Source organism: Zalophus californianus, chromosome 7 (assembly GCF_009762305.2).
Source record: "Zalophus californianus isolate mZalCal1 chromosome 7, mZalCal1.pri.v2, whole genome shotgun sequence".
Lineage (NCBI taxonomy): Eukaryota > Metazoa > Chordata > Mammalia > Carnivora > Otariidae > Zalophus > Zalophus californianus.
The window spans coordinates 31,852,931-31,997,109 of record NC_045601.1 but is presented as its reverse complement, the minus strand read 5'-3'; the positions used below and the strand labels follow the sequence as shown (position 1 = coordinate 31,997,109).

The following is a 144,179-nucleotide window of genomic DNA, read 5'->3' as shown; positions in this document are numbered from 1 at the left end:
AATGAATGTCCCAACCAGGGAAAGGCTCAAAAGCCCAGCCACTACAAAGAAGAACCCCAAGAGGAGGACCTCATAGGCCTTGTGGGAATGGACTCAGACTGAGGGGGACCGGGCTCTTTACTCCTTGGCTCCCATGATCCCACAGTCAAAATGAAGGTGGGGGGCCAACCAGTGACTCTTATGGTTGATACTGGGGCTGAGCACTCTGTTGTCACCTCCCCAGTGGCACCTTTCAGCAAAAGGACTGCGACCATCCTCGGAGCCACCAGGATGCGGACGATACAACAGCCCTTTTGCCAGGCTCACCAGTGTGAACTCGGGGGCCACAAAGTCCTACATGAATTCCTTCATCTGCCTGATGGCCCCATCCCTCCCCTGGGCCGAGACATACTCTCCAAGCCCAGGGCTCAGATAACCTTTGAGCCCACTGGACACACTAGCCTCCAATTGAACCCAAGGCAAGAGGAGAAGGGGTCTCTAATACTAGCAATTACCATACCAAGGGAAGAATGGAGGCTATTCTGTGCCCAGGCCCAACCGAGCAGCCCGCTGGAGTTCAGACTTGCCTTCCCTTCAGTATGGCCTGAAAACAACCCACCTGGGCCAGCCCAGAATCGGGCCCCTATCATTGTTGAACTGATCCCAGGAGCTCAACCTCAGAGGCAAAGGCAATACCCCCTTCCACAAGAAGCTAAGATAGGCATCCAAGAACATCTGACCAAACTCAAAGAAGCAGGTATTCTAGTCGAGTGCCAGTCAGCCTGGAATACCCCACTCCTGCCAGCCAAGAAGCCAGGAGGGGTATACCGGCCAGTTCAAGACCTGCAGGCCATCAACAAGGTGACTATCTCTCTGCACCCAGTGGTCCCGAATCCATACACCCTCCTCGGCCAAATCCCAGGGTCAGCCAGATGGTTCACTTGCCTAGATTTGAAGGAAGCCTTCTTCTGCCTCCGCTTAGCTCCCCAGAGCCCACCACTGTTTGCCTTTGAATGGTCTGAACGTGATACAGGTGCCAGATGTAACTGACTTGGACACACCTCCCACAGGGGTTTAAAAACTCACCAACCCTCTTTGGGGAAGGGCTGGCTGCAGACCTCGCCAGCTTCCCAAGAGAGGCCACACGATGCACCCTCCTCCAGTATGTGGATGACCTCCTCCTCGCCAGTGACACACAAGAAGACCGCACAAAATGCCCCAAGGCCCTCCTACAGCTCCTGTCAGACTCAGGATACCGAGCCTCATGGAAGAAGGCACAAATCTGCCAACAAGAGTCTGATACCTTGGTTTCCTCCTCACCCAAGGGAAGAGAGAACTAGGGATGGAGAGGAAAAGGGTCATCATCTCCCTGCCACAGCCCCAGACAAAAAGGGGCCTACAAAAATTCCTGGGGGCTACAGGATTCTGCCACATCTGAATCCCCGGGCTCTTGGCGATAGCAAGACCCCTCTATGATCTCTTAGGGGGACCAGGTCGAGAACCCCCTGCCTGGACTAAGGAAGCAGAAGCTGCTTTCACAGAGATAAAGACCGCCCTGGGGCAGGCTCCAGCCCTGGGCCTACCAGATGTAGAGAAACCCTTCAGTTTCTTTGTGCATGAAAAGGAAAAAATAGTGCTCGGGGTACTCACCCAGACTGTTGGACCCTGGCAACGGTCAGTTGCTCACCTGTCAAAGAAGCTGGACCGGGTGGCAGCGGGGATGGCCATCATGCCTCAAGGCACTGGCAGCCACAGTCCTACTCATCAAGGAGGCAGATAAACTTACCCTGGGGCAAGAACTTAACATCAAGGTCCCTCATGCAGTTGTGTCCCTCATGAATGCACAGGGGCACTGCTTCCTTCCTAACTCTCGGCTAGCACAAAACCAAGGCTCCTCTGTGAAAACACATGGGTCACCCTCAAAACAGTAAGGACATTAAATCCAGCAAACTTCAGACTGTGACTGCTCTGAGGTGACTGATGTAGTCTATGCGAGCCATCCAGATCTGCGGGATCAAGCCATAAAGAATCCACAGCTCACACTGTTCTACAATGGCAGCAGTTATCTACAAGAGGGTGCCCAGAAAGCGGGTTATGCAGTAACCACAACCACTGAAGTCCTAGAAGCAAAGGCATTACCAGCTGGATGGTCAGCTCAACGGGATGAATTATATGCCTTAGTCCAAGCCATCACCCTCCGTGAAGGCAAGAGAGTCAACATCTATACTGACTCTCAGTATGCCTTCGCTACTGTACATATACATGGAGCCATCTACAAGGAAAGGGGCCTCCTAACTGCAGCAGGAAAAGCTATCAAGAACAAAGAGGAGATACTGAGACTCCTCGAAGCTGTCTGGCTTCCAAAGGAAGTAGCAATCCTGCACTGTAAGGGACACCAGAAAGGAGACAACCCCATAGCATGGGGAAATCGTCTGGCAGATGAGGCAGCCAAGACCACAGCCAGTGAGGACATGGACAGAGCCCCTTCCCTCACCATGGCCCTAATACCCCCGGAAGAAGTCCCTCCGCCCAGTTACACTAAAAAGGAAAAGGAATGGGCCATGGCTGAGGGAGACACCCTGACTGAAAAGGGATGGTGGATGATGCCAGATGGGCACATCTTTGTTCCAACAGCAACTGGAGGGCATCTAGTCAAGGAACACCACCAACCCACTCATCTGGAAAAAACTGCCTTAGAGGCCCTTCTCAAGAAGCACTACTACATCAGTCAGCTGCTGGCACTATGCCAAGCAACGAGTGAACGGTGCATAACATGTGCTAAAAATAATGCTTGGTCGGCACCAGGGGCCCCGCCAAGTGTCCAGAGAATGGAAGCAACCCCCTCTGAAGATCTAGAGGTAGACTTCACAGATGTGTTGCTGAGCAGGGGGTTCAGATATCTCCTAGTTATAGTATGTACATACTCTGAGTGGGTCGAAGCCTTCCTGACCAGGTTGGAGCAAAGCCGGGAAGTAGCTAAAATCCTCTTGCAGGAGATCATGCCCTGGTTCGGCCTGCCAATTAACAATCCATAGTGACAATGGACGTGCATTTGTGGCAGACATTGTACAGGTCTTGACCAAATCTTTCAACATCACCTGGAGACTCCACACCACTTACTGGCCCCAAAGTTCAGGGAAAGTAGAATGAATGAATCGCACCCTCAAGGGAACCTTAGCAAAGTTTTGTCAGGAGACTAACCTTCCATGGCCGGATCTGCTACCCCTAGCTCTCCTGTGTGCTCGCTGCACGAGCACGGGACATTAGGCTTCTCCCCATCTGAATTAATATATGGACGGCCTCCCCTGTGCTTGGGAAACCTGCCAGGAAACTTGCATCAGGTTGGAGATAAAGGGATAAAGGAGCAGCTTCAGGCCCTGGGGGCCACCCTGAATAAATTACAAAAGTACACCATTGAAAGGGCCCCAATCTCCTTAGGGTCTCAGGTACACTCCTTCCAGACAGGGGACTCAGTTTGGGGTCAAAGATTGGAAGAAAGACCCCCTCAAACCACAGTGGACAGGGCCCCACACTGTTGTTGTAACCACCCCTACTGCCCTCAAGGTCTCAGGTGTCACCCTGTGGGTCCACCACTCCAGAGTGAAGAAAGCTCATCATTCAGACAGGGAACCATGCCAGTGGAGAGTCCAGCCAGATTTCACGAACGCACTCTGGCTTCACCTTCGATGAGACCCCACCAACTGATGGACACCTGCTCACCATGGTCCCTGGTTCTTATCAGCATGATTTCCCTCATCTTGGGAGTCAGACTCTACACTGTTGCCTCCCTGACTGGACTTTCCCCCAGAGGCTTACTATTGCTATTGCTTATTGGGTCACCCTAGGGTGTTATTACTGCACTTACTTGTCCACGGGTTTCACCTGCTGACGGGTTAGCCATGATGGCTCCCTCTACCTAACCCACTTTTACTGGCCCTCTGCTGTCTACTCCTGACCACATTTCATCATGGTTTTCCTGGCCCCAATCAGTCCCGGTCTTCTGCTTCCTGGTGTGCTATTCCTCCACACTGCCTCTAACTTGCCCGACTAGGCAAGGGGGGCAAACTGTCATATCACTGTTAGTGGCAAATGGGTCATGCACGCTTGTCAGTCTCTAACCCAATCTTTCAGTCCTCCCTGGGAGCAATGCCCCACTCATATGGAGACCTCCTAGCCGCCCCCGACATTACCCCACGGCCATCCCTCTTATCATGAGCCTGCTGGCCGCATCAAGTGTTGCCCTTGGTGCCACTGGCATCGGGATGTCTCAGGTTCAGTACCAGGGGTTAACTCAACAACTCACAGCAGATTTTTCTGCCCTCACTCAGTCGGCCCCAGCCCTGCAGCGCCAACTTGATTCACTGGCCTCAGTGGTCCTCCAAAACAGGCGTGGGCTCGACTTGCTCACGGTGGGGCAAGGGGGGCTCTGCTTCTTCTTACAGGAAGAATGTTGTTTCTATGCTAATGAGTCGGGGGTGGTCCAAGAAACTCTGACCCAATTACAGGACTGCACAGATCACCAGTGGGAAGCACTCCAGCCAACGACTGGTGGGATTCCCTCTCACAATGGTTCCCTTAGTTCGCCCCCCTCTTCAGCTCCCTCCTATTGCTTCTCCTCATAGTAGCATTTGGTCTTTATATTCTTAATGCCCTTACTAGGTTTATCACTACTCAAATTGCTAAAATCAGACTCCAGTTACTCCTTATCACTATCGCCCCTTAGAAGATGAAGATGATGCCCTCTAAACTAGGTGTTTAAAGGGGCATCAAAGGGGGGAATGATAAGGAAAATCTGTGTCCTAAGGTGGCCGACTGAGCCAGCAAGAGAGTTCCAGTCCTTGCGCGGGCGCGGGGGCTCTTCTGGGTTCTTCTCCCTGCTCTGCTTCCCGCGCACACCAATCCGGGTTCTTCTCGCTGCCCCGCTTCGCGCATGTGCCAAAAAGTGCCAGGTATGGGGAAGTAGAAGTGTATAAATTGCCCCCTTTGGGCTCAGGTCTCAGACCTTTGGAGACCACTCTCCTCTGAGCTCATGGGCGTTAAATAAACCTCCTATCCTCCAAGATCTCCAAGTGCCACTTGGTTCTTCTGTCAGGCGATCCAGTCCAGGTTCCATAACAATTATTACTTATCCTTAGTTTGTAGTTGTTACTGTTTTATTTACTTCTTCTCAAATCTGACTGATCATTTTTTACATGTTTGCTTTATTTTAAAATTTCTTTTACTATTTTAGAAATAGTTACATTAGATTTTTATTTTCATAATCCTTTAATCTGAAATCCTGAGTATTCAATTCTGTAGCTTGTTATTTCTTTTGAGGCTCACCCACACAGCCTTGTTTCTTTGTGTGCTTTATAATTTTGTAATGGATGCTCATATCTATTAAGTATATACTACATGGGAATCATAGAAGTCATGGTTTGAAAATTTGCTTCTCTAGAGAGGATTTAATAATTGATTCTGCAGGACACCTCAAGGTTACCAACTCAGGACCACTGTTTGTAAATTTTCTTTAGTCTGGGGTTTTTTGGTGCCTGCCAGAAGTGTAAATACAAACTGGAAGCCACATGAGGGTTTGACGGTAGCTATAAATTCTTAGGGAACAATTTTTTTTCCCACTGCACTCAGCCCAATAAAAATGGCCCTTATTGTTTTCCTTTCCTTTGCTAAGTGTGTCACACTTTCAGGGGTCTAGCTCTACTGTTAGATTCTTATTCCAAATCCTTATCTTTCTGAATGTAAGCCTTAATGATTAAAAACTGCTGTGGTTAGATTATGCCTCAGACCCGGGAAGATGGACGCTGGTAGGCAAATCCCTTGGGGTAACTATTAAGTTAGTGCTGCTTAGCACTAAGGTTTTTACCTGTTTTTCCTTATTTCTTGAGTGCACACCTCTATATATGCAGTGGTGTTGTATCTAGTTTCCGGGATGTCCCTCAGTGATCTTTCTTTCTGGTATTCACATTCTTGTGTAGTTCCTTCCCACATTGAATCATGGTTGTTAACACCATGTGCCCATTAGGGTAACGTGTAAATGACAATGTGTGTCTTCCAAGGGTAGGTCATAAAAACATTATAGCTGCCATCTTGGCCTCTCTCAGGGATGGCTTGCTCTAGGGGAAACCTGCATCATGTCATAGGGACATCCAAGCAGCCTGTGGAGAGGCCGACATGGTGATGAACTGAGCCTTCCCACCAACAACGAGCATCAACTTTCCAACTATGTGAGGGAGCCACTTGGAAGCGGATGCCAGCAATGCCGCTCCTGAATTCTTGATTTACAAAAGCTGTAAGAAATAATGAATGCTTACTGCTATGTTCAGCCATTAGGTAATTTGTTACATAGCTGTAGAAATCTAATACAGGTGGTATTTATTGTATCATATCCAGCATTTGAGGATGTTTCTAAAGGGAGTGTTCACAATTCTTTAGCCCATTCTATTTCCAGGAACAGAAGTATTAGCTATTAAAATAAATACGCAGGTAGCCTCCTGCTTCAAGAATTTTCTCCTTGCTAGTCTCTTCCCTGGTCACCTTATCTAAAACTTCAGACTCTGTACTTCCTGTCTTCCTTCCCTGCTTTTTCATTTCCTCCTTAACACTTGCCATCATTGAACATACTAATGATTTCATTTATTTAAAATTGCCTATATTCCAACTAGAACATATACTCTATTGAGAGCAAGGATTTTGTTCTGATTCATTTACTGTGTCTCATGATCCAAGAACAGTGCCTGGCAAATAAATAGTAAATGTTCAATAAATATTTGTAGAATTAGTAAAGGAGTAGATGAAATTTTAGTCTGAACTTCAGTCATATTATCTTGACAAAACCTTTGTCTGTTATATTCGGCTATTTCCCCAAATCTTTCACAATCCCAATAGTATCAGCCATGAAATCTCAGTTGTCCAGATCTGGAGGTGGAGTGTGCCACAGTCTCCCTCCCTTTCATTTCTATTCCTCTTAATGCCTATGGCACTCATCTGGCTCTCAGTCAATGAGATCACTGAATGTCTATAGCACCCATCTGGCTCTTAATCATTGAAATCACTGAAAAGTCTCTGAATTTCACATTTTTCTAGATAGGGTTTGCTTTGTCCCAAGTTTGATATCTCTTATCTACTTAAATCTTATAAATAGTATAGACCTCCATATTGAAACTAACCCTTTACAGATCTCTATAATGAGAAAAGAGGGTGTAAATTTCACAACTCTATCCACTCATCCGCCTTTAGCATTTCTTCCAATCTCACTTAACTTTTTAACTTAGACATTGTGTACCCCGTTCTCATAATATTAAACTTGAAAAACCAGTCTCCTATACCAAGTAACATTAGAAAACCCCAGTAAGAAAACTGAGTGCAAAGTCTTTTAAGAATTTTATTCCTCCTTGCATACTTAGCCAAAATGGCCTTTTTATGTTAGTTTAAATTCCACAAAAAGATGATGTTTATTTGGTTATTCTTCACTAAAAAAGGAAAAGTTGTGTTTGTTATTGTAAGTTTTAAAGTGGAGAAGAATGGTAGAGTTTCTAAGTAACAAGAATGTGACCCAGTTAGACTTATTCCTTGCTTCCCTCTTACAGATTTTGTTGCGCCAGCACGCTGATCAAAGCATACTCATTTACTGTATTAAAAAGAATACAAAGGAACAGTTGGTTTTTTTAACTGAAGCAATATTGTCCTGAGAAATGTTACTAGGAAATATTTACTTGACTGGAGTATGAAGAAGGAGGTTATTTCTGTCCTTGGAACATATGGGTGTTTTAAATATGCCATGAGACTGTCATTTGGCTGACTAAAGTCAGATCTCCACATGGCAAATGAACCAAACCAATTACCCTAGAAAATGCTTGTTGGCTTTAGATTAGTTCAGCTGTCAGTGTGGTGGAGTGATACAACAAGAGAATCAGAAATCACTTGGAATCAATGGTCTATGCAAATAGAATAAATCTTTAGCTCTCAAGGGTTTTTTTTAATAAGACAGAAACTTTAAAAAGAAAATATGGATCAGTTTCCCATTGCATGTTCTAATGATGAGGATACTATTACTGTTATTATCTAAATTGACATTTAAATTAATGGAAGAGTTAACACATGTTTGCAATTCATCATTTCATATAAAACATCTCAAATTCTCCTTTCTTTGAGATGGTCATATATTGTTTTACTGAGACCAATTTGCCCCTTGTGACCAGTTTAGACTGTTTTCAATCCTCCAGAGAGAAGTGTTTTAGGGTATGCCCAGAAGCAAATGCAAGCAAGTATGTGAGTGTGCGTGGAGGGAGGGAGAGTAGATAGCACACCTTTCGTTTATCATTCTACCTGCCACCCTGAGACCAAGCTGTAAGGCTTGGGTCTTTTCAGGACATGGGACACCTTTCATTGAGTTCATATAAAACTTAATGTATGTAATTTTCCTGGAAAAAAATATCCCCCATGCACTTGTGTCGCATATGGCATTCTAGTAGTTACTCAGGCTGTCGTATCCCCGGAAATTGGAGCTAAATTAATTTTATATGAGCTAATGCAAGAATCTGTATACAGATATTAGAGCAATCAGCAGTGCTTTTTGGGGAACTGAGTCAACAGCCACAGAGAAGACAAAGAGACTCAAGTCTTAGTGGAGGTTGAGGAAGGAAAGACTGTGTTAACCTTTAAAGAATTCCTAACTTTGAATGAGGAAGATGAACATGGGTTGATTCTCTATTTCTATATTAGACATGTATGTAATAAAATGAAATATAAAATACATAAAAAATAAAATATATAATAAAAATGCATATAATATACAAGTAAAGATAGCAAAGTTGTTAAAGGGATAGAGTATTGCAATTGAAGAGGAGAAAGGTCGTAAGACAAGACCACAGGTATAGTGGGATAGCACGTGCTTAACATCAAGACATCCTAGCTTTTAGGTCTTTGGGCCCCTGCTTCTACCAAGCTTAAGCCTGAGAGAAGCTCCAGATGTTTGTTCTTAGGGCATCTTCTGAAATACAAGAGAAAGAAGTTTATTTTCTGACCCATGGGTTAGTAATACTTGACTCCTGCTCATAATTGCATCCAACAAGAGCCAGTTACTCCTGGCTCCATCCCCCCTTCTAAACTGAAAGTCCTGGAATATGAGTATTTGAGACCCTTCATGGACCAACTCACTCAGCTGCTCTCTCCAAACTGAAAAGATAAAAGACACATCAATCGACTACATACTAATGACTCAATAAATGTTTTTTTTTTTTTTTGGAAGATGCAGGTGAAGAATAAAGAGTGGAGGGTATAAATATAAACATGAAACTCAGTCTGAAACTGAACAACCTCATCTTGTTTTGAAGTTTTAAAAGTCCAAGTTCAGACTGGTCAAACATCTGTATCATAATGTATTCTGTTGTGCACAAAATTTAATACCATGTTTTATATTAGAAAGTCAATAGGTTAACTGAGTAAATCTTTTTATGTGTTTCTTTTCTTTGTATCTTCTGGATATAAATTCACAACCATCTTTTTCTCCACTCTTAACTTGTTTCCTAATGATGAGCCTCCCAACTGCCTCACCTTTTGTTAGTCTTCCAAGTCATTTGTAAATGGGGAAATGTTTTGAACTCAAGTATAACGTAAAAGAATTGTGATCATTGCCTGCTCTGGAAATATGGCTTCATTTTAGAGTGTTTATAGTTATTAAACTTTAGGAAAAATATAATTGAAGGGAGGTAATGTGAACAGAGAATAAATTTTACTTGTTTATAAATTGCTTTAAGTTCACTAAAAACAACTTATGGTGAATTTGCTCAAATGTAAACAGTGTTGATTTTCAAATGTCAAAAGTTGCTCATTCAATCATGTTCTTTATTCAAATGGAGCCAAATGGTGTAGTAGTAATCATCACTGTGCAATATCATTTTAAACAAAATCTGAGGCTACAAACAGAAAATGTCTTATTATCTTTATTCTCTATAAAGGTTAACCACTAAAAGTTTAGAAAGCAAATCTGATATTTTTTAATATTTTATCCTTTGTGCTTTTATTCTAGATACTTGATATCCCTGTTATTTATTGGTTTATCATGTGCTTTTCAGTATTTAGGTAGGTTATTTCCTGGACTAGTTAATTGAATTGATTTTTTTTTTCTGTGAAATCTCTTCTTTATTTGAAACCAAAATATGTATTAATTCTGTGTCAGGCTTATTCCATCCATCTTGCATAAGCTTGATTCTTTAAACATAGATATACTGAAGGGCTACCATACCACACAAATATTCTCAAAACTATAAACCAGTTAAAACAAGTTTTCTGATATTTCAATGCTAAGATTATAAATGCATCTCTGTAAGCATGGCCAAATGTATCCACAGTCACGTTCCTCTACAGGAGCCAAAAAGCATACCTGGAAGGGATTCAAAGGAAGGTGGCCAACAGGACACACAAGCTATTGAACTGAGATCATCAGGCAGGTCTTCGGATTGAAAAGAGAGTTACTCTGCTCCCTGAAGCTTTCCATTGAACCCATAATCTGTTTAATTCCTGAGAGAACTCTATTGAAGCTGAGAAGAGAAAGTGACACTTCTGTGCTGAACTCATCGCTGAAATTGGCTGAATTCATGTTCCATAGAAGAAATTCCTGCTTTAAGGTTTTGGAGTCAAGTTCTCCATTCAAGTCCAAGTGTTTGATTTTTTTTTAAGCTGTCAGTTATTGTTATTATTATTATTATTACTATTATTATTTGAGAGGTGATGGATTCATGAACCCCATGAAGATTGAAACACAATCAAGCACCAACAAACAAGGAGGACGGAAGTGATACACATTAGCACATGCCTGCTAACTAATATGGATTTCCTTGCCCACATATATAGGATTACCTTGTTTTTTCATGCTTTTATTCTTATTTTCTGAAAATGTGGAAGATAAAATGTAGAAAAGTCAAAGTGAAGATTTTTCTCTTTTTTTTATAGAAAAGATCATTGATGATGGTTTTTTTGGGGGGTAGACTTTAAAAGCAAGTCTAGAATTTGTAAAACATTACTGGCATTCTCTTTTAAATAAATGCTGTTGTTGGATGAGTGATTCAGTGGAGAATCAGGAAAGACTTTCTTTTTGAGGGTTAAATGATTCTTCCTAACATTTTTTGGTAATGCTAAATAATTTTAAAAAGATAACTTTAACATTAATTAATTTGTCTGTTTGTTTTTGCTTTTATAGAGGGGGGTCACCTGGGTGGCTCAGTAGGTTAACCATCTGCCTTCAGATCAGGTCATGATCCCAGGGTGCTGGGATTGAGTCCCACATAGGGCTCCCTGCTTAGCAGGGAGTCTGCTTCTCCCTCTCTCTCTGCCCTCCCCCTGCTTGTGAGCGCGCACGCTCTCTCTCAAATAAATAAATAAAATCTTCTATATCTGAAAGGGGTTGGGGAGAGGTGACATAGAACTACAGTCATATTTCATTAGAGGAATATGACATGGACAATGATGATTTTTGGCAAAGAAAGAATTGGTGAATGCTAATGATCATCTCCAATTCCTTCTGCCTCTTCCAGGGGTGGGTGGCTGAGGACGAGAGTGAGAGGGTTAGAGAGAGAAAGGGGGTGGGGTCTAGTAGCTGCACCACAGAGCTGTAGAGCTACAGCAGAATGCTTCTCAACAAACCCCACCTCCCCCCAAAAAGCCAAGTGGTGATGGAAAGCACGAGAAAAGCAGAAGTATAAAAAACAGAAGTCCAAGTTCTTCTAAGGATCACAGGCTTCAGATAGCAAAGCTGAGGGGCAGAACCAGGGAACCTGGGACCTGGGGGCAGAGGCCACCCGAGTGCCAGTATCTGGGGAGTCACAGAGGAGGGGAAGGGATGGCAGTGTGAGAGGATGACAGTTTCGTGCAGGGCAGTCCTGTGCAATTTCCTGGGGACAGTTTGTAAAAATGCAGATTCCCAGGCCACGCGGGGATTTCTAGCGATGGAGGTTTTGCACAGGCTCAGAAACCTGAATTTTAAAAAGTACCAGAAGTCGTTCCAATCCAGGGCTTACGAACAACACTTCAGGAAACCCTGGTGCAAGGGATCAGAGGTACAGTGCCTTCGTCTTTTGGCAATGAGGCATGGAGTGGAACTTTTTTCGGAGTTTTCAGGGTGGGAATACGTTTCTCTCCACGTCCTACTGTGTGGTCGATTTCTGTATCTTTTGAGAAGTGCACGGGTCCACACGCCCCAGAAGTTGTGAGGCTGACACCATGGACATTTAATGGTGGTTTTAACCATTCTTTATTACGCGAGGTAAAACCCTCTGACTCAGGGCAGCAGGGCAAGGCGGGAAGAAGAGTAGGAGTCACAGAACAACCTTTTCAAGAAGGCCTGCTCCTACTTCCAGACATGTACCTACAGAATTTACACTGCTGTAAGCAAAAGAAATATACAGTTTTGTATCCTATTTTTTACTGAGATCACATCTTTAACATCATTTCATACTTCCATAAAATTTTTATGTTCTGCATAATGTAAAATCAAGCAGGCTTTCAATAATTTAAACAACTGCTCCACTATGTAGGGTATAACATATCACTTCAAAGTTTTTGCTATTACATGGCAATTAACATCTTTGGTGATAGAGCATCTTTTCTTATTTTCTAGGCTAAATTTCTACTAGTCCCGGAATACAGGTTGGGATTCTGGTCAAATGGCACATGTCTTTTTGCTCAGCTTCGATACATCCTATTAAATTGTGAGAGTTGTTTTAGAAAAAAATGCAACATAACCCTTGTTTTCAAGCAGATGCTTCCATCTGTAGTCAAAAAGAAGTGTCATAAAATCCTCTTTGGAAGACACCGGTTCATAAGTCCAGTTTCAAAGCATCTGTGACATTACAGTAGATTTCACAAGATATTCTAGGATCTGGGATAATATGGAGGGACGCTAAAAGCATTCCATCTGGACCCATACTTACATTAATTCACTTGAAGTTAGAAATGTTTCTTATGCCCAGTGAAAGAGATGGGAAAAACCCAGTAAGATTTGTCAGATCAGCTACAGGCGTCTGTCACACTAGATAATTCCATCTCTGCGAACACTTTATAAATGTGTCTTTGTGAAAGCAAATGCCCTGCAACAAAGCTCTAAAGCATTCACGTCCAGCGTCTACACTAAGCCAGCTTATTACCCAGACACAGCTCATTGTCAACTACACCGCCAAAGATGCCTAGCACAACCAACGTGAAACCTTCCATGTGGTATTTCTGTGGCTTCTGGGGTTTTCTCATGCTTTGTACACATACTGGTTTCTAGAGTCCTCCAGTGAGTTGCCCTTATAGAAACAGAATGGTTTTCAGCCTGAAAAACATGAAAAAAGAGGTAACAGAGAAATCATGGAGCTGAGGAAGTTTGATATAGACATTGATGTGTCTTAATGCCAAGGTGAGTCTTAAAGGAAAAATGAAGGTACACTCAGGCTCATTCAAGATTATTAAGACTAGAATGACCATTGAAGAAAAGGGGAATGGTTTTGGAGGGAGATTGTAAGAAGAAAACAAGACAAAACAAAACAAAAAAAAAGGTTTTGAAAGATGAAGATGTGGACGAGAGGAGAGGCCAGAGCAGCCAGGTAGGATGCAATCTCAGTAAGACTGATCTTCGTGAAAAACAGTAGTAACTACTAGGATGGGCAATATTTCTGATAATTATGAAGGCGTGGGGGCAGAACAGCACAGTGATTGAGAACATGGAACTGTAAGTCAGCAAACCTGGCTTCAAACTTCTCCATATGTCAGTTAGCTGTGTGACCACGGATAAGCTACTATCCTCCACCCTGGTTTTCTATCTGTAAATAATGATGGTGATGATACCTGCTTCCCAGGGTTGCTGTGAAGATAAGATAAGGTAATGCATCAATGGTTCTTAGCACGATGTGGGGCCCCTCATAAGCACACTATGAATTTAGCCATTAAAGATGCTGTGTATCATAATGACAACTACTAATAATTGCCCATCAAAATCCTAGAGGAGAACATAGGCAGTAACCTCTTTCACATCAGCCACAGCAAGTTCTTTCAAGATACATCTCCAAAGGCTAGTGAAACAAAAACAAAAATGAACTTTTGGGACTTCATCAAGATAAAAAGCTTCTGCACAGCAAAGGAAACTGTCAACAAAACAAAGAGGCAACCCACAGAATGGGAGAAGATATTTGCAAATGACACTACAGATAAAGGGCTGGTATTCAAGATCTATAAAGAACTTCTCAAACTCAACACCCCAAAAACAAATAAGTCAAAAAATGGGCAGAAGATATGAACAGACACTCCTCCAAAGAAGACATACAAATGGCTAACAGACACATGAAAAAATTTGCATCATCATTAGCCATCAGGGAAATTCAAATCAAAACCACATTGAGATACCACTTTACACCATTTAAAATGGCAAAAATTGACAAGGCAGAAAACAACAGATGTTGGAGAGGTTGTGGAGAAAGGGGAACCCTTTTACACTGTTGGTGGGAATGCAAGTTGCTAGAGCCTTGTAAAACAGTGTGGAGGTGCCTCAAAAAATTAAAAATAGAGCTACCCTATGACCCAGCAATTGCTCTACTCGGTATTTACCCCAAAGACACAGATGTTGTGAAAAGAAGGGCCACATGCACCCCAATGTTCATAGCAGCAATGTCCACAATAGCCAAAGTGTGGAAAGAGCCAAGAAGCCCTTCAACAGATGAATGGGTAAGGAAGATGTGGTCCATATATACAATGGAATATTACTCAGCCATCAGAAAGGATGTATACCCAACTTTTACATCAACATGGATGGAGCTGGAGGAGATTATGCTAAGTGAAATAAGTCAAGCAGAGAAAGTCAATTATCATATGGTTTCATTTATTTGTGATACATAAGGAATAGCATGGAGGACATTAGGAGAAGGAAGGGAAAAATGAAGGGGGGGAATCGGAGGGAGAGATGAACCATGAGAGACTATGGACTCTGAGAAACAATCAGAGGGTTCTAGAGGGGAGGGGAATGGGGGAGATGGGTTAGCCCGGTGATGGGTATTAAGGAGGGCACGTACTGCATGGAACCCTGGGTGTTATTCAAAAACAATGAATCGTGAATCACTGCATCAAAAACTAATGATGTATTGTATGGTGACTAACAATATATTAAAATTAAATTTAAAAAAAATGAAGAGAAAAAAAATAATTGCCCATAAATAGTGCTGGACCATGAACTATAACCAAGCAAAAGTTAAATGTAAAAGCATAATATGAGCGAGGGTTAATTTCTGTATCTTCTCTAAAACCCTGAACATTCAGTAAAATTTGATGTCACACGACAGTATCTGTCTAACGAGGGCCTTGGAAAATGAGGTGAGACCATGTTCAGGTTTTGAAGAAAAGAAAACCAGAGAAAAGCTGGAGAGCGGAGCCAACATAAACAGATAAGCAGTTGATTTCAGAAGAGGATGCAGAGGTAACAACCACCCACTGTATTAGCATCCTCCTCAGGAATAGCTGAAAGAACCAGAGAAAATGCCAGACCCCAAAACTACTGGGGGACCAGAGTATCTTACTTGATTATTCATGTAAAAGATGACCCCAATAGCCTGGAAAACTCAGAAAGATTTGAGTTACATACATATAGAGGTGGAATATCTATCTACATAAAAAAATTCTGGAAGGATATAAATCAAACTGTTAAACAATATCTCCTGGGAAGGGAGATAACTGAAATCCTTCCATTTTCTACTTTCTATATTTTTACATTCTTTAAAAATAAGCATAGACTGTCTTTATAGACATGAAAATCAGTAAAGCTATTTTCATGACCATTATTTTTATGTACCTGGTGGTAACTTACCTGATGGTGTTGTTTAGAAGGTATGAGTTTTATTATTCTCTCTCTCTCTGCTGGCTAGCCAACAGGATGACCAAAGCATCCTTCATCCCTGCCAGGGGTCTTGGAAACTCTTGTGGGAAACAGAACACTAGCTCTCCTCATTAGTCACTAGAGGCTGTCGATTGCAGAATCAAGACCATATTGCTGATCATTTCTTGGTCTGGAAGGAACCAGGTGACTCCTAGCAGAGGTGGCTGTTCCTGGGGAATTCTTAGTGTGAAGGCAATTCAAAATATATCACCTGATGTTTCTCTAAATCCCACTAACAGTAGTATCTCATGTATGGTGACTTCTAATCCTACATTTGATAGATGGATAGATAAATAGCTTCAATTCATCAAGTAACAAAATCTCAGTCCTTTCCCTCTTGTGTCTGTCTAGAATTTTCCAGGAAAGAGGAAGAGTGTGTTGCATGCAGCTGGAGCCAGTTCATGGGTTGCTTTGCACCAGCTGATGTTTGGCCTTCAGAAAAGCCATCTGCCCCTGGATCTCCAGCACCTTAAAGCACCTGCCTACAGACATGCTAAGAGACTCATGGGGGTAATAATGACTTCAGTGTGATGTCCTGGGTGTCCACTTTCTCCCCCTCCCCCCTCACTGCCAGAGCTCTTTCTTCCTGCCTCTAGGTCCTTGGACTTGAAATGATGCTGGCCACCTCAGCTAAGGTATGCCCATGGCCGTACTGATCAAGACCTGGCCGGTGCTACCCCGGGACGCCTCTCATGCTCTCATTTCTGCTATCTTTTGTCCGAGACCCTCTCTGTCTGCAGCATGACTCCTGATCTCCAGCACTGACTGCCATCTCTGCCAGTTAGGAAGCACAGTTCTCTCCCCGTGTCCAACTCTTTCAGAGGAAGTTCTCCAGCAGAGAAGTAGCCTCTGTAGTAGTCTGTTCTGTTCGCTTTCCTTTCTAGTGCTGCCTCATGTTGTAAAATAAACCACTCGAGCGATGGTTGATGAATCTAACTGCCAGACAATTTTATTGCTACTGCGGGTTTTCTCCCAAAGGACCCTCTTGGCCCTCCCTGCTGTCTGTCTTCTTTCACCGCTCCACTCGCCATCCCTCTCACCCTGCTCAGCCTGTCTACTGGCCTATCTCTGCTCAACGAAACCTGAGGTCTGAACTGATTCAATGTCTTTTGTAGGGACACATGCTAACAAGAGCAAATTGCTTCTAATTGCCTTCTAAGTTTCTACAGAGAAGCTTTGAGGATCTGTTTGGCAATGTATACAGATACCCTCCAGAAAGATGTTAGCTGTGGTCAGAAGAGGATTTATAGATTTACTTTTAAGTTTAATCTGTAGAGTCTCAGTTGCACCTGCTCTAAGGCTTGCTGTGTTCTCTGGATAACCAAGGGAGAAGTGGCCCTAGCCATGTGCAGGAGGCAGGAAGTGCTGCCCAGTTTGGTGGTCTGGAGGTGGTCCTAAGACTGGAGGGGGCCTTGTAGGCTGCCAGCATACTTCCTTGTCATCCTGTGCCTCCAGGTATAGCTTCGGGCCCTAAGTTTGACTCCAAGAGGAAGGGTCCGGGAGATGTCTCCCTGTGTGTAGGGCACCATGACTTTTCAGGTACTGCCCAGTGGGAAGAGGAGCAGCAAAGACCTAGCCAAAGTGGACTGTCTTCTGTGGCAGGGGTCATCAACATCCACGCTCAGTGATAGAAACAGGCTGAAGTTTTGCTATGATTTTCCTCATCTCTGTCTGAGCCCTAAACTCAGATGTCGTATCACCAGTAATGAATGATGCAACATATGATTTTCCTCATCATTGTCTGAGCCAGAAACTCAGATGTTGTATCACCAGTAATGAATGATGCAACATATAATGAATGATGCAAGCAAGCTTTCTCACCTCTTAGTTTCTATTAATCATAGTAAAAATTGGATTATATTTTTAGTTTCTAGAGAAAATATTACAAAATTTTTCATATGGAGAGATCATCAAAGTGTGTGCTTCCCAAAAAGGTAGGGAAAAAATTGTTATAAAGGTGTTGGGCAGGTCATTGTCAACATTACTACCATCTCCACCTATTATTTTTCTAGATTTTGTGTTGTATTATTTTTCAGCTTTTTAAAAAATATTGTATTTTTTTGTGACTCATTTTCTCATTCTAGATACTCACTTTTATAATGAATTTTGTATTGGTAATTTTGTGGGTTTCTTAAAGAAGGCCCAACCACCTGGCTCTGGTCTGTCCAACACTAGCTGTTGTCTGGTTCCCATTCAGGCTGGGACTTAGCAAAAGCTGACCTTGCAGGGACATATGCAGAAGACACAAAAGTTTTTAATTTTGATGAAGTTCAAATTAATGAAATCAGTGTACCACAGTGTAAGGATTTATATCTGGTTTCTTAAGTCTCTTCCATTGATCTGTATGCCTATTCTTGTGCCAATACCACATTGTCTTGAGTACTGTCCCTTGACAGTAAGCTTTGAAATCAAGTAGCATAAATCTACCAATATCAATTTCCTTTTTCAAAATTATTTGGCTATTCTATGTCTTTTGTATTGCCACATAAATTTTAGGATTAGCTTGCCAATTTCTACAAAAATTCCTATTGGGATCTTGGTAGAGATTACATGGAATTTATAGATCCTTTTAAAGATACTTGCCATCTAGCAATGTTAAGATTTCTATCAATAAACACAAAGTACATCATCATTTATCAGATACCTTTATTTTCTCTCAGCAGTGTTTTCTAGTTTTCAGTGTATAATTCTTGCCTTTCTTGGTTAAATGGTTAAATTTATTCCTAAGTATTTTACTCTTTTTGATGCTAATGTGAATAAAGTTATTTTCTTAATTTTATTTATAGAATGTTTAAGGTTAGTATATAGAAATTGATTTTTGTATATTGATCTTGCATCCTCCAACTTTGCAAAACTCACACTTACTAGTTCTAGGAGCTTTTTTGGAGATTGATTCCATCTGATTTTCTACATAAATGGTCATGTTATCTGCAAGTAATGACAGTTTTGCTTCTTCAATTCCCATCTAGATGCTTTTTTTCTCTTTTTTCATTATTGCAATGGCTAGAAACACCAGTACAAGATGATGTAGAAGTGATGAGAATGGGCATCTTTGTCTTGTTCTCATTCAGAGGCAAAGCATTTAGTCTTCCATCACTGTGGATGGTGTTAGCTTTGAGTTTTTTAAAGATGCTTTTATCAGGTTGAAGAAGTTTTATCATGAATGGGTACTGGATTTTGTCCAATGCATTTTCTGAATCTTTTAGACTGATCATGGATTTTTTGCTTTGTTCTATTAATCTGGTTAAACCAATCTTGCATTCCAAGGTTACACTTTTAACTATCTTGTTATACCTAATCTTGCCTCATCTCTGCCTATTAGGATTACTCTTTCTGAGCAAGTATAGAGCTAGAACAACTGGGGTTTCTCCAAAATTGAGACTAAGAAGCATATGTTATGGCATTTGCAGGCATACCCCAGGGTCCAGATAGGTAAATATTGTGTTTTATAGTGATAAATTGGCAGTCATTCTTCCCAGGATGACTTGACAACAGCAAATATTTTATTTATTTTTTTATTTTTATTTTTTAAAAGATTTTATTTATTTATTTTGGAGAGAGAGAGAGAGTGTGCACAAGTGGGGGTAGGGGCAGAGGGAGAGGGAGAGAGAGAATTTCAGGCAGACTCTGTGCTGAGTGCAGAGCCCAATGTGGGGCTCAATCTCACAACCCTGAGATCATGACCTGAACTAAAATCAAGAGTCAGATGCTGAACTGACTGAGTCATCCAGGTGCCCCACAACAGTAAATATTTTATAAGCAGCTCCTCTAGAAGTATTTATCAATGATCTTAGGGCCCCTACCCTGAAGATTTAATAGAAATACAGATGAAATGTGATGGTCTAGTGATGTGTGGTCTCTATAGGCAGGGTTCCTAGGTTAAAATCCTGGCCCTACCACCTACTTACTGTGTGACTTTGGGTAAGTTACTTAAACTCTTTGAGCCTTAGATTCCTCATCTCTAAAATTCCTCATCTATAAAATGGGGCAATAATACCACTTACTCCAAAGGGTAAGGAGTAAGATTGGGAAGGTTATCAGTAAGTGTAAGTAAAACATGGAGCCCAATACCTGACACACAGAACACAACAAATGGTAGCAATTAGTGACCAAGGTGTTTTATAGTTCTCCTCAGCTTGACTAAACTTTAGACCAGTTTCCTCTTGACTGTGGGCCTCTGAACTCCCTTGTCATAGAGCATTTACTTGAGAAAACTTGTAATTATAGAGCACTGAGTAATGTATGTTGAATCATTATATTGTACACCTGAAACTAATACAACACTGTATATTAATTATGCTTCAATTTAAAAATAATCAAAATAAGACTGATGAATCACTGACCTCTACCTCTGAAACCAATAATATATTATAAGCTAATTAATTGAACTTAAAATAAAAAATAAAGATAAATAATCAAAATAAAGTTCATATTTGGAAAGCAAAAAAAAAAAAAAAAAAGCAAGCAAGCTTGTAATTCCAAATTCTTTCTCTGTCCCTTTGAGATCTACATCTTTTATAGCCCGAGAATATCTTTCTCAAGGACCTGTGAGTCATCCCTTTGAAATGTAGTCATCAAGAAAGTCTCTCATCTCCTAGTCTCTGTGGGAAGACAGGAGCCTAACTTCAGTAAGTACAATTAGCAAACACAGGTGGCCTAATGATATTGACACCCCCACCCTTGCCACTGATGTCCTCCACTGCTTTTCCACTAGCTCCCTCAGTGCTTAAAAACTCTTCTGCCTTTTGTTTCAGCAGAATTGAGTTCAATTTCTCTCTCCTATTGCAGTAGTCCTGAATAAAGTCCTCTTTGCCTATTTAACCCACTCCACAAAATTTTTCTTACATTATGATGATTATTACAAGAAAGGAACATGCAGTTCTCCCTCTGATGGTCATAGTAACAGGAAATAATCTCTTTGCAGGTTAAGAGGAAGTGGCCTAGGGGATGGGTGATAGAATGCTGATGTAAACTGAGAAGTATTGTGGCTCAATAATAGTGTTCTCACTCCTTTTGACATTCTCTAGTTGCATATTATAATTTAAATGGAGACAACAACCTGACTTTACCCCCTTAAAATATTGCTGTTGAAAGTGTATTTGTCAGGCACCCTGGTGGCTCAGTTCCTTAAGACTGCTCAGATAGAGTCCCGCACTGGGCTCCCTACTCAGCAGGGAATCTGCTTCTCCCTCTACCCCTCCTCCCTGCTCATGATTTCTCTCTCTCTCATGTTCTCTCTCAGATAAAGAAAAATCTGAAAGAAAGAAAGAAAAGAAAAGAAAAAAAGGAAAGAAAGAAAGAAAGAAAGAAAGAAAGAAAGAAAGAAAGAAAGAAAGAAAGAAGGAAGGAGGAAGGAAGGAAGGAAGGAAGGAAGGAAGGAAGGAAGGAAGGAAGGAAGGAAGGAAGGAAAGAAAGAAAGAAGAAAGAAAGAAAGAAAGAAAGAAAGAAAGAAAGAAAGAAAGAAAGAAAGAAAGAAAGAAAGAAAGAAAGTCAGTCAGTCTATTTGTCTTCTCCCTGTTAAATGTTTTCCCAACAGTCCTCAATAGTTTTAAAGGAGTTACAAGGGCAAAGACACTGAAAGTCTGAGACAACTTAGTATAATTGATGACCCAAAATAAAGTACCACATACTAAACAGTGACTTAAATGCTGTTTAACAGATAAAATTGTGCCACCATAGAATGTTTGCCTGTGTGTGTCTCTCTCTGTGTTTGTTTCTCATCAATAATTAGTTGTATATATTTCAATAAAAAAGAATAGTGTCATCTAAGTAGTATTGCCATTTTGTAAAAGACAACAACACCATTACATTTATAAAATTTGGACACAGTCAAGCAGAGAAACAAAAATTAAAGTACTGAAAGAAAAGGTAAGGTATTAAAAATGGGTTAGATGAGTATTGAAAGATTTTTTATTTCCTTAGTAAGGGTAATATTTACTTATGCCTTAAGATCTTGATATGACAAGGGCGCCTGGGTGGCTCAGTTGGTTAAGCAACTGCCTTCGGCTCAGGTCATGATCCTGGAGTCCTGGGATCGAGTCCCACATCGGGCTCCCTGCTCAGCAGGGAGTCTGCTTCTCCCTCTGACCCTCTTCCCTCTCGTGCTCTCTCTCTATCTCATTCTCTCTCTCAAATAAATAAAATCTTTAAAAAAAAATCTTGATATGACAAATACTTTCCAGTTAACGATTCGCCCAACAAGAGAGTCAATTTCTCTTTACTCTTTTCCACAGAGCTCAAGGAGGTTGTTAGATTAAAAAAAAAAGAACACAAATGTCCTGTTGGAACCATTATGTGGGAGCTGTTGGCCTTTAAATTTGTTTTTAATACAATGATTAAAACAAAGGGTTAAATCATACTACTTTACAAATCATCAATATCTTTGGAGATTAGGAAAGAGTAGACCTTTAAGCATTCATTATTCAGTCAAAAATAACTGGCTGGACCTCCCCTCGTTCTCTGAGGCACATTACTACCAGTCTTAGAAAAGCAAGTCAGAAAACACCAGACCCATGAATCTCAGTGACCTGTAGACATGTGAGTGTCTCTTCCAATTATGTTTAATATAAACTAAACATTGCATAGTACCAAACTAAGACTTGCTTTGTCTTTCTGAAACCCATGTTACCTTGTCATTGTGTAATATACTTGGGATTACATGTTATTCCTTATTAGAACTATGCAGAAAGAAAGTACGTCTGAAGGACCCAAATCAAAGAATTCTGTTTGCTGTGAGTGATCAAATTCCTCTCTAATATAACATTCCTCTTCTCCATCTATATTTTAGAAATAACAGAAAGATTAATAGATTTGTAATGTAATCAATGTTGAATTATGACCTAACAGGTTACATAAGTGCTTAGGATACCAGCAAAGCAGACAAACCAGGAATGACACAGAAAACTGTGATGAATTTATACAGCACTTCAAAGTAAGAAAAATCTAGGAGTAATTTTAATTTCAATATTTACATGAGTTTTATGACCTTATGAAAAAATTAATTTTCTTTTCAATTATATGTGGGCTTATCATCATAATCTTTTCTGTATTTGGAGCTTCTAAAATTCTCTATCTGGCTCTGGATACAAAAACTCTAAACACAGAGGGTTAAGGCATCAAAGATGAAAGCTAGTACACTTACAACTATTTATATTGCAAAAGCTTTGCCCTTCTGGGAGAACATGCAGTTTCCCAAACACTAACCTCTCTTTACAAGGTTATGCTTATTAGCTGGGATTTGTAGCTCAATGGCAACACTGTTCATCCTTGGTTCAATTCAGATTGTAATTTCTTTTTAAACTACCTGACCCTTATAATCATATGGTGAGTAGGTCTGATCATTCATCTTCCTGAGGCCAAGTTTTTGGTCTGAACACAGAGTCACTTGTGTTTCTGAAGCCTCTCAGCATTATGATGATTGGGGTAAAAACTGTCAATTGAGAAAAGTTTGAAAGAGAACTTTCATACAATGTTTTCATTGTCTTGTTCTTTTTCTGGAACTAAAATTCCTGATTGAAAAAACAAAAGTCTTCCTAGATATAAGGATAAAGTTTTTTTTTTTTTAAAGATTTTACTTATTTATTTATTTGAGAGGGAGAGAGTGAGAGAGAGCATGAGAGGCGAGAGGGTCAGAGGGAGAAGCAGACTCCCCGCCGAGTGGGGAGCCCGATGCGGGACTCGATCCCGGGACCCCAGGATCACGACCTGAGATGAAGGCAGTCGCCCAACCAACTGAGCCACCCAGGCACCCTGTAAGGATGAAGTTTTAAGAGATGATCTTTGTTTCTAATCAAGTGTGGAAGTTATCAACTATTTCATCTTCCTCAGGGTGAGAATACGCTGAATAAGATTTTGCTATTTCTCAGGGCCCTGCATTTATTAAGCACTTAGCAAGTTGTTATTGAATGAATGAATGAATGAATGAACCAAACTCCTGACATCCCTCTTAGTATTAAAGCTGTATCACCCTGTGAAGTATTAAAACATTGCATTGGTGTCTGGCTTCATATCCAGAGTACCACATTCCAGGTGTTGTTCAAATTGGATTATACGCTGAAGGAGAGTAAGTCCTGAGCTGATTGCTTAGACTGGGTTCTGCCCATTTCTGAACTATTCACTGAAACAAAAGGAATGGGATCAGGCTGACTGATTTGTTATATAAAGTCGTGCCCACCATCTGTGGAGTTAGGGTGGAGTCAATTCCACCCAAAGCATATGGCTGCTACTGAACAGAGGAGAAAGAATATCCTAAAGTCTGGGGTCATTAAGACCTGACAAGGGTAGCATGGATGCTAGGCAGGCAACTAAGAAATACTGACAATGTAATTTCTATTTTTAATGTGACTCAATGAAAAATCTAACTTATGTGTTAGAAACAATTCCTTATCTTTTGAGGTTTAAAGAAAATCTCCTTTAAATTGGTTAAAACAAACAAACAAACAAACAAACCTAAAAGATTTTTAGCACTGAACACCGTGCTCTTGTTTTTAGGGAAGAAACACTAAGACAGGATGTCGCCTATTGTGTAGTGGAGCTTTAGAGTTTAACTAGACCTTGATTAGCTGATTGATTTTGAGTGTTTCTTAAAACAGTTAACAAGGCTATTTCCAGAGAGGTTTTAAATTAAAAGTGGTTGACTTTATGTAGATTAGGGCTATTTTTTTGGCATATTTTCTAAGAAATATTTCACTAGAGGTCATAAAAACATTCTTCTAACATTTTCCCTCTCGATCTTTTATGCATGCTTGAGGAAAATGTGCATTCTCTAGTTTTGGAGTGCATGATCCCTTATGTATTTATTAAACTTGCTTATTGTGTTCTATATATATTTTTTCCTGCTTGAACTAAAAATTGAAGGAGGTATAATAGGTTTCTCCATTTTTTTCTCTGTAGTTCTATGAATTTTAGATTTTCCTACTTTGTTTACAACTGTTTAGAATTGTTAGTCCTGCTCCATTAACTAAAACTTTTAATATTTTTAGACCCTGTTTATCCCTATTAGGGCTTTTCACCTTAGAATTTAGAAGGGCTGATATTGATATAATTACCCTAATGTGGTATATTTGCTTGTTATATAATTTTTCTTAATCATACTTTTTGTCTTTATCTTTGTGCTTTCTGTCTTTTGTAAACTGCATATATTGGGAAATGTACCCTTCTTTTATCTGATAGAGTAGCCTATTTATATTTATTGCAACTATTTATCTACTATGCTTTCCATTTCTTTGGTTTTTTGAATATGTTATCCTATTTTCTCCTGGCCTGAAAAGTTTCTGCAGAGAAATCCATCAATAGTCTTATGGGAGTTCCCTTGTATATAACTTCTCTCTTTTCTCTTGCTGCCCTTAGAATTTTTTTTGTCTTTGAACTTTGACAATTTAATTATAATGTCTGTCAGTGTAGCCCTATTCAGATTCAAGCTATTTGGGGTCCTTTGGGCCTTATGGATCTGGATATCCATTTCTCTCCCTAAGTTTGGGAAGTTTTCAGCAACATTGCTTCAGATATATTTTCTGTCCCTTTTCTTCTCCTTCTGGAATTCCTATAATGGGAATATTATTTCTATTCATTATATTCCCTAATTCCCATAGGCTTTCTTCACTCTTTTTCATTGTTTTTCTTTTTGCTCCTCTGGGTAATTTCCAATGTCCTATCCCCCAGGTTGCTGATTCTTTGTTCTGCATGGTTGAGTCCACTTTTGATACTCTCCACTGAATTCCTTAGTTCAGCTACTGTGCTTCCCAACTCTAGAATTTCTGTTTGTTTTTTGTTATGTTTTTTGTTTGCTCTATCTTTGGGACTCCAATTAGACATATATCAGGTATTCTCAATCTTTCAGGTTTCATAATCTGTCATTTATATTTCCTCTCTCCTTGTCTATCTTTGATACAATATGTGTTAGTTATTGCCTCAGTTAACTAATGACTCCTTTAGCTGTAACTAATATTCTCTTGAACTATTCATTGAGTTATATGTTTCAATAATGATATTTCATAGTTCCTTCAGAGTTATTATCTGCCTTATCTTTTTTTTTTTAAGATTTTATTTATTTGACAGAGAGAGAGAGAGAAAGCACAAGCAGAGGTAGCTGCAGAGGGAGAGGGAGAAGTAGACTCCCCACTGAGGAGGGAGCCTGATGCGGGGCTCGATCCCAGAACCCTTTGTGGGAACTGTGACCTGAGCCAAAGGCAGACGCCTAACCCACTGAGCCACCCGGGCATCCCCTGCCTGATCTTTTTACATATTTCTTATTATATATCACTTTAATTCATAGTTATTTCTTTAAGCATTTCATAGCATTCCATTCTTACTAATTCTAATATCTGAAGTCCTTAAATATAAAATCAGTTTCTCAATCAAAATGGCTTGTTTCCCCATGTATTTGATTAATTAATCCAGAAGCATTAATTAGGAAGGCTTTCCTTCAGAGAGGATTTTCATTCACTTCTTAAAGTAACCATCAGAATTTATTGACCTGGGACAATGTTCATACATTAATGATTCCTGGTTTTATGCAGGAGTCTTAGGTTCAGCTTCTTGACTTTATTTACCTGGAATCCATAACTTATCTCAGAATCACAGCCTTTTCCTGTTTCCCAACTACTTCGGGTTTAACTCACTTTCATTTGTAATGATTATCTTGCTTTCTAATAAGCCAAAAATTGAACCAAATATTATGTGTTTTACTTTATCCGGTAACTTATTTTAGTGGAAGGATCATTGAGCATATCTAGTCAACCATACTGCCAGAAGCAGAAATCATCTACTTCTTTCTTAGTCAATTTTGGCAATTTGCATTTTTCAGATAAATTATTCACTTTTTCTGTTTTGTAATGTATTGGTATAAAGCTGTTTATAGTGCCCTCTTATTTTTTAAATTTCTCCTGTGTTTATTTCTTGATCTCCATCTTCATTCCTAATAATTGTAGGTCTCTATTTTTTCCTAATCAATTTCACCAAAGCTATATATAAATGTGTGTGTCTATACACACACATATTTTTTTAAGAAACCAACTTTTGACTAAGTTTAAGTGGACCCTCTCTACTATAACAGTTTTATACTCCAGAGGTCAGCAAACTTTTTTCTGTAAAGGGCCAGAAATTTTAAAACTGAAAAATACAGTAATCAGAATAAAACACTTAATTGATGGGTTCAATAATAGGATGGAAGAGACAGAGGAAAAGGATGGAATAAACAGAGTAAAGAATCAATAAACTTGAAGATAAAACAATAGAAATTAACCGGTCTGAATAACTAAAAGAAATTTTTTAAAAAGATAAACAGAACCTTAGGGACTTAAAAGCCTATCACAAATTATCCAACATTTGTGTCTTCAGAGTCCCAGAGGAAAGAACAAAGGCAAGGCAGAAAAGAACCTGAAGAAATAATGGCTGACAACTTCCTGTATTTGGCAAAAGATATAAGTACATGGATTTAAGAAGCTGACCAAAACTTAAATAAGTTAAACTCTAAACGTCTACACCAAGGCACAACATAGTCAAACTTCTGAAAACCTAAGGAAGGAAAGGAGAGGAGGAGAAATAGAGAAATGACACCTTACTTATAATGGAAAAAGAATTTAAAAAAATTGAGTTTCTCATCAGAAATCAGAGTTCAGAAGGAACTTTTGAAAAAAAAAATCTCAAAATTTCACCAGTTTGAAAGGAAAGTAGAATCTTATGTCTAGTGAAAACATCCTTCAAAAATGAAGGGAAAAATCAAGAGCATTTCAGGTGAAGGAAAACCAAGAGACTTTATTGCCAACAGAGATACAATAAGAACAATAAAAGCCTAACAAAATTTCCCTAAACAGAAAGGAAATGATATACAAAGGAAATTTAGAAGAACAATGAGGAATGAACAAAGTAAGTAAAAATCTGGGTAAATACAATACTTTCCTTCTCCTCTTGAGTTTTCAAAATTACGTTAGATGGTTGAAGCAAAAATTCCAACATCGATGTGGTTCTAAATATATGTAGAAGTACTACTGAAGACAATTATAAACAGGGAAGAGTAAAGAGACATAAAGGGAAGTAAGATTTCTACATTTGACTAGAACTGTTAAAGGGATGACAACATACATGTTGTGAGCTATATATTTATAATGTAATACTTAGAGCAAACACACTAAAATGGTTTATAAAAAGATATGCTAAAAACATCATCAAAAAATTAAAATGGAATTCTAAAATATATTCAACTTATCCCCGGGAAAGCAAGGGGAAAAATAATGAAGATAGCAGAAATTAATAAAATTGAAAACATTAAAACAATATAGAATATTAATGAAGCAAAAAGCTGTTTTTTTTAAAGATCAATAAAATCAACAAACTTCTAGAAAGATTTACAAAGAATAAAACAGATATGACACAATTTAACAATATCTGGAATGAAAGAGGGGACACCACTACAGACATCAAAAGTATAAGAAAGGAATACTACAAACAACCCCACATACAAAAACTTGACAAACTGAGATGAAATAGACCAATTCTCTGAAAAACACAAACTACCACAACTCAGTATGAAATAGGTAACTTAAACAGTCCCACAACTATTATGGAAATTTAATTTATAATTAAAAACTCCCTCACCAAAATTCCAAAGTCTAGATGCTTTCATTGGAGAATTCTATCAAGTGTAAAAAGAATTAACATCAATTCTAAACAACCTCTTAGAAAATAGAAGAGGAAGGAACACCTCCCAATTCATTTTGAAGCTATTACCCTGATAGTAAAACCAGACAAAACACTGCAAAAAAAGAAAGCTATGATCAATATCCCTCATGAATACAAATGCAAAAATCCTTAACAAAACATTAGTCAGTCTAACTCAGTAACATATAAAGATAATTATACACCATGACCAAGAGGGATTTATTTCAGGGGTGCAAGGCTGGGTCAATATTCAAAACTCAATCAATGTATCTATCATATTAATAGGCTAAAGGAGAAAAATCATATGATCATATCAATTGATGCAGAAAAAACACTTGACAAAATTTAACACCAATTCATGAAAAGAAAAACTCTCAGAAAAATAGGAATAAAGGGAATTTCCTTAACTTGATGAAGAGTATCTACAAGAAATCTACAGCCGACATTATATTTAATGGTGAGACACTAAATCCTTTCCTGAGATTGGGAATAGGGCAAGGATATCTCTTCCCCACTCTTATTCAAATATAGTGCTGAAAGTTCTAAGCACTGCATTAAGAAAGGAAATAAAAGGCATACAGATCAGAACAAAAGAAATAAAACTATTGCTATTTGCAGATCACATGATTTTCTATGTAAGATAATCCAAGTAATCTACACCAACCTCCTAGAACTAATAAGTGAGTTAAGCATGATCGCAGCATACAAGATAAACATACAAAAAAACAATTGCATATATATTTGCAATAAATACGTGAATATGGGAATTAAAAAACAGTATCATTTACAATCTCTCAAAAAAATGAAATGCTTAGGTGTAAACCGAATAAAAGCATATATAGAACTTAATAAGCTAAAAACTACACAGTACTAAAGAAATCAAAGAAGATGTAAATAAATAAAGAGATATCTTGTGTTCATGGACTGAAAGACTCAACGTGGTAAAATGTCAAATTTCCCCAAATTGGTATACTGGTTTAACATAATTCTTATCAAAATCTCAGCAAGATATTTGTATAAATATGGATAAGATTATTCTAAAATTTTTTATGCTTAAAAAAAAGAAGTAGGAAGGGAAAAATGAAGGGGGGGAAATCAGAGGGGGAGATGAACCATGAGAGACTATGGACTCTGAGAAACAAACTGAGGGTTCTAGAGGGGAGGGCGGTGGGGGGATGGGTTAGTCTGGTGATGGGTATTAAAGAGGGCACGTACTGCATGGAGCACTGGGTGTTATACGCAAACAATGAATCATGGAACACTACATCAAAAACTGATGGTGTACTGTATGGTGATTAACATAACATAATAAAAAAAATAAAACGTATATGGAAAGACAATGGACAAAACCACCTAATTTTGAAAAAGAATAAAGTATAAACAAGCAGTCTATATGATTTCAAGGCTTATCAAATAGAAAAATTAATACTGTCTGGTATTGGTGGAGGTATAGACACATAGACCAATGGAATATAACAGACGAACCAGATATAGACCCACACAAATATGTCCAACTGATTTTTGTTCAGCTTGTTTTCAACAGAGGAGCAAAAACCATTCAATAGAGTAAAGACAGCCTTTACAACAAATATGATATTGGAACAACTGAGCATCATAGGCAAAAAAAACCCAAAACAAAACCTAGATGTAAGTCTCACATTTCATGCAAAATTAACTCTAAATGGATCATGGACTTAAAAGTAAAATGTAAGACCACAGAACTTTTAGAAAAGAACACAAGATAAAAGTGAAAATCTTTGTGATCTAGGGCTAGGCAAAGAGTCTGTGATACCAAAAGCATGATCCATAAAAAGGAAACATCGATAAAATGGACTTCACCCATCAAAATGAAAAACTTTTGCTCTGTGAAAGACCCTGTTAAGAGGAAGACAAGCTACAGAGTGGGAGGAAATACTTGCAAATTAATTTAGATATTGGACAAAGGACTAGTATCTAGAATACATATTGAAAAAAAAACACTCAAAGCTCAACAATGAAAAACTAAACAACCCAATTAGAAAAAGAGGAGAAGACATGAAGAAACACATCACTGAAGAAAACATATAGGTGCCAAATAAGCACATGGAAAGGTGAACATCATTAGCCATTGGTGAAGTATAAAACAATCTATTACAGTAACTAAAATAAAAATCTGTGACATCACCAAATGCCGATAAGGAAGTGAAGAAACTGGATCAAACATTGCTGGTGGGAATGTAAACTGGAATAGCCACTCTGGAAAAGTTTGGCAATTTCTTAAAAACTAAACATTCAACTGTCATATGGCTCAGCAATTTCACTGCTGGGCATTTATCCCAGAGAAATGAAGTCTATGTTCACACAAAAACCTGTACACAAATGAACATAGCTTTATTCATAATAGTCCAAACTGACCAGATAGCCTTCAGCAGGTAAAGGGTTAAACTGTGATATATCCATACCATGGAACACTACTCAGCACTGAAAACTGAAAGATCAGATGCACTTGATACATGTAACAAGTGGTATGAATCTCCAGAGGATTATGCTGAATGTAAAGAGCTAATCCCAAAAGGTTACATACTGTATGATCCCGATTACATAATGTTATTGAAATAACAATTATAAAGATGGAGAACAGATTACGGTTGGAAGGAGGGGATGGGGGCTTGAGCAAAGTCGGTGCGGCTATAAAAGGGCATCAGGAGGGGTCTTTGTGTTTGAATGTTGTATGTGGAAATGTTCTACACATATTTTTGTCAATATCATTATCCTGGTGGTGATATTGTAGTTCTGCAAGATGTTACCACTGGGATTAATTGGGTGAAAAGTACAAGAGGGATCTCTGTATTGGTTTTTACAATTGTGTGTGAATTTACTGTTACCTCAAAATCAAAGTTTAATTTAAAATTTTAGCCTTTGGGGCTCAGTTGGTTAAGCATCTGTGTTTGGCTCAGGTCATGATCCCAGGGTCCTGGGACAGAGTCCTGTGTGGGGCTCTCTGCTCAGCTGGAAGCCTGCTTCTCCCTCTCTCTCACATAAATAAAATCTTCAAAAATAAATAAAATTTTAGCATTAAACATGTTTTACATTTTATAAAATGGGCTCTTTATTTTAAATGTCCACGCCATTCCAAAGGTAAGTACTGGTCTGTGGTCTCCATTTCAGGCTTAAGAAATTTAATGTAACATAGACAATTTCTACATTACTAAGAAAAATGTTTGAATGTAGATCAGGAAAAGACACAAGGAAAGTCCTAATTTGGAACAAATAATATCGTTTTGCATCCAAGATAGAACTAATTTAAATGACATATGATGGTTACCTCACTGAATTGTGGTAGATGCCCCACCACAAAGTAATAATTAAATGTTAAAATTATGGTAACCTTTAGGAAGATTAAAACATTAAGTCTGGCACTGGAAATAGGTCAGATGTGGTCAGGTACACTGGAAACGCCTTTAAATGAACTTAAAATGACCATAGCACCTGGGTTTGGAAGGATGAAAAACAATATTCTCCACTAAGTTATAATTTTTTTTGTTTTTTAATTTCTAGAATCATTACTGACCTAAGAATCTGCCTTGCCCTGAAAGCTTTTTAGAAAAATCAGGTCTCAGCTATGCAAGTTACTAAAAACTTGTGTCCTTGTCTTGGGTTAAAATCTCTAGTTCCTAGGGATGTAAACTTGGTTCTTTTTATCTGGTCTGACTTCAGTTATTTCAGATCTGCCATGAAACAGCTGGTGTGAAACTTTCAGAAGGCACTGGAAACTGAAATTAGTGTCTGGAAATCTTCACTGAGGCTAAATAACTGCATTTCTAAGTTTTCCACCAAGGCTAATAGGTTTTGGAGTTAGCAACTACTGTCTAGCAGTACTTACAGTAAACACTTAAAAATCTGTACTTTGGGTTTGCCAAAGTGGGCATTAGTACCCTTTCAAGTTTATTTAAAGACTCGGTTCAGTTCTAGCAGACTCCCTCTCAAACAAGCAGGGGTGTTATGCATAGAACGATTGCACAGGAAATCTGGTTTTTGCCTTCCACCACTTACGTTTTAAGCAGAAATGCCATCACTACACAAAACCTACAGGAATCCCACTCTGAGTAATTAAGTGACCAACCTCTTAAAAACCTGCCAGAAGCAACAGTGTCTATAAAAATCGATTTAGTGTGTCAGTTACTTAGTTCTATTTCTGCATTTAAAATTAGGATTATTTGAAGAAAAATAAGTTATCCCATCATTTTCACGTTAACCAAATAATTGCCGAAACAAAGGATTAAAACGGCAGTGTTTCACTGATGAGAAAATGGGTTAGCGTGAGGTAAGGTCATGCATTCTGTCAGAGAAGTGGTACAGTGTAGCCCTTTCAGGCTCCGGCTGGTGAAAGTTTTGCTAAGTGTATTTCCTTGCTTGAGACATGAAGCTGTTCAGATCTTAGGGTGGATGGAAGAGGTCTGCGATCCGGGGAAGCGCGTCATTTTCTTAAGTGACTCATGAAAATGCACAACTTTTTTCCACCGCCCCCCCCCCCCCAGGAAAGCAGGATGCCTGATGATGTTCTTTACCACTAATGAGGACTCTTCCTCATATCCAAATGAACCAAAAAAAACGCCAGTTAACTCATCATTTGCCCAAATGGTATCCCCTTTGGAAATTTCCTTTTATTCCAGCAACCTGGTCATATGTGCAAACAGTACTCAGTTCTGACTTTAAAAACATAAATGCTAAATACGTTCCCCTTGTAAATTGTTCTTTACCATGAAGGTGGACGAGGACTTTTTTTCTTTAGACAGGTTTTATCTTTTATTGTGTTTTTTTCTACATGCAGCAACAAAAATTACACCAACTAGAAACACTATTCCGCAGTTTCTTTGCTAAAGCACAGGCTGATTTTGTGGAACAAAAAGTCTTCAAAAATCATTTTTCATTATAAACTTGTTGAAAAACATTGATATTCAAAACACTGTTTTTCTGTGTGTACAAAATGTTACTTAAAAAAAAAAAAAAGCCATGACGACGGTGAAGGAGTCGGTGGCAACCTCTTGGAGATAAGTGGTGTCCGACAGCGCTGCGGATGCTGCTGGGCGCGCTGAACGCTCGGAGGCCTGACTCCAACTGCCGCCTTCGTGGTTTGCTGGCCTAGATCAAGCTCTGTCTGTGCCCACACGTCTATTTTTCTAGAACTGCTCCCCTGCCGACTAACAGACAAGCTGCCTTATGTTGAAATGGCACCTGTTATATTTTTTTTTACCATCAATCGTTGTGCAAAACCAGAACACTTCCGTATTTAATGACCAGTGCAAGAGTCAAACACTTCAGGCCACACTGTCATTCAATTTCAGAAGCTGGTTGATCTCAATCTGCGCCGTTCGAGAATGTCTTTGGAGCCCGCTAAAATGAACAATAATGTGTCACCTGACGAGGAAACTTCTTCAGTTTGAGGCTTATGTGGACTGATTCAAATATGCTGACTGTCATAAAAACAACTTCATTTTATTTTCCATAGCATGAGCTTCACCTTTCAATGTGATTCTAAGACTAACCTGAAGGAAAACTTCGAGAACTTGAAAACCTTGGCTATTGTGCTATGTTTTTCCTTTGATTTTTTTCAAATCAAGACTACTCTTTGTGTTCCAAATATTTTGGGGTAAAAATTTCCTTCAAAAATCATTATGTTTCTTAAAAGAATGCAAGCCACTAAGGTTCCTGTTTTTAATCACTGATCTGTGTCCCAGGTAAAATAATTTATAAAATATTACACATTAAATGAATGTGCTAAAATCACGCAAAAAGAATTAAGTGGTTTTGCTGTTACTGGGAATTCATCAGGAAGCGAACTGAGTGAGTGCATTTGCCTCTATGAGAATAAACATTTTATCAAGTACAACTGTGCAAAAAAAAAAAAAAATTGAACTGATTTGTGGGAGCCGTGGGAGTTTTATGTAGCCATAAGATACCGGTTTATCACACGCTTCTCTGTGCTCTTATAGAGAAAGAACATGTTCAATCAGGCCTGATGGGCTTGCACTGACCTCAGCACAGGTAGTATTTGTATAAATTCCTCTCCCTGCCTGGCCAGTCCTGTTCACTAAAGCAAACTGATTTGGTAAACACCGAGTCTCAAAGTTTCCAATCACTCACTCACAAGAAAATTTTCTACAGTCTCTTACGGAGGAAAAAAAAAAAAAATGGCGTTTTGCTGACATGCATTTTAAGATTGCCAAACTAAAACACTAAATAAACCAGTACTCCAGAAAGAAGGGCTGCTGTGTGATTATGTCAAGTGTTGCTCCCACAGAAGCAGAGTCCTCATGACACAGAACTATCCAGACACTTTTAAAATCATCTTTATTTTGGTTGCAAAGATACAGTTTACTTAACATTTTATTTGTTCCCATTTGAAGTCTCATAGCTTTGCCATGTAAAACACTGACTTCACTATCAAACTGCTATATAAGAATGTTATAAAATACAAACTATAAACTAAGATAATCCTCTTTACAGTATTCAGATTAGTGCATTAAAACAACATCGATTTAAAAAAAGCAAGTGAGTTAATTGGCAAACACCAAATTGTTTTCTAATGAAAGATGTTACAAAATGGTATGCGAGGTAAACACTAAATTTTAAGTGTTAGTGCTCAAAAACAATAATTCTGGGAAAGTTGCTCCCCTAAAGTAATTCTGACCCAAGGATACACATGTAGCCATTATTCTAAAGGACTTAAGGGAAGATAATTAATTTTCCACAGTAATAGCTGTGGAAGTACACAGCAAAATAACAAGTTGGGATCTTCAGATTTCTAATGCTATAGGTACTGATTTTTCATACTCTTCGTTCAAATTACATTAAACATTTATTGTGACTACACATACCCCAGCAAACATCGGACTTAAACAGGGCCTATGTAAGAACAATCTATCCTTAATATTTTACGAGGCAATCTACAGCAAATGCTTAATATGTACACATCAGGAGTATGAGATACTCTAGGAAATTATTCACTGATTTCATTTAGAGTAAACAAGGGTCTTAAGAGAAAACCAACAAGAAAAGTTAAATAATTTGTGCTGCTATGAACCAGGAAAAAAAAAAAAACCAACACACCACAAACAGGTATGATACATTTTTTTTAAGTTATTGAGAATATTTCCTCTGCTGGCTCAAATTGAAACTAAATTTGAGATTTTTAATTGAAGGAACACAACTCTGAATGCACATCACTCTGTCAGAGACAGACACACATGGAACACACGCACACCTTTACATTTACTAATTCCAAGAGCTAAGTCAACGGGTAAATAAATTATAAATGAAAGGCATATACAACGTGGACAAAACCTCACAATATTAGATCGAAAAGCATGGAAATAATGCCAGCAGTCATACTGAGAAAAACTTTCAGTGTTAGAAAATATCAGATTGAATCCAAAGGAAACTGCCCCCCCCAAATGAAAATAACAAAGTATGGGAACCATCCTTTATGGAGTGTCTTTAAAATAATAATAATAAAAAAAACCATGATTACAGGAATCCTCCTACATAATTTAGAGAATGTAGTGCAATAGGGTGCTCCTTTATAATTTAGCTTTTCACTTTCCATATGATGAGACCGAGAATTACAACTCCAATGACAATGATAAAAATGATGATGCACAGGGTTTTTCTGGATTTGCGCTGCAGATGCAAAAACAAAAACCATGTTTACAGATGTACTGAAGCATCTCTATAGCAACTGAAAATCACTTGCTTCATTTCTAGAGTAAAATCAATAGTAATTAACTGCCCTCAAATATTTGGCTGTATTTTTTTGCTTCTCAAAAATCTCTTCAAATACAAGTGGCACTATTCTTTCAAGAAAAGTCTTCTTGAATTAATGATATAATTCAGGGGCTAATTATTCAACCTTTGTTGGTCATATTTCTGAGTGTGGTTGGGCTTAAAAAATGAGACAGAGAGAAATGAAAGTTACTGACTTAAGCAACAGACTGAGGTATTCCTATGTATAAAAACTAAGAACAGCTTAAAAGCTAACTTTTATCAGAGAGCTGCTCTTCAAAATGAGTTCTCTGAAAATATCAGCAAGTGTAAATGCCTGGCAATTTCTCCCGAAGTAAATTTACTAGTTTCCAAAATTCCCGTTCTTTTAATATTAGTGGAAACTGCATTTAAAAATCTCAACATACACATAAAAAACAAAGAGCTAAAAAATCATAATGCAGTCATTTAAATCACAGAGGCTAAGAGTTCCGTTGCATTCTTCATTCTGGCCCAGCTGTAGATTTCCGTATTTCTTTAATGGCTTGCATATCTCATAGCAACATGCAGGAATCCTTTCTCTTTTTCTTTTAAAGATTTTACTTATTTATTTGACAGAGAGAAAGAGAGCAAAAGAGAGCACAAGCGGGGAGGGACAGAGGGAGAGGGAGAAGCAGGCTCCCCGCTGAGCAGGGAGCCTAACAAGGGGAACCCTGCAATCATGAGCTGAGCCAGAGGCAGACGCTCAACCGACTGAGCGACCCAGGTGCCCCGGAATTTTTTTCTTATAAGGTTGAAAAGTTTGTAAATTTTCTTTGTCAACTAGTAGTACCATAAAATTTACAGAAAGACAGGTTTCCGACTCTGAAATTCTCCTGAAAACTATGATGACTTTCAGTATACCACATATTCAGCAAGTTTTTCAACTGAATACTCCTCCTTACATGAAGTATGACTTCTCTAGAGTTTCAGTTTCATCTTGCCTACATATTTTCCCCAGACTCCCCTTGAGTACCACAGACACATGTGTAATATACCTGTAAGAACAATCACAGGCTTCCCCCTACAGGGTTATCTGTGGCCCAGGGCACCCTCCCTAGTGTGGGATGGTGAGGTTTCCAGGGTACTGCAATGATAAGTACTAGAATCAGCTTCCCCTACACTCATGGTTCACCCAAACTATTAAGGAGCGCCATATTTTGCAGAGGCAAGAGTTTAATATCAAGGTTTCCAAGGAGAACTACAGGGAAGCTGCTTTTTTCCCCAGCACTGATGTTGCATGGCTCTTCCCTCATCCCTCCAGGGCCCATGGGATTAAGTACGGGGCGGCTCTAGATATGGAGGTGTGGCTTGGGAAGATGTGCTCCTTTCTCCCAGGGTGGCTGTAGGGTTTACCCTTCCCCAAGGAGGGGAAAAGTAAAACTTGGAGATATATCTACATCCCTCCAAAATCCAAAAGCAAAACAAAATAACATGCAAACCTCGTTACTGATAAATCCTGCTAAACACTACGTTTGAGTAACTGTTGGCATTTATAGATTATTGTGTGAGTGCGTGTGTGTGTGTGTTCATGAATGATACCTACGTGTGACAGTAATTCTACTGAGCTGCATACCTGAATCACATGCACACAGAAGGTAAAGGCGAGTTAGAGTTACTACATCACTGAGTACAGCTGGCCGTAACTCAGCAATCTCCACATAGCTTTACCGTTCTCTATGTACCACTAAGTATGCAGTGATTTGTCCAGCGAAAAATGGCACTGAAATGAAAGGGGACTTCTGAGGTTAGTGAGAAAAGCAAAAAGCAATTGAAAATATCTAAGACCGTGATAATATCTTAGGTATTTTAGAAGAAGGCAACACGGTCTGAGAAAATAATTATGAACAACAACAAAAAGTGGAATTTTAAGAGGGAAATCAAATGCTATGGTGGTATTTAGGGGTTCCCAAAGAGCCTGGCCTCATTCTTACTGTCTATATATCGTATGATATATTTATATTCATGGTCCTAATATCTGTGTAGTTCTCTGATGTGCTTCCTATCTGTCACATATACAGACTCCCTATATTAACCTGATCCACTGAAGAAATCAACTCATTCCTGGTAAAGGGTCTGCTGAATGCTGACAATACCCAGTGATCAAGGGCACTCCAAGGGAATATAATTTCCATAGGACTTGATGAGAACTCTCTAGAGCAAAGATCTTTGCCTTCTTACTGCAGAGTGCCACGGACAAAAAAGAAAGAAAAGGTGGCTGGAAACAGTGAGAGAAACAGGGGAAGAAAGTTATCAAAGAGGTTTCTGGTTTGGAAGGTCACAATAGCATCAGAGACCTCCAGCTGTCAGAAATGCCTGGACTTCTCTATCTACTGCTCCCCTCAGGACTCTAAACACTGAACTTCCTATCCCTGGGGGCCACAATTCTGTTCAACCCTGAGAATAACCAGGAAACAGGCTAACCCCAGTTTTAAACGGACTGGCAGATTTCTGACCTGTCTTCCATGGGATTTTAAACTTTAACATCTCCAGCCACCTTATACCTGAACTCTCTCTCTCTCTCACACACACACACCACATGGGTGCACAGACACACACACAGATTGGAAAGCCTAAGTTACAAGATAACTCACTGCAGTTAATATTACCTGATATTCTGCTGCCCTTGACAGCTGCTGGTTTGCTTGCTGAACGTGCACGTCTGCATTCTCCACGTTGGCTTCTATGCTGTCTTTAAAATAAAACACACACACACACACACACACACACACACACACACACACACACACACACACACACACACACACACACACACACACACACACACACACACACACACACACAGCTGTTAGACGTGTGTTGATGCTCCAGTAAGAGAGCTGCTTAAATCATAAGACTTCATGCAACATAAGATCAGACATGTTCACTATTCAAATGTTAACACTGGTAGTATACAGGCAAAGTTGAATTTCTTTTTAAACTGGCTCGGAGTCTTCTTTACACTATTTCTCAAATGATCCAAACAACACACAGATATTTGAAAAGAAAGTGGATCATCCTCATTACGACACAATTCCTGTTCTACCTGGTAACCCCCGAAAGGTACTAGGGAGTTTGCGTGCTCTGATGGTCAAGGCAGCACCGAACATCTAACAACTGTTCCCGTGAGTAAACACAGAGTATTGAAAACCATCAGTCAACGACCTCCTTCAGAGCTAAAACCCAGCCCTCCCTGAGGGCTCAGGAAGCCTTCTTACCTGGCGACAGTGTCCCCTCCCTCGCTGCTCTGGCCTAGAGGTGGAACCAGTGGCCCCCACAGCCTGAGACTACGGCCTCCCCCTTCTCCCAACCAACACTCAGCTTACAACTCGTGCTTAAAAATGCATCCAACCCCCCATAACAGATATCTATAGACCTCATGGTCTTTCCTGCATTCTCTGAATATTTTAGCCCTGGATTCGCTGATGGACCCTTCAATGCTTCTCTTATACAAATTGGCAATTTCACAAGCCAACTGCTGACCTGCTAACACCTGCCTTCTCCATGCCTTGACCATACTTTTTCAATGACTTTGCCTGCTTTCTCTTCCCAGCCACCCACCTCCATGATCATATCCCAAGCCTCGTCACTACCGATAACTGCAACTTCTCTATAAACTCAGTTTCAAACTTCACTCTCTGAGCATCACGGGCTACCTGTCTAGCACTCTCCTTCCAGCACCCCGACGTCACTGACCTACCACTGTTTCACTGCCCCTCAACACACTTCATGCCCTCACCTTCCTCCTGATCCAGCTTAGATCCCCCGGGCCACCACTGAGCCACACTCCTCGCACTTACCCTTGGCTCCCTTGCCACCTACCTTGGTCAGACTTATGTGACAACACCCTAACCTGCACCCTCACAGCTGCACACAGGTACAAAAAAAATAACCGACGTTGATTTCTTTCACTTCGAATTCATGACTGCCAAGCAAGCCTCCTTCATTTCAACTGGCACCTCACACTTAACATATCCCCAAATTGTTGATCTCCATCCCTCTAAACCCGCTCCAGTTCCAGACTGCCCCAGCTTAGAAAATGGCAACCTCAGTTTCCCTGGGCTTGCCCCAAACCTTACGCATTGTCCTTGAATTCATTCTCTCTCACACCCACATCCAGCTAAGTCAGCAAATCTTTTTGGTTCTACATTTTAAAGCTATCCAGAATTCCACCGCTTCTCACAGCTTCACTGCTGCCATCCCGATCTGAGGCAACTGCCCACCCCGATTCCTGCCATCACCTTGGAAGGGGTCTCTTTGCTTCTGGTCTTGTCCCTTTACGGTCTGCTCTCAAACTAGCAGCCAAAGCGAGTCTATTAAAACTTAAGTCAGATGATAACACTCCTCTGCTCAAACCCTCCTGTGGCTTCCCATCCGTTAATAGTAACGCAAGTCCTCACAAGGGCTCAGCGCCCTACATGATGCCAAACTTTATGACCTCTGTTGTCATCTCCGTCTCCCTCTTGCTCGTTTCACTCACCAAAAACATCAGATGTGCTTCTGCCTGAAGGCCTTTGCACTTGCCCTTTGCTCTACCTGGAAAATTTTCTTTCACTTGCTCCCTTAATTCCATGAAGTCTTCACTAAAATGTTATCTGTCAGTAGGGTCTTCCTTGACCACCCTAGTAAAGCAGTAACATTCCCCACCAGCAGCAGCCCCATCCCACTACCTGCCTTATTTTCCTGAGAGCACTTATTGGCATTTACTTACTTTTCTTTCCTTTTACAAAAATTCTTTCTCCTCCGATTAGATTATAAGATTAATGAAGGCAGGGTCTTCTACCTCTTGTTTAAGTTCAGCTAAATCCCCAGTGCCTAGATTTGTGCCCAGACATAGCAGGCACTCAATAAATGTTTACTGGATGAACCAATGAATTGGTTTTTGAAATTTTACCCCATGATCTACTGTGGCTACAGAGAAGGGTTAAGAATGGGCAAATAATTGCTATAGTAAAATATAGGTCCAAGTATTTCAATGAACCAAAATCAGAAAATATATGAAATCTATCTTTAGCCACATCCACTGATAGCTTCATATTTCTAAATGATAAAAATGATCAGGACACTGATCAGTGCTGACAGTTACACCTTACCTGAAGAGCAAAACTTTCAGGGAGTCTTAGCCACTGATTTTTTTTTTAAAGAATTTGTAAAAGAATGTTTCGCATCTAAGTAATACCACTAAATTTTAAATGTACCGAAAAGACAATGGAATAAATGATTGGGCAAACGGCTACCTATTCCCTCTGATCTAAAAAACAAGGTAGCATGCACAATTATAAAGAGCACAGGTTTCCCAGAAAGTACTTGGTGTGATGAGAATTAGTGGGGTTGAGACGGAAACCAGGGGTCTGGCAAACAGGCGGCAGTGAGACTAGAGGCTGGCTCCACGGTCTCAGCAGCAGCAGGTTCTGGTGAGATGTGGGGCTTCAGAAATAAATGAAGCCAGTTGATTCAATCAGTGGGAGCCAAAGATGAGGTCTGGTTTAGATAATGCCAAGGGTGATGCTCTGTCTGTTGGTAGAGGCTGTACTTTTAATTCCAGGGGGTCCCAGAGAGACAGGGGTTACTCTTGCTTGAGAGGTTCCTGCAGGTAAACTGCGTGCCTTCTCCCACCCCAGTGGGGCTTACCTATCACATCTCCTTGTTCATGGATCATCATTCCCAAATCTTTAAATATTTCATTGATATCCATAATATCAGCCTGAGAGAAAAAGGCACGTGTTAATATAATCAGAAATTCAGCCCTCAATCCACAAAGGGGAAAAATCAAAAAACAAAAAACAAAAAAACAGAAAACAAAACCCCAAACCACCACTTAGACACAAGTGAGAATGCATCTAGGCTTAATACATAAATTTTGGAAATATCAGGAAACTATATGACTAGAGGCAACCCTAAGTAAGACAACCTTGAATGACTGTAACCAGTTCTTTAAAGGTAAGTTTGTGACATTAAAAATACCAAGCGAGGCAGCATGGAAACCAGGAATCTATTAACAGAGAAGCGTCCTGGGTCACTGAGTTTATGTTGATATAATCTGATAGCTTTGTTATCACTAGCAGTATTACCTCATAAGAGTATAAAATACCATTGCTATGATTTATTCCTCGTAAAAACTTACACATCAATTTGACATTACAAAAGTATAAAACATTAGGTATAAATTTTAAGTCTCACATTAATAAGTTTGGTTATGCAATGGAATAGTGATGAACAAGTTATAACTTTACTTTTCTTTAATATATGATAACTACTCTTTTGCCTGATTAGAGTTAAGTTTAAACAGTCTATGGGGGGGGCCATTTACATATTCATCCTGTGTCTTAGTTTTCCCACCTATAAAATGGTGATGATGACGACACAGTTAACTACTTCATGGTTTTTATGAGAACTGAATGAGATAATGCAAAGAATTTATCACATGGTGCTTAAAAACCCTCAATAAATTGTAGCTACGGTGAGCCATTAGCCAACCTTCTAGAGAACAGGTAGGTTCCATAAGAACTAAGGCTTACTAAACCCTTCAGATCTCTTTGACGTCATGAACATACCAAGAGAAATAAAATACTTGTACAGCCCCTGTCAAGTCTTATTCATGCGGCTCTGAGGTGTATCATGTGCTCCGGAAGTCGTCCAGACTCCCTGAGCAGACCTGTTTGGACTGAGTTTTTCTCCATGCTAAGGACCTGAGATGATCTGACAGGATAAAAAACAAAAGTAGGAAATGAGGGAGGTATGTTCTCTCATTTTAGGACGAATTCTAACAAGATTTATTTAAAAAAAGGGAATTATTCTCATTTACACAAAATGCCACCACACTGATATATTTAGTTTTCTTTCTCAGGCCCCTCCCCCAGCATTGTCTAAGCATCTTGAGGACAAACACGCTGAGAACAGAGCAGCCATCCAACTGCCACATCAAGCTTACTTCAAGCTGCCTAATAGAAGATTCTCTCTCCTGAATAAGGCGGAGGTCATCCTCTGTAATTTCTTCATCCTGCACCTGCACCTGAGGTTGAGCTTGGCTAACAGACAGAACATGGGAAAAAAAAAAAAAGGAATGGTATTAAATTAATGGGACTTCTTTCCTTATTTAAGAAACATGAAATAGAATATCTTTTCTTCAAAGTCAGAGAATTGCTTCAACTTATTTATATTCTTCAATTTTAAGATTATAACAGAAATATTAATCAAACTATTCATGTTCCATTTCATTGATTTTTTTTTTAGAGTTATTATTTAATTATTGGAAGCTATATTTGGCAACTGGGTATTTCTTTTTGGTTGACTTAAACGTCACGGGAGGAAATAATCTCCATCAAATAATAATTAAGTCAATCATATTTACTTGGGTAAATAATTATTTGTACAAAGTATTACTGCTATATTGGAATATTTTATATATATGTAGACTTTATAAATAATTATTTTGAAAAAAATTTCAAATTTATTGCTTTCTATTTATAAATAACTTAGGACAGTCATGATATAATAAACTGAAAGCTTTCATTCTGCTGCAGGGACCGTAATGTATTAAATACATTTGAAAAATTATCTTTTGATCTGTAAGTTTTGTATTTCTTACCTTTCCCAGGATACAAGATTCCTTTCCTTTGAGCTGTCCTCAGGAAAACCACCCTGAATAATTTAGTAATAGAATGGATTGAGAAGGGGCAAAGAAAAAACACCAAAACACATTTTCTCTTATAATAATCTAAACTGATTTATGTACGCATGTGCACGCACGTGTGTGTGTGTGTGTGTGTGTGTGTGTGTGTGTGTGTGTGTGTGTGTGGAGAGAAAGAGAAATGTTTTTGTTCTCATTTTCTAGGTCAAGTGCTTCGAGTAATAGTAAAATTGTATCCTAAGCTGACAAGGAAGGAATTCATTAAATATTCTCAAGGGCCAAGTAATTAATATTACTCGATTAAAATGTACTATAGTCCTGGAGCCTCAACCTTAAGGAACAAGGAAACAACTTGCAATAGTTTTGAAGGGAATTTAAAATTAGATTAACTCAAAATTCCACTTTAAGTTTTCCTTTTATTTTCTCCAGGCTTATATTCATTTTCAGTATTCACACAACATATTGACTGTTCATTTCCGTCATCTTCATATAACCCAGGAGTAAAGTGTTCCCTACATGAGCCCTGACAGAAAGTGACAGCCTTTAGTACAAATCAATGTGGGAATATCACTCAGGGCCTGACCCCTAGTCTTTTCTGACAAAATGCTTCCAAATTTTTATATAATAATCTGTAATCTTTGGTTCCATGACATGGACAAAATAATCACAGCAACACATAACTACCATCCTTCTTGAAATTGAGCAGAAAAACCTGAAAATAAATATTCAAATACTGATTGCCAAGATAGTCACAGATCCTTATGACTTGGAAAAATGCTAATGTAGTCTTTCAAGGGAACATCATATTCACTTTATAATGCCTTGTTAAATACTTACAGATACTCTGGAACTGGCTCTTACTCGAGCAACAAACTCTTTCTCTTTCTCTGCAGCTTGCCTCTGGACCTTTTGAAAGTTTGTCAGTGATGTTGTGAATTCAGCCACTAAGCGATCCTTCTGTATTTTCCTTTGACGCTAGAGGAAAGGGGGAGAAACCTACTAGAATCAAGCTGTGAAGTTCAATAGAATTCGCAAAAGTTGTTTCACCACTAGCTGGCTCTTCATTTTATTCTGAAATTCTCACTCACTCTCCAATTACGGGGCCCTACTGATTAAATCTCAATAACATTTTAACAACATGTTCAAATGCTATGTATATTTACCATCTTGAGGCAAAACGTTCATAATGTTGGATTTCTCACCTCAAATTTTCATCCTAAAAACTGGGCCAATGATTTTGAGATTATTTTGAAGTAGTTCTTTTTGTTTTCTTTTTAGGAAAATAAAACCTTGTACTCTTACCTAAGTAATAACTTCCGCTAAATAATAAGCAAGGAAATAATATGTGCCCCTAGGAAACCTCACATCCTGAATGAGTGTGCATGTCACATGGAGTCAGCTCTGGAAGGCCAGGAAACAATTACTCAGGAAGCATTTTCTGAGCACTTGCTTAATTATGGGTCAGGGCAACTGCATGGAAATAATTTTTGCTTTATTGAACCACAGGATACTACCTGGGCAATTAAATATAGTTTTGTGTTCTGTGAACTAATCTCAAATACAATTTTCCCCCCTAATTTCCTTTCTAGCATAACAGTTCAAAGACCCTACAATGTATGTGATTTCTTTCACATTCAATACATCAACAGTGTGTCTTAAGGCTTGATACCTGTTCACTGGGGGTGGTGGGCAGAGATCCAAACTCTTTAATGTACTTATCCGTTTCTTTGGCAAGTTGGTTAGTACACTGCTGCTTCTGTTGCCTAAAGTGAGAAAACACATGTTATATCCAAAGAACGAAGAGATTTCTTTAAGTTACAGCTCTGCTAGTTGATGAATAATTTGATAAAAATCACTATTTTATAGACTGGCTCTAAATTTTCTCTATGAAAACAAAAATTTCAGGGCACCTGGCTGGCTCTGTTGGTAGAACATGGGACTCTTAAATCTCAGGGTTGTGAGTTCAAGCCCCATATTGGGTGTGGAGCCTACTTAGGAAAAAAAAAATTCCAAATTCTACTTTTTTTATAAATATTGAGCAAATATTACATGGAAAGATCTTTATTCACATGGGGCAACCAAGCTTTGAGAAATAAATCTCAGCAGCCATTATGAAAGGAAGATGACTCGAGCCAAAGCCAGACTGTGGGATGTCTGATGCTTTAGATATGGGGGTGGGGCGGTGGGAGCCTTCTGTCTGCATTCCACAACTGGGAGGTCAGTTGAATAAACGAAGAGGAGTTGTCGCCTGAGACTTCATCCAATTCCCAGGGCTTGGGGTACAGGCAGCCTCTCCTCTTTCTCTATCTGGACATTTATATCCTTATAGATACTTAAAAAAGGAGGGGGAGAGGTAATTAACAATAATATGCATTTACTATTTTCCAAGTTTGCTGTGGAAAAAATAACACCATTTCTCTGTAAAGAGGAAGAACAATATAAGAAGTAAATTATATCAGTATCTGTATCTATCTTGCTAGCTAGCTTATAAAGTAAAAAGTCAATTTTTTTTTTTAAAGATTTGTCAGAGATAGAGCTAGACAGAGAGAGAGCGTGTGTGCACAAGCAGGGGGAGCGGCAGGCAGAGGGAGAAGCAGACTCCTCGCCGAGCAGGGAGCCTGATGTGGGGCTCGATCCCAGGACCCTGGGATCATGACCTGAGCCAAAAGCAGATGCCTAACCACCTGAGCCACCCAGGCGTCCCAAAAAGTCAGATTTTTAACTAAAGAACTTTACTCTAAAAAAAAGTTTATATTAATGTGACGCTTTACAAATTACATCAGTACTTCTCAAATATATTATCTCTCATTTTAAACACCTATTAGTCACACTTGGGATCCTTTAAAATAATGAGATATTGTATAATAGTATTTTTAAGTATAGATACTTCTATTTGACTAATAAGGAAGAATTACCACCTACTTTTATCTATTTTTCAAGTACTTTACCTTTAATATGTCTTTTAAAATCTTTAGAAAATGTAAGATAGCTAAATTTCTTTAATTGAAAAGAAGACTTTATTGATATCTACCGACTCACAATCTCCACTACTAACCCTAGCAAAATATTGTATCTATTAATAATTATGTGTTTCTATTCCATTTCAGCTTTTCTTAAAGATTTATTTATTTATCTGAGAGAGAGAAAGTGTGCAGAAGTTGAGGGGGAGCTGAAGGATGGGGAGGGAAGCAGACTCCACACTGAGTGGGGAGCCCAACTTGGGGCTTGGTCGAATGACTCTGAGCTCAAGACCTGAACCGAAATCAAGAGTCGGAAGCTTAACTTGACAGAGCCACCCAGGTGCCCCTCTATTCCATTTTAGTTTATGGTTTAATATTTAGACTTGGGGCATTTTTTACCACCTCAATATCTTTCCACTGCAAAAAAAAAATCAGTATAAATTAGGCGTAACTATAAATTCTTTAAAATGTACTTCATAAAAAACATGAATTCCCATCACCTAACTTTTAATTTCTTCCTCTTTGTAATTTTTCCTTGTATAGCTAATGTTGTTTGGAATATCACTTACTACATATATGTTACTTGAAATATGGCTGTAACGGCACTGAATTATCCTTGAGCAGGGAGCGCAACGCGGAGCTCGATCCCAGGACCCTGGGACCATAACCTGAGTTGAAGGCAGGCCCTAACTGACTGAGCCACCCAGGCACCCCGAAAATAATTGTTTTGATCTATGTATTTTACTCCAGATGAGAAAGATTCAGATGAGAAAATGTGTAAAAACACTGTAAAATCTGTAACACCACAAAGTATTACTGTTGTTCTTCTAACAGCATATTAATTTCCTGAAACATGTACTACAGAACTTCACTAGAACTTTTTTTCCCTTAAACAAAGGCTAATGCTTTCTGAAATTCAAAGATTTGGGTATAAGTTTTTTAGGGATAGCAATTCATATTGAGTATGGACTGGAATCTAAACCAAATAAAAATCTAGTCACTGAAGCAATTGCTAGCTATGGGAAGTAAATCACATAGATAGAGAAGCTTAGAATATCATCTTTCAAAAGCCATCAAAACAACCTATTCAGGGGAGCCTGGGTGGCTCAGTCGTTAAGCGTCTGCCTTCGGCTCAGATCATGGTCCCAGGGTCCTGGGATCGAGCCCTGTATCGGGTTCCCTGCTCCGCGGGAAGCCTGCTTCTCCCTCTCCCACTCCCCCTGCTTGTGTTCCCCCCTCTCGCTGTGTCTCTCTCTGTCAAATAAATAACTAAAATCTTTTTAAAAAAGTAAAAAAACAAAAAAACCCGACCTATTCAGTAAGTATAAGAAAGGCAACTTACAAAGTTCTGCTTTGCTAGAGTGAGCCAGCTATTTAAAATAAAGAAAAATATCTGCCTACCCTGAACAGGGAAAAACCTACACAAAAGGTTGGTACAAATAAAGGAGCTGAAAAATCTTATTAATTTCCCTTGTTTCTCCAGTAAATGTAATACTACATACCATCAAAGCAACATAACAATAAGTGATTTTTTTTTTAAATTATTAAATACTTACAGCTGTTGCCTCAATTCAGGTGAATCTTGAGGCGTTCCAAGTTGATTCAGACTCCTCTGTATTTCCACAGCTATTATGATGAAAAGATAAATGTATAATTGTCATAAATGTTAGGGCAACAGAAATTAAATTAGAAATTAATACAGGCAATTGGAAAATTAGAAAAAAAACCAAAGAGATAATATAGAAAATGTTGAGAAAAAAATGAAGGGTAAGTGGTTTATTTAAATCGAATTAGTTACAATAATGAATTAATTTTCAAGAGGAAATTGTGTGGGGATGTAAACATGTGAAACTGCACTTATGATCCAAAAATATTATCTTCCTCTCTAGCTCCTCAGAACATTTACAACAATGGCACATGGACCTTCAGTTAACTCTACTGGCATAAAAACTGTGAGGAAAATAATTGTAACATTACATGAATCAGTGGAATACAAAGTGAACAAATGTTAATAAACAAGGAGGAATAATAAAGATGAAACAATTATTTGAAATTTTCCATGTAATAATGGATCCAGGCAAGTGCCATCAGAGGATGCTGAAACCAGAGAACATTCACAGAATCTGAAATTATCACCACATGGATGACATTAATAAAAGAACTTCACCTTGGATAAATTTGTTGCTTAAAACAAATGATCAGGGCACCTTAGGTGGCTCAGCTGGTTAAGCGTTGGACTCCTGATTTCAGCTCAGGTCATGATCTCAGGGTCCTGAGATGGAGCCCAGAGTTGGGCTCCCTGCTCAGTGCAGAGTTTGCTTTTCTCCCTCTACCTTCCCCATGCATGCACGTGTGCTTGCTCTCTCCAATAAATAAATCTTAAAAAAAAAACAAAACCCACAAATGATCAAATTTTTTTGTTTTTAATTTTAGAGAGAGAGGGAGAGAGCGAGAGTGTGTGTGCATGTGGTGGGGCGGGGGAAAGGGAGAGAGAGAGTCTTAAGCAGGTTCCATGCCCAGCATAGAGCCTGATTCAGGGCGCGATCTCACAACCCTGAGATCATGACCTGAGTCGAAGTCAAGAGTCAATCCTATGCTTAACTGACTGAGCCACCCAGGCATCCCAGAATAAATAATCAAATTTAGCAGCAACAATGAGACAAACTGGCATGATGAGCTTCCTGACATGATGCAGTGAGAAAGTCACAATATGATCTATTTTTTTTTTCCCAAAATGTTTAACCTGAATCTAATCATGAGGGGATAAGAAACAGACCAATCTAGACTGCAGGATAATCTACAAAACAACCGGTCTGAGTTTTTAAAAATGCCAATGTCATGAAAAAGGAAAAAAAAAAAAAAAAAAGACAAAGCAGGGGAGCTTTCCAAATTAAAGAACTAAAGCACCCAAATTACTAAAATACCCAAAAGCAATGTAGGATTTTGGATTGGATTCTAAATCAGAAGGAAAAAAATGAAAAAAGGGGGGAAAATGCTATAAAACAAACGTGGGGCTACTGAAGACACTTGAAGATGATTTTGAAATTTGAATTTGGAGAGAGATACAAAACAAAAATGGAAAAATGCTGACTGGTGAAACCAGGTGAAGGGTATATAAAAAGTTCACTGCACTATATTTAAAATTAAAAGTCAAGAGTTAAACTTCAGGCTAAGCTCACAATCCAAAGTCTATAAACACTGCAATTTTTATAAAAAGGTTAGTCTTCACAAATGGGGAGGTCCTATAGCTTTATGCATGTGTGCAGACAAGTAAAATGTCAAGTAGAAGCTGAATACCCATCTTCAAAGTAAGGACTGCACATTACCAAGAACTAGAGAAAAATGATCCAACTGACCCATTCTTTTTATTTTTTTAAAAGATTTTATTTATTTGACAGAGAGAGACAAGTGAGAGAGGGAACACAAGCAGGGGGAGAGGGAGAGGGAGAAGCAGGCCTCCTGCGGAGCAGGGAGCCCGATGCGGAACTCGATCCCAGGATCCTGGGATCATGACCTGAGCCAAAGGCAGACACTTAACGAATGAGCCACGGAGGCACCCCAACCCTATTCTTTTTATTTTAAATGAGTGGTTTATTTATACAGCTTAAATGTTTTTAAATAGTCATTACTTATTTATGGGATCAAGAGAATGACTGTATCCCAAATGCAGGATAACTTTGGTTCATTGAGGATGATGTAATGACACTGTTTTCAAGTTGAAGCTGAAAAATATAAATCCTGTAAAGGAATCATATAGCATATAGCAACTGTTAACCATTCAGCTAGCTTCAAAAGAATTTCTTGTTGCCTTTTGGGGGAGGGTAGTAGATTTTTCTTTTGTAAGGCAGAGAAATCTTGTTTGCTATGTTTAACTTATGGCTGCTTGCTATTAGTTATATATTTCCTTCTGAATCTCAACAGGTTTTCTTGGACTGCCTTATAGGGGTTTAAAGCTTTTATTTTCCAAAAACAAGTATGTTGATAAGACAAACTGTAGCATGAGCATTTATCTCATCTCTAGAGGGTTGTTGTCATTTAAAAAAGTCATATTAGGTTGAGAAAAAACAGATAATTCGGTAAACGACATCAAGAAAACTGACTAACCATTTGGGATTAAAATAGAAAACTACCTTACCTCATACAGCAAAATAAATCTGCAACTATTACTTTAAATATTAAAAGTTGAAACCATTAAACTACTACATGAAACAATAAATATAAATTTATCTTTATGATCTTGGAGTGAGGGATAAAATATTATCTAAAGCATGATATAAAAACCATGGAGGAAAATATGTCAAACCTGACAACACAAATAATTTTTTAATGCTACACGCAAATGTGTATCTGTATTAGAGATATATAGAAATAGTGTGTGTGTGTGTGTATGTGTGTGTGTGTCAGAAAACACCAGCATATGATGAGCAAAGGGGTTAATATCCCTAATACAGGAAAAAGAAAACTCCTACAAATCGGTAACAGAAAAATAGTCCAGTGCAAAAAGGATAAAAGATGTCATCATGAAAGTTACAACAAGCAAATAATATGAGAAATTCAACTTCATTGATAACCTTTCATGTATCAGAATAGTACAACTTAAGAGAAATAAGCAACTAAAGATACAATTACCATCAAAAGCCTTAAAAACAAAAGGTAGAGACATATCTAAGAAGGAGCAATATCCATAATGTATGAAGAACTTTCTAGTTCTGAGAAAAGTCAGACAAGTCAGTGTAAAAATGGGCCAAGAAGAGGGACTTTAATATTCTTCACTGAATAAATGAATAGCAAAAAAAGATCAACAAGCCTATCGATCTTAAAAAGCATAAACAACTCTAACATATGAATGTTACGTAAAATTGTTCAAGCATTAAAAAGAATTATGTAGAACTGTTTCTGATAGGCCCAGTGGGAACCTAAATCCACCAAGTGGTTATCTCCCTGGCATTTTTAACAGACACACTCAGCAAGTCCAGCTTTCACCCTTAACTCCCTGAGTCAAGGCTCTTATAGGGAAGAAGTAATCAGAAGCCCCTAGGGGCTCTGCAGTCTAACAAGAGTAAACCAAGAGCAGCATCCTGTGGAAATGCTCAGAAATGCTACCACAAGCTGAGAGTGGGAATGCCTCTCCTATTCTCGTTTAACTGGCCCACCTGGAGACACAAATAGTCAAGATAGCTTTGAAGTTTATTCAGATGGTAACTCCAATTGCAATGATCTCCAAAACATGATCTGTTTCTAGAACAGACCATCACAATCTCTGGCACCTTGTATTTATCTGCTGATTTGGTAAACACTTTCTGCCCTATCTTAAAAATAGAGAACACGGGAAGGGGTCACATTCAGTTGGGTGGGACAGTAGTGAGACTTCACAGTCTTATCTCAGGGTTATACGCACTCTCTGCCTCTGTACTCCAATTTCGTTTTCAAAGACACTGATCGTCTCCTCCTACAGAACACTACAATAGTCCAGTACACCGCTTACATTTGCTTTTAGGCCCTGAAAAGCAAGAAGTGACCAGATATATACTCTTAGGTGCCTAGGAAGGATGTCAAGTATGCCAGCAGGCAGAAGATAAATTCCATGAAAATATAGGGCCCTGTCTCCCTGTATGGACTGTTAATCTGTATGGACTGTTGACATACCTCAGCAAAGTAAATGACAAACTGCTTTCTCCACAGTCTCAAATACAAATGGGGAACAGTGCTTGGTGAGACTTTTTATGCTGCTCCCATTTTACTGAATGCCCCGAAAGGTTGCCTGCTCTGGCTTTAACTCCTCAAAAGAAAAGGCTATCCAGCTAGCTAGCTCAAGTGGTGGTACAAGCAGCTCTGTACTTGTTTTTAATGACTCAGTTGATCTAATGGCAACAGAAGTGCCCTATATCAGGATACTCTACAAAAGCTGCAAGTCCCAGTAGGAACAAAGAGAGGTGTCCTTCAGAATCCTGAAGCAAGATCATGCTCTCTTTGCAACCAATGTTATCCTTTTGAGGAATAGTTCTAGTCTTGCTACTGAGCCCTGTATAAAAAGGAAACAATGGTGTACCACGTAACCACGTGACTTGAGTTGCCTACTAGCTGGATTAGGTGTTATATTATCCTGGTGGTGTATCTCTTTCTGTATTTTGTTCCATGTATGTCAGTCAGCCTGTCCCTTGCCCCAACTCCTACAGCACTTGTTCAATAATAGTAAACTAGCTATGGTTAGGAATAAAAGCCACATACAGGCTCACCAACACGGACTTCCCCTTAATTGAGACTATCAGGGTTATTGGCAATGCCATGTACCAATGTGTAGCAAAAGCAACCAAAAGTAAACATGTGATATGGTGCCATTCTTGGGAGTATTAGCCAGCCACCCAGTGACAAGATATGCTTGACAATTGTGCTTCTTTGATCTTGAATGAGGCAGAATTTCATGTTCACTGAAAGAGTGATTATGGATTTTGTTGTGCTTCCTCTACTCCCTTCCCCCATGCTTCTACCAGCTTCCTAATCCATGCATTAGTCACAATCATGGTACTCCACACATCAGTTTCTGATGAAGACACCCACTTTACAGAGAAAAAAAAATGGGACAGATCTTCCAAAGACAATGGAGTTCACTGGTTTGCCAGTACTCCATTATCTAGAAGCTGCTGGACTTTCTAGAAATTCTGTTTACTGGCCCATTTTATACTCAATTACGGTGTCACTTGGGAGACAGTATCCTGGGAAAGGTAAAGCTCTATCCTGCAGGAGGATCTTTATGCTCTCAAAGAACAACCACTCCAGGGTGCTGTTTTACTCAGAACCAGGAAGGAAAATTAGATTTGGGAACTACGTGGTGAAAGTGAAAAGAAACATTTCACGTTTACACCTAATTATCCATTTGCAAATTTTCTTCCATGCCTGAAGGTAAATTTAGAGACACTAGTCAAGTGAGGGCTACGACCATGTTTCTAACTGAGCAGAAGCTGAGGTTCCCTGCAGCCATTTGGAGCCAGGAGAGTATAGTCTCCATGGAGGTAACTGTTAAAGGGATGTGAGAGTGTGCCCACGCCCAGAGAGAAAGAGGAGTGGAAACGCGTCCCTGGAGGTCAGCCAGGGAGAACTTGCCAGTGCTGCCATCTTTAATCATGGAGCACTGAGGCAGGAGCAACAAGGATCCAGGTCTGAGAATCCAGGTTATTCCAAAAAGACAAGGTGTAGAATGCAGGCAAAAGGGACATGGAATGGCTACCAAAGGAGAGGGAATCATTAACGTGAACCACAGCCGTGTTTCCGGCTGCACAGTGGCAACTGTAGCACGTCCAATGTTTTTTTCCTTATTCTGCAAGGTACCTGTTTAGGTGTTTTAACTATCTGTCTCCGCCCCTGCCCACATCCTCCACTGCTTTACACAGGGCGTGTGGTGGTGGTTACGCACGCGTGCTCTCTGGTCCACAGGCTAAGGAGTACTGTGATCCAATCCTGCTGAAACAGAGGAATGGACTGGAAATCACCCTCAAGACTTGGTGCTGGATGCAAGAACTGAACAGACCGTGGTTTTCCCCTTTTGTGGAAATGGGAGAGGAATTCTGGTAGTTTGAGACAGTAGCACAATGCTAGGCAGGAGAATTTTTTTAAAAAAAGCTAACATACCAAAAAAAAAAAAAGAACTATGTTCACTGTAGGAAAGGGATGAACTATACGGATATTTATTTTTGGCCACCTAATACCTAGAATTCTTAATTACATCCAGATATTCTTGGTTATGATATCATGACCACTGAGAAGGATCATCACAGATCCAGTCTTAGGAGGAAAAAAACCTGGTTGTTAAAGCAACACAACTGTTCTAAGAGGCTCTGCATTTTGCTTACCTCCACTAGGAGTGTAATACAGGCGATGAACAGTAAGAGGCCTAGTAGCAATCACAAAGAGAAAGGGAGACTCTTAAACAAGCTAGTTGTAAACAAAAGCTAGATTTAGTTAGTGCTATTTAGATTGTATAGATGCTGAAATTCCTCACAAATGAAATACTTTAGCTGATGACCTTCTCACTCTGAAACAATTATTTTGATAACACAGTACTTATAGAATGTTTATTAGGAATGCTCCCATTATGTTATTGCCTAATGGTATGCATTTAATTGAGTAGTAGATGCTTTTCATGAATGCTTTTTCATGAAACTATAAGTAAAATAAGGCTTCCTCTATTTACCCTTAAAAAAAAAAGGGAAGGAAAGCACAGCACATATACTCAAAGAGGAAGCAGGAGCATTAAGTGCTATAAAAATGCTTCACATAAGGAGTTATAATATAATATTGGGGCTATAATATAATTTAATATAATATAATACTGGAGGGCAATCCAAAAAGCCTAAATGGAGATGGTACTTGTAATGGTTTCAAAGTATAAGAAACAGGACACTTCAGCTTGGCGATTCAAATCTCTAATACCATATTAGCATATAAATTGAAATAATTAAATTACTTGTCTCCCTGACTTGAAAGTAAACTCTTTATAAAAGCAAAAGCTAGTCTTACTCATTTTTGTATCTCTAGAACCCACCACGTGGTTGACACTCAATGGATATTTTAAAAGCTGAACCACAAAAGGGCATTAGAAAGATCAAACCTTATGTAAGATAGGATATGTAGTTCTAAAATAAAAGACACATATAAGAATAGAGTTAAGAAAGATAAGTATGCTCAACTATTCATTCCTTCAGCAAACATTTACTGAGCATCCACTATGTATCCGGCACTGCAGGAGAGGTTTCGTGTATCAACACTGATTCAATTGTGTTCCTTTAATTTCTATAGCTCTAAACTTGGGGCCTATGAAAACATAAATCTGAAATTACTGAATCAAATTTAGAAGAAATATTATACGGCATTCATTTGATCCTATTTTATAAACAAAAAATTTGAGAACCAAACAGAATAACTGACCTCTCCAAGAAATCAGTTAGTAGAAGAGCCAGGGTTAAAAATGTAGATTTCTGAGTTTTCAAACCAATATTTTTCAGTGTACTATAAGGGTTAAAAGTAACAGACTATTTATTTATTCATTTTAAAGATTTTATTCATTCATTTGAGGGAGAGAGCAAGACAGAGAGAGCACAAGCAGGGGGAGAGGCAGAGGCAGAGGGAGAATGATGCATGCGGGGCTCAATCCCAGGACCCCGGGATCATGACCTGAGCGGAAGGCAGGAGCTTTACATTCTGAGCCACCCAAGCGCCCCAGGAACAGACTTTTTTAAAGGATTATTTCATAATCTAGGTGTATGTTTGCCAAAGCAAATAACAGACAAATAAGCGTATTGAGCTGTAAGTTTCATGGCCCACCCTGGATCACAAGGACCCCTGAGCCTGGCTGAAACTGATCAGGAGATAAATGCCTGTCCTTTCTTCAGATCTTATGAACTAGCAAGATTCCAGAGACATCATTTTACATGACTGGTGTTACCCTTTTACAACAGGGTCAGCAAATTATGGCCTGTCTTGTATAGAGCCTCCCAGCTAAAAAACGGTTGTTACATTTTTAAAGAATTAAGAAAAAAAAAAAACCCACCACCAACAAAAAAGAATATGCAAGAGACCAGATGTGACCACAAAGCCTAAAATATTTACTATTTGGCCCTTTACAGAAAAAGTTGGCCAACCCCTGTCCTAAATTAGTAAAAATTACTAAAACTCTGTATTCACAAACTCTGACTCAGTGTTACTTCAGAGTATTAAATACTCACTATGTTACTAAGCCTATGTGGTACAATATTACAATGTTGCAAATTTTTCACCAACCAGGCGTGTATACCAAATTGAATCTCTGCAATTTTCACAACGAATACAGAATAAGTACATCACAGGTGCTGGCTTTATAGGTTCTTTTTTTTTTTTTTAAAGATTTTATTTATGTATTTGACAGAGAGAGAGATAGGGAGAGCAGGAACACAAGCAGGGGGAGTGGGAGAGGGAGAAGCAGGCTTCCCTCTGAGCAGGGAGCCCGATGCAGGGGCTTGATCCCAGGACCCTGGGATCATGACCTGAGCCGAAGGCAGACGCTTAATGACTGAGCCACCCAGGCGCCCTTGATAGGTTATTTCAACTGCTGCTCTTTTCACCTTAATTTAGAAACAAAATTACAGTTACCTTGTCTATTGGCTGAACATTTTTGTAGAGTAACTGCTGTATTGCCACCCCTCTATTATTTTATTACTCTCCAGTTTTTCATGACTTCCTCGTTCTTTTTCTTCTGGCAGATAACAACAGTAGAATAGTGGTCCATGAGATCTTTTGCCATACCCAAGTTGACCATGTTAAAAAATGCTGAGGAAAGATGAGCTTACAGAAAGGGAGACAAAATAAAGTTTCTAGGTAGATGACAAGCAGGTTGGTGATGTGAAAAAACTGATAAGCATTCCTAGTTTCTCCCAAGCTAGGTTCTTTATGGCTTCACTTCATTATCGAGTCTGGGGTATTGTAAATTTATAGGATAGTCATATTCAATTCTAATTGGCATATGCCTAACTTTAAAGAAGAAAAAAACTCATGAAACATGAAAATAACGGAACAAATTCTTTACATAACCATAAACAGTGTCTTGAAGAAAAATTCACCTAATACATGGAGGTAGGATTAAATCCAGTAAACAAATACAGTGAACAAATTATTTTTACATTACCTGCAATTTTTAACTATTTGCACCATTATACTTCTAGAGAGGTGACTTTAAAGAATACATCACATTTTTCATAACATAAAGAGAACACTATTTCCTACACACCCAAAATGGTGCATTATTATTTTCTCCAAAACAAAGTAGTCCCCTTCTGGCTCTTACCCTCAGTAACGAAGACCCATTCTATTCCACATGGTTCTGCTGCCATCTAGTGGATTCCTTAAGGGAACAAGGCTTCATGGCAAAGAATATATATATATATATATATATATATATATATATATATTTTTTTTTTTTTTTTTTTTTTTTTTTGGCCATAAAATCGTAGGTAGGCAGCAGTTAGTGCAGGGACTACATAATGTTCCAACCTGTCCTAGTTCACTGGGGTAATGGGGAGGATGCTATCTGACCGGTGAGAGTGGCCAGCATGCAGGGGCACCTGGGCCAGCCCTACCAGGCACATAGAGCCTTCAAAGAATTATCTCCAAAAAAACAGAACAAAATACAGCTATCTTCTAAACACTACACATCTCTGTTGCTCAACTCAAAAAATAACTCAGAATTGTAATAACCAATCACAGAAGACAAAATAATAGTTGGAAAGCCCTTGGGCAGGTGATTTTGAGACTCTGACTCAGTGTCAGTCACATCACACGGCAGAAGAACTATAATGCTGACCAGCAAGCAGCCTTGGAGCCAGACAGCCTGACTTGGAAACCTGACCTCACTTCTTCCTAGCTGCTGACCTCTGGCAATTTACCTAATCTCTCCAAGCTCTAACTGCCTCAATAATCAAATGGAGAGAAAATCACCTCTTTCTCAGTTATGAATTTCAACTGAAAACAATGTATGTAAACACCTTGTACTAGATATTGTAAGAAAGAGCTCAATAAATGGGGGCTAATGGTGTGAACTGGTTTATGTCTTTCTCCTGAAAAGTCAGAAATAAACAAAAAGAATAATCTTTTCTGGGGCACCTGGGTGGCTCGGTCATTAAGCATCTGCCTTCAGCTCAGGTCATGATCCCAGGGTCCTGGGATCGAGCCCCGCATCGGGCTCCCTTCTCGGCGGGAAGCCTGCTTCTCCCTCTCCCACTCCCCCTGCTTGTGTTCCTGCTCTTGCTATCTCTCTCTGTGTCAAATAAATACATAAAATCTTAAAAAAAAATTATTATTATTTTTTTTTTTAGAAAGAGAGCGAGCCTGTGGGGTGGGGGGGCAGATGGAGAGAGAGAACCTTAAGCAGGCTCCTTGCTCATCACAGAGCCCAACATGGGGCTCAATCTCATGACCCTAAGATCACGACCTGAGCCAAAATCAAGAGTCGGGCACTTAACTGACCATACCACCCAGGGGCCCCAAAGAATATTCTTATTAACATATCTTGGCTAACTAATGTGAACCACGCACTGAAACTTCATAATCTCTGATACAATAGTTACAAGAACTGCAGAAATGATGATAAATATCAAATGACACAAAATAGTTATATTCTATAATTAGAAGGGAGGAGTTAGCTGTTGCTAACACAAGCATCTAGCAGTTACATACAAATGACATAATTGAAACTGAACTAGAAAACAATGAAATGTTAAAGGAAACAAATTCCATTTTAGCCTCCACTCTTTTCTCATCTATCAATCAATCCCTCTACCTGTTTTAAAGAATGGTTTGGAGTATTACAGGGGATGATATATATGAAAACATTTTGAAATGACATTATTACTGGTAAGTTTACTATAATTCGAGTTAGAGCCATTAGGTTAGGTTCATTACAGAGTACAAGGTGCACAGTATAATATATCATTAAAAAAATCTTATCAGCAAGTTGAAAAAAAGTATCAACACAAAAAGGTGCTAAGAAAAAAAATCGAGTGAAATTGGGCTATTTCATATATCAAGAAAAACCAAAAAAAGTGTATTGTAATTCTAAAAAGTACTAGCTAGGAAAACCCCCAGAGAATCTGAAAGACAGCTACTAAAATAATTATGGGCTTTTTTTCAATATGCTCTCTATCTCATGCTCTGTCTTGTGACCTGGGGAGGCAGCTTATCTTCTTTGTGGGTGAAAGAATTGAAGCAAACTATAGAGAGGAAAAGGGGTAAGAGCAAGATGAAGGATCTTCTAAAGGATGAGTCTTGAGCTGAGACTCCACGATGGGGTCTGCGCCTCCAGAGGCCAAGCCTACTGGTTCCCTGTGTTCTTCTTCCAGAACTAACTAGCACACCGCACACTGCACACACGGCCTCTTCCACAAAGCGATCTCAAACACTGAACACATTTAATTTTAAATTTCTCATTGGTTTTCTTCCCAGATATTTCAAAGGTAGGAAGGCATACAGATTGACAGAGTGGAAATGTAGGGTATTTTAAAGTTACTGTAGATAATAAAGAGTTAAATCTGAGGGCATGGTTCATAAAAATATCAAGCCATTTGAAAACTGTATATGAACAATAGTTTGGATTTCTAAGATGGCTAGAGCGTTACAAACTCTCTTAGCAAAGATATTCAGTGCTAACATTTTATCACATGGATCTACTCAGTTTACCTACTACTCTGAGGGAGTCCAGAATCAGAAATAACGAAGGCCTGGAGGTGGATGCAGCCCCTTGAGAAGGTGATTTGTTTGAGCAGCAAACCCAGGCAAAGAACTCACCAGTGGCCAAGCCCTGCCCCTCAAGCAATCCAGCCTTCCTGGTCCTCCTGGCCCACCTTCTTGACAAGCTGCCCTCCTGTCATCCACCGAATGGCCCATTCATTCTCCTTCTACCTGAGTGTTAGCTATTCACGAAGTTCACTTCCAGTTTGTATGGCAGCAATTTCCAAACCGTTAGCTCACTCCTAATTTCTGATCAGTTCCATCTGCCAAGACACTGCTCCTCAGATGTCGCTAAAATGGACTGAAAACAGATTTCTGCTTCCTAGAAGGACACGGTATAAGTCTGTTTCTGAATCTTCCCTCTTCCTCCCTCCTGAAGCCACAGAGAACAAAGCGGTTGGGGGAGGGGGAGAGAAAACCCACAGAAGTTTTGTTTTCAGAGAAATGAGGACAACAAAAACTTCTCAAAAATATATACATGTGGCCAAAAGCAACAGAAAAGAGCAGATCCTGAGTGGGAAGCCATATGGGTAGGGTAGGGAATAAGGGGGGCTGCCGAGTGGTGTAAGGGAGGCAGAGCTCCAAGATGTTACCAAGAAGTATTCACTTCCAGAAGAAGAGGATCACACCCTGAGTGGGTCTAAGAGCAGGGCTGAGGAGGAACTGGACACCCTCCGGGGGAGGAGGAAGGAAGGGGTCGGGCCATGCTTGGGGCCCAGAGGCTGCTGACTTCTGAAAGTACCATCCTTCCCTAAGAGCAGGCAGATGCCTTACAAAAAGAGAGCTGTGCATCTTGGGGCCAACAGAGTGATGGGGGCCATGATGACTGGAGGGGGAGGCCCTTCCACACAAGACTAGGTTTTGAGAGGCAGAGGGGGAAGAAACAGCGGCTCAGGGCAAGACGGGGAGAAACGAGCCCCTGAGCAGCGAGACTCAGCACTCCTCCCTTCGCAGGACTCCCCTGCCGGGAAAACCAAACTCATTCCGTTGAATAACAGAAAAAGAACAGACACAGCAAACCACAGAAAAGACCCTAACGATTATGGGAAAGAATGGCAAACTCCCTTCGAAGAAAACATAGCAGGAAAAAAATGTGGCCACAAAGTGGATAGGATGAAAATTATAGCCCAAAACAGCACCACAATTATTTTTTTTTTTTTTTTAAACTCAATGAGGCAATTGCAATTTTAAAGTGAGGGCACAAAGCACTCATAGAGGAGCTGGCTAGATAGTAGGCACTGGGGAAGCAGAAACTTGAGGAACTTAGGAAAGAAAGAAAAAGGCAAATTCAGAAGGGAAGACTAGGTGACAAGGAGCACGAGAAAGAATGGACACACAGAAAGCCTCGGGCCCATCACGACTATCCCCCCAATACAGCTGACATCACCTTGTGTTCTTCGGCTACGCCCCCTCACCTACTGATGGGTTTAGCTCCTGCCTCATGGTCACTCTTGATTTCTGCCTCAATTCGCCCAGATTTCAACACACATGTTGATGATCCGTCCACCAATCTGGCCTCAGTTCTTTGCACGCTCCTCCCCAAAGATCTTGTCCCCCATTCCACCTTAGTGACACGCTCCAAGGTCCTATCAAATGCTCGCCTGGTGCCGATAATTCTAACTCTTCCATCATCTGACTCTCATGCACACTCTTTACAACCCACCACCTCCTGTATGTCCTGCTCACTGCTACTGGGACCCTGGCTCCAACAACAAGCCTCTGACCTGCCAGGACCTTCTACCCTTTGGGCCTACCACACAGCCTCCCTGTCCTCCCACGTCTTCGGTCATCTCACCCGACCTAGACTCTATGGTCAGTTCATCACACTTACCCTCTAGCATAGAGCCTCCTCCAGCCCCTCTCTCCATTTATCTTAACCACTTGGCAGATCCAGAACTCGCCCAACGCCATGCCTCCTCTATTAGATCAATGTGCTGCACGGCATTTAACCTAATCTCTGTTAATGGACATTTTATCCCCAAGACTATGTGTTTAAAAGGTGGGGAACTTACCACTTATGCTGACTCCACAAATGCATCCTTCTGAGTTCTACACAGATCCAATGAAGTGTGATGCTGTCTGCAGATAAAATTCTCAGATCTGTTTCCACACCCCATTTATTGAAATGCTCAAAACCCTTGTTCTACCTTGAATAAGCCCAAGTCCTTACAGTGGCCCACAAGGCCTCAGCAACCCCACCTCAGCTCCTACTCTGCCCTCTCTGTGCTCTGTGCACACCGGCCTCCTAACCATTCCCCTAGTCCTGCTCCCACTGCAGGGCCCTTGTACTTGTTATTCCCCATCCAGAACATTTTTTTCCCCAGATCCAGAAGATCTAGCTAAGAAAATTAATGAAGGTGGCTAAACTAAACAACAGATCTTCCATGTAGATGAAACAGCCTTATACTGGAAGAAGATGCCATCTAGGACTTTCATAGCCAGAGAGAAGTCAGTGCCTGGCGGCAAAGCTCCAAAGGACAGCCTGGCTCTCTTGTTGTAGGCTGATGAAGCTAATGACTTTTAGTTGAAGCCAGTGCTCATTGACCATTGCATAAATCCCAGGGCCTTTAGGAATTATGCTAAATCTACTCTTCCTGTGCTCTAGAGATGAACAACGAAGCCTGCAGGACAGCACATCTGTTTACAACATGGTTTACTGAATATTTTAAGCCGACTCTTGAGACCTACTCTTCTGAAAGGAAAAAAATTCCTTTCAAAATATTACTGCTCATTGGGGTGCCCGGGTGGCTCAGTCAGTTAGGCAATCGACTCTTGATTTCAGCTCAGGTCATGATCTCAGGGTCATGAGTTCGAGCCCCATATCAGGCTCTGAGCTCAGCACAGAATCTGCTTGTCCATCTCCCTCTGTTCCTCTCTCTCTACTCTCTCTCTCTCTCAAATAAATAAAATCTTTAAAAAAAAAATTATTGCTCATTGACAATGCACCTTGCCACCCAAGAACTCTGATGGAGATGTTCAACAGTGTTAATATTGTTTTCATGCCTGCTAACGCAATATCCATTCTGCAGTCAATGGATCAAGGAGTCATTTCAACTTTCAACCTTCAAGTCTTATTTAAGAAAGACGTTTCATAAGGCTCTAGTTGTCACAGATAGGGCTTCCTCTGATGGGTCTGGGAAAAGTAAATTTAAAATCCCTGGAACGGGTTCACCATTCTAGATGCCATTAAGAACATTCATGATTCATGAGAAGAGGGGCAAAACATCAATATTTCCAGGGGTTTGGAAGAAGTCAATTTCAACCCTCATGGAAGACTCAGAGAGGCTCAAGACTCCCATGGAGGAAGAAACTGCAGATGTGGTGGACATCCCAAGAGAACTAGAATTAGTAGTGGAGCCTGAAGATGTAACTGAATTGCTGCGATCTCCTGATTGAATTTTAGTGGATGCGGAACTGCTTCCCAAAAAAAGTGGTTTCTTTTTTTTTTTTTTAAAGATTTTATTTATTTGAAAGTGAGTGATAGAGAGAGAGAGAGAGCACAAGCAGGGGGAGGGGCAGAGGGAGAAGCAGGCTTCCCGCAGAGCAGGGACCCCAATGTGGGGCTCGATCCCAGGACCCTGAGATCATGACCTGAGCCAAAGGCAGACGCTTAACCGACTGAGCCACCCAGGAGCCCCAGAAAGTGGTTTCTTGAGATGGAGTCTACTCCCGATAAAGCCACTGTAAAGACTGTTGAAATGACAACAGAGGACTTAGAATACCACATAAATTTAGTTGGGCAGGGTTTGAGAGGATTGACTCCAATTTTTAAGGAAGTTCTGCTGTAGGTAAAATGCTATGAAGGAGCATCACATGCTACAGAGAAATTGTTCACAAAGGGAAGAGGCAACTGATGCAGTAAACTTCACTGTTGTCTTAGAAATTGCCACGGCCGCCCCAACCTTCAGCAGTCACCACCCTGCTTGGTCAGCAGGCATCAACATCGAGGCAAGACCCTCCAGGAGCAAAAAGATTATGACTCCCTTAAAGCTCAGATGATGGTCAACACGGTTTAGCAATACAGTATTTTTTAGTTAAAGCATGTACACTGTTTCTTCAAACATAAAGCTACTGTACATTTAATAGGCTACAGTATAATATAAATATAACTTTATATGCACTGGGAAACTGAAAATTTAACTTACCTTATTGGTCTGCAACCAAACCCACAATATCTCCAAGGTATGCCCATAGTTAAAAGATACTAACTTACACACCTTCTAGAGACTTTTGAATAAAGCAGGGTGTACAAGCAATACTATACACCTAAAGCACTGGATGTATTTGGGCCATCCTGCCCAACTCTCCCCCAAGCCCCAACAGCAAGACAGTGCTCCGGGTATTCACAAAGAAGCGGGTCTCACTGGGATTTGTAGCTAACAGTTTTCATAGTCCTCAATAAGAAAATAATAGTCCACAGGCTAGAAAGGAATCTCGATGTCTGTGGACATTCTCTTGGACTTTAAATGGGATAACAACCAAGCTATCCCAGAGAAGTAGCTGGCAATACTCAACATCAGTGACACGCTACCCCAACGGTCTCTTCAAATAATGACCAAGATAATCACACTCCAACAAGAAAAAAGACTGCAAAAAATAAATGTACCAAGACTTACAGAACACTATTTTGTAAGGCTTTTAGGTTCTTTCAAATAAATTAACAGGCAAATCAATTAATAAAAAAAAATGCTTAAAAAAAAAAATCCGGTCTGGAATGAGTATAAAAGGCAATTACTCTTTAACGGAAAATACTGCTCAGTAATTGGTGAAAAACAACAAAAAAGAGTCAAAGAGAGGAGGACAAGAACTGTCAAAACTATTACAGGAAACCCAAACTAAACAACCTAGGCTAACACCTGCTGTCTGGCTCCCACATCAACACTGAGCCAACTAAAATGTATACATAGGCAGCACCACAGGGCCGTTGAGGTCATTACACAACCAACCACAAACTTTATTTTAATAAAAGAGAAGCTACTCTGTGATATACAAATACTAAGCATGTTAAATATATAGTGAAAAAATCTAATAACAATTATAATGTTTTTACATGGGTGTGGAAACATACATGAGAATTTTTATTATATAATCAGCACCATACTTTATCTACGTAGAATGCAGGAGGATTCATGTGTGGAGGCGGCATAAATGGTAAATTCCCCAACTTTTAAACATGTAATCTTAGGATAAAATGTCCATTAATAGAGGTTTGGTTACATGATGTGCGACACACCCATATAATGGAAAATTATTCGGCCAATACATAAGACAAAAAAAGCAGGAAGAAAAAAAATGTATAGTATGATCTTGTTTTCATAACAAAACAAAAAAATATAAGTATGTGTAAGTATTTCTGTAGTCATTAGATTCGCATTCTGTCATAAACAGCACTCACGTTTGGTCATGTAGGAAAAGCCACCAGAGAGAAAAAAAAAGTTGTCGCTCTCTGTTAAAATTCTCTTGGATCGGGCATTAATTCCCACACCTATCTCTACACTATGTCAACACCCTAGGTATGAAGAAAATTACAGCAATGAGAGCAGAGTTACTGAAGTTTTTCTGCTCAAGGGGAAGAGAATCCAACCAAATATTGTCAGATGTGTGATATTAAAAGTAGATATATCAAACAGCATTGTGGGGGGCAGAACAAGTTTTCCTCTCTTTTTCCTCCATAAACCACCTTTCCATCCACCAATACCCACCAACCAACTGCACCCCAGAAAAAAAAAAAAAGAAACATCCCTAATTCCTGGGTAAATACTCGGTTCTAGTAAATTTATTAATTTCTTACAACTGGAGCTGCTCTTTTTTAAAGAAAAGTTGGCCCTGGCACCAAAAAAGAGAAGTCGATGATACTGCTTCCCTTTTGTTTAGTCATGTGTTGAGATGCAAAAACAAGGGTCCCCTTCACCAGACTCTAATGAAAAGAACTGTATTCATTCTCAAAAGTAACAAAAGGACTCACGTTTATATAGACTTTATATTTCATCTCAAAGTCCTAGGAACGTTATGAGGACAAGAGGCAATCACTAATCCTTTTTTAATAAATAGGGAAAGGACCCATACAGAATGAGAGCTAATTACAACACAAAGAAACCAATAATATTTTTGCGACTCTAGGCAAGTCTGTGTTGAACTAATCTACAGGAGATAAATGATAAAAAATGAAACTGAAGATTCAACATAAACATTTTCCAGTCACCTTCTCTTCACCTTTTCAACATGGGTTTAAGTTCACACATTTTATGCCTCCCTAGAAGGTTCTGCTTTTCCAAATCCTCTGGAATGAACACACATGCACATATGACATGTTATGCATATTTTAGCAGAAAACTTTTGCACTCATAAATGTGGCTGAGTAATATTTTATGTTACCAATGGATCTAATTTGTTCATTTCCCATAGGCTAACTTTTAGCCACTCTCTTTCAGATTATTCTTTTTAAAAAATACTCAAATGCCAGAATTCTCATTTAGGATCGGTGGTAAGACTAAATTTTATTTCAATGACTATGTTTCTCTTTTTTTTAAGATTTTATTTATTTGTCAGAGAAAGAGAGAGAGAGCGCATGCAAACACAAGCAGGGGGAGCAGCAGGGGAGGGAGAAGCAAGCTCCCCACTGAGCAAGGAGTCTGACGTGGGACTTGATCCCAAGACCCAGGGATCATGACCTGAGCAGAAGGCAGACGCTTAACCAACTGAGCCACCCAGGCATCCCGTTAATGACTATGTTTCATGGTCAGCTGCTGTTATTTCTACTTAACAGTTTCCTTCAATTCATACCTTAATTAATGCAGACACAATTCATACCAGAATCCCTTGTGACTGCAACTTTCCCATCTTCTAATACTAAGAAATAATACACGTTTTAGTGGAACTCTAGCTGGTCTTGTGAAGACTATTTCAATCATGGAATTTTTAAAAGTATGGGTTATGGATCCAGATATGGCAATTGGTCTCTTAATAACAAAGAGAATAATTCTGCATATGTTGGAAGAGCTTTCAAGATTCTTTAATTACAATTATAGCCTGTTAAAGTCGAAAGAGACCATAATCCAGCCTACCGAAAATATATGTAAGAAAATCAAGTCCTGGGAATGAAAGAGCTTACTCAAGGTCACACTGCTACCAGGATCTGATTTCAGGAAGTGTGCACGCACTCATAGAGTTTGCTTAATTAGAAGCCTTTCCTATTGTCTCACTGATTTTCCTAACTCAGCGACATTCTAAAAAGTCTGATTCTAATCAGGGAATTGCAATATAAATCACAATGAAATAGAACCATGGCTAAAGGGATAAAATTTAAGACTGTAAATGCCAAATGTTGGCAAGGATTTGGAGCAAAATGAACTCTGATACACCGGCTGGTGGAGTATAACTTGGTACAACTACTTTAGGTAACCACTACAGCTAAACATACACATACCCTGTAACTCAGCAACCTAACTCTTAGGTACATACACGAGACAAAAGAACATGCAAAAATGTTCAGCCCTGCTCATAACAGCAAAAAACAAAAACAAACAAAAACCCAGAAACATTCGAAATGCACGTAAGAGTAGAAAGAATTAAAGAGATTGTGGTCTGGTTGAATATGGAATACTATATAATGATGAAAACAAATGACCTACAGCTACACGCAATAACTTGGATAAACTGCACAAACATAATGGGAGAACATAAAACATAATACCTGACTATTAAAGTTGAGAAACTGGGAATATTAAGCAGTCACGTTAGAGATTTACTTTTAGAGGGTATGGAGTGGATAAAACATGAGAAGGGCTTCAAGGGCCTGGTAATGTTCTCCTTCTTGGCATGTGCGGTGTTGTAACAGAGAATTTATTGAGCTATACACTAATTACTGGTGTACCACTCTCTATATATTATAGTTCTATTTTTTAAAGATTAAAAAAATCTTTAATTATGTGATGAATTTCAATATACTTATTCTGTTTCTTTCAAAAACTTGAGTTACTTCTGTGTGTTCTGGGTGTCCTGAATACATTTTTCTGTATTTTCTTTTTTTTTTTTTTGCTTGCACAAGGATGAATGGTCCCGGTGAAAATATCCTATTCTGGTTTACCTTATATAATAGGCTCAGCCATTTCAACCCACAAAAGCTTGTTCATCCTGTACTACACATCACTGGTAGGAGTTTGTTTCAAAGAAAATACAGACAGATGATAAAGGGTAAGTGGGTGTATATCTCATTTTCAGAAACTACTAATAAAAATGTTACTTGTAAACATCTCAATCCAAAGCTTGAGCATTGAGTCTAAGCATTTCTTTGATGCATGATGATCTAGACCTGGGATAACAAAATGGTTTTATTTACATGACAACTCCAGTCTATTGGGAAGGGTTGCCTGGAGCGCTGAGTTGAGAAAGACTGGATGCCATGGCAGGGCCATCCACAGAATATTGTCTATACCATGGGCAAAGGATGGAGAAGCTGGGGCACAAATATCTAGCTGACTCTGTGACAGAGTCAATAACACAACACTTTCTCTCACAGGATAAAAATATTTTCTTAATCAAGATCACATTGGGATCTAAATAACTTTCCTCAATGCTCCCACCTCTACCCCGACCCCACTGTCTTACATACGATCTGTCAATAAAATTCCATTTTCAGGAAAATTTTCAAATAAATAGTTCCATTAAGGCAAAAAAATGTATTTTCTTAATTATTTTAAATGCACCACAGAAAAATCCCTAATAAAGTTCTAATCTGTTAAGCTTATTAGTCGTTCTTAAAAAGTTATGTTAATATAATCTATTTCTATTTTACATTTAAGAATTTACAATATTTAAATATTTTATTTAATATAAATTATATTATTCTAATATGGTTTAAGTAATTCACTAGTAAAGCAAATTGATAAGACTACAGATTATTTTTAACAAAAAGTATCTTAAAACAAAAAAAAAGCTTAAAAATATCTTGTTTCATCTAGTCTACTCTTTGCAAAACAGTACTGCCAGAATATAATACTAGTTAAAGAAAAAATTTTAATCTTAATAAATGTTATTCTTGGGTCCCTCCAAGAATCAAAAATCTTTCTGATTGCTATTTTCTTTTTTGGTATAAATTAAACCATATAAATTAATATTTTACAAGTTTTCACTGATCTTAATCAAAAACAATGTCAAAATAAACTTTTCCCACTGCAGTATTTAGGAAGACTTTAGCTTCAGTTGAACAGATGCACATATTCTAACAAGGGTATATTACCTTACTTATAGCATCTTCTCTTTAGATTTCTTTTGTACAACTAGATAATTTGTATTGACACAAATTTAAACGATGCAAATGTAGTGTGAAGAGAAACTCCTAAATGTGGTGCAAAGTACCATCTTATTCAGTCACATCCAGTATTATTAGCACTACCAGATGGGAAAAAAATGAACTGAAATTTCACGCTTCTGCCTTTCACTTCCACGTGATTTCTTCATATCCGTATTGGTGACGCACATGGGGCGGGTTAGATCTTCAACAGTAACTAACTCTACCTCATCTAAACGTCTCTTCATTCAGACACTGAATCTCAGAATTAGAAAAAATACATAGTGATGATTGGTTTCACGAAATTCATGATCCCAAATCTCAAGTGAGTACTCAACCTGCCAAACAACCCTTCATTCTGAGGTATGTCAATCCTCTCCATTGTCGAAACTACAACTATCATGTTCTCTTCTTTCCATAAACTTCCCACAGCCTTCCACCCCGTTCTCTGTCCAATGCCTTTGCCTCCTATTCCATCTAAAACCAGCCCACTCAGACAGAACTCCTCCATCTTTGCCCACCACGTTTACCATCTGTACCACACTGGGCTCTGTACAGTGTACAAAAGGCAAACTGGGCACTGGTGACCATTCCCCTACCCCTCTCGCCTTCAGAGACCTTTCTTTTGCAATTATACTCTCACTAGACTCTCTTGTGTAGTGGAAAAATGCAACCTTTTCTTTGACCCTCTTTCTACTTCAATGGTGGAATCTTCCAGTTGCCTACTAAATACTGATTTTCCTCTTCTTAAATGGAGCAAGCCCCAATTTTAGCGAGCATAGTGCAATCCAGCCTTCCGAGCAGCTAGGTGTAGCCACATGACTATATGTAAACTCTGGTCAATGATACAAGCAGAGGTGAGGAGGATTCTAAGAAGTCTCTTGAGCTAAAAAAGGGTCAGTCCTTTTCCCTCCTTTTCTCCCTCTACACTCAGAACATGAATATGAGACCATTCTTTTTTTTTTTTTTAAGATTTTATTTATTTATTTGAGAGAGAGAGAACAAGCAGGGAGAGTGGTAGGCAGAGGGAGAGGGAAAAGCAGGCTCCCTGCTGAGCAAGGGGCCCTATGCGGGGCTTGATTCCAGGACCCTGGGATTATGACCTGAGCCGAAGGCAGATGCTTATCCGACTGAGGCACCCAGGCGCCCCTGAGACCATTCTTTTTGAAGTGACCAGTTTGCCCGATTCAATTCTCTGCTTTTTAGTCTCTTGGCAGCATTAGACACAGATGATGCCTCATTCAGTCTTGAAACACTTCTTTTTGATTTCTGGAAATCTACCAGATTCTGATTTTCTTCTTACCTCACTGGTCACTCTGATTCTTTATGCTTTCTCCCTGCCTTTCTGACTTCCACATTTTTAAAAATTTTTTTTAAAGATTTTTATTTATTTATTCATGAGTTCCACATCTTTTAATGCTCCAGCTCTCTGCTCTTACTCCTTTGCGATTATTTTAGACTTATGGTTTCAAATACCATTTACTCTCTGACGACACTCTGCTCTCCAAATTCATGTATCTAAACTAGATGTTTGACATCTCCACTTAGGTATTTAAAAGACATCTCAAACTTTACTTGGCCAAAACAAAATTCTCTCTGCTTCTGAACTACAGTTCTTCCCACCTTAGTATATATACTTGGTTGCTCAATGCAAAAACCATGGAGTCACCCTCGATTCCCCCCTCTCTCTCTCAAACCACCCACATTCATCAGTAAGTCTTGCGGGCTCTGCCTCCAAAGGACATCCATCAGTTCTCTCGTCCCCACTGCCACCACGCTGGTACAAGCCAACATCTCTCTCACCAGACCCCTGCAATGGCCAGTGTGTCCCCACCTCAAATTCCCCAAAATCTACTTTCTAAGCAGCGGCAGCCAAAGCAATCCTTTCCAAGCACAGATCTGATTGTGTGTCTTCCTTCTTAGAATGAAATCTAAACTAGCCCCCGACAGCCTCCAAGGCTCCAGGTGGCCTACTTGGCCTCCTCTTTGATTTCACCTTCGGACACTCTTGCCTCAAGCGCTGTGTTTTGGCCACACCGGGATTCTCTCTCTTGCCTATTTTCTGACTGCTGCGGGCTGCTTCAGGATTTTAATACCAGCTACTGGTTGCTTCTAGATGCTCTTGTCCTACATCCTCTCACCCCCAGCCCCTTCTCATCCTCACTCAGGGGACCATCTTGGCTAAGGCAGCTTCCCCCCAGGCGCCTGCTCTCACAGCAGTCTCATTTTCATCATAGGACACCATGTGGTTCATTAAATTTTTTTTTTTTTTTACTTTTTAAAAAATTTCATTTAAATTCAATTAATTAACATATAGGGAGGGTATCATTAGTTTCAGAGGTAGAGTTCAGTGATTCATCAGTTGCATATAACACCCAGTGCTCACTACATCACGTGCCCTCCTATATGCCCATCACCCAGTTACCCCATCTCCCCATCCCCATTAATTTTTTTTTGTAACCATCGGTTTCTTCTTACACTATAAACTACATGAGAACAGGGCCTTGGGGATCTTGCTTACTATTGGATTCCCAGGGTCTGGTACCATGGCTAGCAAGCAGCACATGCTCAATAAATTCTTTGCTGAACGAATACAGAGAGAATATCCTAATTATAAGTCACTCAATCTGAACCATTACTCCAGTGTTTAAACCTCTTACTAATGGGCCTGAGAAATAGTATCTGACCACCATATGCTCGTCACTTAGTAACAGGGACTGCACTCCTCCTGAGCGTGGCAATTCCACCCCTGAATAACTAGGATTATTCAAAAGCCCCATTCCTTCAGGAGCTGAAGTCTGGCTACTGTTGCTTCTGTTCCTTTGTGAAGACCTTCATGATCATGCAGAATACCTTTCTTGTATTTTACATAAGACAGTGTTTCCAGTAGTTGAACGTGGTGACCGTAGCTTCTCACGGCTGAACAGTCCTAGGCATTTTTTTTTAAAGATTTTATTTATTGAGGGGCACCTGGGTGGCTCAGTCGGTTAGGCATCTGCCTTCGGCTTGGGTCATGATCCAGGGTCCTGGGATCGAGCCCCACATCAGGCTATTTGCTCAGCAGGGACGCCGCTTCTCCCTCTGCCTGCTGCTCCCCCTGCTTGTGCTCTCTCTCTTTCTCTCTCTCTCAATAAATAAAAAAAGATTTTTTTTTTTTTTTTTTAAAAAGAGAGAGAGAGAGAAGAGGGCGTGTGAGCAGGGGGAGGGGCAGAGGGAGACAGAGAATCTGAAGCAGACTCCACACCCAGCATGGAGCCCTATGCGGGGCTCGATCTCATGACCCTGAGGATCATGACCTGAGCCAAAATCAGGAGTTGGATGCTTAGCCAACTGAGCCACCCGGGAGCCCCAGTCCTAGTTTTCTTAACCTCTTTCCACAAGACAGAGTTGTGGGTCCTACCACCACACTCCAAAGCTGCCCTAAATCACACAGTGCCGTCACATATTTAGCTACCAGTTATGCCGTGAATATGCAACTCTGGCCCAACGTACACTTCTCATCTCATTGGATCAAGTGATCTCTTTGTCAGGGGACATGACTTAAGTTAACTCGTAGCTCCTTCCAGTTCAAGCTCGCATATAATCTCCAACTGGTGTATCTGTCACACCACTGGATGCTTATTACCTCTATAATCTGAGGGCCTACATTCACCCCTCCACCTCCTCCCAGGATTCCTGACACGTTCACCTTTCCGAGCACAAAAGACCTGCCCTGTCCTCTGGAGGAAGGCTTCCTGGTCTCCTTTCTTACATAAAGGTCCTGATTTTCCCACACATGTAAATTAAAATTATAACCTCTCTTAATTTTCACACATGAGCCTGAGGCAGACCAGCACTACTTCTAAGAAAGAAAAAAATCTTGTTTTCTTTGGGTTTCATATTATACCACTGTGCACAGCAGCACCTTTTTAGAATCATCTATAATCTACTTTTACTCCTTTTGCCTCCAAAACATGCTGACATCTCACTGAAATCATTGAGGTAGAGTAGTAACTTCTGGGAAGTTAATGATTAGATAAGAAAACATGGTTTGGTCATCTGAAAACATTCTTTATTTTCACAGTGTTAACACATTCTGGTAAAGAGAACAGGAGACTTAACAAAGTAAGCTAAAGAATAATACTGTATTAACATACTCTAAAAAAGGAGTTCAGGTAATGCCCAAAGGGCCAAAATACTGATCACCACGAGGTGACTAGAATAATCCACATATGTGATTAGCTATGATTTGGAAACAAATCTAAAACAAAAAAACCTTAGGCTCAAATCTCCTAACAGATTTTAATCTTTTAAACAATTTATCTATCTCTATATAGCCCAAGGAGTAATAATTTCCAGTAAAATGCTACATGGGATTGGTCTACTAGGATTGTTTTTGATAGATGTAGCAAAGGGAGTTTGTGGGAATTCTGAAAATTATTTTCTAGATCTGTCTCAAAGGATTCAAATGTTGCCTCATTAGTCACTCCCTGCTCCTTAATAAAGGACCATGTATTTTTCCCTTAACAAAACTTTATTTTTTATAAATGTAAACTCTTCTTGGTGCTCCCCAGTTCCAATCCTATGGGATTTAATCATCAAGTCTCTTTAATCTCATCTAGAACCAGATGATTTTAAAGCAAATATAAGTATCTATCCTTTTAAATCTTTATTTCATTAATAAAATAGTGTATTATGTGCCTGGCACTCTACAGAGAAGTGCAGTAAGTATTATCTCTTCTAATGTAATTATCTTTCATATTCACTCTAAAGAGTTCTAGCCTTCTTTTTTTTAATTTTTTTTAATTTTAATTTTAAGAGTTCTAGCCTTCTAAAACCCGTGCTCCTCCCTCTCTCAGTCACTGGAGTTGTCCTATTATGAATCTCTAAGTTCAGTTAAGAATTAAAAACAGTAAAGTCCACTTAAATTTCAACTTACAACATTGTGTGATCTTCTGGATGTTAGAAGAGATACGCTGGGCCAGCAGAGCAGGGTCGCCACCAACTCCCGGAGTGTAAGACATAGCTGATTTGCTTATTCACTAATTTCATCAGATGTTGGCAGGCTGGGCAGTTTTCTAAGCAGTCACCTAAAAAAACAGAAGTCACATAACTGTACTTTTAAAGTTGTTGGCCTACATTTTCCAAATTATCAATTATCAATCTGGGAGGTTGATTAACCTAACAGGGTTGAAATATAGAAAAGGGACACATCAAATAGTAAATTTCTCATGGCTATCAAAAATATTGGCCTTTTAAAGGACACAGTCATGTTAAACAATTAAAATAAGGTTCAAATTGCACATTCCCTTTGAAAACTTTGATCTAAGGAAGAGTTACCAAGTCCCTTTTCTGTATATTATTTTAATTGTTTAAATATTTTTCTCCTCAACTGCAAGCAACTATAAAGCAGGGCCCACATGCTATATATCTTTCTTTCTCCAACATTTAAACAATTCCTGACACAAAACAGGTATTTACATATTTATTAAGTGGTATACAGACTTCAGGGTGTCCCCAGAAACGTCACTATATGTAATTTAACACACAGAGGAACAGCTTAGAAACATAGGACTAACGGGTCTCTAATTTTAATAGGAAAAGTCAACTTTGAGAGAGGCACAGCTGACAAGTGAGGAAAAAAACGGAATGCTCCATAAAATGCTCATCACACTTTGCCAACAGAGCAAGGAGAAGAGCTCTCCTCTTCCAGAAGCTGGCATCAGGACAGGAAGTAAAGCTGGGGAGGAAAGAGGTGAGAGGGAGTTCCTTTCTTTCTCAATCCATGCCACACCACACGTGTTGGGTTTGGAAAGAAGGACGGAAAAGGTGTCCCTGCATACAGGACTGGGCACAGCAAAGACTCTCAATAACTCCACACCCATCTTTTCACTGAGTGCAGACTGCAGCAAAATTGTAGGCAGTCAATTTGTAAACCAACTCTCTACTGAGAGTCCGCTACATGCCCAGCATCAAACGAAGCACTAGGGAGTGGCAAGCAAACAAAACAACAAGAATCTGCTCAATTCATGTTTGTCATTTAGGAGAGGGGAGACACTTAGTAGAGTAAAACAAGAGCAACAACATAAATCAGCAAAAGGTCATGTGCCAGGCAAAAGTGAGAGGCTAGGAAAAGGAAATGTCACTATTGCCCTTATCTAGAAAGAATTTATGAAACAGAAACAGAAGATGTGACTCCCTGGGCATGACTGGTACGGAAAATGACAAAGGCAAAGATGTGAAGCCTGGGATGGGTAGACCCAGAACATGTGCACGGGGTATTTGCAGTATGTCATTTCTGAAAGGCAAGGGTGGTTGCCAGTCTCCCTGGGATCAGATGATTCATGGCTGGGACAAGTGGGAGACAACACAGAAAGAGAGAAATGACCCAAAATATATTGCCCATCGGTGAAATGAAATGCATTTCACATAGACTGTCTAATTTAATTTTTAAAGCCTCCCCTTTAAAGTAGATAGTAGCAAATAAACCCTGTTTTAACAATGAGCAAACTGTGGCTTATAAAGATTAAGTTACTGTAAAGGTAATCCAACCCACCGACCACGTGGAGGTGGGGTTCAATCTCAGGGTTTGGGTTCCAAAGCCACCCATGACTGCTACCATACAAAACTAATGTCACAGAAGAGGGAGGGCCCTGAATGCTAGGTTTAGTTTTAATACACTGCAATAAGAAACCACTAGAGATTCCCTGTAGGGGAGGGGGAGGGCACAAGGAAATGTGTGTCTTTGTTCTTAAGGTGCGTGCTGGTAGGAAGGACACCTGTAGAACTGCTGAGACAGGCAGAACAGTACTGCCTCCGTATCTGAAACTCTGGTGCAATGAGGAATGTCCCTGGCCACCATGGAATTCCTGGGAACTTTTAGATGCTCTTCATTCATCCTTCATTGATCCATGGGTCTAATTTATCTATTCTGGGCCCTTCAGATCTCACCTAGTCCTACAGATAGACCTAAATCTCAACTCAGACAGCAGAACTGCTTCAGCAAGGTGGCAGATAGCCTTGGACTTGGGCCTGCAGCCCCCTGACGAGCTGGGGCCCAGACAGAACAAGACTGGACCTGGGAATTTATTTGAAACCAACACTATCGAATGTATCCCACAAACCACCAATTAGATCTTGAAATTCTGCATCTTGTTTTTCAATAAAAGCTTGAGATATAATTGACAACCACATGACTCGCCCATTAAAGTGTACAGTCCTGTATACTGAAATTAATATAACACTGTATATTAACTATATTGGAGTTAGAATTTTTAAAAACTTTAAATAAAGTGTATAATCCTATGGTCACTTACCATGTCTCTGCAATCTCTCCCACTGTAGGCAACCACAAATCTACTTTATGTCTTCATGAGTTTGCCTATTCTGTACATTTCCTATGAATAAAATCGCACAACGTGTTCTTTTGTGACTGGCCTCTTTCTCTTAGCATGTTGCCAAGGTCCATCCATGTTGTAGAATGGATCAATAGGTCATTCCTTTTCATTGCTGAATAATATTTCACTGATGGATAGAAGCAATTCTCTCCTGGCTCACCGACACCCTTCTTTTCCTTTCCCCCATCAACTAGATCTCTAGAAAAACTGGCTCACTGCCAACACAAACATATGAATGAGGAAATGTTTCTCATTTACTGTCTTCAGGAGGCTCCTCCCTCCACATACATAGTAGTATAGCATTCCCCTTAATCCTCGAAACTCGTAAGAGCCTAACCTAAGTCTTCTCCCTGTTTTTTTCAAGGCCCCCTTTTTTCCTCTTCAGAGAATCAATCAATTAGCTTAAACCACCACCAATTTTCCTCATCCCTTTACTCAAGCAACTAAATTCTTGAAAGTTTCTGCTGTTGAGATAACTGGGTTTCCTTCATCCAAAGAGCTGCTGCTGCTGGATTGGCTGGGATCTCCTTGGACAAAGGGAACAGTGGTTATCACCTCAGCTCTGTGTTGAGTGAAGAATGAAAAGAAATTTGCAAATGATGGAAGAGAAAGATACATTAAAAGTCAACACGATTAACAATGGCTAACATATTTCCAAAGCACTGCCCTTAGGACTTTTAGATTTATTTTCTCAGTTGACTCGTACAACAGACCTCTGAGGTAGGTACACTCGTTATTCTGATTTTTCACATGAAGACACTAAGGCATAATAAGAATAACTTGCTTAATCTAAGAGCTAAAATTTGAAACTACATCTTACAGCCCATATTTTTAAAACACTAAACCATACTGCTTCATCATATAACAAAAATTCAGGACAGGACAACCCACTCAATTAAAAAAACAAAACAGAACAAAACAAATTTACCACCTTTCTGCAGACTCTGCTCTTCGGATGAGGAACAGACCTGGAACTCTGCTCTTAGGATGAGGGACAGACAGCTACATGAATAGATCAAGTAACACAGCAGAATAGCTTAGTCCTTTTCTCTCATCTTCTGCTAATGGTGACAGCTAGGGGACAACACTGGTTGGCCCCTCTGATGATGAAATATAAGAAATAAAGGAGGCAAATGACTAACTTTACTGCGAAAACATATACACAAACTACAGCTACAGCTAACTATAAAATGACTTAAAAGTTTATGATCTTTGCATATAGACTAGAATCAACCAAGTTATGCTGAAGGCTGCTTTCCACATCAGTCTCCAGCACTTCGCCCAGACCTAACAAGCACTAAAGAACTCTTGATGAATATTTTTGAAAGCTCACTCAGAATTCCTAGTTCTATTGCTCAGAATAATAATAACTCTTTATCTGTACCTGCCCTATCAAGTCCTCAAATATCACATGTGAGGCCAGTGGCTTGTACAGCTCTTGTGTAGAACATTTCCACCGCAGCATAAAGTTCTATTGCATAGTGCTTATGTAGACAGCTCAACAATTACCTTTCTATGAAAATACATAAAGACTGTAAAGGGAAAGAAGGAAAGAGGGGATCAAAGTGCAACACTCACAACGAGGATATTCCCAAGACTTTCTGTGGAGCACAAATAAAAGAACAAAGGGAACTGTGAAATCTTAAGTGTCAAACACTAACCCCACGTACCACTCCTGGACACAATGCAGAATCCCAAGACTCCCAAAAAGCATAAATCTCATGCTCTATAAATCAAGCATGGACAGAACAAGAGTCAGTTTCACTTTCTTACTTGCGATTACTAGCCTAAAATACTGGACTTCCCTCCACCCCGTGCCCCAAAATGTAAGCTCCCAGGAGGGCAAAGTTTTGTCAGTTTTGTGTGCTAGTCTAGTCTCAGTACCTGTTTATATAATAGGTGCTTAATAAATATTTGTAGACCGAATGAATAAATGTACCTATTTCCTAAGAACACATACCTAGTCTGAAGATAAATATTTACCAATCCTAAAACATTACATTCCAGTGTCTTCTTTCAGATCCTAAAGGTACTGGGCTAATTACTGCCTTAGGGCCTTTGCTGAGTGTCATTTCCTATCCCTAGAAGGCTTTTCCCATGATCTCCACATGACTGACTCCTTTGCCCCAGCAAAGTCTCATTGCATGCTGGATAAGTCTTTGGTGACTACTTGCATCTGAAATGAGAAGTCACCACCCCTGCCACTCTCTGTTGATCTAACTTCTTTTATCATAGTGCTAATCACCATTTAAAATGATCTAGGTAGTATATTGCTTACTATCTATCCCTACCTCGGCAATATAAACACAAGACAACCTTGTCAGCCTTGAGGAATCCACAGTATCAGGTGCACAGATGTTCCGTGAATGTGAAGGCGATCATTCTAGGGACGTGAGCATTCTCTATCTAAACCAAATTAACTGAATTCTTTAGCTCAGCATCTCCATCTGTCAAACTATTATACTATTTGGTTTTACTCACAATGCCAAGGATTATTTTTCACCCTTCCATACACCAAACTTTTGAGTTAAATGGAATCATGGCAAACTTTACTCAGACTTACTGTTGATGGATGTTTTATATAACTTATTTTTCCACCCCCAGCACTTGGCTCAAGTTTGATATCCCAACCAAAACGAGGCTATGTTATCGGGAGGAGCAGAAGTAAAATATCTGAAGAAAAATGATGCAGACATTAATGAGGTACTATGATAACTTCTACAAATAGTTTGAAACAAGAGCATAATTCTTAATTAGTCACAGTCTGAGACAAACTTCTCAAAGCGGCCTTCAAAGCAGAGGCCGTCCACATCACAAGACACTGCTGAACACTGCTAGAAGTCTCTGCAGGGGTGAGGCTAAGGCTGCTCCAGAAGAAACGTCCACCTGCAACATTACTCAACAGCACAGCACTTCATAATCATTTTCTTCCAGATTCTGCACAAGTTTTAAATTATATGAAGTTATACTCAAAATACACTGATCCGAATTAAATAAAAATTAATGTATGTATAGAAGAGCAAAGCAAATACAAGAAACTTGAGAGGAAAAAAAATACAGCATTTGACCAGAGAGGTAATATTTTTTTGTGTCTGAATTTTTAAAAAGAACCTAAAAAACAAGGAATGGGGTGGGGGAGGTGTCAAAATATTTTATGTATTTTTAAAGGTCTTTATGGTAAGCAATTAATGAGGTGTACTGAGATCAAAGAAAGTTAGCCTGCATTCAAGCCAGACAGAAAACCCACTACAATGAGCCTCCGAATAAATGTACAGGGTTCCTTTACGACAGCCATCTATTTTTAGTTCCTCTGTATTCGGGAAGAGTACTTTAAAGTGTGTTTTCTAACTCCATGAGTCGCAAAGAGGAAGAGGTCACTCGGTGTCCCGCTCCAGGCAGAAGCAGAAGGATTCCCGAGCTCAGCCCCAGCGGGCCCCCGCGCCGGCCCCGCCCAGGTGCGCGCAGCCCTCGGGTACACCGGAGCCAGCGCCCGGGCCCGGCTGCTGCGCGGCGTGGCGGGCGCGGGGTCGGCGGGGCCGGCGGGGCCGGCCGGGCCTGCCTGACCGGGGGCGTGGGCAGCGGTGGTGCTCCGGGGCTGGGGCAGCGCCCTCCCTCCGCCTCCCGACCACAGCCGCAAAGCGCAAGGCGGAGGCCACCTGACAACGCGCACAAACAAGGAGGCGCGGCAGCCGCGGGGACTTCGCGCCTCTGGGGCGCTGGGCCAGGGACCCTCCCTCGCACCCCCCAGGCTGCTCTTACCCCAACCTCCTCGGCTTCCTCCTCCTCCTCTGGCCGCGGGTACCCAGGGGCCCCAGAGCCCCAGCTACGATTCTCAGCTGATGGGCGGTGGCACTGGGACGCCCAGTGCGCATGCCCGCAGTACTGCTCCGGGAAGGAGGCGGGGCTCGCTCCCCCTCTCGTTGGCCGGCGGGATTGAGTGACAGCCATTCTGCCCCGCCCCCTCTGAGTCTAAGCTAAGGAATGAGGTACCAAGAAAATTGCAAGGGAGGTGTGTTTTGAGGCCTCGACTTACGGACCCCAAACGCCTTAGCCAGCGTCTAAAAAACAAGAGGAGGGAATGGAGAGCATCTGTCTTTATCGGGTGATGGCGGCCTCCCTAGACTCGTGTCTTCAGCCCGCCCCATCAGGTCCTGCCCATCTTGTCCTTACTCTGCCCTAGAATGTATTCACAGCTCCATTAAAAAAATGCTAACGCAAATATGCAATCCTAGCAGGAACAATGACAGTGACCAGTCACTTTCGTGTTCCCATTTAGTAGACAAGTTTTCATAGCACATACAGGTCGTTCTAAGCATCCTTGAAGGGTAGGGAGTAGCAGAAAATGTTCTGATGGTAAATATTGGAACAATGTAATTGTTAGATAAAAGCATCGATTGCTTTGGGTGAAAGAAATACTCAGCAAATTAATTAGAAGATGGATTGGCTTGGCCTTTGCCTGTATTAAGGCAACACCATTACTCTGACAGGATCATCAGGACATGAAAGGTCCAGATGCACTTAGGTGAAAAAAACCAAAACCCGAATATTTTGAATTGGTACCCCCTGAACAAATTCTAGGTTGTTTAGTATTACACATACATATGTACCTAAGTGAGTGAGGTCAGACAGGAATAAGAAACACAAGGGTCACTCAGTTTATTTTTAATTATTCTGCTTTTAACAGAAAAATGGGAACAAGAAATATTTCCTATTTCACATCTTTCCTGAAGAAAACTACAGTGCAAGTGTTTTAATAAACAGCAACTTATATTCTGCCTCTAAAAAGGGGGCAACAGAGTGAGCATGCTGGCCAAGCAGAAGGAATTCATCCCATCTAAAGGCAGCATGATTCAGTTAGCGCTGATTGTACTTTTAGGAAATTCGGATTTTTGTGTGAAATCTCTTTTATCAATATTTTTAAATTTTTATAAAACATTCTGTGATCAAATAAAGTAGGTAATTCAGCTTCTATAATAGGCAATAGTTTCAACCATAGAGTATAAAAAACAAAAACATAAAGCTGGAGGGAGCCTTACAGAAAATCTAGCTCTAATTCCTCATTTAGGAAGTAAATTAAGGAAACTGAAAGCCAAAGAAACTTCATCAAAAGTACACAAATAATTATGAGCAGCATAGGTCCAAATGACTTAATTCAGAACCTTTAGTTCTTCCAGCCATATCATCCACTCAGCAAATATTCATTGAGAAGCTGCGTACCATGAGAAGATAGTACCCATGCGCCAGGTACTATGTCAGAAGCTGCAGGTATCAAGATTCGTGGGGTGTATAGTATTTTCCCTCAAGGAATTCAAGGAGTGAGATCCTGCCTGGGACACTATAAGAAGTACTGTGATAAAGATTTATACACAGCATGGCGGGAGCCCAGGAATGAGGAAGACTTAGTGTGTGGTAAGGGACCGTTCCAAATGGGAACTGTTAACAGAATCTTGAAAGATGTCTAAGAGTTCCCTGGGAATACAAGATGGGAAAGGACATTCCAGGCAAAAGGAAGAGCACATAAAAATTCACAGACAAGAACAAACTCTTAAGGATCTCTACATAATTTTATTTAGATGAAGCACAGTGGGTGGATTGGAGGGGCAAAAGACTGGAAAGGCAAGCGGAGTTTATATAATGAAAAACCTTTTCTAGATCATGTTAAATGAGTATCTAAGAGGAGTTAAACTATTAAAGGATTTTAAACAAAAGTGTAAAGTGCTCATAATTCTATGCTATGAAAAAAACTGGAGAAATGGGGGATATTCAAAGGAAATAACACTGAGAGAGAGAGAGACAAAGAGAGAGAGGGACTGCAGCCATTTAGAAGGCTATTGCAATAGTAGCACATCCCCAACTTAGAATCTCCCCAATATCAGAGATGTTGAAGGATGGTCCTAAGGCAAATGCATTGGGAAAGAAAAGGGAAGGCCTACTTTGAAAAATATTTAGGAAGACTTGGAAATTAATTGGATATGAAGAATGGAAGACATGACTACTACTTTCAGGGTGTGAGCTGAATATGATGTAGCTGTCTGAGATCTAAGATCCCTAATATAGTAATTGCAGTTTGAAGATGAAGGTGCTGGAATGGGGGAGCAAAGCTACATTAAATTAAGCTTTGGATGTGTTGTAGTTAAGATTCTGGGGAAGTGGGGGCGCCTGGGTGGCTCAGCCATTAAGCGTCTGCCTTCGGCTCAGATCACGATCCCAGGGTCCTGGGATCGAGCCCCACATCAGGCTCCCTGCTCCACAGGAAGCCTGCTTCTCCCTCTGCCTCTGCCTGCTGCTCTGCCTACTTGTGCTCTCCCCCCCTCTCTCTGTCAAATAAATAAATAAAATCTTTAAAAAAAATGTTCTGGGGAAGTGATACCCAGTTTGAGATGTCCTCCAGATTCTTGAAAGTGTGAGCTTGGAGTTCAAGGTAGATTTCTGGCTGGAGCTATGGGAAGAGACGAGGTCATTAACTCTAAGGAAGGAATGTTGTGGACTTCTGTGTTAAAGGGAGGGCTGAGGAAGAAAAATCCTGAAAAGGAGTAATCAGAGAGCTGAAAAGTAAACCAGGAAAGGCATGGGAGAGAATGAACGAAAACATTTCAAAAAAAGGAAATGCTCTATGATATCACATGTCACAGAAAGTTCAAGTAAATTAAAAATCAAAAGTTGTGCATTGGACTTGAGAATTAGGAAGTGGTTGGTGAACAGGAAAAAGAATTTCAATCATTCAAGGAACTATCATGAAAAGAACTCATATCTGCATAAGGCCTATTGCATTTTTCATACATCCTTTCCTGTTTCCTTTGAGAGAACGCAGGGCTGTGGGAGGCAAAGTACAATGCAACAGAGAATCTGAGGCTCATGGCCTCTTCAGGTTCCCCTGCTCGTTACTGACTGAACCAGGACCAAGGCTCAGCTATCTGAATACTCCTCCTGGGTTCTTTCCATTTTTTTTTTTCATGTTTTAAAATATGTCACGAATGGATTCCTTTCAGGTCCTTTGAACACTAATAATATGCCACCTCTTTATATTCAAATGCACCTCCATCTCCTTCTGCTGTGTACTAGTTTTCTAAAACCACACACAAGTGCCAAGCACAGAACAGATTCTCCTCTGACTTTTAAACACACGTAATAAATAAGCATCCCATAGTAATCTTACATGAACAATTATGGTAGGATGATTGGTATGTTCAATGCTAATTTTGCCTCCTACATATTGTTGATAAGTCCCTCTGTCTGCATCTCAATCCACGGGAGCAGCCTCCTCATAAGTGTCTCTACATCCAGTTCTACTCAAGTTTATTATTGTCAGAGCCACCCCTGAGTATTGGAAGCATGGATCTGAAAACATCACTCCAGGCTTTATGCCATCCCCATGATTGCAGCATGCCCCCAAATATACTCCTTAAAAATAAAAGTGCTTGGACTGGGCAGGGCTGGGAGGTTGTGTAGTTGGAGGAAGGAATCAGCGAAGGGTGTCTATGGGAAACCATATTATGATACAATCTTGAAGATTCACAGCACACATTTATAAATAAAAGGCTTGAAGCTCTGGTTCAGCAAAGTAACAAGTATAACTTTCTTTAACTCAGTTTTTTTCTGAATGTATTTAACAGTAGAATTTTATATTTAGTGGCGGTGAAGACCTTCAAAATACACATTATGGAAAACATTGCTCTCAAAGTCAAGTCCAAACCCCTTCTCATGGTATATAAATAGGGTGATTGATCATATGTACATTTTGCCTAGGACAGTCACAGTTTATGCTTGTTGTCCCAGTCTTTTGTCTGCTGAGCACCCCCTTTTATTCTCAAAAGTGTCCCAATTCAGATGATACATTATATGGTCACCTTATATATGAGGACCTACATGATCTGGACCCTGCCTTTCCCTGCATCGAAATTCATGCCTTGGAATATGCCAGCTTAAAGAACTTCTCCGTCTTTTTCTGCTCCCACCTCCCTCCCACTAACTCTCCAACCACACACCAGAGGTTTTCTTTTTGTGCTTTGCTAGGCAGTTCCCTTTAACTAGAATATGTTCTCTCTTCCTTCTCATTTTTAAGTAAACTATTTTAGAATAACTGCGGACTCAGGGAAGAGTTGCAAAGATAGTTCAGAGTTCCCATATATACCTTACCCAGGTTCTCCTAATGCGAACATCTTATACATAATGACAGTGCATTTGTCAAAACTAAGAAATTAACGTTGGTATAGTAGTAGCAACCAAAGTATTGATTTGATTTACTTCACTAGTTTTTCACTGATGTCCATTTTCTGTTCCAAGATCCAATCCGGTATACCACAGTTTATTTACAGAGCATGTTTCCGTGGTCTCCTCCAATCTGTGACTGTTTTCTGTCTTTCCATTTTTGTCATGATCTTGATACCTTCTAAAAATACTGGTCAGTTGGGGCACCTGGGTGGCACAGTTGGATAAGCAGCCATCTCTTGGTTTTGGCTCAGGTTGTGATCTCAGGGTCGTGCGACTGAGCCGGGGATCATGCTCTGTGCTCAACGCTTAGTCTACTTAAGATTCTCTCTCCCTCTACCCCTCCCCTCTCCTCCCCCCCCGCCACCCGATGTTCTCTTTCTCTCTCTCTAAAATAAAAATAAATCTTAAATCTATATATATATTAAAAATACTGGTCAAGCATTTCGTAGAATGTGCCTCAGTTTAGGTTTGACTAATGATTAGACTGGGCTATAGATTTCTGGAAGGAATACCACGGAGGTGGAATGTTCTCATTATATCATTTTGTGGGCTACATGGTATCAGCATGGTCTATTACTGGTGATGTTAACCTTTATTATTTGGTTAAGGTGATGTCTGTGAGTTTTCTCCAAATTGAAGTTACTAGTTTTGCATTTCCATGCTATTTTCATTAAAAGAGAATCACCAAGTCCAGTTCACAATCAAGAGAATTGAGTTCCACCTCCAGAGGGGAGGAATATTAAAAATTTATGGACATATGTTCAAACTACCACAATAATTAATAAATATTTGGAGAGAGATGCTTTGTGACTATGTGCGTATCTGATTTTTCCTTAAAGTTTTGCCCACTGATTTTAGCATTCATCAGTATATTTTGCCTACAACAGTTATTGCTGTTGTGTTCTAAAGGTGATTTTCTATTTCTTCTGTAATGAATATCACTTCTCCCAAGTTTATTTTTTTCAATAATTTATTTATATCAGTATGGATTTATGGATATTTATTTTAATCTTTAGGTTATAATTAAGTTACCTTTTCAGCATTAGGAATATTTTTAAGTTAACTCCTGTGTCCATTTTTTTTCCCTAGTACTTCCTTACTTGATACAACAAGGTACTCCAGGCTCAGTCATTTTACTATGGAGCCATTGTTCCTTTTATGGGAAAATTATATTTAGAAACCAAGATTTGGGTGCTAGGCTTCTCATTGTACTGGAGCATCATTATTTCTATGCTCTCTCAGTGGACAGAACTAGCAAATCTATGTGTATTAACTCATGTATACACATGTAGCAATAATTCTATATGGATCTATCTATCTATCATCTATCTATCTATCTATCTATCTATCTGTCTATCTATCTATCATCTGTCTATCAACATGAGTTCACATAGATATTTCCAGCTCTAATCTGATATCACAGGGTTATTTCTACCCTTCCCTGCTTCTTTATTGCTAGCATATTTCTCTAACAGTGAGGAACCTGGCTCTTATTATCTATGATTCTTTTTTTTTAGGTTTTATTTATTTATTTGACAGAGAGAGACACAGCAAGAGAGGGAACACAAGCAGGGGGAGTGGGAGAGGGAGAAGCAGGCTTCCCGCTGAGCAGGGAGCCTGATGCGGGGCTCGATCCCAGGACCCTGGGATCATGACGTGAGCCAAAGGCAGATGCTTAACGACTGAGCCACCCAGGAGCCCCTCTTATTACCTGTAATTCAATACTTACTTGTACAATGTAGTTTCAGAAATCTTCTTCTTCTTCTTTTTTTTTTTTAAGTGAGGTGGGAGGAGGGCAGGGACAGAGGGAAAAGAAGAGAGAGAATCTTAAGCAGGCTCCAGGCCCAGTGCAGAGCCCATTGCGGGGCTTGACCTCACAACCCTGAGATCATGACTGGAGCCAAAATCAAGAGTCGGACGTGTAATCGACTGGGCGATCCAGGAGCCCCATAGTTTCAAAATTTTTAATCCATACTGCTGTGCAAGAAAAACTTGAGTACAGTGTTTATAGAAAATTCCTTTTGTCTTTAGCCTTACAGTATTGAGTCAAAACAATGTTTTCCAAAATTACCAAGATCAGTTCTTTTTCCCCACTCCCTTCACTGAAGTTATACTATATTTGTGTTGCAGTTAGATTCATTTGTCACACGTCTGCATTCCACCTGAGATTCACCAAACCGGTTGATTTTTTTTTTTATATTAAATTTGAGTCAAGTTTACTCTCTGTGATATACAGTTCTACAGATTTTTGACAAATGTATGGAGTCATGTATCTATCACCCCAGTACCATCAGAACAGTTTTGTCTCCTTAAAAATTCCCTTTTGCTATAACTTGTAGTCAGCTCCTCCCTAACCTTTGTCAGCTGCTTTTGTTTTCTGTCCCTATAGTTCTGTGTTTTCCAAAATATAAATTGAGTCATACAATATGTAGTCTTTTGAGTCTGACTTTTTTCATTTAGCAGAATTCTATTTTTTTAATTATTTTTTGATTTTTTTCTTTAGAAAGGCAGACTGCCATCTGTAGTGCTTAATTTGGATGTGTCTGGAATCTTAGAAGCTTGACAATCCTACTTTCTCCTACAAACAGACCTTGAGAGCTTGTATGGACGTTCTAGCAGCTACTCCTATACCTTTGACCAAGACCAGTCCTCCTCTATTCGGGAAGGTCAGATTCTTGAACCCAGAGTGTTGCTTCCAGAGGGATGCACATGGAGCTGTAAGGGAGGAAGGAGACACACGCCGAGCCAGTCAGATCCGCCGAACCAGCCCCAGTGATCAGTGGAGTGACAGATATCGCACAACCTATCAGCATTCTTTTAAATACATCCACATTGTTGTATAAATCAGTAGTTTGTTCTTTTCCAAGGTTGAGTCATATTCCCTTGTTTGGATGTAATGCTGTTTATTCATTCACTTACAGGTTGTTTCCAACTTTTAGCAATTATTAATAAAGCTTCTATAAATATTTGCATACAGGTGTTGGTAAAAAAATATGTTTTCAATCACTTGAGTAAATATCTAGACGTAGGATTATTGGGTTTTGTAAGTATATGTTTAATTTTGTAAGAAACTGCCAAATTGGGTGCCTGGGTGGCTCAGTCGTTAAATGTATGCTTTCGGCTCAGGTCATGATCCCAGGGTCCCGGGATGGAGCCCCACATCTGGCTCCCTGCTCCGTGGGAAGCCTGCTTCTCCCTCTCCCACTCCCCCTGCTTGTGTTCCCTCTCTCACTGTCTCTCTCTGTTGAATGGATAAATAAAATCTTAAAACAAAAAAAGAAAGAAACTGCCAAATTGTTTTCCAAAGTGGCTATATCATTTTGCATTCCCACCAGCAATAAATGAGGACTGTTGTAGCTCTAAATCCTTGTCACCATTCGGTATTGTTAGATTTTCTTTTTTAATTTCAATTTACATTCTAATAGGTTGTAGTGGCATCTTGTTGTGGTTTTAATTTCATTTCCATAATGATATTGATCATCTTTTTATATGCATAATTGAAGTCCTTATTTAATTTTTAGTGACGTGTCTGTTGGGATCTTTTGCCCATTTTTTGTTGTTGTTGAGTTGTCTTCCTACTGTTGAGTTTTAAAAATTCTTCATATGTTTTGGTGCTTTATCAAATATGTCATTTGCAAGTATTTCCTCCCATCTTATAGCTTGTCTTTTTGTTTTCCTTACAGTGTCTTTCACAGACAAAATTTTTAATTCTGATAAAGTCCAGTTTGCCAAATTTTTCTTTTGTGGATCATGCTTTTTTACTGTTCAATCTTTAATCACCAAACCCAGAGTTATATAGATTTTTCTTTTATATTTCCTTCTTGGAGTTTTATACTTTTACATTTCACATTTAGGTCTATAATCCATTTTGAATTAATTTTTGTATAATGTATGAGGGTTGTACCAAAGTTCTTTTTAATTTTTTTATATGGATATCTAATTATTCTAGCACCATTTATACAAAAAATTATCCTTCCTCCATTGAATTGCCTTTGCATTTTTGTCAAAAATCAGTTGTCTATATTTGTGTGATTCTATCTCTGTTCTCTCTATTCTGTTTCATTAATCTATGTGTCTACTTTTCGCCAACATCATGCTGTTTTAGTTACTGAGGCTCTAGAATAAGTTTTGAAATTGGGTAATGTGAGTCTCTGATTTATTTTTTTTTTTCCAGAGTTATTTTGGTTACTTCAATTCTTTGGACTTCCTACACAATTTTTAGAAACAGATAATCAATATCTACAAAATCTTGCTGGACTTTCGGCGGGGACTGCTTTGAATTTATAGAATGCATTGAGGAGAATTGATGATTTTGAGACTTTCAATTCATGAATGCAGTATACCTCTTTACTTATTTTTATTTACTTTTATTTTTATCAGTATTTTATAATTTTTAGTATATAGATCTTACACATATTTTGTGAGTCATATGTAATTTCTTCATTTGTTGCTATCATAAACATATTTTTTGAATAATTTTATTCTAATGTATACTCCAAATATAGCTCTATTGGTTATGACTCAGCTAAAATTCCACTTTTCCAATGTCTTACCCCTTACTACTTGTTCCCCTCTTTTTTTCAATTTTGTTTTATTATGTTAATCACCATACATTACATCATTAGTTTTTGATGTAGTGTTCCATGACTCATTATTGCATATAACACCCAGTGCTCCTTTTTAATACCCATCACCAGGCTAACCCATCTTCCCACCCCCCTCCCCTCTAGAACCCTCAGTTTGTTTCTCAGAGTCCATAGTCTCTCATGGTTCGTCTCCCTCTCCGATTTCCCCCCCTTCATTTTTCCCTTCCTACTATCTTCTTCTTCTTCTTCTTCTTTTTTTTAACATATAATTATTATTTGTTTCAGAGGTACAGGTCTGTGATCTTGCCATTTGCAACAACGTGGATGGAACTAGAGGGTATTATGCTAAGCGAAATAAGTCAATCAGAGAAAGACATGTATCATATGACCTCACTGATATGAGGAATTCTTAATCTCAGGATACAAACGGAGGGTTGCTGGAGAGGTGGGGGGTGGGAGGGATGGGGTGGCTGGGTGATAGACATTGAGGAGGGTATGTGCTATGGTGAGCGCTGTGAATTGCGTAAGACCGATGAAACATATTTTCTTTAATTTCAAATTCCACTTGATCTTAACGGATGTATATGTATATATAACTGATGTATAATGTAGAGATTATTCACATTTAAAGTTATTATTGATATGTTTGAGTTAAAAATCTACCCGCTTTCTAATCATTGTTTATTTGTTCCGTTTGTTGTTTATTTTCCTTTTTCTTTCTTCCCTGGCTTTAAGAATTTTTAAATAATTCTATTTTATCTCCTCTATTGACTTATTATATATACCTTTTAAAAGAAATAATTTATACCTCTTTTAAAAATTAATCTGAATTTACCTTCAAGTAATATGTTTCTCAAGACATGGTAACAGTGTATTCTCTGGTCCTCCTTCTCATTTCTTATGTTATTGTTATCATGCATTTTACTTTTACATATGCTATAAAAACATAATGTATTTTTCTATTTTTAATATAAAGTCAACCATCTTTTAGAGCAACTTAATATAAGAGAAAAAATTATTTTATCTTTATAAATTCTATTTCTGAATCTCTTCATTTCTTTGTGTAGATCCAAGTTTATGACCTGTATTATATCCTCTTCACTTGAATGATTTTTTTCATCTTGGAGTGAAAAAGACAAGGAAAACAGAAAACTTACAGAATGATTTATATTTATGACACATGTAGGGGAGGGGGAAAAAAAGCTTTTCCTCTACTCTCTTAAGCTCAATATCTGAGGCTTATGAATTAAACCAATAAAAAACAGATTAGCAGGGCAAAAAGGTTGATTTTACATGCATACAGGAGCCAACAAAGGAAGTAGCTGGCTTGTCAAAGGGATAGCGATGAAGGTTTATTGTACCTAACTTAGTAGGGGAAAGGTACAGAGGAGAAAAGTCTTCTTATGAGAAAAACAAATAGGTTAAGACAGAAAAAACAAATAGATTTTTAGGAGAACAGACTGGAGATAAGAAAGTTTGTGATAATGTTTGTCTATACAGGTCTGAGAAGTCTTAAAACGCCCCTGGAGAAAGGATTTGAGGTAGGTTATATTCCAGTTTTCCTTTCTACAGCAGTCTAATTTCCCCGAAGTTGTTGCTTTTAGTCACATAAGAGAAGCTTTGAAAAGGCCCCACTTCCCTTTTTTTTTCATCTGTTGGATCTCAAATATCTTAAGCTTAAAACAGTCTTTATGCCAAAGTGGTATATTTTGGAGTGGCGTATTCTGATCCTCTCCACATAAAAATGTACAATTTCTTCACTAAAATCATAAAGTGAAAGAGAATGACGAGTGAAGAGAACGTATTTGCAGGTTTAATACAAATGGTTTACACTGTTATCATCTGTAAGAAAGACAAATCTCGTGTAGTAGAGGCTATGGGTACCCCGGCCAAATCCCTTTACATGCCATGGTAACCAAACCGCGTTTAGTGTATCGCTAAGAACAAATCACAACTGTTGGTGGGAGTGCAAGTTGGTACAGCCACTTTGGAAAACAGTGTGGAGGTGCCTCAAAAAATTAAAAATAGAGCTACCCTATGACCCAGCAATTGCACTACTCAGTATTTACCCCGAAGACACAGATGTAGTGAAAAGAAGGACCATATGCGCCCCAATGTTTATAGCAGCAATGTCCGCAATAGCCAAACTCTGGGAAGAGCCAAGATGCCCTTCAACAGACGAATGGATAAAGAAGATGTGGTCCATATATACAATGGAATATTACTCAGGCATCAGAAAGGATGAATACCCAACTTTTACATCAACATGGATGGAACTGGAGGAGATGATGCTCAGTGAAATAAGTCAAGCAGAGAGAGTCAATTATCGTATGGTTTCACTTATTTGTGGAACATAAGGAACAGCATGGAGGACATCAGGAGAAGGAAGGGAAAAATGAAGGGGGGGACATCAGAGGGAGAGATGAACCATGAGAGACTATGGACTTTGAGAAACAAACCGAGGGTTCTAGAGGGGAGGGGGGTGGGGGGATGGTTTAGCCCGGTGATGGGTATTAAGGAGGGCACGTACTGCATGGAGCACTGGGTGTTATACGAAAACGATGAATCATGGATCACTACATCACAAACTAATGATGTATTGTATGGTGACTAACATAACATAATAAAAAAAATTTAAAAAAAGAGTAAACTTGTGCAAAAATAACCTCCAAATAATAACTATTATATTTAAGTATACATAAAAAAGAAAGAACAAATCACAACTGCCTTCTCCCCAGAATTGCCTTTGGCCGGAGGGAGAGCTGCGCCACTCAGGAGGCAATGTTCCCTGACCCACAGACTCTGGCAAAGACTGATTGACACCAACTCCTGGGCTTGGGGTGGAACTGATTCTTTGGTGCTGCTTGTGCTCCTGATCTTCCCCCTAGGACGGGACTGAAGCTAGTACCCACTGAAGACCACATTCCTAGTTTTCCCCTTGCTCACCTGACTTTCCTAACTCCCCTCTCCTTTGAGCATTCTTCCCAACCTGTCTTGTTCCCCACTTCAGTTTCTGTGCTTAGGAAGCAGCCTAACACACCACACTAGAAAAATGACCGAAAGTTCAGAATAGACAATTTGCAGAAGTATCTTAGCTCACATTTCCTTTTTTTTTAAAGATTTTTTTTATTTATTTATTCATGAGAGAGAGAGAGAGAGAGAGAGAAGCAGAGGGAGAAGCAGGGACCCGCGGAGCAGAGAGCCCAATGCGGGACTCGATCCCAGGACCCCAGGATCATGAGCCGAAGGCAAACGCTTAACCATCTGAGCCACCCAGGCGCCCTTAGCTCACATTTCCTAAAAAATAGAGCCTAAGGCAAAATTTTACATACTAAAGCTTTTTTAATTGAAATATTCTTGAAATGTAACAGTGTGTAAGTTTAAGATGTATAACATGTTAATTTGATACATTTATATATTGTAATATGATTGCCATTGTATTGTTAGCTAACATCTGGATTATGTCACATAATTCCCATTTCTTTTTTGTGGTGGCAGTAATTAAGATCCTGTGTCTAAACAATGTTGAAATAAATTTCTAAGCCCAACAGTAAGCCACTCTTACCCAGGATGCCATGTCAGCAAATCAAAACTTACATTAAATTTCCTGTCCTTGTATAGGCTTTGCTTGACCAAGAAAGCAGTATTTCTAGTCAGCCAATCCCCCGAAAACCAATACAACTCTGAGCCTCCTCACCCCAAACAAGGTTGACTCAGTGGCCCCAGCCAATCAGATATTTTCTGTTTTTCTTTTCATTGTTCTTTACTCTTCTTCTTATCAAAGTTTTCTGCCTTTTACCCCATTTTATAGTTCTCTGAAAGGATACTGTTCACTTCATAAAGTGATAAATAGAGGGTGTTTATATCACTTAAATTGTCTCCTTTGATCATTTCTTAATAGCAAGTTTGATGCTTATAATACAGTATTGTTATCTATAATCAATATACTGTGCATTAGCTCTCCAGGGCTTAGTTATCTACCAGTTGTAAGTTTGTCCCTTTGAACAACATTTTTCCTACTCCCCGAATTCCCCACAGTAAAGCTTTACAGTAATCCCAGGGCAGCAAGTACAAGGTGAAAGGGGAAGCAAGGCAGGAAAAGAGGGAGAGCAAATACAAAGCAGCATATCACCAAGAAAGCAGGGCTTAGTCAGATCTATATCTATATCTATATCTATATTTATATAATATATAATAAATAAATCCATATATATATGGATTTATTTATTTATTTGAGGGAGAGAGAGAGAGAATATGAGTGGGAGGGGCAGAGGGAAAGGAGAGAGAGAATCTTAAGCGGAATCCCCGCTGAGCGCATACCCCAATCTGGGGCCTGATGCAGGGCTTGATGCAGGGCTCAATCTCGCGATCCTGAGATCACAACCTGAGCTGAAACCAAGAGTTGGATGCTCAACCAACTGTGCCACCCAAGCGCCGCATGGCTTAGTTAGTTGGGACCAGTGACTTGGGACATCTTCCAGATTGGCCGTCCAGATAGACCTTCCAGATAACTGCTGTGCCTTGGCACAAAATCTGGAGCAGTGCAAGGGAAGAGGGCGAAGGGAGGGATATGTACTTTTGCTTCCCTTCCTCCTCTTGCTTCTCATGGATCAAAGTTCACCCCATGGGGCATTAAGTCCCCCTACACTTTCAGGTTGTGTTACTCAGGTCTAAAAAGTCAGATCCAAAACTTAGAACTGTACATTATTTCAAGGAGAAAGTGAAAAGCAAGCCTTGGGCTCCGTGGATTGGACTGGCTTGGAGCTGTGTACCTGTGCTGCTGCAGCTCACTGAGGGCACATAAAGAAGGCATTGCAGAAACCCATACTCATGGTAAGCATGCAGAGAGACCCAGCAGTGTGGAACTGTCTCCAGTGGCTGGATCTCCTGGGGACAAATGGCGACAGTCACCTGGGACTGAATAAATCTGCGGAGATTTATAAACTGGATGAGAAGCCATCAAAATAAATAGCCAATAATCACACTTGAAAAGCAGACAAAATTACATAAAGAAAAGTGAAATAAAACAAGCTGTTTTGTTGTCATTGTTTCAACCTGCTGAATAAAAAACAAATCTGGATTTAGGAAGGAGACCCTTAACTTAAAAGTTACTGTGATGAGGGAAAGAGACTCTTGTGATGGGGAAAAACCTCTAACCATAACATCTGCAAATGTCTCAGGAGTTAGGCTATAGGATTTTCTTTTATAGACAGGAGTCAGCTAGACTAGAAAGAATTGGGTGTGGATATTTGGTCTGGACAAGATCAGAATGACAAGGGCGCTTGGGTGGCTCAGATGGTTAAGCATCTGCCTTCAGCTCAGATCATGAACCCAGAGTCCTGGGATCGAGTCCCGCATCAGGCTCCCTGCTCCTTGGGAGCCTGCTTCTCCCTCTGCCTCTCTCTCTCTCTCTCTCTCTCTCTCTCTCTCTGTCTGTCTCTCATGAATAAATAAATAAAAAAAAAATCTTTAAAAAAAAAGATCAGAATGACAAGACAGATCAGGAATGACAAGATCAGAATGACAAGATCAGAAAATGTTTTACCCTGAAGCCAGTCTCTTCTCCAGAGAGGCTGTTAAGGAGGGGCTCGCTGTGCGCTGGCTCAGGCTGAGGGTGGACCAAAGTTCAGACACCTGGGGAAGGAGAGAGTCTTAAGCAAAGTTTCGTTAAGAAACATTTTGTTCCAATTGATCTGTAGAGACCAGTACTTCAGCTAATCATGTATGAGGCAAAGAAAGGGAATTTGACATTTTTTTTTCTGGCCTTATCTTAGGTAAACAGGGATCTGTGAGCCTTATCTGTGTCATATGAGGAAAGGTGGTTTTGCAATAAGTCATTTCCCAGAACGCAAAAGGTGTAAGGGCCTTAGGCATCACTGTTTTTCAAGGCCACAGAGCCCAGGTCAAGTCCAGCATTGTTAGACTGAACAGACTGGCAATATGAGAAAGAATGATGATACACAGTGCTGACAGGTGTAGGATATGGGGGAATGGACACTCTTACAAAGTGATGGCTCTACAGATGGACACAGTCTTTCTGCAAATGTTTAAAAGCAATGTACTAATTCTTCAGCCCATCAACCCCACCTTTAGAGATCTACACTGAGGACACGCTTGGATAACTATAATGAAATGACATATATTACAATATTACTTAAGGTATCAAACATTCAGGAACGACATAAATACCTGTCAATGGGATTTGTGAAGGATATTTGCACACACATAACAATGTGGCTTAAACAAAGATAATGAAGAGGCAGAATGTAGTGTGGTGATTAAGAGTCTGCTCTCTGGAATCAGGCTGCCGGGATTCAAACCTCAGCGCCAGCACTTACAGATGTGTAATCTTGGGCAGGTCAGTCTCTGTGCCCCAGGTTTCTCACCTGGGGGATAGGTGATAGGTAGATACGGATGTATCTACCTTGTAGGCTTATTGGGAAAATTAAATGACTTATTGGGAAAATTAATACATGATAGCATGCAGAGCCCATATTGTAATATAAATGTATCTGTATAGTTAGTATTATCAGATTTATACTACTGATATCCAAGACATTTGCCATGTATGAAAATCTAGTTACAAAATGAAATACTTTTTATGATACCAGTTTTGAAAAATATAGAGACAGAGGCAGGGAGAGAGAGAAAGAATAATATCTGGAAAAATACACATAGGCAGACTTTAAGTTTTTAACTTTTTGCTTACATACTTCTAAACCATTCAATTTTTTATTTTAACACAATCTATGGGAAAGAATAAAACCATCTCCTATTTAAAAATAAAGTATGTGGATAGTCAGGGAATAGGGTAGGGTAGGGTGGGGATACCATAGCTTGGGGTTATATTTGATCCTGGGGTAACAACTCTTTGGTCTTTGGAGTTGAAGAAAGAATGATTTCCATAAATTCAGGTTTGTAGTGAGATTACTCTAGAATACAGTCTTTAAAAGTTTAAATATCAAAGTGTATTACAAAACTATAATAATCAAAACAGTATGGTACACCTAGACCAATGGAACAGAATACAGAGCCCAGAAATAAACCCGTGCATATATGATCAACTAATTGATGACAGAGGAGCCAAGAATATACAATAGGGAAAAAATAGCTTCTTCAATACATTGTGTTGGGTAAACTGAGCAACCACATGCAAAAGATTGAACATAAGACCCCAAACCATAAACCCCAACCAAACCATAAAATTTCTAGAAGAAAACATAAGGAGTGAGCTCCTTGGCACCAGTCTTGGCAATGACTTTTTGGATTTGATGCCAAAAACAACAAAAGTAAAAATAAACAAGTGGGACCACAGCAAACTAAAAAACTTCTGGACAGCAAATGATACCATCAATAAAACGAAAAGGCAACCTATGGAATGGAAGAAAATATTTGCAAATCATATATTTGACAAGGGGTTGTTGTCAAAATATACAAAGAACTCCTACGACAACAACAAAAAGATAATCCAATTTAAAAATGTGCAGAGGACCTGAATATACATTTTCCCAAGGAAGACAAAGATGCAGGTTCACGAAGCGCTGAATATCGCTAATCATCAGGGAAATGCAAATCAAAACCACAACAATATATCACCTCGCTCCTGTTAGAATGGCTATTATCAAAAATCAAGAAATAAGCATTGGTGAGGATATGGAGAAAGTTAACCTTCATGCACTGTTGGTGGGAATGTAAATTGGGCAGCTACTGTGGAAAATAGTATGGACGTTCCTCAAAAAGTTAAACAAAATCGCTATGTCATCCAGTGATTCTACTTGTGGATATTAATCTGACGGAAACAAAATTGCTAGCTTGAAAAGATATCTGCACCCATGTGTTCACTGCAGCATTATTTACAATAGCCAAGACGTGGAAAGGACCTAAGTGTTCGCTGATAGATGAATGCATAAAAAATTGTGGTATATATACAATGGAATATTATTTTACCATAAAAAGAAGGAAATTCTGCCATCTGCAACGTGGATGGAACTTGAGGGCAGTATGCTAAATGAAATAAATCATATAGAGAAAGGCAAAAACTGTACAATGTCGCTTATATGTAGAATTAAAAATAAACTCATAGATACAGAGAACAGATTGATGGTTGCTAGGGGCAGGGGGTAGGAGGTGGGCAAAATGGGTGAAGGGGGTCAAAAGTTACACACTTCTAGGTATAAAATAAATAAGTCCAGGGAAGCCTGGTGACTAGTTAATAGTGCTGTATTGTATATTTGAAAGTTGCTAAGAGAGCACGTGTTAAAGGTTCTCATCACCGTTATGGTGTATGCCTAGAATTAATACCAACTTAATGTCAGTTGTATCTCAATTAAAAAAAAAAATATGGCGTTAAGGATCAGAATGAACGATTATTGAAGATTACTTTAAAAAAGTGTAAATGTGGGACGCCTGGGTGGCTCAGATGATTAAGTGTTTGCCTTCAGTTCAGGTCATGGTCCCAGGGTCCTGGGATCGAGCCCCGCATTGGGCTCCCTGCTCAGGGGGGAGCTGCTTCTCTCTCTCCTCTGCCTACTGCTTCTCCTGCTTGTGTTCCCTCTCTCTGATAAAAGGGCACTGAGAAGGCTTTGACTTCAGATAGCGTACAGAAAGGATAGAAATCAAAGACACATCTTCCTTCAAATCCTAGTTCTGCCACTACCACTCTGTGGATTCGGGGAAGTTACTCAAAGCCTCTATCTCAGTTTTTCCATGTCAGGTAGAAATGATAATATTACCTCCTAGAGCTGTACTGATTAAATAAGCGAACAACATAAAGCTGCTTTTATGAGAGTGCCTCACACAGGGTTCGTGCTTAGTGAGTGTTAGTTCCCATTCTTGCCGGAGTTGTGGGCAAGAAAAAACACCATGCTTTAGGAGGGACCTCGAGAGGCGGTGGTTGCAGTGCTGGGCTGTGAAGGAGGGAGAATGACCATCCTTTGCTTTGTTTTCTTATCCTTACCCCTTCACTCTACCTCTGCTCATCCCATTTCCTCTCATCTCACCCTGTCTCGTCCTGTGTTCCGTTGGAATGTTTCTTGGGTTTCACTGAGGTTCCGTGATCGATGACAACGCTAAACAAAAACACATCACAGCTTTCTGTTCAGCATATTATTGTGAAGTTATGAAGGAAATTCAGTGAGCAGGGAGGATCTTAGCTGTGTTAGTCAGAAGAAGAGCAAGCTGCTCTTCATAAGGCATCAGGATCCTATGTATAAATGGGACCATAACACATTGGGGGGATTTGTGGGGAGTTAGTGAAGGGCACCTTGGGGTCCTTTATCTTACCTATCACAAACAAAGCAAACACTGTAAACTGTTAAGCCCGCTGTCAATAAAAAGTGAAAAGCACCAGAAACAGCCACGCAGTTACAAATCCACAGGCATATAACCTGTCCTTTTCTTGTGCAAGTGATCAACTGAAGCTCAGAGAGGCTGGAGATGTGTGCAGGGTCACGGAAATGGGAAACTGAAGTGCCGCTTGTCCTTACCAACTCAATTCAGACTCTCCGCCTGGTAAATGCCATCAACCAGGCTCTCCCCAGGGCGCTCCCGTCCACCCCCTCCTCGTCTCTCGGAGTACTCCTTTCCCTCTTTCCACAGTTCTTATCTCAGGGCACTGTTTACTTGGCCTCTCCCAAACTAGACTATGAACTTATTCAGGCTAGGGATTGTGGCTTTTAGCTGCATTCTTAGCACCTAGCATAGATAACTGGCACTAGAAGGTGCTTAGCAAGTATGAGTGGAATGAACAGACCTCTATTTTCTTTCTTTCTTTTTTTTAAAGATTACTTATTTATTTATTTGCCAGAGAGAGAGAGAGAGAGAGAGAGCAGAAGCAGTGGGAGCAGCAGGCAGAGGGAGAAGCAGGCTCCCTGCTGAGCAAGGAACCGGATACGGGACTCGATCCCAGGACCTGGGATGATGACCTGAGCCAAAGGCAGAAGCTTAACTGACTGAGCCACCCAGGCGTCCCAGACCCGAATTTTCTGACCTAAGTTTAGAGTTCCTGTCCTTGATAATTGTGCTAACTTCACTGGAGCAGTGTTTCTCAAAAAGGAGCCTGTAGAAGAATGACAGAATCGAATAGGATGCTTGGTTAAAAAAAGCATAGTTCAGGTTTTACTTCAGCGCTAGAGATGAGAACTTCTGGGTGTAGAGCCTGGAGTTCTTAAGAACCTGAGGTGATTCTAATGAAGACCGAAGTTCAAAAAAAATTTTCTGTTTCTATGGAGGGGTGGCTTGGAAGGGAGAGAGTAGATAGCCACCTAACTGACATGCTTTCAAAGTGTTTGGTGTGGGGTTTATTGGGGGGGGGCTGATTTTGTGGGGAGAAGGAGCTCATTTTTAAATAGACACTTCCCTTCTGGGCATTTACCCACTTAGCTTTTGTTTGGTCAGCCCAGTATTGTTCAGAGTGACCACTAAGAGGCAGCAGAGTATGGGTAAAAATACAGAATCATAAAAATACAGTCAAAACAGAATGGAGACATTACCTTTGAAATAGTTCAGTAAGAAAGACATGCCAAGAGATAATGAGTTAATATGTCCCCTCCCCTTCATACTTTTACTTATTATTTTGGGGATCTTATTTTCAAGCATAATATATTATATATGATATGATATGATATTATTAAGTATATGATTTCTAGATCATAAATAAAGTTCTCTCAAAACCAAGAAAATAGTGTTTAGAAAACATCATAAATAAAATTCTCTCAAAACCAAGAAAATAGTGTTTAGAAAACACTTAAACAAAATTTAAGTGATTTCTTAAAATCAAAGAAACTATCCCAACTGAAGATATGTTCGACACTGATAAGTCAAGAAAGGGAAATTAAATTGTTGGGAAAAAACCCTATATTATTTGAACTATGCAATGGGAAATATTGTATCAGTAAGATTTTGGACAAGAAAGAGTCTAACAACGGAAATTTCGGAACCGTTATTATACCTAATTTGTTCGATGCTCCATAAAATAAATCCAGCATCTTGGAAAATTTTATTCAGGCCATAACATGGAATAGTAAAGTCATTCACGGACTTGGAATTTTATTGTGTTATAGTGACACTTAGTAGATGCTTGACACATAGCTGATTTGTAATAAATAATCATTCCCTTAGCACTGTTAATTCTCTCAGTGATTGAATAGTATGACAATCCTCCAAAACACTTTCTGTTCTTTGCTTCTACATGGATCTATCCATTTGTCCACTGAACAGTTCCCAGTTTGACTGTCCATCGGCATCTCAGCTTCAACAAGTTCCACCTGAAAATCCTCTCCTTGCCCCACCCCCCACCCAAACTGTGTCCTCCGCTGGGTTATGTAGGCCCCCAAGCAAGGAATCACCCTGGAATTCTCATTCTTTTTCACTCATAACATTGAATCCATTTCTAAATGGTTTCATGCAGAAATTTGGCTCATTAGAAAGGTTTAGGGTAGATGCCCACATCTCCAGGGAGGCAGGAGAACCAGGTTCAGAGAGGAAGCAAAGGAAGTTTCCACCATAGGAACTTTCATTCTCGGCTGACCTCTGCCACACCGAACCCAGGACAACAGTACCACCACTCTTCGGACTCCACCGCAGCTGCTGTGAAGACTCTGGCCACCCGAGTTCCGAGTGGATACGTGTGTTCACACTTCAGCTGGTGGTGTAGGGAGAGGGTTTTGACACAGGTCTTGATTTCCCTTGCTTGGTATCTTCACAATAGGAAGAGTATTTGAATGCTGAGCATTCAGATTAATACATGACCTCTACAATCAACAGTCTCTTTCCCTCATACTTACAATTCAAAGTGCTTCTTTTTCTCTTCCTGTAACATTCCTTATATAACCCAACACACATTCACCTCTTCCCCAAGTGGCAACTCAGTCCTCCCAATTATTGCTCCCAACTCCAAGTTCACGATTTCTGTATGGCATACAATCTTCTCTCAATAGTCAGTAATGTACAGACTAAATGATAAAGTTAAACACCACTAACACACCTTATATAAAGTAGTGAAATAGAGGGAGATAAAAGAAATGAAAAAAGTAATTACACAATACACATTTTAAAACTGAGAAGCTGGGTAAATTAGGTTAAGTGAAACAGTCCCTTTTTCTACAATTGGTCACGGGGATGTGGTGGACATTTGTTTTTTCTCTTTCCCACCACCGATTCCATCTTTCTTTGCCTTCAGCCAGGATCTTAGCTTGTTAGGTTTCTCTACTCAGTGGCCGCGCTTCATTTCCGAGAAAATGGAGCCTTTAGAAATCCTATCTTTATTGGACTAAGTTATTCCTTTAACATTTGCCACTGGTTTAAGTGTTCCAGCCATATCCTCTATGGTGCTCACTGCTCAGCATAGCCAAGGCTGATTGCTGCAGCAGCAAATATCCTACCCTCCTTTTATGCCTGGTTGCACTAGGAGCCGAGTATGAAGGATGCCTGGGTCGCTCAGTTGGTTAAGTGTCTGCCTTCAGCTCAGGTCATGATCCCAGGGCCATGGTATCAAGCCCCCAGTGGGGCTCCCTGCTCAGCGGGGAGTCTGCTTCTCCCTCTCCTTCTCCCTTCCTCCTGTGCTCATTCTCTCTCTCTCTCTCAAATAAATAAATAAAATCTTTAAAAAAGAAAAAATAAATAAAATAAAAATGAAGATACTAAAGGTCCAAATTTTCAAAATTGCTTTTTGCAAAAGGAAAAGTTTTTATTTGGAAATCATTTTAAACCCACAGAAAAGCTGTGCAAAGTTGTACAACCCACACTTAGGTCCTCTTTACCTGGGTTCACCTATTAAACTTTTGCTCTATTTGCTTTGACATTTGTTCTCTTTCCCCAACTTTATCAATGCGTGCATGTAATTTTTTTTTTTTTCCTGAACCGTCTGAGAGTAAGTTGTACACATCACGGCCCTTTAGCCCTAATATTTCAGTAATTTAATACTGATGCAATACTTTTACCATCTACCATTCATATTCCAATTTTGTCAACTGGCCCAGTAATACATTCCATTCAAAGATCGCATATTTCTTTTTCTTGTCTTGCCCTTCTGTCTCCTTTATTCTGGAAAGGTTCTTCAGTCTTCTATTACATAAATATTTTTGAAGAATATAACCTTCCCCCTTTCCACCCTTTAAAAATAGAATGTTTCTCAGCTTGGGTTTGTCTGAAATTTCTTCACTAGATTCTGGTTATGCATTCTGGGCTGGAATACCATACACATTTTATTGTGTGCTACTCAGGGCATCCCTCCAGAAGCATATGTAGCCATGTTAATTGATGTTAATTTGATACCCACAGATGATGTTAATTTGATACACAGTCAAGGCTTGATTTCTCCACTGGATAGCTGCTATATTTTTCTTTTGCAGCTAATAAGCAGTCTCTAGGAGATGGCATTTTATGCCATATAAATACCTGACTCTCATCAAAATTCCCCTCTCCTGTTGTAAGATTTAGCATCAACTGATAATTCTTGCTTTAATCAATACTAATGTGATGCTTCCAAAACTATGATGTTCCAGCTCTAACACTTTCCCCATATATAGCATCACTTGTGCTTGGTATTCTACTGTAAGGGAGAGCCCTCCTTTATCTATCTGCCCATCTATCTATCATCTATCATCTGTCTATTATCTGTCTGTCTATCTATCTATCTATCTATCTATCTATCTATCTATTATCTATCTATCTATCATCTATCTATCATCTATCTATCTATCATCTATCATCTATCTATCTATCTTTCATCTATCATCTATCTATCTATCATCTATCATCTATATATCATCTATCTATCATCTATCTATCTATCTATCATCTATCTATCATCTATCTATCATCTATCTATCTTCTATCACTAGTATGGCCTCATGGATCCCCCCCACTATATAACATTTTATTCTCTCTCATTATTTTTGGCACTCAAATCATCCCAGTTTTTGGCTAGTGGGAATCTGTTCAAGTTAGCAACAGTGTCCTTGTAAAATGTCAACATTTAAAAAAAAAATCTCTTAGTTTCTGATATAAAAATATATTCCAGTTTCTTGCTGTGCTTTTCTTGTCCCATTGCTTGGATGAAACATTTCTTAGAGAAGCTCTAGTTCATTTTACTGGTGAAAAGTATTAAACACCAAGATGTGGGTCTTAGGAGTGCTCATTACTTCTCAAGTGTCTTTGCTTCTAGGGAAGGACACGTTTTAAGACCTTCTGTAAGACTGAAGTCTGCTATTCTGGAGCCCAAGTATGAAGATCAGAGGAAGGGCTCAGGTTTTTTTGTGCAATTAGCAGCATTACTTGGGCACCAATGAAGTGAGGAGTTCGACAGGTTGGGGAGACAGTATCCTTTACATAGACACTGAGACTTCCAGGCAGGCACCATCTATGGTGGCAGTGGTGAAATTCTTTAAGCCAGACTGGGAATAGAATAGGAGATGTGGTAGACTTTATCAGGAGAGCTGAGGCAGAAGAAGAAAATACAGGGCTTATTAAATGGTGATTTTATTGGGTAGACTGACCTGTGAGCACATGGATGCACCCATGTGGGGGATCCCAAGAGTAAACATGAGACATAGATTTATGCCATCAAACCAGTGAGGGCCTAAGTAAAACATGAAGCTGGGAAATAAGAGTAAAAATGATTTGATTTCAAATTCACCGAATAGCAAATCCTGAAAATACCATGGGTGTATACACATTCACCACACACACACGCTGACCCCCACACAAACATTTAAAATGTACAGGCTAGTGAAATCTACTACCTAGGGAGTATCTACACCTAGGTGTATGCATATAGCTTTTCTAGGATTCTGAACTTTCAACAAAGGTCAGACCTATGGTATGGGATAAATGACAATCTAAGTACTCCAGTCTCTAGTTCAAAGATTGAGATTAAGATTAGATGTAAGATTACACTTTTTCATGGTTAAATAAAGTAAACATTAATTATTCAACTATTGTTTGGTGAGATCTGTAAACTGTTTTAAGATTGTGCATCTTGGCACCTGCACTCCAATGTTTATAACAGCAATGTCCACATTAGCCTAACTATGGAAAGAGGTTGGATGTCCATTGACAGATGAATGGATAAAGAAGATGAGGTATATATCTATATATATCTATATATCTATAATATCTACAATGGAATACTACTCAGCCATCACAAAAATGAAATCTTGCCGTCATGCCCTTCAGTGCAGTAAGGTCTGTGGAGAGCTGCTGGTACTTCGGGCAGAGTTACTGTAAATTTCATACATGTTTCAATACTTCCTTCTGTTTTGCTTCTTTATTTCATTTGTGCTGTATCTCTGTTGATAGATACATTGCTCTTACTGATCCTCCGACCTATCCCACCAAGTTTACTGTCTCGGTGTCAGGCATCTGCATTGTTCTCTCTTGGTTCTTTTCTGTCACGTATAGTTTTTCCATCTTTTACACTGGGGCCAATGAGGAAGGAATTGAGGACTTAGTAGTTGCTCTCACCTGTGTAGGAGGCTGTCAGGTGCCACTGAATCAAAATTGGGTTCTACTTTGTTTCCTTCTATTCTTTATACCCACTGTCGCCATGGTGTTTATACACGGTAAGATCTTTTTGGTAGCCAGACATCAGGCTAGGGAGATAGAAAGTTCAGCCAGCCAAGCTCAGTCCTCTTCAGAGAGTTACCGGGAACACGTAGCAAAGAGAGCGAGAAAAGCTGCAAAAACACTGGGTATTGCTATGGCGGCACTCCTTGTCTCTTGGCTGCCATATATTATTGATGCTGTGATTGATGCTTACGTGAATTTTATAACTCCTTCTTATGTTTATGAGATTTTAGTGTTGTGTGTTTATTATAATTCTTGATATACGCTTTCTTTTACCCATGGTTTCAGGAGGCAATAAAACTTATCTTAAGTGGTAAAGTCTTAAGGAGGGATTCATCAACAATTAATTTGTTTTCGGAGGAAGCAGATATAGATTGACAAGGTGACTGCAGGGATTTCAAAACTAACAGAATTAAGGTCAAATGCAAAATGAAACACTTGGATCTAGAGAAGAAAGTGTAATCATCTGCAGGTAGGAGGATATCATATTCAGTGGTTGTTCTAAAGCATTTGTTATCTTTACGTATTTCAGCATTTTTTTAGAATTTAGTGTAGACAAAAACAAAAGTTGCTGACTGCTTCCTAGTTACTATTCTTAGTATTCTTCTCTGGTTTTCTGATGTCTATGGCAATTTCTAATAACTTCTCTGAATTTTCTACTTGTTTCTTCAAACAATTGCAAACTTTGTAGTTTCTCCCACGTTCCTTAGCAATGTTCAGTTGTCCAAAATACAGACAGGGGGAAAAAAGAGTTTCTGCCTGATTTGTAAGTTAGATTCTTTGGGGACAAAACTCTTTTTTAAAAATACATTTTGTTTGAGAAGTAAATACAAGATTAAAATTCTTTACAGAGAATCGAAATGTGAAACCTCCTAGTAATTGGAGATTGTGCAAAAAACTCTGGAACTCCTGCATTTTCTAAACCCTGTCAATGCATCCTCTTCATTTTACAGAAGCTCTGTTCACCAAGAACATGTGTAATGATGATGTGCTTACACACTACATCTTGCTTTTGAAGAACATAATTTATTACAGTCAAAATAAGCATGTGAACAAAAAGACAGTTTCTGTACTTCTTTTTTAGTAATTTGAAGTAAAATAATTTTATAAAAAAGCTACTTCAAATTAACATTTTGTTACTTTTGACTTCTTTCTCTGTACCAAACACCGTATTTGACATTGGAAATATAAAGCTGAGTGACCCAAATATAACCAAGGATTATTTTGAAAGAACAAATACCTCAATCTGGCATTATACCCCTAGGTATAGCTTCACTTTTTTTCAGTTGATATTATGTCTTAGCCACATGAATTTTAATTCATTTTAACTAAAAGTATATGTTGACTATTTTAAGATAAAGTAAAAATTTGAGAGAAGCTAATAATAGGGTGATTTGCTTTCTCAATCTTTGATTCACAGCTTTAAGTCTTTGCTTAGGTAGCTGATTTTCACAGACCATTCTGTACAAATATGTTTTATGAAATGAAAAGAAGAGATACTAAGTAAATAGAGGTACAGAAACATTACGTGTTACATATTTCTATAAATAAACCAGTTTGGAAATGCTTTATACAAAATTAAGCTGTTTCACGTTTGTGCCTTAATATTTTTCAGGTGGAGCTCAGAGAATTTTGTGGGGGGTGAGGAGGAAGTTAAGGATAAAAGAGGATGAAAGGAATATGAAGGTCCTTGTTGCAGAACACCTGTTTGTGACTGAGATGTTAGTGCCAAGGAACAGGTCTCTTGACCCCCTTTCAAAGGCTCACAATTGAGGCCCCCCCACACTCACTCTTAAGAAGAGTGCAAAGCTTGTGTCCCTTTGATGGTGAGCTGGGAATGTTGTCTTCATAGAAACATCTGTCCTCTCAATTGCAAGTGTAAAATTACACTGATGCTCATAAATAATACAGAAAATCGTTTGGGAAGACTTAAGAATATACCTTAGACTTCTGTTCCCTTGTGCTATGTAGAGTGTAATCTTTAGATAAAATTGCAGAAATACTGTCCAGTGATGTTTTGAGGCTCTTGTCCATATTGGTAAGTGGAGAATATACTTCAGATTTACTCTTTCTTGTTTATTTTTCTACTCTCCTTGTAGCCCTTATAAAGGAAGTCTTTTGATAAGATAAAAAAAAAAGCTAGCTTATTTCCCCCCAAACTAACTAGACTATTACTATAGCATTGCTCCCCTCATCTACCTCTCAATTATTTATACAAGTAAACTCCTAACTTTTTGGCTGGCTGCACACTAAACTGTAGCAGGGCCATGGATACATTTGGGACAAGACACACTGGCGATGGAAACAGGCTTCATTCTGCAAGACTGTCTGCAAAGTAAAACTTGGCCTTGAAACATGTTGCTGAACTTCGTCTTTTTTTTTTTTTTTTAAGATTTTATTTATCTGACAGTGAGAGACACAGCTAGAGAGGGAACACAAGCAGGGGGAGTGGGAGAGGAAGAGGGAGAAGCAGGTTTCCCGCGGAGCAGGGAGCCCGATGCGGGGCTCGACGAGGGGCTCGATGGGGGGCTCGATCCCAGGACCCTGGGATCATGACCTGAGCCGAAGGCAGACGCTTAACAACTGAGCCACTCAGGTGCCCCACTTCGTCTCTTAATCCTGGTAAGCTTTGGTTCCCAAGTTGTCTGCTTCAGCCAATGGGAGGCTGCAGAACTGTTGCAAGGAATTAATTAAAGCACTTATGTCCCAGGCTGTAGATTACATAGTCTCTCACATATATGTACTCTTCCTTAAAATACATGTTATTTGTAAATACATGTAAAAGCATCACTGAATTCCTAGTAGCTTTTGTCTACATGTATTTTTCTTAATTTAGTAGATCCTAAACATATAACTGCTACATTGTATAGGGTTTTGTATAATTAAAAAAAAAAAGTTAAAATGGAGAGTTCAGACACAGAAAGTCATTGAACAAGTGCTGTAGTTCAGGTTAAGCATCAATTACGACATCAGTCATAAATGAAGAAATGCTGTTAGAGCAATACCCAGTTATACTGGTAGCTCTCTGAGAGGACCTAGCTTGTAATGACGACCTACTCTATCTTTGCAATTTGTTATTGATGGATTATTCACAGTCCTGCCATTAGCTGATAAAACCCAATCAATATATCATTTTATGATTGGAAATCAGAGCTCAGGAAGAGCTGAAAGAGTTCTTAGCTGGTTCAGAAAATGACATAAGGTCAAAAGTAAATCCTTCATGGGGAATAATTCTAAGTCTGTTCACAAGAATAAAGAATGCTTTACTACCATTGGGAACCAGCCAGAAAACCACCAATATTTTTCAGAAATAAAAAGGCATAACCTATCTTCCCAGGCATTACATAGAAGCTGACATATTTTGTGTTCAAACACACACACACACACACACACACACCCCAGATGTAAAGATAAGCCCTCAACTGTGTCTCATGACAAAGATCAAATTTCATCAGCTTCTAAGGTCAGTACTAAGCTAAGCAGTGTAGACCATTTCAAAGATGAGAATGGATGCAGTCCCTGTTATGACTCATCCTAGTTACATTTATGAGGCCGTCAAAATCTACTTGAGTCCCCAACCTGCCCTGTCTCTACTTTCTAGCCTCTCCTAGGAGCTCCCTTGCATCGCTGGCTACCATCAACTTATTTGTGCTGTGTCCTTTCCTACCAGTAATATGAGCTGCTAAGCAATAACCATTGGCTAAATTAATAAAAATTGTTCATATTGCAGCAGTCACAATAAAACATACTATTCTCAGAGTTTCCCTTTTGAGTGGGTAGTGAATGAAGGCCCATGAGATACTTTAGGAGACATACAGGAAGAAGTACTTTAGAAAAAGATTAAAATGCTAAGAGTGAAGTTCAAGAAGGGATTTATTCAGGTAGAATAACTTTCTGGTGTCCCTCATTTAATACTATTAGTCAAAACAAAAGTCTTCCTATTGAGAAGATTGTCCCTCTCCACTCGCATTCAAGGCCAATGCAAATCTGTAATGCAACTGCTATCCATTTTTGGTTTGCACCCACATACTGAGACAGCTTATCTGTAAACCAAGCTAGATCCTTTGCTCCTCTTCAGTTTGCTGAAATGTGTGAGGGAGGGGTCCTGGTGCAACTGTGGTGGGTAACGTGGGCTCTGGGCTCATGCTTGTCTGGCCGTGCTCAGGCTTAGTTCCAGGTGTATCATTTCCATTTCACAAAGAATTTGCTGGACCCATCCAACTTTATGACTGAAGATCCAACCAAGAGGACCTACATAATCATTGGCAGTTAGAGACACATGATCGCTTGATATCACATCTTCAAGTGTTCAATCACTATTTGGGCTCAGAGAGCCATCTTTCAAAAGGTGTTTTATCCTCCACTGTAAATAGCACGGTCTTGCTTCAGAAGTCCAGAGGACTGCATTATATTTCTCCCACGGAAGCCTTCCATAAAATCTAAACTGCATTTTTTCCCATTATTAACACCTCTAGCACCACCAGGTCACTAAAGTGCATGGCAATTACACTGCAGCCCAGACCTGTACTCCAAGCCCTGTACAAAGCTGGCAGACTTCTTTGTTACTCAGTGTATGGATCAGAGCGGTATTCCTAAGTGTGGAATACATTGTTTTTGGATCCTGAAAAGGTCTACCAGGTATTGTGCTTCCTTCTTTGCCATAGAAGATACAAGATGTAGTCAGTTGTCTTGTACTTGGAATGAGACATTCCTGACTGCTTTAATGAAGTAGAGGGTCCCTGACTCTTCATAGGGCTCTTCTGCAAACTTGTAGGAAACATGTATATTACCAAGGCTAGGTACTCCTTGCTCCTCCTGCCAGATCAGTGTAAATACCACCAAGGTAATGCATCAATGTCATCTTTTGTAAGATGCTCAGATGGTCCAGATTCTTTTTTTGAAGGGGAATCTGAGCAGTGTCTCTCTGGGTTTGCATGAAGACACAGTAAATAATAAGGATATTGTTTTGAAAGTGATAATAAATCATATCAAGATAGACAACATATTTTTGTTGGAAACCAAAGTAAGTAAGACTTACTGTATATGTTGTTTCATATCTGATGGGCCATCAGACTGCTATATAAAGCAGAGCTTCCCAGCCAGTTTCCCATGACAGTGAGCTGCAATTGGGTCATAAGCATGCCTGAAGATACTGATCCGTTCAGTGTTCAGGGCAGTCAGATGGCCACACAGTGGCCAGTAGACTCATGACACAAGCAGCTTCACTCATTCTCTGCTGATGTTTGTCCCAGCGGTCTGGCAGGATGCTGCCCTTTCTATGGGTAGCAAGTACAATGAGCAACATCCAGCACTGGCTATGCTTCCACATCTCACCGAGAAAGGCTTACTCCTTAATATTTTGTGTGGTCGATGGAATGTTTGAAACCCCTCCCTCATGCCCCTTGCTGTGTTACTTTGAAGTTCTTTCCTCAGGAGGCAAAGTGAGAGCAGAAGTGACAGTATGCCATTTCTAAGCATGGGCCTTAAGAAAGCCTTCTTGTTTCTGCTTGCTCTCTGGAACCCCTGCCATCATCATGAGAACCTGCTTTGGTAGCCCGCTGCTCCAAGGAAGAAGAGAAGTAAACTTTCCAATATTTTCATGACAAACAGTAGTTTTATACCTTCGAATATGGTACCCTTTAAAATTAGGCTCCTAGGGTGCCTGGGTGGCTCAGATGGTTGAGCGTCTGCCTTCGGCTCAGGTCATGATCCCAGGGTCCTGGGATCGAGTCCCGCATCGGGCTCCCTGCTCCTTGGGAGCCTGCTTCTCCCTCTGCTTCTCTCTCTCTCTGCTCCTCTGTCTCTCATGAATAAATAACTAAAATCTTAAAATTAGGCTCCTACCCTTCCACAGAGACAGGTGTGCTATTTTCCTTGATGATTGCATTTCAAAGGGATGGCTCTCAGCTACTTGGAAAAGTCAGTCTTGGGTTATAAAACTGGCAAGAAGACTTTAAAAAGATTTATATCTCAATGAGGCAGAGAAAGAACTTGCAATTGCAAGCTTTCTGAAGCAAATCCCCTAAGAAAAGGGAGGGCAGAGGCTTAGAGTCAGGAAGAAGCATGCCTACAGTTTATTGAAGCTGAGGGGAACATTAAGGCCATCTTGTTCAGTTATAATAATTACCTTTCATTGAAGTGCTATACTGACATCCCAGATCACCTCAGTTTACCCTCCTGTGAAGTACATATGTGTCTTGGTCAGCTCAGGCTGCTATTAAAGTGACCAGTAGCTGGGTGTCCTATAAACCACAGGAATTTATTGCTCACTGTTCTGGAGGTTGGGAAGTCCAAGATCAAGGTGCCTGTAGATTCAAGTCTGGTGAGGACCCACTTCCGGGTTCATAAGCGACTCTTTTTGCTGTGTGTTCACATGGAGGCAGGGACAAGGGATGTCTCTGGGACCTCTTCTATAAGGGCACCAACCTTATTCATGAGGGCTCCACCCTCACAACATAATCACCTCCTAAAGGCCTCACCTCTAAATAGCATCACATTGGAGATGAGGTTTCAACCCATGAGTTTTGAGGGGACACACATATTCAGTCTATAGCAATGCATTACCATGTATAATGAAGTGAAAAAGATTAGGGAGCATAGACTCCAACCTAGGTATGAATCAATTCCCAGAAGGAAACAACAGGCTCTGGTTATGGCAGTGTCCACGCATTCCATAGTGATTCAAAGGCTTGCTCTCTTCATCGTTTGAGGAGCCTGGCAGTAGAGTTTATGCATATCAAGCAATCAGCACTGCTGATTGAACTTTTCACAGGGGCAAACTGTCACTTATGTATTGACCAATTTCTGGCCATAATTTGTCACAGGAACTGGAATTAGGAAGTGATTTAGAAAGAAGATAGTACACAATAAGAGAAAAGGCAAATAAAGCAGATCGTCTACCAGATCCTAACTCCCTAAATGTTTATTTATAGTCTACTATGCATTTTGCATAGAATTGAATATTTTAATAGGAGACACAAGAGAAGGAAAGTGACATTTCCCAGAGTGTCATCTGCTGTTATTAGCACCTGAATCCCCTGCAGGTACTTGTTAAAAACAGATTCCAAGCTTCCTTCCAAGAGCTCCCGATCACCATCTGTCAAGACCTGTGCATTTGAGCAAAAGATTTGAATAGAAAGATCACCAAAAGTTGTACGTGTCTTTCTCAAACAGTTCTATAAAATTAAGTTCATCAGGAATATTTGATGTTCAGTTGTTGATTTTATTGGCTGTATTCTAGAGTCATATTTTGTCACAGGCTTTGGATTTTTGTTGTGTTTTCTTATTTCAGACAGGCGAATTTGTTTAGCTTCATATTTATTTCTCTTTTATTCTCTCCTAACCCAAACACGATTTAAGGGCTTGGTAATTTTGAAGTATCTCCATCCAGCCCTAAAGATCCCAAACACAGTCATGGTCTAGTGCTTTGGGTTCCTGCTCTTCTGTCATATTGGAAATGAGACTGATCCAGGCAGTCAGTCACTGGGCAGCTCAGCTCAGTTCCTGGTTCTGAATCTATGTTTGTGTTCTTATTTCTCCCTATGCTAGCAGCTTTCTAAAAATCAAAGTTCTAGGTGGAATTGGGGCAAAGTCACTTGTTTCAACATCCTTGCTCGTGTGCTGTGAAGTGAGAAGGCTCATGCCAGCTCCAGGCTTCAAGTGGTGATCTGTGCACTCTCTCCTGCATGTCATGGAGTATTTTTAGACCCTTTCACAGGAGTCAAAATCCTGGATTCCACAGCTGCTTCCGGACATGGAAACTACCAGGTTCTCCTTGTCAGCCCTGCTCACATCTGGTCTTCCTGTTTCTTAAGTGCAGAGAAGATGATTTCATTTATGAACATTCCTACAACTTCCCACACCCCCGCCCGCCATTTTCATATGCCTGCCCTCTCCATGTACTTGAAGCACAAGAGTTGATGAAGGAACTAATTCAGCCTTTTTGTTTTTGTTTTTTTTAAGATTTTATTTATTTATTCGACACAGGAGACACAGCGAGAGCAGGAACACAAGCAAGGGGAGTGGGAGAGGGAGAAGCAGGTCTCCCGCTGAGCAGGGAGCCTGATGTGGGACTCGATCCCGGGACCCTGGGATCATGACCTGAGCTGAAGGCAGACGCTTAATGACTGAGCTACCCAGGTGCCCTAATTCAGCCTTTTTGGCTGAACATTCTCATGAAATCTTTATCTCAATGGGGAAAGAAATGTGGAAGAGAAAAAAAACCTGTTTTATCTGACTCCTATATTTTCTGATCTTTCTTTTCTTCACTTGAGCAAGGTTTTTGGCCTTAAGAAGTAAGAATTTAGAGGTGTTGTTTTCCAGCTTCTTTCTGGACAATGGCTGCTCTTCCTTCAAGTTTACAGATTCAAGTGGGTGTGCAATCTAGAGAGAGGCACCTTACAGAGGCGGCAGAAGGAGTGGGCACCATCGTCCAGGGCTCACACTTGACCTCAGCAGAAGTAGTTTGATTCCTGTGGTGGGCAGAATAGACCCCTCTCTTCGCCTCCCATGATGTCCAGGTGCTAATCACCAGACCTGTAACCACATTACCGTCCATGGCAAAAAGAGACTTTGCAGATGTGGTTAGATTAAGGATTTTGAGATGAAGAGATTATCCTGGATTATCCAGGGGGCCTGATGTAATCACAGGGGTCATTAAAAATGAAGGAGGAAAGGGAGAGAGTCAATGTCAGAGTCAGAGATTTTAAGATCCTGTGCTGTTCGTTGGTTATATGAATGGAGGAAGAGACTACAAGCAAGGAATGCAGGTGGTCTCTGGAAGTGGGAAAAGGCAGGAAGCAGATTCTCCTGTAGAGCCTCCAGAAGGAAAACAGCACCGTTAACACCTTGATTGTAGTCCATGGGAACTATTTCAAATTTCTAACCTCTAGAACTCTAAGATAATATATACGTATTGCTTTACGCCACTAAACCTGTGGTAATTTGTTACAGCAGCAATAGGAAACTACTAGAATGGCATAATCCTGAGGCAGGCACCCCATGCATGTCTGTGGACACCCCCAGTCAGCCCAGTGGTTACCTAGTGAATGAACACAGATATCATCATCCAATCAGTAACACTCGGAGACTTTGCTTTCCGGATATAAAGCAGCTCATGGCCCCCTGGCTATAAGAAATATTCCTTATTTCTACTACCTCGAGCTGACTCTCCCACAGCCTAGATCTGTGCTTTCTTGCTTTCCTGCTTGACAGCAAAACTTTTCCAAACAGGAGCTCAGTCTTTGGTCTCATATTCTCATTAACATTTCTTTATAAAGTACTTCAGATTTAAATAAATAAAATCAAAACAAAACAAGAATAGAAACATGGACATTCTCCGAGTCCATGTCCCCGGCTATCTACTACTACACATCTTTCTCTTCCTCTTTACAGTTGACTTATTAAAATGTCAGTCACTGCTCATGGGCCCACCTGCCTTCCTTACCCGTTCCCACTAGCTCTCAATCCACTGCAGTTTGGACTCTGTCTTCACCATTCCACCAGAAGAGGTGGAGTCATGCATATCCATGATGTTAATGCCAACAAACGATTTTCATCTTTTATTAAACTTGATCCATTGTCAACGTTTGACACTCTTGATATTTCCTTCTTCATAGGCCTTTCTCATCCCATAGGGTCAGTTGGTCCACTTTTTCCCATTTTTCCATCTGTTATTTCTGGCTACTCTTTCTTTTGTAGGCATAACCTTAAAGTTGGTGCACCTTCAGTTCCTTCCCTTTTCACTGTACACGCTCTAATCCAGTCAACAATTACTTCCTGAGTATCTGATATATGATAGGCATTACAGCAGGGGTGCACCGGGCAGTCATATTTATTCCTGTGGCCTCAAAAACACTAGTATGCTGAGGAATCCCAAATGATTATCTCTGGCACACTTGCTTTCCTGAGCCGAAAACTTAGAGGCTAAACCACCCACTGAACAACTCCAGTTTTATGTCCCTCTGACCAATCCAAACTTAACCCATCATCTTTCCTCACCAAATGTAGTCTTTCTTGTACATACTGTATCTAACCTGTAGGCAAGTTACAAATATGGGACTCACCCATGATTCCTGCCATCATCATACAGCCCTAAACCCCTAAATTCTTTCAGTCTTTAAATTGTATATTTCATATTTTCAGGAAACAGGGAGGCAAAGTTACTGAAGGGTAGGGTGGAATCAAGTCAGCTTTGAGAATTTAAAGAGAAGGAAAGATAGCATTATCAAGAAGAATTTGGTAGATGACTGCTTGAATAATTGTTTGCCTGTCACCTTTAATATCTGTTCTACTCTTATTCCAGTATATCTTTAATATCTGTTTCTTAAGTGAGAGATCATGTTTCTGTTTTCAAGTCTTAAATATATCATTGTGGACAAAAAATGTCTTCAGAACTTCCTATTTCCTGTATAGGATCAAAGGTAGCTATTTTTCTCAGACCTGAAATCTTTTTAATGTAGCTTTCAGTATCTTTAATTTCCCTCTTGAACTCCCTAAATTCCTGTTAATATTGCAAGGGCAATGTCTGTGTCAGGACAGGCTGCTACTATCAGAAATCCCTGGCCCTTAGCTTCTACACCTTCCCATCTGGCAGTTTTGCACTTGCTTTCAATGGGTTTTCTTTGTTTCATCAATTAATTGCTGTTGCAAAGAGATAATTTAATCTTTGAAATGAAATAGGCTGGGCCCTCCTGTGGGCTTGTGACCAGCCCAGTGGCACAGAACCCTGCTCTTGGGGCTTGATGCCAGTTGCTGTGGTCTTGAAATTCTGAAAAATTTTACCTTTGAATTTGTGTTTTATATGTGAGGTCCTGAGGGACCATAGAGCATGCGCAGGGAATTTGGAACCTCAAGTTGCATAACATGTGATTGTCCTGCGTTACACCACTTCCCCTTCTCCCTCGGACTAGTTCTTGGCCACCCCACCCCCCCACTCTCCCGCCGAGTCCTCCTTCCCTGGCACCTTTAGCTTGGTCCAGCCTCCCCCTCCTCACTCTGACCTCCTATGACTGCCATGTTGGAGGACTGGATACAGGGAAGGGAGGGTCGAGGCAAGGTAGCCCTCTGTGGTCTCAGGGTAAGTCCTGCAGTTGTTACCCCATCCAGGCTCGTAGGGCCATAGCACATTGGAAGGGCAATTTAGCAGGGCCAACCCTCTTATGCACTCTCAATCCACACATTGAATGGATCCTAATGTGGAGGTTGCAATCCCTAGGGAGTCAGCTATCTGCCTTTGGCTGAGGTGACAGTCCCAGAAGAAGGACAGAAACCTTGCTCAGCTTCTTCCTAGACCCCCAACCTGGGCATGCATATTGTTTCAACAGTTGCGGGGAGGGGAAAACTGGCAGTAGGTGGGCCAGGCATGCTGAGTTCTAGGGCTGGTTCTCCAGGCACCTGTGAGGGTCTGCACTTGCCCTACAAACAATTCCATGCCCAAGGAAGTGGGACATTATAAATAAAAATCAGGGACGCTTGGTGTCTCAGTCGGTTAAGTATCATTTGCTTATTAAGCGTCATTAAGCATTATTAAATCAATCAATCAACCAGTCAATCAAACACCACGGCAGGTCAGGAGAGACTGAAGAAAAAAGGAAAAAGCTTTATACTCAAGAGCACTTTTTAGCATACTTTTGAAAAAAGATCTCCATATTTTTATTTTGCCCTGGGCTCTACAGATTATACAGCCAGTCTTGGAAATAGATAATACTACTGCCAAATACGGGATGAGACTATTTCAGGATAGTTGAACTTAAATAAATCTCTTGGTTAGAAAAATCACAAGTCTTTCTGCAAAGTAATAGAGCACTGAGCAATAATACATTTTGTAGAAAACTTACCAATTATAATTATCAAAAGTTTCCCTTCCGGATTCACACCTTACACTGTAGGGATTCCTTGTGAGGAATTCATAATGGGTGAAGTTAATTGGCTAGCTTCCTAAAACATTCTAGGTGTTAACTTCTCAGACAATGTGAAGGTGGAAGTCTATTAAAAGGTGACTTTTCTAATATGTAATTATATTATATGTGACTATTCTTTGCAAGGAAGAACTTCAGGGGTGTAAAGAACCAGGTATTTAAATTACATTTCTTCAATTATTCAGATAATATGAATTCTGGCTTGATTCATAATTCATAATAGATTAGCTTGGAATTAACTATCTGTGAGGTTTAGACATAATTACACAAATAATTGCATGCATGAAAGTCAGAAAGGATACATTTCTAACTTCTTGAAATTCTCTTAACTTCTTTTTATGATTAAAATGGGAAAAAGGATAGACTCTAAGGCAATACTTAAAAGCAGTTGCTCAATATGTGGTTTGATTTTTTTTTTAATTCTCAGAATCGAAAAACTTTATTTCCTACCACAAGAGAGGGCAGAAAGACAGGAAGCATCACACTGCAGAACCATGATCAGGAATCTTTTCCACCCTGCTGCTGTGCAGCTTTGCTATGAGAGTGTGAACTGATCTTGTGTTAAAACTCCCTACTCGCTTGGATCCAGGGTGATTCTGTACTCCGCATTCGGCTTTGCATCTTTGCTGGCTGTGTTTGGAAACCTCCTGGTGATGACTTCAGTTTTGCAATTCAAGCAGCTGCACTCTCCTGCCAATTTCTTGATTGCTTCTCTGGCCGGTGCTGACTTCTTGGTGGGGGTGACCGTCATGCCCTTCAGCATGGTCAGGTCTGTGGAGAGCTGCTGGTACTTTGGAACCAGATTTTGTACCCTGCACAGTTGCTTTGATGTGGCATTTTGTTACTCTTCTCTCTTCCACTTGTGCTTCATCTCCATCAACAGGTACATTGCTATTACCGACCCTCTGGTCTCTCCTAGCAAGTTTACGGTGTCTGTGTCAGGAATATGTGTCAGCATCTCCTGGATCCTGCCTATTGTATACAGCAGTGCCGTGTTCTGTACGGGTGTCAATGATGATGGGATGGAGGAATTAGTAAGTGCTCTCAACTATGTAGGTGGCTGTCAAATTGTTGTAAATCAAGACTGGGTTTTGATAGATTTTCTGTTATTCTTCATACCTACCCTTGTTATGATAATTCTTTACTGTAAGATTTTTCTAATAGCTAAACAACAAGCTGTAAAAATTGAAAATACTGGTAGCAAAGCAGAATCATCCTCAGACAGTTACAAATCCAGAGTGGCCAAGAGAGAGAGAAAAGCTGCTAAAATCCTGGGTATCACAGTGGTAGCATTTATGATTTCATGGTTACCATATACAATTGATATGTTAATTGATGCCTATATGGGCTTCATAACCCCTGCTTATATTTATGAGATTTGTTGTTGGGGGTGCTTATAGTAACCCAGCCATTAACCCTTTAATTTATGCTTTATTTTATCCTTGGTTTAGAAAAGCCATAAAAATTTTTTTAAGTGGAGAATTTTTAAAGGATAGTTCATTGACCATTAGTTAATTTGCAGAATAAATGTAAACACTAAGTTGAGAAATTTAAAAATATTTTAAAAATTATAAATTCATGACAAAATCAGATGTAAGAAATGAACAAAACATTTCAAAATGGGAGAAATATATTATTTTTTCAAATGAGCCAGAAACCAAATCACAAAAAGGTGCTTCCATTAAATCATTGCAAAGACATTTACTGAACTAAGTAATAAGTAGTCAGGTGGCTTACACTGTAATCTGTCTTAGTGTTCTGTACATGTCCTTGCCATATGTGCTTGTTTCTTCCAATTTCATGGAATTTGGAATCTCACTTTTCGTTGTGATATCTCTAATCATTTTCTCTTTTATGGTCAACTTTCATTTATCTTCAAATGGTCTTTTTTTCCTTATCTTTTGCAACATTTTACTAGTTTACTAAGGCTGTCATAACAAAGTACCACAGACTAGGTGGCTTAAACAACCGAAATTTATTTGGTATCTCATGATTTTGGAGGCTAAAATTCCAAAATCAAGGTGTCAGCAGGGTTGGTTTCTTCTGAGGACCCCATTCTTTGGCTTGCAGGTGGCTAGCTTCTCTCTGCGTCCTCACATGGTTTATGCCATGTGTATGTGTGTCTGTGTCCTAATCTCCTCTTCTTATAACACCACCAGTCATATTGGGTTGGGGATCACCCTTAAAAATTTACTTTAACTTAATTACCTTTTAAAAGGTCTTATCTCGATAAATGGTTACATTCTAAAGTACTAGGAGTTAGGACTTCTACATATTAATTTGGGGGACACCATTCAGCCCATAACAGGCACAAGACTAGGATTGGTGACACTCTTCAAGGGTCTGTTTGTTTGCTGCTCACTTGTGATTCTGTCTGTACCTTCCAGAAGCTTTTGGGACAGCAGGTAAGCCTTTCCTGTTTAATGGCTGGACAGAATCTTGGAATGTTCACCTGTCATATTGTGGGATCAGTCATTCAGCCTCGGAATCAGGTATTAACTACAGACATTGCCCAGAAGTGGAAAATTGCAAGTGGAAAAACTTGCCACAAAAAAGTTGGCCCAATGAAATGGAAATCTGCAAGATTTCCATTTCATGAAAGAATGAAAGAATGATTCTTTCATTTCATGAAAGAATGATCAATTATTGGGGCGCCTGGGTGGCTCAGCCAGTTAAATGTCCAACTCCTGGTTAAGCATCTGACTCCTGGTTTCAGCTCAGGTCATGACCTCATGGTCATGAGATTGAGCCTTGGGTAGGGCTCTGCACTCAGGGCAGAGTCTGCTTCAGATCTCCCTTCCACTCCCTCGGCCCCTCCCCCTACTCATGCTCTCTCTCTTTTTCTAAAATAAATAAATAAAATCTTTAAAAAAAAAAAGAATGATCAATTATGACTAGCAGTGATACCAACTTTCTTTTGTATAATGAGTCTAAATTGTAATAGACTACTGGTCTATAAACCTTTTATTTTCTTTTTGGTTTATCTGTGGAGTCAATTAAAATGATTGAAGTCTTTTTTTTTTTTCTCATTGGTTTTCATTCAGATTTTTCAAGCAAACACTGGACATAAATTATATGCAAATACCAGTGTTAGGAATACCTAACAATAAAAAAAAAATGTGTTTTATATAGTATTTTCCTCAAGGAATGTAATTTTGTAGATAATATGGGCAATACATTTTAAATTGTATTATTGAGAACCAGAAAAGTAGTCCTATGAGCGAGGACTAATTGTCACTAATTGTCACAAGGCTGGTACTTGGCATTGGGTATTTCTAAAACATTGTCTTCTCACCAACATGTGGTCTCATGGCCTGAGGGGTTAAGGAATTGTTAAAGACTTTATTTTTTTAGTAGAAGGGCCTTTTGAGGAGTCTTCAAGCATTAGACTTGTATGGGCAGACAGGGGTGTGGACTTCTTTTGACAGGAGGGTTAATTTCCATAAATGGAGGATTGGCTTGGCAAACTGTAAGAAAATGAGTAGACTATAGCATGGATAACAACCAATTCATGCGATCAATGACTATACCGAATAGATCAGATTAACTATATCAGATTTAAAAAAGGATATCATGCTCCCTATTTTTAGAGTATAAAGGACAAACAGAAAAAAGCACGTGAAAAAGTATAATTGTCGTATTTAATAAATGTCTCATAGAATGGCATTGTTGTCAAATTATAGATAATGAATAGGACAGAAGTTCAAAAGTAAATTAAAAATTTTTGAAATTTATCCAATGGGCAAGCAAAATATATTGTTATAAATGCTACCAAAATTTCCAATACAATTCTAAATATGGAATTTCTTTTGACAGATAGTGGGTATGTGAAACTTCACAGAGGAGAGAAGAAAGAAATTAGATTCTTCCATATACTTCATGATAGTCTTTCCTAAGAATGATTACCCGAGATACAGATGTAAAAATTCAGATGTAAATTCCTTGCTTTATTTTATCCTGGGTTTAGGAGTGAATTAAAACAACATAACTGGTCAAGAACTAAAGGACAGTTCATCAACATAAATGTGTTTTCAGGATAAGACTAAATTAAAATCAAGGAAATTGTGAGATGTTGGGAATTTTCCATGTATAATGACATGGAATATGGTGTATGAATATGATATCAAATTTGAAATAGGGAGTTCCTCAGATTCAGTCAAACATTGCTTCAAGTGAGCTTCTCCAAACATTTGCTACAGCCAGATTTATTGCCCTGGTGAAGTAAGGTCCAATTTCCTACTGCTGATTCTGCCTACTCCTCTGTTTTGTCACTTTTCCACTGCCCCGTCTTCTGGGGGGATTTTCTTGGTATTTTCACCTTTCATGCTCACCGCCCTGTTCCTTTTTTTTTTTTTTTTTAAGAGGTATTATTTATTTATTTGAGACAGAGAGAGAAAGGGAATGTATGAGCAGGGGGAGGGGCAGAGGAAGAGGGAGAGAAGCAGACTCCCCTCCCTGCCATGCTAAGTGGTAAGCCTGATGGTGGGGCTCAATCCCAGGACCCTGAGATCATGACCTGAGCTGATATCAGGAGTTGGTTGCTTAAGGTACTAAGCCACCCAGGTGCCCCTGCCCTGTTACTTTCAATGCTCATTTTCTTCTTCCTATTCTCTATGCCATGTGTTCTTGGTCTTCCCCTAGACTCTAGTTCTCTTGACTGTCATTCCAACATCTTCTTTTGCTGGAGTTCTTTTCTTCAATCTCCTCAGACCCTCTGCTTCATGCTCTTTCTAGGAGTTCAGTTCCTCCTGTTCACCAGTGCTCTTCCAACAGCAAGGGAATCAGATGCAAAATTCAGATCTGGCGCAAGACCAAGTTTTGATGTTTAGAGGACATTCCCTCATAGTGGAATTGATCATGACAAAGTGATAACATTTACCACAATAATTACCTCTTCAACGTAACTACTTTCATGTGGTATGTCCCTTCACTTCTTCAACATGATGTGGGAATAATTAATTGCCTGTCACGGCATATTATAAACATCATCTAACACTGTCACTGTTGATCATAATGCAAACTTAGGATGCATGCTGGTAGCCAGCAGAAGCAGGGAGAGGCTAGGATGGATTCTCTGAGACCCTTCAGAGGAAGAACAGCCCTGCTAATACTTTGATTTTGGATTTCATACTTTTGGCCCCCAGAACTCTGCAGGAATCAATTTCTCATTTTGAGCCACCAAGTGAGTGCTGATTTGTTACAGCAGAGACAGAAATGAATATATCAAGTATGTTTGAGGGGAGAAGATCCAAATGCAAGGAAGTTCATTCTCCTTTCCCTGGACAGAACTCAGTGGGTATGAAGACCACAGGGCAGAGATGGCTGCATAGCTTGGCTGAGCCCATAGCCTGAGACAGCCTCACAGAACACCTCACTGCTCTGCACAGTACAGGGACAGGAAAAGTTCCTGAGCCCCTGAGGGTGCCATGGAGTCATGACAGGTCCTAGAAACTCCTAAATGTTCCACGGCCTCTGGTGCCACAAATATAGCTGAATTCTTCTGAGAAGCACATTGGAATTGGCTGATAAAACAAGAGCTAAAGGAGCCTTACTGTCAGGTACGAGGGATGGCTGCTCTGTCACAGGACGGGACCAAAGTCCAGAGACCGGACAAGACTTCTCATTGAGGGTGGATGGTCACCCAGACCAGATCTCTAATCCACAGAGCCTGGTTAACTCAGTGGGGGAGGTAGAGAAAACCCAGATAGACGGAGAGGAAGTTCTATCAGCTGGAGGTGAGGGGTATGGCGCAGACATCAAGTTTATTTATAGTTGCAGAGCATAGAGGAGCAACACACAAAATCTGGAGCTAAATTGCTTGGAGGCCAATCCTCAGTTCATCATTTATTAGATGTTAACCCTGGGCAAGTGGTTAACTTCCAGTGTTTCAGTAAAATAGCGATAATAATCATGCAGACTCCACGGTGGTTTTCTGTGTGTGACTATTTAAGAACTTACTACAAATAAAACACCTAGATAGAGCAGGTGTTCCAAAGCTGTTTGTTGCCGTTAAAATGGCAGTTGCCTTAACAATAAAGTAACACGTTTTGCACACCTGAATCTGTGCCCCGAGACTCACCGAAGACACTTGTGGGTCTTTCTAGAATTTCTGCCATGTTTTAAGAAGCATTTCTGTGCCATAGACTACTAAAAGCCATAAGATAAGAGCTATGGCCCAAACTAAGAAAATTGGCATAAAGGTGTAAGGTAGATGCTCTGAAGTTATGTTGGGTTCAGAAACCTCTGAATATCTGTGATGAGACAGAGTTTGAGAGAGAACTTCAGAACGTTTCCAGTTTCCTGGAAACTGTGTTACCCTGTGTCTACAGGGTAATTAGCAGAGGCTAAGGGGAGGGGAGGGATGGAAGGGGGGAAGGAAAACTAGGGAGAACATGAGAAAGGACTCTGACAGGACTCAAATCTCTGTCTTAGCTGAGGACACCAGAGACGAAGGGGCTTGAAACATAGAATTAAGATCCCCAGTTAATCTCTTAATTTCAATAAAAGTGCAACGTTTTCCTGGAGATACAGGAGAGACTGATGAGGGTACACTGGCTGTGAAATCTGAAGAAGGCAGAGCAGCATGTCCCCTACTGAGCCCCACAGGGATGGGCTGGAGCACCCATAAGAGACTGTAAGGGGCATGGTCTGGAGGGGGGATTGGTAAGCATGTCATCCAGAGTTTAGAGTTGTGTGAACATCCTTTTTCCATGATGAGATAGATGGCCATTTCATTCTAGAAGATATCTGCACAGACAATCCCAATCTATTCCTGTGGAAGCGAGGCAGACTACATAGCCCCTTGGAATTTAGATGTAACCCTGGGAGAGGAGAGTGGGAACCCCACATTGACTGAACTTATGTTTATTGCACCCCATGACATGGGGCTCACAGGGGAATTAAAGGTCAGTTACAGAGAAATCAAGAAAATTGCCTTCTGTGGTAGTTGAGATCTTTACCTGTCAGTAAGTATGTTTTCTCTACCTCCATGCATGAGTCATAGGATAAAATCTAAAATGATTTTTGGGATGTACAAATCTGTGCACAATTTTTGAAACTTTTCCCTGTTCTTGACCTTAACACCTTCCATTCATCCTTCTAAACCTGGCTCTAAACATATACCCTCAATGAATTCTATTTATTCATCCCAGTTATATACTAATATTGATGTCATTTTTCACTTTACACTTTTTACACGTGTTAATTTTAACTTGGAGCACAGTGAATTGTTAACTGTTTTATGTCTGTCTCTCATATTAACAGGGATACTCCCTTAAGGGGAGGAGATATTTCTTGCTTATTTTTGTATCTTCAAGACCCTGATACAAATAGATGCTTAATAAATAAACATAAATAATGCACACATGAATAAGACTTTTTCTGTAGAGACCTTTATATATACAAAACATTTCTTGTATTTTTATTTTGCTAAGAATCTTTTAGTAATAAATAATTGCTGAATGTTATATAATTTTTTTTGCATTCCTCAGATACGTTAAAATGGTGAGTTATGTTATTTTACTTTCTTATGTTAAAGCAAATTTCCATTCTTTGTATAGACTCCAATCATGATGTATTATCTTTTTATATATTTCTAGGTTTGGTTTGTTGAACTTTTGTTTAGGATTTTTGCATTTTTTTTATATGAGTGAGGTGTCCTTTTCTTTGTGTCTTTCACATGGTCCCTGTTAGGTTTTAGTATCGGGCCAATTCTATATCAAAATATGAATTTTAAGTGGAGATTATGAAATACAAATTTCTTCTCTCTGTTCACACTTCGCACTACAGGGACTGCACCTGATTTGGGATGACTTGAGAGATGGGATTTGGTTGTGCTTCTTGGGAGTTTTTATCATTAACATCACAGAGTTTTGTGGGGGGCGGTAGTAAAAGGTAACTCATAAAAAACAAACCACACAATTATTACTAACTGGCAAAAAGGAATATCCCCTGTATCAAGACCAGGTAATAAAAGATGTTTGATAAGTTGCAAGACAAAAAAAAAAAATCTCCTATGGTAAAAGCAAATTTGCTACAGACTTACTTGAAGTAAAATTCTTATTGGATTTAGAAAAATTGGTTCAATTAGATGCTAAAGAGTAAAAATAAAAATGATAATTAATAATTGCTAGGATTTATTGAGCATTTAAATTGAATATATTACTTCATATGTTCAGAGATTAAAATTAATATGAATATGTGACAAGCCACGGAGATATTATCTGATAACTCTGACAAAGGTAGGCAGTTGTAAACGACCTTCTCTCTGCCTTTGGGAAATATGAAACTGCTCTATTTGGTGTGACTGACCAAGGGCAGAACTTCTCTATGTTTACCTGCTGTTGGAGGCAATACTATGAGCACCGACTCATCCCCCCCTGCCGCCGAGCAGCTCTGCTACCAGAACGTGAGCAGATCCTGCCTGAAAGCTCCCTGCTCGCCTGGCCCCTGGCTGATGCTCTACACGCTGTTTGGCTCTGGGGCTGTGCCGTGTTTGGAAACCTCCTGGTGGTGATTTCCATCCTGCATTTCAACAGCTGCCCTCTCCCACCAATGTTCTGGCCTCTCTGGCCGGTGCTGACTTCCTGGAGGGTGGGGTGACCGTCATGCTCTTCAGCATGGTCAGGTCCGTGGAGAGCTGCTGGTACTTTGGGCCAAGTTTCTGTACCTTCCACACGTGCTGCGATGTGGCCTTTTGTTACTCTTCTCTCTTCCACTTGTTCTTCATCTCCATCGACAGGTACCTTGCTGTTACTGACCCTCTGGTCTCTCCTAGCAAGTTCACGGTGTCTGTGTCAGGGATATGCGTCAGCATCTCCTGGATCCTGCCCCTTGTACACAGTGGTGCCGTGTTCTACACAGGTGTCTATGATGATGGGCTGGAGGAATTTATCTAGTGCCCTCAACTGTGTAGGTGGTTGTCAGACAGTTTTAAATCAAAACTGGGTGTTGATAGATTGTCTATCCTTCTTTATACCCATCCTTATTATGGTAATTCTCTATAGCAATATTTTTCTTGTGGCAAGATGACAAGCTAAAAAGATTGAACATACTGGAGGCAAAACAGAATTGTCATCAGACAGTTACAAATCCAGAGTGGCCGAGAGAGAGAAAAGCCACTAAAACCCTGGGCATCACAGTGGTAGTATTTATGATTTCCCGGTTACCATATAGTATTGACTCATTAATTAATACATATATAGGCTTCATAACCCCTGCCTATATTTATGAGATTTGCTGTTGGTGTGCTTATCATAATTCAGCCATGAACCCTTTGATTTATGCTTTATTTTACCCATGGTTCAAGAAAGCCATCAAAGTTATTGTGAGTGGTTGGATTTTCAAGGACAGTTCAGCCACCGTGAATTTGTTCTCTGAACAAATGTAAGCAATTGGACTGAAGAATAAAGAAATCTTTACAATTTCCAAATGAAATGAGTTTTAAAAAATCAAATAGGACTATTCATGAGGAGAAAACAAATTACTCTTCAAATTTAATGGGGTAGATCAGTGTTTTTCCAGTCATGTTAAGATGTGCACTTCCTTGTCACTTCTCCAAAAGCATGCATTACCTAATAAATGTTAAGTTTTTATTTGCTAATTACTTCAGAGCTCAGCATATCCCACTTTCTAGAAATACTTTCCTCCCTCATTTCTTTTAATTCACTGACTCTTCTTTTGTTCTAGAATGTCACCTGAAAACATCTTTGTTCTTCAATCCCCTTTCCTCTTGTCTTACAAAGTTTTTCACTCTCTCAAAACCTGTCAAAAATTTCACCTGTGAATTGCCTTCGTGAGGTTCTTGCTTTCTTTTGCTTTGCTTAATTTCCCAAGGGAGCCTTTTGGGTAGCAGTTAAAGGTATTGTGCTTAATGTCTGAGGAGAGAGATTTGAAATATTTATCTATAGATTGCGTGTGGAGTAACACAGACACCTTGTCTGATTCAGAATCCGGAGAGATCTCTTGGGGGTTGGGGGGCATCTGCAAACATAGACACCATCCTGACTGGGCTGTTGTGATTGCCAGACAGATTACTCTGATCCTGTGTAATTATTTCCTCCCCCAGCGTAGGAAGCAGAAGGCATTGTATTTCCCCAAATGATAAATGATTATTTGTCTGCTCTTTTTGCTACTGCTACTGCTACTTAAACTGTGTAAGTGGTTGCTATGGATAGCCCTCTGTGCTATGCTGTTCTGTTCAAACACACTGAATATTACTTTTTCATAGGGGGAGATTCTCTTCTGAAAGCAGTCTTTAGTTCTTTCTTTTTCTGTAACAAAACTTAATTTCAATAGCAAATTTGCTAGTTTTAGGAGATAAGTGGAATATACATCAATAAAAACATTCACGTATTCTTTTTTTTTTCACTTACGAACCATGAACCCCATGCCCACAGTGTACCAAATCAGTGCTGGCTTACATAAAAACAGGTAATAGGATCCCACCTTTAAGAATCTGTAACTCTGGCAAGAAGCAATGTTGTTAACTGTGGAAAATTTTTAAAGAAGGACAGACACTAACTCAGCTAGATTCAGGTCAGCTTCAACACTGACAAGTCATGTTGATAGCAGAGTGCCCTTGTCATGATGTGATGAGAGTGGCATGTTATTTCTATGGTCTTTTTTCCCCAAAATCCTATAACCCCAGTATAATCAGGAGAAAAACATCAACCAAAACCTCACTGAGGACTATCCTACAGAATATCTGACCAGGGCTCCTCAAAACCATCACGGTCATCAAAGATAAGGGGAGTAAAAGAAACTGTCAGGGTCTAGAGGAGCCTAAAGTGACATAACCACTAAATGTAGCATCCTAAATGGGAAGCTGGAACAGAGGAAGGACAGTAGGGAAACCCGAGGAAATCTGAATAATGTATGGACTTTATCTTGATATATTAATAATAATATATCAATGTTGGTTCATTGATCATTAGAAATGTATGATACTAATCTAAAATGTTAATAATAAGAGAAATGGGGTGGCAGGGTATAAGAACTCTCTGTACTACCTTTGTAACTTTCCTGTAAATTTAAAACTATTCTAAAATAATAAAAAGTTTATTTTTGAAAATGTAGGGTATACAATTATGTGAGGACAATGGGCATTCATCCTTATACTGACTCATTCACTGATCCATTTCACTAATATCTTTGAAGACTTAGTGTTCTGGGTTCTGGGTTCAATGCTTCAGGAATACAGAACAAAAGCCTTAGAAAATCTTGTAGAAAAACTGAATTTACTGACAATTATGGCTTGGAATTCATAAAGGTTTAAACGATAAAGGATGTGTTTGAGGATTAGCATCTCGCTGGAAAATCAGGGAGACATATTAAAGAAGTAGCTTTAAGCTGGGCCTTAAGAGATTAAGAAGTGTTTTTGCAGGAGGGAGAGGATGGAAAGGGATTTTCAGGCTGAAGGAATAGCATGACCAAAGAAACAGAGAAAGTGCACAGAGTGTCCAGGAAATATGGAGATAAAACAGCTAAGCAACTACCAAGAGAATAGTCACCCTTTTGACCTTCCTCAGGTTGACATTCAAGCCCCTCCACCTTTCCCTCTCCCTACATCTCCCCAGGCATCTTCCATTTCAAAGTGGAGACATTCTTACCTCTACCCCTCTGCTCAGGTTTTGACGCCTCTAATTCTCCCTGTCTTCTGAGCCAACATTTCCCCAACGATGTTTTACAATCATCCTATAAAGTACTCCAGGGAAAAGAAGTTTCTTCATCAACAATGTTTTGGAATGACTGCATACTATATCCCGCTCTTGGAGAATAACACGAGACATGACATATTAAAGACTCTGAGAAGTCCTGTTTCGACAAAAACCTGTCTAACATTGTTTAAATATGCATTTAAAAATTTGTGTGGAGTTCCACCTTGTGATGAGCTGAGTGTTCTTCTAGGACATAAAGTGCCATGTTCAGTGGATTGGGAAGAGGTGTGGATTTATTTCTAAGCAGAAGAAACTATTTTTTAGAGTAATGACTGATTTATACTTTGCAAATTATATTTATTTCTATATCTAAGGCACCATTTCCTTGATGTCTCAAAATTACATATATTAGGATGAATTTTAACTTACAATTCTTTTTTCATTTAACTATGTAATAATACTGGAGTTAATTAGAAAAGAGAATAATTACTTCCAAAGAAAAATTAGGCGTTAAAAAAGTACATTGAAAAGTAGTTTATGATAAATAATTTTTAATTAAGAAAAACAATAAAGTCAATAGGAGTTATCTTTCTAGCCAGAAAGAAAGAAATGGAGTGAAATAAATTCATTTCAACTAACTTCAATGACAAACTAAAACATTACTTCTTTGGTTATGGAGATTGGTTTATGTTTATATCTATGTTACATCTATCTATATATTTGTGCTTCAGAGACCTCAAATTAATTTACAAATAAGTTTTCCAAATAAGCAATTATTAATTTGAAAATATTCAGTAAGAAATGTGGGAGTTACTAGAGACCTGTTGGAAAAGATTTAGGAAGAAGACAGAAGCAAAATGTACATAAAAGATGTCAGTACCTGTACTAGTAATAGCTTATAAGAAACACTTGGTTCAATGCTGAACAAGCATGTGGCATAAGTACTTATTTTTCCAAAGAAAATCATATACTGGTATCCCTGGAAAGATAGTAGGTCTAACTTATGTGATTTTTTTTTAAAGGAAGAAATATTGCAATGGCAAGATGTGGATCATTATCACTTTACAAAATAATCCACTATTTCCAAGTTTCAATTATTAAAGGAAAAGGAGATATTCCTTTAAGAATATAATACATTTACTCAGTAATCATTGAAATGGATGAATCTGGCTTACCATCCTGTGCAGTGGTGGGGTTCCAAGCAGACAGGGATTCTAAAGGGAACATGTTGAAAAAGAAATAGTCCAAACTCTTGATTATGATTATGAAAAGTGATGTGAAATTAGGATACAAACAATATTTCAGCGCTCATTTACGGTTTCTACTCTTCCTCTCTCTGGAACTGGCCACCTGTCCCAGCCAAAAAAAAAAAAAAAAAAAAAGAAAGATATAGAGGAGAAACTGAAGGACAGTTTGGAACTTAGTGCAATTTCCTTGGGTACTAAATCAAATGTGCTCCGAAAATCAAAGCAGCATGGGATTTAAGGTCTCATAAGAGTCACTTCCCTGCTAGCTCTGTTTTGTCTACCTGGGCCCTTTTGAAATTAGCGTAGACTATATCTTTAAGGAAAAAGAAGAAGAATGTAAGTTAAATGTTCCCACAAAGACAAAGGAGGCTATGTCACAGTAGGTATTATACAATTACTGAGAGGGTGTCTCTTCCATTTTTGATAAGTTCACCTGTTGTCAAATGTAAAGTGAGATTTCAAGTTATGAGTCTGAACCAAGGGAAAAATTCATTCTTTGTAACAAATCGTTACTTGGGGAAGGAATAACTTCTGGCTCCTCCCTTCAAAAATTAAATAAATTGACAGTAAAATCAATAGCTTAAGCTTTTTCATTACATGTCAACTGTTCCCAAGAAAATAATTCAAAATACAAATAATTAAAAGCACAGAGAATGACCTGATTTCAGTTGTGCATGCTGCACAATTTCTAAAGAGAGCACAGATTGTTTATAAACCCTAAAGAACTCTCTGACATGAAAAAGTATTTTATCTATCTTAACACTAGCCTGTGAAATTTTAAACAAGTTCTAATAAATTGAATTCAACCATTTCTAAGCTACTTACATAGGTAGGAATCAGATCACTTCATCGGAAGAAGTCCTTCTTGTAGTGGGTAAACACAGGTATGTAGAATTCTCTCCCACCCGCACAGATAACAGATGCACAACCAGTTAATGATTTTATACTCCAAATAGCAACTAGTCCTCAGTGTGGTATGTCATGCAAATGAAGGCTTGAGGAGCACCAAGGGACCTAGTTTGCAAGGCTCAGTAGTTTTAGGCTCCTACTCAAGACAGGATCATTTATCCTGCCAATTAATTAGAGATGAAAACTGAAGACACTGGTTTTATATGTTCTTTAGTTTTATTTTTAGTGAGTTTCATATATCCCTTCTGCTTTAGGATTATTCGTGTACATTTCTTTCAACAAAATAGTTGAGAATAATTGATCATAAGCCCTTTGGTTTGTGACACCGCACATTGGATTCATCATGATTATTTTTAGCTCCATGCTTTGTGTTGGTTAAAGAAATCACAGGAGATGAAACATTTCCCTGAATACAGCAGAGTTAGATTTTGGTTCTGTTACTACCTAGGTCATCACTTATCCTCTTCATCCCCCTGTCTCCCAATTGGTAAGAGAACCTACAATTAGACTTATGTGTCCTTACTTCACATGGATATTATCAAGGAAAATAATACATTCAATATATTCTGCTCTTTCTGATTCATGGTACCAAACCTCCAGAGGATGGAATGCCTCTTTATGGTCTTGGAGAGATCATTGCACAATATAAGTCAAACTGATGTTGCAAAAATGACATAATTCTAAAGGTTACAAGAGATTAGATCTGCCAGCGGGGCCTTTTCTAGAAGGTGTAGAGGTCAAAAAGAATGAAGGAAAGAAAATGGAAAAAAAAAAATGAAGGAGGTTGGCAGGCATCTCCAGCTTCTCTAGAAAGCCTGGGCTAAACCCAGTAGTGACTGCTAGAAACTTGCCTTGTACCAAGTCCATGTGCATGGAAATAGATTTCTAACTCCAGAATTTGATCATCAGACCAGGAAGGATCCTGCATTATCACAAACCATTACACCCTTTGGTTTTAAGTCATAGTCCGTCTGCAATCAGCCAGGAAGTCCTACAGCTAAGTTTAATCTGACCAAGAGTCTGTGAAAAATAGAGACAAATGTCTTACAAATAAAATAAGGCCTGAAGAAGGAAATTCTCAAAAAAGTTTTGTGCTTTGTTTGTTTGGGGGATATATTACATCAAACCTTAAATGCAATATGCAATCACAAATCTATTTGGAGATGCAGAATTTTAAAAGACTGTTTCTAGTTGTATGATCCCTAAGTCAGAGATTACCTAATGCTCTGTGCCCAGTTTTCTCATCTATTAATTGAATATAATACAATATACCTACACCACGATTTTGTCATGACAATGAATGAGTATTAGGAACAGTTCCTGTCACAGAGTAAGCAGAATTGGACAGACAAGAGTGTGAGTGGATATTAGTTCAGATCCTGTGTCAACCCTCCCAAGTTAGGGCTCTTGTCCCCTCTTCCACTCATTTTCAGAAATATATTCCTGTTACACAACTACTAGGAGCAAAAGTCATTGGAGTTTAGATCCTCTAGGTTTTCTTGCTTATCTCAGGATTCATTGATGTTCCTTTTCCCCAGCTTTCTTTGAAGTGGCTATATATTTTAGAAACAGGAAATAAGAGTAAGTGGAATATTTGTAAGATAGTCAAAGTGTTGTTTAGATTTAGGATTTTAACAATTAGTCTTGCTATTTAATAACACTAAAGCCACTAGCCTAGGCTGGAAGACAGGAATATTAATGTTTTCCTCCCAAAGCAATGTCAGACTCCCTTGAAATAAACTATGAGTTTTGGTCCAGGAAAGAGAAAGGCTACTAGGACACATTCTAAAAAAGAAAAGATCTAACAAAGATCCCCAAGGAGCCCATAAATGCTCAGCAATATTTGGGACAGGCAGTTAGCAAGTTTTTAAGAATTGCCTCTGTTCGGATTTGCAGTCCGAAGCAGCAATCGCCATTGATAACTAAGGTCTGAGGAAGTGAGGGCTGTCTTTTTTTTTTCTTTTCCTTTCTTTTCTTTTCTTTTCTTTTCTTTTCTTTTCTTTTCTTTTCTTTTCTTTTCTTTTCTTTTCTTTCTTTTAACTTAAAGAAGAGTAAAAGCAATTCCCTTGAAGATACAAATAAAGAAGCAATTTCAGAACTTGTCTAAGGAGTTTAAGGTTTCCAGTTTTTAGTAGCCCCTCTGCAATCCAAAGATCAATTAAAGGCATATGAAAGGGAAAGCCTGGGTTAGCAGTAGATGAGGTAAAAAGCATGGGCTTTACCAAGAGATAGACCTGGTTTTGAATCTTATCATATTGGAAAAGATGCATAATCTCTTAAAGGAACAGGGGTTTAAGCTAGAGGTTATAGGGAGTCCTAAGATTAGATATTTCAGTGGTTGGAAGTGACTCCGCTGTTCAATCTGATGATACATTCCTTTGACCTAAAATGCAGACAGTCTTCCCTACACCCCAAGCTGGGCAAAATTTTCCTCCTCCATATTCCCATAACTAATTGTGCCTGGCTCTATCATAGGACATATTACCATGTTGTGTAATTGAGAGGTTATGTCTCTCCTATTAGATTATAAGCCCCTTGAAGCCAGGATTTCAATTTTATTAATCTCTGAACCACAAACACTCAAAGAGTAGCATGTGGCACATAGTAGGTGCTCTGTAACTATTTATTGACCTGAGTGGCTTTCAATACAGAGAGCAAGGTGTCCATGGAAGTCATCGTCCTCCTGAGAGCTGCCCTACTCAACCTACTTACATTCTGGAAAGAAGACCATTGTGTTTAGGGTAATAATGGAATGATGCACTTTTCCTTGGACTAGCCACCTCTCACTTGGGAAGAGCATGTGGTGCTGTTTTGAGAAATAATGGAGCTGATGTTCACGGGCATCCGTCTTAAATGACAAAAGTTCTTTATGAAGGTAAGGAGTGATGATGACTGCAGCAGAAGCTTCCTCTTGCTCTTTCATTTCTCCTCTATTTAGCTGTGTTTGAGTGGGCAAAAGAAAATGCTGGCCTACAAAAAGGACCTGCCTGAGGCCTCAGATCCGAGTTCCTTGATATTAAGTCACACGTTTTATGCTCTTCTGAGGATTGAACGACAAAATGAGTAGGTACTGAGTGATGGTTGCCCTTCCTGTTCGGTCCCTAGGCTCTAGCAGTTCAAACAGCCTTGTTGAATCCCTAAAGAGGAAAAAAAGACTCATCATGGAAAGCAGATGGTAAAACGCTCCTGCCATCCTACGGTGCTCTATCTATTGCCCCATCAGACCCAAGAAGGAGGTCTATCTCGGCCTAAAGCCTGAGGAATTCCTCCACCTTTGATTCTTCAAAAGGAAGGAGTACCTTACCTTCTGGCATGTTGCCTTCTGGATTAGGGGCAGAGGAAATCTCCTCCTGAAGGACTGAATTATTGCAATCATCAAAGAATAAACCAGTACTCTACTAAGCATCTCAAAACCTAACTTTGATTTCAAATCCTGTCCTTTGATAATAATAATAATTTGCTGAAACATCTCAAGACCTAAATGTGCTATATTCAAATGACCAAATTACAAGTACAGGCTTCAAGAGGCTCTTTTATTTCCTTTAATTTATCTATTTATTTGAGAGAGAGTGAGAAAGAAAGTACGCAAGCAGGGAGAAGGGCAGACAGAGAGGGAGAAGCAGACTTCCTGTTGAGTAGAGAGCCCAGTGTGGGGCTCGATCCCAGGACCCAGAGACCAGGGCCCGAGCCAAAGGCAGATGCCCAACTGACTGAGCCACCCAGGCGCCTCACCAGAGGCTCTTATTATTCAACAGAACACGTAGATCCAGAGAGTATTGGGAATTCTCAACGTAATAGAGATGTTATTAAATGTGTTTTGGAGTAATGAGTCATTCCCAATAGATAGTCTACAGTGTGGTTAGAGTCAAAAAAGCAAAAAAGTTCACAACAGCATTTAGAATTTATATATATATATGTATATATCATATACATATATATTTATATATGTATATATCATATATACATATATATGAACATTAGAAACCTCAAGGATTAAGATGCCCTGCCTGGATGTATGATGTCATTTGGCCAGGTCATAGGATGAAGGGGGTTTGGTTAACCAAATATTCTGATATTACTATAAGAATTACTGTAATACAATGCACTTAACATTAAAACCTCTGCTGATGGGGGGCACCTGGGTAGCTCAGTCGGTTAAGCCACTGCCTTCGGCTCGGGTCATCGAGCCCCAAGTCGGGCTCCCTGCTCAGCGGGGAGCCTACTTCTCCCTCTCCCTCTACCTGCTTCTCTGCCTACTTGTGCTCTCTCTTTCTCTCTGTTAAATAAATAAATAAAATCTTTTTAAAAAATAAAATAAAATAAAACCTCTGCTAATGATAACAAGTTTTCTATTTGCAACCTACCAGTGTCTGAAAGTTATCATTCTGAAAAGAAACTTACTTCCTGCAAAAGTGGGCAAAGGTTATAAATAAATTGAATTAAAACACATAGAAACAGTTCTAAGTTTTCAGATATATTCTATTCAGCTGGAAGAGTCCTTGTACTGAATATCTCCATTTAAGAAATTTGCCAGTCTGTCAATCTATGAGATAGTGAACAATATTTCTACATGACCAAACCTTTCTATAAAACACTTTTACTATTGAGTCATTAGGAAAGGGAAGGGAAGATCTGATTTCTATTCTCAGGAAGCTCACTCTATGAGCATGAAAGCCTCATTTTGAAGGTTGCAGTTGTTTCTGAGTCAGTAAGTCATTTTCCACTAAGTGCCTCTGTTGGCCCTGTCTCCAAGTTCCCTAATACAACACTGTATACATGTGACCAAAGAGAACAGGAATTAAATTCAGTTCAATTTCTTCTTTATAAATAGGCTCTTTCTTCCATCTTCTCTCTCAAGAGAAGGAGCCCCTACTTGTCTAACACCCTTTGCTTTATAACGGTTTATTTCTGTGAATTTGAGTAACTCCCATTTTTTTCAAAGTTCTGTTTCAGTTATCCAGTGAACATGTTCAGAGATGTTTAGGGGAAAGGAACCATACCAGACACTGTGGGATACAAAATTGGAAAATAGAAAGACATAGTGTCACAAAAAATAAGCTTATAGTCTAGTGAGGAACCAATACACCGGTGTGCACTCAACTCTGGTACAAAGCAGGAGTCAGAGAAACAGGTTTGGGGTGGTGGGGTTTGCATAGAGAGAGGATGCTGGATACATTGAGTTTGAGATCTTGTTGGAGCATTCAAAAAGATACTTCATTGGTAGTAAGAAATGAGGGACTCAAGTTTGGAAGAAATGATACAGCTGAAAATAAATACATTTGAGAGGAATCTACATAGACGTGAATATTGAAGCTGTGAGCTTAGCTAAGGTTAAAGCAGGGTTTCTCAACCATGGAACTATTGAAGTTTGGGGCCAGATAACCTTTTTTGTGGGGGATGCTCTGTGCATTGTAGACTGTTTAGCAACATTCCTTACCTCTACCCTCTAGATGTCAGTATCACTCCCTCCCTGGTTGTGAAAACCAAAAATGTGAGACATTGCCAAACGTCCACAAGGGGCAAATCTGTCCCTGGTGGAGAACCAACAGATTAGAGAGACAGAGGGATGGTGTGAAGGATGAAAAGAAGATTGTAAAGGACAAAATAAGTTTATGGGGTAGAAAGAAGAGAAAGACAGAAAAAGACATGAAGAGACATTTGATGCAGTAAGTATTATCCTAAAACTCTAGGGGAGGGCAGGAACTTCAGTTTGTGAATGAAGCTCAAGCTTGGTGAATAATTAGTATGTACATACAGACACTCAAAGAGATGGAAATACCACCTATATGTATATACACACGCTCTCTCTCCATGTATATGTGTATATATATACAATTATATATTGGGAGAAAGAATATATTCCTAAACTCTTTCTTTATTCATTCTTCTTACTCAGTAAGACAGTTCAATTTTATCAAAATATTAGAAAACTCACATCAATTCTTTTTGGAAGAGGTTTAAGTCAGAACCAAAAAAAAAACAAAACCCCAAAACAAAACAAAACAAAACAAAATGAAAGTAGCTGTGCCTGTCTGTTTCCTCTTCCCCTTCCACATCACTCACATGCTCAATAATCCAGACTCCCAGTGTTCTGAAGCTCTCTCCCCCACTCCTCTAAGATATAACAATAATCTTAAGAAAGATTTAGATAAACTTGGTGTGGCTGTCAATGGGTGAAGACTGACTATATCTCCTCTTCTGATGTTTATAAGAAAAAAAAGGAGATCCCCATTTGATTTAAACCAAAGGAATGAAATTCTAAATCCCTAATTGTGTAAATTCAGGAATCAGCAAGCCATAGGGCAGAGTTTCTTTTTTTTGGAGGTGTTTTCCCCAGAACCCCCGGAAATTGACCAATTTGGTAGCTCTGGTACACCCAGAAAGCTAGATCTATTGCTCTTACTTAGGTGTCCATAACACCAAATGGAAGAATATCTTTATCCAGGAAGTCCATGGCCCTACCTTTGGGGGAAAGGGCATCCAAGATTCTGTACCAGGAAAGAATCTTGGAGAATGGAAAACATTGCCTAAGCATCTGCAGGAAATAGGTTTAGGGTGGAAGAGTCAGGGTGGAAGATGGTTCCCGGGACAATCATCCTCAAAGCTTTGCGAAACCAGGAATAAAACATGCCATATATAATGGAATTGAAAGTGGAATTGAAATAACCCAGCCAGAGGAAGACATTGTACAAATCTTCAGGAGTTGTAAAATTAATGAAAGGGTCTGTGATTGTCAAGACAAAAAAGGGCAGCCAGCACAGCACAAACAATCCCATGACTATGCTTAAAGTCTTAGTGGCCTTGCTTTCTTTTTTGGATGATACTTTCATTTTGCTTTCTGACCCTCCCTGTTTCCTGGTAGGACCCATGCCAATTTGCCTAGCATGCTTCCTAGCTACTGTGAAAATGTGTACGTAAATCCCCACCATGACAGTCCCAGGAAGAAAGAAGGCTATAAAGGAGGCCAGCACCCCCCAGAGCTTGTTAAATATCAATACACACAAACCTGTGCAGTCAATGGCTGCAACAAAGTCCTCTGCACCAATTATGTTGAACTCTGAGACTACCAGGCCAAAGGCAAAAAAGATGGGAATGGACCAACTGATGAGCAGAAAGACCTCTATCACGGGGATGGTAATTTTGGTGACATAATGCAAAGGGTCACAAACAGCATAGTAGCGGTCCACCGAGATGAAGCAGAGGTGAAAAATAGAGGTGGTACAGAGCATGATGTCACAGCAGCTGTGGACTTTGCAAAAGAGGTCTCCAAAATACCAGCAGGACTCAATTGACCTGACCATACTGAAGGGCATGACCACACAGCTCAACAAAAGTCAGTGGTGGCCATGGAGAGAATCAGGAAGTTGGTTGGGGACTGGAGCTGCTTGAAGTGGGCAATGGAAATGATCACAACCAGCTTGCCCAGCATGGTCATCACTATAGCACCAATCATGATAACGTACATGGCACACACACTCAGCACAGACCTCACATTTCTAGGGCATGAATTGTTGACCAAAGCAAAGCAAAACTGTACTTCTGAAGTGTTCCAAAGATCAGGTGAATTCATTGTCTTTGTCCTGTAGATACTATTAGTCTTTTGCAAAAGTACTATGCTTCTCTCCTTTCTGTGAAAGAAAGAGGAAAAACAAGGAAAACTGTTGGTGGGCAAATTTTCAGAAAGGCCCAGCTAGCTACATTTCTAAGCCCAAATTGAACTCCCTATCTACCAGGAGCATTACTTCTCAAATATTGAAGTACATAGGAATCAACTAAGGATCTTTTTAAAACACAGATTCTGATTCTGGGGTGGAGGTTGAGAGTCTGTAATTCTCACTGGCTCTCAGGAGATGCTAATAGTATTAGTCTAAAGACTGTCCCTTAACTAGGAAGGAACTAAAGACAACTAAATGACTATTGTCACCCAACGTCTAAGTAACCCAGTTAAAACCACCTAAGCAACCCAGGTAAATGCCCATGTTCTGATTGCACTAATATGTAGCCCTTTCTCAGGATTCCAAATCTATAGACAGATCAAGAATTTTCTCTGTTTCACTTAAATTAACCATTTTGCTGATAAATCCCCTCAAAAATACCCGGGACCGATAGAACCATTATATAGTGTTCAGCTCAAACAATAATTACAATCTAAAGATTGTGCTTTTTTTCCCCCTTAATTTCTCTTGTGGGTATTTGCAAATTCTTTGGATCCTGTTGCTTGATACACACTATTTAATTTAAGAAACATTTCTCTTTCCAATGTGAACAATATAGTTTTTAGCATTTAGAGCAATTTATGGTAAACTGAAAATGTGCTAAAGCCTACAAAATTATATACATGAGTAATCTCAGAAAAAAAGGGGGAGGGAATACTGAAATGAAAGATTCTGTAAATCTCGTGGGTTATCTCCTTTCATATAGCAACTGCATCCATGAATTCAAATTTAAGTTGAGGTCTCCTTGTCCACAGATTGCAAGGCTTCTATTGGTAACAAATTTGACAGATAGGCGTGCTCATTGTTTAAACTGTCACTTTACATATTTCATGCTCTTGCCCTGAAAATGTGAAAATAATGAGACTGACTCACCCAGAGTATGACTGAGGTTTGATTTGTTTTTCCAGTGCCAGCACTGGATGTATGACTCTGATGACCAAGGACAAGCATTACTGAGATCTAAAGCCAGGTTGGAGAAGTGGACTTTAGCCTGAGAAGAACATATTAAATGAGAATACAAGTACCTTTGAAAATAATTTACCATATTTGCTATTACAGCTCAGCAATTTTTTCCAATGTGTATTATTTGAAATTTTAACATTATGGCACATTTTATTTGCTCTGGATATAATAATTTAATTTCTCAGATTTGCATTTTTCTTTAGATATATTTTTCTTTAGATAAATTGTGCCATTCAAATATTATGCAATGGAGTTGAACTTGAGAAAACAAAACACAGAGAAGTAAGAGGTAAGAAGGACAAAGATTTATTCAAGTCCTTTTTAAACTATGGATTATCAATTTTGGAACACACAGTACAAATTATTTGATCACTTATCACTTAAGCCATAAAATACTGAACATAATGAAGTCTTAAATATCAAATTAACTTCTTTAATGAATTAACTCTATTCTGCTTTTTATCTTCTTTGCTTTCATGAATTTAAATTTTTTTCTTTAATTCTTTTAAAAATTATCTTTAAAGACAGCTAACATGTACCACAAAATTACTTAAGCACTTGTCGCTGTATACCCACAGACACAGCATTCACTGTACAAAATGTATGCTCTTCAGTAGTTCATGGTATGATTTGGGGAGTTTGAAGTTTCAGTTTTGAAAACTTAATGCCTGAAAGAATTGATATAACTTAACCTCTTAGGTTTGTGAAGTGAGTTTCATTTATTTCATCTTACTTATTTACTTTGTATGGGAGGAAACAGGGTATGCATCACCTCAAGTTTCTGATCCGAGGTTACAGGAAAGTGTTTAAACATTTAAGTGTTAGAGTAAGACAAAAAGAGTCAGATGCACACATTTATTTAAAAAATTATTACACGGGTGAATTGTGAAGGTAATGTCAAAGGTAATAATACGTTAAGCCCCTACCTGTACGTTCTTGGCCCCAAATGACAAAAGCAAGAAAGCAAATGCAAATGTGACTGCTGGTCTACCACTTCCTTAAACAACAAAATGGTCATGAAATCAAGTGCAGTTGAGGTTTTGTTATTTAAAAATATAACAGAATCGATTCCTTTACTTTGAAGATTCACTTCCAAAAAAGATACAATGATTTTTAATAAGATTAAACAAAGTTAAACTCACTATGACATCTCACTTTTCTCAGAGAATATTATTATTATACCTTTTATTTTTTTATTATTATTTTTTGAACCAATAACATTTCCAGGGACCAAATGAGTGACAACATTGTAAACAATCACAGGATGCAAGCATAGGAAATTATTAGTCATTTTTGCTAGGAGGTAGTAAGAAACATTAGCAAACAATTCTGGAGAGGAGCAAGAATTATATTGTCTTTTAGTTCAAGTTTAATTCTTTAAGGGAAAAAATAACATAATAAGGAAACAGACCCAAGGACTCTGAAAGAATGATTTCCTCAGAATTGCAAAAAAAAAAATGAAAAAAGACTCACGTAATAATTTTCCCTAAGCATTAATTACCTAAAATTCTGTTAATATATATGTATTTCCCTCAAATAAGAAGGAAAATATCCATTGAACTCAATAATGTATTGTAAATAAAGTGGCAATTTTAGGAAAGGACATATCATACCTGCTTTATCAGGCATGATTTTTCTTCCCTTGCTGGTGACATAGCTCAGCCATTTTACCTCTGAGACTATTTCTGTGGGGAAAAAAAAAGATATTTTCTTCCTTTGATGTATCTCACTCATTGAGTAGTTTCTTAGGTAAGGGATCTTACTTGTGAAGTAATTTAAGAAAAAAAGTGCTGTGGGTCCTCCTATCATTGTCTCTTTAGAATTTCCATGATTTTTTTTTTTAAATGATCTAGATTTATTTTTTAGACCAGTATTTTAAATTTGGTTCCTTTCAACAAGCAATAAATAAATAAATATATCTGCTCTTTTTCTTCTTTAAATATATTCTTCTCTGGCTTACCAGAATTTGTCTGATGAGGTAATTTGGAGCTAAAATCTTTGAGAGATAAATTATCTGTTGTGCTAAGGTTTCTTACCACGCAACCCGGCAATATGCCTGGCGGCTCTCCTCTTTGCTGATACTCAACCAGAAAAGGCACTTACGCCCAAGCTCTTATGGGTAGACTCTTGGCAGGCTATGCTGTCATCAGTACATATACACAGAATATGCCTCCTGAGGCCACATTACCTACTTTTGTCCTACTTTGGACAGGTGTGCCCTTTAACAATGTGCAATGTGCTGCCAGCAAAGCAATTACAGCAGGTCACCAGAGAATTGGCTCTGGGAGGGTGAATCAGTTTGTGTGATTGTCCCTTTGACTTCAAAGGAACAGCATGGACTAGCCTCACAGAAGGCCAAAGTGGAGAAAAAGGAAAAAAATGATAGGAAGGGAGGAAATGAGGGAGGGAAGATAAGGAAAGAAGGAAGAATAAAGAAGGAGAAAATTTAGTTAAAATCCAAAAAATGCTCACTCCGCTTATTACCAAATGATAGATGTTTTTAAACACTTTAATCCCGGGGCACCTGGGTGGCGCAGCCAGGTAAGCCTCCGGCTCTTGGTTTCAGTTCAGGTCATGATCTCAGGGTCCTGGGATCAAGCCCTGCATCTGGCCCTGTGCTCAGCTCCGCATCTGCTTGAGATTCTCTCTCTTTCTCTCTCTGCCCCTCCCACTCAGGCTTGCTCTCTCTCTCTCTAAAATAAATCAGTAAAATCTTTAGAACAATGAATGAATAAACAAATAAATAAACAAATAAAACGCACAACTGACCACATCACTTTAAAAAAATAAATAAATAAATACCTTAATCCCTAGTGAAAATTTGGCTCATTTATACCTTTTCCTTTTGTTGCCATGCACAGTTCAGTGATATTCACACTGCAGTTAAGTCCATAATTTGTCAAACAAAAAGCAGTAAGAACCATGTTTCAAACCAACCAAATGAAAAGTGAAAACTTCTATCATCATGTGGGTGTTTTCATGATCCCTGGGGGAAAGTGTTTCTGTTAGGGGACCACAGTTCTGAACACCAAGCTTCAAGCTGTTTCCACTGATAATTTTGTCATCCATTGAGGACACAAAACTGTTATATCTAAATACTCAGTGCTTTAGACCACATCAGAGCTTAAGTATTTATAAAAAAAAATAGCATCAAATTATTTGTATTTAAGCTAACTAGTAAAAACCAACTTTATTTCATCCACTGAGGACTTTTCTTTATAAAATAAAAAGCCTCAGTGAATGGGGATGGTTCACTGGGTTTACAAAACTTCTCCTTCCAAACTTCTTCCTAGACAGAGCACTAATAACATCATAGTGTATTTTTATAAATTTTCATTATATCAGGCAGAGTCCAGTCAGGAAAGTAAAAAGGGAAATTGTTATTTTAACTGAAAGAAATTAACTATGAAACTGTTTTAAGAGATATTGAAGGACTTATGTCCTATTTAAATGGCTTTAAGAGTTTGTCCAGGCTCAAGCTGAGGTTCAAGTGCTTTAGTGGTGTCTGACTAAACAAAATTATTTAGCATGAAAATAACTTCTCAGTGAGCTTGATAAAATGTAAAGCACAGACTTGAATGCTACAGTTGGATTCTGAGCTGTCCGACCCATCATCACAGCTCTCCTGGGGCTCCAGGAGGGCAGAAAGACTTTGGAGCACCAGGACTTGATTATTACTAAACGAACTTAGTTTGCCAAAGGAAAAGCAATGGCATCCTTTTGATCTTAGAAGATCTTTTCTTTCTTTGGCATTAATTTACCAGTGAATCACTCTTAGCTGCTCATTCCCCGAGATGAATAAAGTAGTATAGGATAAAGTATAAATAAGAATAAAGTAAAATAAAAGAAATAAGAATAATTCAAATTCAAATTTCTAGAGGACAGGATTTAATTCCAGTTTAGCATTGTGTTCTGTTCTGTATCCCTCCGGGTAGGCATTGGTAACTGTGCACGATACTCAATCACAGGAAGAGGAGGGATATAACATAATCATTGAAATGCAGTAAAATAAATATCAAAAAGCAAAGAACTAAGGTATTTACTGATACACAGCGATGAATGCATACATGTTTGCATGGATATTTACTGCAGCATGACTTGTTACTGCAGAAATCAGAAACAGTAGGTTAAATAAATAATGATATTTCCAAATAAAAGGATATTTTACAGACTTTTTGAAAAATTAAGCAAAACTTTTTCCTGATAGAGAATGAACCCCTGAGATGTATATTAAGTGAAACAACCAAGTGTTCAGAACAGCATGTATTGGTATTTTTTTTTTAATAAGTGTGAAAGAACGGTATGTGCATACATATATGATTGTGGAGATGTCTGTGTATGTCCAGAAAGATATGCAGGAAAGTGATTGCCTCTAAAAAAGAGTCTATAAGACAGGGGAGCCTGGGTGGCTCAGTCCTTAAGCATCTGCCTTCAGCTCAGGTCATGATCCCAGGATCCAGGGATCGAGCCCCGCATCGCATTGGGCTCCCTGCTTGGCGGGAAGTCTGCTTCTCCCTCTCCCACTCCCCCTGCTTGTGTTCCCTCTCTTGCTGTCTCTCTGTCAAATAAATAAATAAAATCTTTAAATAAAATGAA

General features: G+C 39.4%; 4 protein-coding genes and 1 pseudogene across 4 annotated transcripts; 3 read left to right on the top strand and 2 right to left on the bottom strand.

The window, feature by feature from the left end:
* Positions 1-34,841: 34,841 nt before the first annotated feature.
* Positions 34,842-80,692, bottom strand: STX7 (syntaxin 7). Its single transcript, XM_027602366.2, has 10 exons — positions 80,573-80,692; positions 74,356-74,506; positions 48,454-48,523; positions 45,607-45,700; positions 44,775-44,912; positions 43,896-43,948; positions 43,239-43,335; positions 41,939-42,011; positions 38,917-38,999; positions 34,842-36,187 (listed from the first exon to the last, which is right to left on the bottom strand). The coding sequence occupies exons 2-10, from the start codon at positions 74,438-74,440 to the stop codon at positions 36,095-36,097; spliced, it is 786 nt and encodes a 261-aa protein (XP_027458167.1). The 5' UTR covers positions 74,441-74,506; positions 80,573-80,692; the 3' UTR covers positions 34,842-36,094.
* Positions 80,693-104,764: 24,072 nt separating this feature from the next.
* LOC113927854 (trace amine-associated receptor 9-like) lies at positions 104,765-105,552 on the top strand (the record flags this gene model as incomplete). Its single annotated transcript, XM_027604031.1, is given in 2 exon segments — positions 104,765-105,425; positions 105,428-105,552. Coding segments are annotated over 2 exon segments (786 nt in total), but the record flags the coding sequence as incomplete, so codon positions are not given.
* Positions 105,553-117,586: 12,034 nt separating this feature from the next.
* LOC113927496 lies at positions 117,587-118,619 on the top strand (annotated as a pseudogene).
* Positions 118,620-125,448: 6,829 nt separating this feature from the next.
* On the top strand, positions 125,449-126,480 carry TAAR6 (trace amine associated receptor 6). The gene is given in 5 exon segments (XM_027603297.1): positions 125,449-125,575; positions 125,578-125,622; positions 125,625-125,980; positions 125,982-126,193; positions 126,195-126,480. Coding segments are annotated over 5 exon segments (1,026 nt in total).
* Positions 126,481-137,432: 10,952 nt separating this feature from the next.
* Positions 137,433-138,475, bottom strand: LOC113928079 (trace amine-associated receptor 4-like). The gene is given in 2 exon segments (XM_027604186.1): positions 137,433-138,235; positions 138,238-138,475. Coding segments are annotated over 2 exon segments (1,041 nt in total).
* Positions 138,476-144,179: the final 5,704 nt, after the last annotated feature.

Coding starts and splice junctions, on each gene's coding strand:
- STX7 (XM_027602366.2), bottom strand. CDS start 74,440: ATGTCTTACACTCCGGGAGTTGGTGGCGACCCTGCTCTGCTGGCCCAG. Junction 45,701..48,453: donor CCTGAATTGAGGCAACAGCT/GTAAGTATTTAA, acceptor TTCTCACTTTAG/GCAACAGAAGCAGCAGTGTA. Junction 39,000..41,938: donor TGAACAAGGAGATGTGATAG/GTAAGCCCCACT, acceptor TTTATTTTAAAG/ACAGCATAGAAGCCAACGTG.